Below are 137,677 nucleotides of genomic sequence, written 5' to 3'. Positions count from 1 at the left end.
TTCCACCCTCCAATCCAATGACAAGGACACATCCACTCTGCTGTCCCTGAGAGCAGTCTACCTGCTGGTGAGTAAACAAGATGCTTTTGAGTCATCCCATCTCCCTTATGTTTGGACAGCTCATCTTGTCACCTGCTTCCCCGGCCCCCGTTTTTAAACACCAGAACTGTTTTGAATGAACGGCAATATCTGGTGCCTTCTAAAGAGGTCAGAATTATTTTAATTAACTAAAATCTGGCTTCCCTTGTATATACTTTGGGAAGATGAGTGATCTAATCAAGCCCAAGCTGGAGCATTTTGTCCCATCATGAGAAGCAAATTTCTGCAGTCATTTCCGCTTTAAGAGTCCGTAGAATCCCAAATGGTGCAAGCTGAGGTTGAGCAAAGTCGCTCCGTAAATCACATGGAGGAAGTGGTAACTGTGATAATTTTGGGGTAGTCAGCAGGGAGAGTGTTGCTATTAGACTCCACTTCGTTTATTTTCATTCTGTTGAAAAACAAATGCTAACATGAGGATTCATCTCTTAGGTCCATGCCTCCCATCGGCAAATGTTGGATTTCAAAGGACATACTGGGTTACAAAGGACCTAAATAGAGAACACAAAGCAGTAATACTTGACTTTCATGGAAGACAGAGAGGGAGACAGAGACAGAGAAAGAAACACCAGTCGTGCAAGTATATTCAAAGTGCCATTCCCAAAAAGGAAAGCGTTATTTACAGAAACAAAACTAGTTGGTGCTATTTTGCAACACTCAACCAGACAAGGATCACCAGTCAATTTTAGGGAGAGAACAAGGCTGATGCAATCAATTCAGACAGCACAAAGGACAAATATTTTTGGTAGTACAGTCTATAACAGAATTGGTGCAGGACTTTGGACTTCCATGTTATCAAGCAACTCCATGGCCATGTTGGATCTGGATCTAGGTCTATCATTAGCCAGAAACTCACAGCCTGAGTAAACATTCAGAATCAGATGCAAAAATCTAAGTTATTTAGAAACCACTTACTTAGTCTCATGACCTGATACATTTAGAAACTACAGGACTTTGTTTTCTAACACTGGAAATTGTAACAGTTTAGTAGGATCGGAGGTTCAACAAGGAACTCCTTACCAAAGTCTGACAGCTCAGCACTTGAGGCAACAAGTGCTTTTTGGTTTTGATTATTTATCTAGCTCTGTAGCAAAGGAGTTGCAAGAGGAAAATAAGACTGTGTCTTATCCCTCCCATATACATTTTGTTATCAAATATCAAAGGACTATGAGGCTGGAAGAGTTGGTAGAATTTGGTTATGTGGATATGTGGACAGAAGGAAATGGACTATTCTGGAATGGTGTGTGTGTGTGTGTGTGTTCACATATTGTGCCCTGGGGGTTTTAGAGGGACAGAGATGGCACCAATTTGACTAGAAGAATCAATAGTGCTCAGGTTCTTACAGAGATGTAGGTTCAGATGACAGAGTCCCTGCAAGACAAGGCAGAGGGGTGAGGACTTGAGGGGTCAGGCAACTCAAATAAAATTATAATTGTAAGTCATTATAATTCACTGGGGAGGACAAAGGTGTGGTATATTACTTTCCTACGTCAGCTGTATCAAATGACCACAAACTTGGTGACTTAAAAACACAAATATTTATTATCTTAACAGCTCTAGAAATTAGTAATCCAAAATGAGTCATACTGAGCTAAAATCAAAGTTTAGGCAGGGCCATGTGCTTTCTGAAGGTTGTAGGAAGGAGTCTATTTCTTTGCCTTTTCCAGCTTCTTGGGGCTACCTACATTCCTTGGCCTGTTGCCCTTTCTTCTGTCTTTAAAACCAGCAATCACAGCACTCCAACCTCTACTTCCATCCTTCCATCTCCTCTGACCCTCCTGTCTCTCTGTTCTCTCATTTAAAGACTTTTGTGATTACACTGGGCTCACTGGGATACTCTCCCTATGTTAAGATCCTTTCTTAACTTTATCACATCTGGGAGTCCCTTTCACCATGGAAGGTAACATATTTATAGGTTCTGGGGATAAGATGTGGGCACTTTCAGAGGAAGATTATTTTGCCTACCCCCTGTGGTACTATGACTTAATCCTAGCCCCTGAATCAGTAAATCACTGTCGGCTTTTTAAAATTGATGGAGTGTATAACAGGCCTCATTCCTGATAAGGACTGCTCTTGGTACATTGCTTGTGTTACTTTTTTTTTTTTTAAGATTTTATTTATTTGAGAGAGAGACCATGAGGAGGGGGAGGAGCAGAGGGAGAGGGAGAAGCAGACTTCCCACTGAGCGTGGAGCTCCATGTGGGATTCAAACCCAGGACCCAGAGATCAGGACCTGAGCTGAAGTCAGACGCTTAACGGACCTAGCCACCCAGGCGCCCCACATCTCTTGTGTTTCTGATGCACAAATCAATTGGAAGCGCTAGCAGAGAAAAGAATACTGTGACTCAAGGACATATATACCTTTTCCTCCACGCCTCACCACAGGCAATTCAGATTGGTCTAGTGGTTGGGAATTCTGCAGGCTTAGGAAGGACAGGATCCCCAGTGAATGGAAAATTGAAATGCACTGAGACTTTAGGAAGTGGTATAGACATATCTAAAGTGAATGACCACAGGAAGGAACTGGATCATGCTACCAAATCCACTGAGTGCTTAATTTCACTTCTCCTTTCACATTCCTTTTTTTTCCCTTTAATTTCCTCCTGAAGGTATCAATGTAAGCTGTTACTTGGGTCACATGGATGGAGAAAATGTCCACTGATTTTATTCCATGGCAATGAGAAGTAGTGACATATCTAAATGCTTTCATAGTGGTAACTGGAGCTGACTCAATCCTTCTTTTAACAAATATAAAATGTAAGCCAGCTTAGTGCCAGGCACGAAGGACAGCAAAATAACATTTAGTCCATAATGTCAAGGATTCCTTGGGTTAGCAAGATGCGCATGGCATTTTCAGAGGCAGTGAGACCATGAGTTTGGAAGGAGATGGTGTTATGCAAATCCGGAATGTGCCCTAAAGGAGCCTAACCCAAGATAGGGTTAATCCCTTCCTCCTCTATGTTCTCACAACATTTTTCCCCATATCTCTGTTGTGGCATTTACCATTCTGCATCATAATTATTAGTTTGTGATATCTCATTGACTATTAAATCTGTGGCATAGGGCTCACAGTAGGAGAGCAAGGAATTACTGATGGAAGGAAGGAAGAAAGAAAGGAAGGAAGGAATGGGTACCTCTTCCATCCATTGTGAACTCTATGGACAAGGCTTGTGTCTCACTCATCTCTGTAGCTCCAGCTCTAAGCTAACACCTGCAGGTTCTCATAAACGTTTATAAAAATGACGTATTCAGTCAAACTCCTGCTCATTCTTCAAGGATCCCCATCCTACGATTCCACCTTCTTCCTTTGGAAGTCTTTCCTCATCACCGGCATTTAAATGTGGACACACCCACGACCTTAGGCACCTCTCCCCTCTGCAGAAGGGTGTGCCCGAGCTCTCTCATAGCGGATCCCTAGGGCACATTATAAAATGTTCAGGAATTTTGTAGAGTCAGCTGGGTAAAGCAAGTTATATAAACTTAAAATTAAATACATTATATTGAAAATAAAGATAATAAATACTTAAAACTCATCACTTCCTAAATATTTTGCCATATTTTACTATTATCCATGCCCTTGAGATTCTTTATGTTAATTTCAACAGTCTAGTATCAAGATTATGTAATTGTGTGCTACTGTGTATCTCTTTCCAACTTCACCATTCAGCCATGTCATGTTGTTAGCTTGAAATGAGCCACGGAGTATTTACAATGTGGAAATTGGCAAATGCTACATAACGGAGTATAATTCATTGTGTCGTTGCTTGTCTAGACCAGAGGTCAGTAAACTTTTTCTGTAAAGGGCAGATTATAAATATCAAACCATCCTTATGACAATAACTCAGCTCTCGCTGTTGCTGAAAAGCAGCCATACACAACATAGAAGTAAGTCTACTGGTATGCTGTACTCCAATAAGCCATTTTATTTTTGTATAAAACCAAAGGGTATTGGAGCAGTGGGATAGATTTGTTTGTAATCTGGCAACCCTTGGTCTAGACTTACGGAAATTAATGGGGAAATGTTAGCACAAAGATTAAACTTAAAATTGCGTCACAACTGCTATAATACCAAAACTCAAAAATTATCCTTTCTAGTATTCTAAAACCATTAGCCAACTCAGTCATTCATGTGACTGATAACTGAGTGAGGTTCCAATAATCTTTGTTGTTTCACTTTCAACTTACTCATTAATGTATATGAAAATGTCAGCAAGCATCCCTACAGGAACTACATTCCTTTGTCATTGTAACTGCAGATGGAATAAAGACACAAGAGGCTGGTCCAAATCAAGCAAGGCATTCTTTGAGAATCAAAGTTGGTTATATGGAATTTGCAGTAAAGAGTACTGCATATTTTGGTGGGTGCTTTTCCCCTTTTTTTGTCAATAGTGTGCTGCACATCCTTTATATAAATAAGATTCATAATAAAGGTGTTATTTTGCCTTTTCTTGTCCTTGGTCCTCAGCTATAATTCAATCTCTGTTACTTGGTAAGATTTAGTTATAGTTGAAGCCTCTGGCCAAATGACAACCCCTGGACCCTGATCTCAAATCAGTATCGAAAAGATGAGTTTTCTGATTTGATACCCAAATCAGTATCGAAAAGATGAGTTTTCTGAAAACAACTTCATGCCTAATACAGTTACTCTGAGGAGAATTAAGCTACATTCTGTGGATAATTAAAAATTGTCTCTCGGGCGCCTGAGGGGCTCAGTTGGGTAAGCGTCCAGCTCTTGATCTCAGCTCAGGTCTCAATTACAGGGTGGTGAGTTCAAGCCCTGGGTTGGGCTCCATGATGGGCATGGAGCCTACTTAAAAAAAAAAAAAAAAAATTTGTCTCTGCCACAGCTCAAGTCTTTAAATAAAAGTCCTGTCTAGACAAGTTTTATTACTATTTGGTCTGTCCATACTTAATCTGGTCAACTTTCATTATGTGGAAGCACAGCTGGTTTGATTAAACCCTACTCCTAGAGTGGGCAAAAAACCAAAAGGCAACATCTGGAATAAAACGGCCTCACAAGAAGTGGTGTTTGATCACTCACCCTATTCCTCTACTTTATTTCATCATCCCTGCCAGGAAAGGCATTTCTGGTTTGTTTAGAGCATCTAAGATGAAAAGGATGAGACTGTGGTTTGGAACTGCAGTGTGGTTCTGATGAAAACAGAGTGGCTGGGAAAAAATCCCAGATATAGGGAGTAAGAAAGAAGAAGATCATCTAGGCTGCAGCTCGGCGCTGATACTCAGACTTCAACTCAGCGCATGTGGTCAGATCAGTGTCCACCACCTCCCAGCAGGCTTCCCTAGGAAACGTCACTGATGCTCACAAGGGAACTCGGGCCACTTTCCCTTAGCTCTGAGGCATCAGAAAAGACTCTCGTCTGGAAGATACCATCTTGTATTGCCACTGTTCTCCTATCTACTGTTTCATCGGGGAGCAACATGGCAGTAAGGGGGTGTCCCATTTACCTTGGCATCCCAGTTCCTAAAATAGTGGCTGAAGCAAAGCCAAAGTTCCATAAAGATGCACCATCTGGAAGTGTGAAATTATACTAGAAAGTTCCTGAGAGGGTCGGCTGTCCTGGTACCTGTTTTATGTCCTGTTATAATTTAAAAGTCTTATCCAACAATCCCAGAAAGCAACGAGGCAGAAATGATTAAAATGGTTTTTCTTATGAAAAACTGACACACAAGGAGGTTAAGCGTTTGCCCAAAAGTCACAAAGAATGAACTCGCAAGCTGGACACAAATTTGAGGATCCTAATCATGACATAGACTCGGGATATTTAGGAAAGCAAATAGGACATCATTTCAGTATTCAACGGGTCACAGGAGTTGCACCTACAAAAGAGGATTTGGCTTTAAAAAAAATAATTAACTCTCTGGGACGCCTGGGTGGTGCAGTCAGTTAAGCCTCCAACTCTTGATTTCAGCTCAGGTCTTGATATCAAGGTTGTGGGATTGAGCCCCACGTCGGGCTGTGTGCTCAGCTGGGAGTCTGCTTGAGATTCTCTCTCCTTCCCCCCGCCACTCCTGCTCTCATGCTCTCTCTCTGTCAAATAAATAAATAAAATCTTTTTTAAAAAAAAGATTTTATTTATTTATTTGACAGAGAGAGAGACAGCGAGAGAGGGAACACAAGCAGGGGGCGTAGGAGAGGGAGAAACAGGCCTCCCGCTGAGCCGGGAGCCCAATGCGGGGCTCGATCCCAGGACCCTGGGATCATGACCCGAGCCGAAGGCAGACGCTTAACGACTGAGCCACCCAGGCACCCTAAATAAATAAATCTTTAAAAAAATAATTAATTCTTCAATTTTGAAGAAAATAATAGGAGTAGTTTTGCTTTGTTTGCTTTTAGATGCCTAAAATTCTGATAATTAGTATTATTCCATACAGACCATATTTTTTTTTAATTTTTATTTATTCATTTGAGAGAGAGAGAGAGAGAGAGCATGAGCAGGGGGAGGGGCAGAGGGAGAAGCAGGCTCCCCACTGAGCCAGGAGCCTGACGTGGGGCTCGATCCCAGGACCCTGGGATCATGACCTGAGTCGAAGGCAGACACTTAACCATCTGAGCCACCCAGGTGCCCCCCATACAGACCATATTAAGAAACAGGTTCCCTTTGCTCTACTTAAGCAACATGATTATTTCATCCTATTAACAAGGTTTGATTATTTGAAGACCACAGCCCACTCTGGTTAGCCACGGAATGCAGGCCATGTGTCCACAGCAAAGGGCTAGAAAGTCAGGGCTCTGCCTGGGGAGGTAGCTCTCAACCTTGGCCATATGTCCAATCACCTGAGGGATTTTTAATAACACAGATGCCCGGGCCACGAGTCAGCCCATTTATATCAGAGTCTTTGGGAGTGCCACTCAGGCATCAGTATTTCTGAAATCTCTTTGAGTGAGTATAATGTGCAAAGTTGAAAACCACTTTATTAGGGGGTCTTAACATTAATTTAGTGAATCACAACCGGCGTATTATAAAAGGAATGGAATGAAAAAGAAAATACAAGAGGGTATTCTGCATAATAAAGGTAGGATCCGTTTTAGTAAAATCTTTGTTTCAGTTTTGTGTGTGTGTGTATGTGCTTGCACTGTGTTATGACGTAAAATCCACTTACTATGTGTTGTGGTCCAAAACATTTCATAAATCCTGATGTGGGTGATGAGACTGTGGGCAAGAGTCCCAGCAGGCAAAGCCAGCAGGGGAAACATGTAACTGGGGCAGTGTTCTCTTTCTCTTCTCCATTTTACTTACACTGGGTTTGTGAATCAGTCATACTTCAGAAACTTAGAATCTTAGAGCTGGAGGAAGCTAACCTTTTTAGTAAATTACACTCATTTCCTGGTTTGACAAACTACTAAGATAAAGGCTCTGTCTCAGACTTGGTGGGGCAGGGAAAATTCATGCTTCGGTGGACAACTATGCATTGCCTATAGCCCACCCTTCCAGGACATCTTACTAGAATTCAATGGAAGCTCTTTTCTTTTCTTTTTAAATTTATGTTTATTTATTTTATTTGTTTTTAAATTTTTTTTATGTTATGTTTTCCAACTCTGAAAATTATAGGTAACTGAGAGAAATGAATGCTACGTCTGTGGGCATGCAAATTCTGTCCTATCTGGGAGAGTTTCATTTGACTTCCTTTCCTGACCTGGAAGAGGCTCGCGGTGTCTCCCCATGCACATTCATTTCTACATTCCTTTATTTCACATACATTGGTACTTTTATGATCTCTCCTTTGAACCAGTTATAACGTCAGTGTGGTTCCCCCGCTATGAGCTAAATAAAATATTTAACACGTGCTCACTTTTCCATCTTTACAAGAGTCATGGCTCTATGGTATTTTTTAAAAGTAACTTTTAACAGTGAGAAATCTCTCCTTGGAACAGCACAGGAGGTCTTTTATTGTGCAGCCCCTTCTTCTGTGGGCTCAATGGCCACCACTTCCTGACCCCGTACCACCCTTGCAACCTCCCTCAGATCTGCCACAAACAGGATCTGAACTCACCGCGGAGGTTGGCCTTGGATCTGACCCAGGAAAATCATGCCCATGGCTAAGGTTGAGTAATACCACAACATGTTTGTGGTTTCATGTAGAACAAAATATATGCTGATGAGATCTTGAAATCAAATTATACAGAAAACCAGTGAACTGCTGAACTTACTAATTCATCTCACTTGTTTTCCCAACAGACTCAACTTTCAGTATACTTCCTCAGCCATGTGATTTATTTATTTCAACAAAAATTTGTAGGTGACTTCTGTTTCTGACATCATGGTGGAAAAGATAATTGAAAACGCTCTATAAAATATCTAGAAATTACAGAATAAATTAAACAGACTTTTAAATATACAGTTCAATTTAAAATAGGACAGATTGTGCTAGAACAACTGGATATTCGCGTACACTGCCAGACTCTGCAAAACTGGTGCTCTCTTATGGGTGTTAAGAATGTAATCAGTGTAAGGGTGTAAGAATGTAAGGGTGTAAGCAATTGTTTCATCAAATCGTCAGCTTTACTTCACCAATATACTATGTTGGCAGTGTCAGATTTTGACATTTCAGGAAGACAGCATTAAAAAAAAAAGTCACAGGCCGATGTCCCTCATGAGGATGGATGCAAAAATCCTAAGCAAGCTCTCATCTAGCTGCATATAGTAATGTAGAACAAGTAATATGTAATCACCAAGTTTGGTTTCCCCAAGAATATAAATCAAATTCATATTAAACTATCAAGTAGTGTAATTTAACACTCGAATGGATTAAAGGAGAAAAATTACCTGATCGACTCAGTGCATGAGAAACACCTTTTGATAAAAATTAACATCCAGGGTGCCTGGGTGGCTCAGTTGGTTAAGCAACTGCGTTTGGCTCAGGTCATGGTCCTGGAGTCCTGGGATCGAGTCCTGCATCGGGCTCCCGGCTCAGCGGGAAGTCTGCTTCTCCCTCTGACCCTACCCCCTCTTGTGCTCTCTCTCTCTTACTCTCTCTCTCAAATAAATAAAATAAAATCTTTAAAAAAATTTTTTTTAATTTAACATCCATTCAAAGAAAGACAAGTCTCAGACCAAATTTCACCATGATTATGACATTTATTAAACAAATATTTATAAGCAGATTCAAAACAGCTTATGTAACCTGTTCTAAGCCTTGTACATAACCACATAGGCTTAGATCAGTACATCACTAAGGATATGTAAGCATACTGACAGTAAAATGGTGGTCACACAAGACGAGGGTGCCTTCTGTCACTGTCTTTTTGACACTGTATTAGAAGGGCTAGCCAATGCAGTAAGAAAATAGAAGGGTATAGGCTAGAAAGGTTGAAATAAAATCCCTTTAACTAGATGATAAAATTACAATCTTGGAAAACCCAAAAGAATTTTTAAAAATTATTTTACCGTTAAGAGTGTAGCTGGGTATAAAATCAAAATAAGTCATTTGCATTTCTGTACAACACAGTGATTTTTAAGAAAAAAAATCCAGGGGCACCTGAGTGGCTCAGTCGGTTAAGCATCTGCCTTTGGGTCAGGTCATGATGCCAGGGTCCTGGGATAGAGCCCTGCGTCAAGCTCCCTGCTCAGCAGGGAGTCTGCTTCTCCCTCTCCTTCTGCTCGTTCTCTCTCTCTCTCTCTTTCTCTCTCAAATAAATAAATAAAATCTTTTTAAAAAAAGAAGCAATCCATTTGCAATAACTCCCAAAATTGTACCATTTAGAATAATAAATCTAACAAATGTGTGTAAGATATTTATTGAGAAAAGTTAATTTTTTTATTCTAAGCATTGAACAAGAATTAAACAAATGTAGAAATAAAACGGGCTCAATCAATTAAAAGATTTAATATCATAAAGGTGTTCGTTCTCCCCAAGTTCATCGAAGGCGATTCCAGTCAGAATACAACAGATTTGTTTTTTGTAGGAATTGGCAAGGTAATGTGGAAAATAAAAATGCTAAGGGTGGTCACTCTTAAAATCAAAGAACAAGGAAGGGTGATGGCTCTTACCAGATAACCCTCAAATTATTATAAAGTTGTAATGATTAACACAGTATTTTGATTTATTAGCACAAGAAAAAAAATAAAAGTATCAATGAAACAGAACAGATACAGCCTAGAAATAAATGCAAATGTCCATCTGCATTCCATACATGAGACACATGGTAGTGCAAATCAGTAGGGATGAATTTTTTTAATGGTGCTGGAAAAATCATCTATATTTTTTAAAAACAAAATTGGATCTCTACCTTAACCAAAAAATCAGTAAAAATGCTAGCAGCTTTTCGGTAAAAATTGACAAGCTAATTCTAAAATGATACGGCAATTCAAGAGACCTGGAAGAGCCAAACCAGTCTAGAACAAGGGACGAGGTGGGAAGACTCATGCTCCCTGATTAAAAACTTTCCTACAAAGCTACAGTCATAAAGACAGTATGGTCTTGGTGTCAGCATAGACAAATAGATCACTGGAACCGAATAGAAAGTCCAGAAATAGACCCACACATATATACAGTCGATTGGCTATAGGCAAATGGGAAGATGGAGAAATGCAGAAAAGATAGTCTTTTCCACAAGGGTGCTGAAAATATTAAATATCTGTGTGGAAAACAATGAACTTCAACCCTTGCCTCACACCACACACGATAGTTAACTCCAGCGTCTATAAACATAAAGCTCCTAGAATAAAAATAGTAGAACATCTTTGCAAATTTGGGTTAGGTTTTTCTAGATAGGTTTTCCAATCACAGTGAACCGTAAAAGAGAACACTGATCAAATGGACTTCATCAAAATGCAAACCTTCTGCTTCATGAAAGACCGTTAACAAAATAAAAAGGCAAGTTACAGTTAAGCAGAAAATATTTATTATAAAAAGTATACAAATATACTAAGACATTGTAAACTCAATGATAAGAAGACCAAAAAATATTTAAATACACCCCCAAAAAAGTCAAAAAGACCCTTCACAAAAGAATATCTAGGAGAAGTCATAAGACACAAAAAGATTCTCAACATAATTATTCTTGAAAATATTTTATTCTGAAAGCACAATGAGATAATACCATGTGCTCATAGAATAGCTAGGATTAAAAAGACTGGTAATTACAAGTTTTAGTGAGGATGTGTAGCAACAGGAACTCTCATACATTGCAGATATGCAAAATGGTACAAGTATTTTGGAAAAGAGTCATGACATCTTATAAAAAAACATATGCATACTTCGATCAGCTCCATAATCTTGATATAATCTGTATATTGTCTAAAAAGTATATGTGATATTAACATGCTTCCTGATTGGAATTATGGTGATGAAGTTTATTTTAAAAATACACTTACCATATAACTCATCAATTCTCCTAGGTAATTACCCAAGAGAAATAAAAACATATGTTCACATAAAGAACTGTATATGAATGTTCACAGTAGCTTTATTCATAATTGCCCCAGACTGGAAATAAACCAAATGTTTGTCAATTGATTAAAGAATAAAAATAGTTCTGATATTTCCATACCATGGAATTCTTCTCGGCAATAGAAAAGAACTAACTATTGACATAAACAACATAGATGGATCTCAATAACATTATATTCTGTGAAAGCAGGTAGACACAAAACAATATATAATGGGAGTTCTGGTCCAAGATAGTGACACTTCTTCAAAAAATTAAAAATGGAAATACTATATGATCTAATAATTCCACTACTGGGTATTTACCCAAATAAATGAAAACACTAATTTGAAAAGATACATGTACCCCTGTGTTTATTGCAGCAGTATTTACAATAGCCAAGATATGGACACAACCTAAGTGTCCATCAATAGATGAATGGATAAAGAAGGTGCGCACACACACACACACACACACACACACACAGGAATATTACCTAGCCATAAAAATGGACGAGATTGTGCCATTTGAGACAACATGGATGGACCTAGAAGGTATTAAACTAAGAGAAATGAGTCAGACTGAGCAAGAAAAACACCATATGATTTCACACATATTTGGGATCTGAGAATAAAACAAATGAATAAACAAACAAAAAGCAGAATCAGACCCACAAAGACAGAGAAAAAACTGACGGTTGCCAGGAGGGAGGGGCGCCAAGTCGGCAAATGTGAGTGGCAGACGCAGGCTTCTAGTTATGGGAGGAATAAGTCAAGAGAATCAAAGGCACAGCATAAGGAATGTAGTTGATGTATTTTTTTTCTGTGATTCCTTTTATTCTTCAGTTATGCCTCTGTCTGAATGAAGATATTGCTAAGCCCTGGTACATACAGTGCTTCTCTCTCTCTCTCTCCCCCCCTTCTCTCTCTCTCTCTCTCTGTCTCCCTTTCAAATTTTCCACTAACAAACTTCATCAATGAACTCCAGAGTTGCCGGCTTACTTTGTCAGTCAGGGGGCAAGGAAAACAAAGATGTCTGGAGAGCTCCCTCCATGTAAGCTGTTGTACTGTGCACTTTCTTTTTTTTAAGATTTATTTATTTATTTGAGAGAGAGAGAGAGAGCGAGTGAGTCAGGGAGAAGCAGAGGGAGAGGGAGAGAGAAACTTCAGCAGACTCTGCACTCAGCGTGGAGCCCAACATGGGGCTCGATCTCACGACCCCGAGATCATGACCTGAGCCGAAACCAGAGTTGGATGCTTCACCAACCGCGCCCCTGTACTGTGCACTTCACAGCTGTATCTCAATCAATCCTCACAAAAGCCCTGTAACGGTGCCATTCCTATGAGTAATAAGAACCAACATTTATTGATCGCTAAGTGGACTATCTCATTTGATTTTCCTACCAACCATATGAAGTAGGCATACAATTCTCATTTTCCAGATGAGAAACCCTGAGGCCCAGAGGAGTTCGGAACACAACCAGGAAATCATGGCACTGAGATGTGAACTCACTAATCTTTCTAATGGCCACACTTTTAACTGGGATGCAGTACTGCAAATTGGAGAGCATTATCCCCATTTCAGAGATAAGGTCATGAGTCCAAAATGTGCTCAGATCACACATTTAATAAATAGCAGAGCCAGCGGTGAAACCCAACTGCATGTAACCCCCAAATCTGGATGCTTCATCTTGCACCCCACATCACTGATGCCAAAGGCAAACGTTCAGGTTGAGCCGCGATGTCAGTGATTTTTTCAATTGGGGTCTACAGGTGGGACTACCTGGGATCTGTTGTACCACAGATGCAGGGACCGCCGGGAGGCCGGCTGAGAAGGAATTGCACCTGCCTCCTTAGCGGAAGACAGCGCGTCAGCCTCATAATCTCAAGAACGCACTGAGCTGAGCGGACACTTCATCGTGACTAGAACAGCACATCTGGCCCAGACACTTTGAGGCGCCTCAGTGGGAGAATCTTGACGTTTCAGACGGTTGTAGGGCGAGCATCACCTGGGGGCATGTCAGAAGTGCAGACTCTCAAGACCCAGCCCAGACCTACTGAATCAAAGTCTGCATTTTCACAAGATCCCCAGGTGACTTGCAGGCGCCCCGAGCTGTGAGATTCCTTGCTCCACAGCATGACAAGGACCATGTCACACCCTGGTTTCCTCGTTTGCAAACAGAAAGGACAAGGAAGGTATTTTAGGGGGGTGATGACTGACGCAAAGAGCCTAAGACAGAACCTGACCCCACAGGAGGTATTTAATAGAAAAAAATCCATTACAATTTTATTGCTGTTGTTCTTACTATCATCCCTGTTCTCATCCTTTGGAAACCTCATCTGCTTTTTGCAGTCTAAGGATCTCTTCCACTAGCATACGTTGGCGTTTAGCGTACAAATATGTTTGGGATTTTTTTTCCCTTCATCGGAATAACAAATAAATAAACCCCCTCTTGTCGTCACCAAACGCGTATGTTTTTTCTTCCCCACACAGCAAAACATCTTGAAAGAGTTATCTGGACGCAATCTCCTTCTTCCTTCCTTTCCTTTTTCTCTTATACCCACTCCAAGTAGGTTTTTGTCTCCCAATAACAGACGTTCTGCAGGACACCGGTGACGGTTACGCCCCTAAATCCAGGATTTGTTTCCCAGACCTTATCTTCCTGGCTCCTGTATCAGAGACATCCCTTCTGCCTTGAGACACCGGGACACCCCACTCCCCTGGTTACTCTCCTACATTTCTTGCTATTTCTTCTCAGGCTCTGCTGCTGGAACTTTCTCTTTCGTATTTGCACACACTGGCGTGAGTTAGGGTTCAGGATGTGGAAATTTGTGGTGAGCTCATTCCATCTGATGGCTTTAATCTTAATATCATCTATTAAGCGATGACTTCTAAGTTAGACATCTAGCCTGGAACTTTCCTCCTAAGCAATGAACCCATGCATGCACCACGTCCCCACCACCCGCAGCAATCTGCACAGCTTGCTCCTGGCTTCCTTCGTCCCTTACTCAGAAAACACGTTCTCAGTGAGACCTGCCCTAGGCATCCTAAAATTCCAACTCCTCCACCAAATGACTCATATCTTTTCTTCTTGTTTTACCTCCTCTTCTTTGCCCTAATACATTACCTATTTTTATTTGGGTATCTTATTATTTCTACCCCCTGCCTTGAATATAGGCTCCATGAGGCAAAGGCTTCTGTTTTCCTTGTGCTCCACTCTACCCTGTGTGCCGAGAAGAGAGCATGGCATAGAGTTGTTGCTCGGTCATCACCCAGTGAACATCTGATCCCATGTTGTAGTGGAAGGAACACACGATCGGGATGGGCACTCCCAGGTTCGCAGAGCTAAGAAATTGCAAAGCTGTGAATTAAATGCTCTTCTACCTGATATCAAATATCTTTCTTTTTTTTTTTTTAAAGATTTTATTTATTTATCTGAGAGAGAGAGAGAGAGAGCACAAGCAGGGGGAGGGTCAGAGAGAGAGAGAGAAGCAGGCCTCCCGCTGAGCAGGACCAGGGATCATGACCTGAGCCGAAGGCAGAAGCTTCACCAACTGAGCCTCCCAGGCGCCCTCACCAAATTTCTTACTATTAATCATTATCAGGGATGAGCATCTGCCTTCAGCTCAGGTCATGAGCTCAGGGTCCTGGGATCGAGTCCCGCATCAGGCTCCCTGCTCAGCGGTTCCCAAATAGTTCTGTTTCAGGGACCTTGAATCAGAGCAAAAAGGGAAATATGTAAAGCTCCCTCTTCATTCCCTCCTGTCACGTCGTCCTCCTTCTGCTTCCACAGCAGTTCTAGGACATTCTTCCCACCAAACGAGACGGGAAGCAGCGGCTTGTCACTTTCTATGGTTCCCATAAAAATAAGGCCTGGTTCACAATATTGGGAAATGTACTTGCTTCTTTTCTCGGACCGGACATGAGGAGGACGTGTCCCTGCCTCCTCCTGCGGCTGTGGCCAGAGGACAGGGACAGGTGGACAGGGAGTACAGCTCCGCAGCGGACTGCCCCAGCTCTGCTGCTTCCCATGGGGCACCCCAGGACCTTGGGAGTGCCACTTTGCTAATCTCTGAAAGGGAAAGGATAGCATGATTTGGAGGGTCAGTGCAGGCACTGAAGATCACGTCCACAAGCGCTTAGGGCACAGCTTACACGCAGTCAGGACACACCCTTGCTTCTGACTGCAGTAAAACCGGGTCTCAGTTGCAGGGTTTGTAGCTGCTTATTCACACCAGCAGGAAAGCAGGTGGATCGGCTTCCTTCGGGAGAAAGAAAAGAGCTTCCCAGAGTCTTGCTCTGTGCCATGTCGCTGTGTAAACCCTCTGCACACACCATCTCTAGTTCTCACGCTCCATGCTAAGTGGAACTAAGCTCTAACTCGGAGAGGAGGACGCTCAAGCTCAGAGATGGTGAAGAACTGGTCAGAAAGTGGCAGGATGAGGACCCCAACTCAACCTAACTCCCAGGAGCCGTGATCGGTACCAGAAGAGCACCTCCATCCTACCACCGACCCCCAAGCTCCTCCCCACCCACACGCAGTGGATTTTTATGGCATGCTAACCAAGAACTTAACCTGAGCATGCCTAGGTATTCTTTGAATTCTGTTCTTACCATGTTTCCATGTAAGGACCAAGGATGAAAAGAGAAGAATTGACAAGAGAACGGTCACAATACTTGAGTTTGCTTCTTCTAAATTTTCACCGTGATCTCTGCTCTGGTCCCTCCTGCTCTCCCTGCCCCTCAGGTGACACAGTGTACCGGCTAAGGACGTGGATTTGGCATCACACTTGGATGTGATCCAGCCTCCCTGACTAGCTGCTGGGGCCTTAGGAAATTTATTTAACTGAATCTCAGTGTGCTCATCTAGAGAAAGGGAATAGTAATACCTACCTGGCGCGACACGATGTATACAAAAATCTTACCACGGTTCCTCTTGTCTGGGACGCTTACACCAAATGTTTATCTGGCAGAATAATTTATCGAAATTTGCGCTATGCTTTAATGGTGATGCCACAGGCGATTTAGAAGGAAGAGCTCTCCCTCCCCACTGCAGTCCCAAAGCTTATGTTCTTTCGACAATTTCTCAGCAATTCTTCTTCCCACTCACTCCTAGGCTCTTCTTTCTTCTGAGAAGAGAATTAAGCAATCATCTATTTATACTATTCCAATCCAGATGTTTAGACTCAGAAGCTTGCCTCGCGGAGGATTTGCTCACATTTCCTGACGCCTTTCACAAAGCTTGCGGCTGATTCTGCATCGAGTTGAAAGTAGTTGAAGCAAGAGTCTCATTAGTTACTATCAACTGCTAATCATTTTTACTGAATGAAGGGTGGTTGAGTCCTTCCTGTGGAGCAATAATTATCAACCTTTGTTCACTGTCACGTCCCCGTCACCTAAGAAATACTGACATATAGCAGGAATTCCATGAGGATACATGAATGAACAGATAACAGATGTGCTTTTGGACAACGTGCCTGTGTGGGTAAAAAGATTTGAGCAAACACCCCTAACATATGTACATTTACGTATTTAGTTACTATATCTGTATACTATTTTATTAGTGTATATTACGTACACTAGAAAACATACACCCAAACTGAAACTAAAAAGCATGAGATTAAGAAGTAAGGAAGAACAAAAAAAAGTTCTAATATTGTTTTCTGATGTTCCAACAGTTCTTTCCTGGGACTCTGAAGGGAGCAGAGCAAGGTAAGAGAAGTAGCAGCAGGGACCCCAAATGACTGTTCAGCTCTTCATCAATCTGTGCCCAGAAGTTCAGGCTTTCAGTCCCTGGTCCTTTCCCTCTCTTACCACCTGCTCCCAGTAAGGACCCCAAAGGCCTTTGCAGAAGGAGGCAGATCCTGCACTCCTAGGAAACACACAGTATTTCTTCTTTGGGAAATCAAGAAGGAGGACAATTATATACAGTCCAGAGAATACACATAGAATTCTATCTTACTGTCAGTTTCCTCCAAAGAGCCAAGAAAATGGTCAAAAAAATATATTACACACACATTTTCAGGGACTAAAAGCTAAGAAATGATGACAGCCTCACACACCTCAGGTCCTTCTCCTGGTAACACAGTGACTTCCCAGAGAGATGAAGGAGCGATCTTTCTCTCTGCTCCCTACAGGTAGGGACAAGCCAGTCTTCCTCTTTTCCTGAGAATCTCCTAAATCAGGGTTTCTTACCTTAGAAGTCTGAGATAACCATGTAACAGGAGAGTGCAAACAAATTTTAGGGGAAAAAAATACATGAAAGAGAGAGAGATGGAGGACAAGGAAGTCAAGAACCGGGCAGCACTGGGTTAGGAGGAAGTTTTTATGGAGGTGAAACTGAGAGGTGAAGAGAGAATCTTCACGGTAGTGGTGAGTTGAGAGAGATCTTGAGAGCAAGAGAAATGGGAAACAAGAAATTTGTGAAGAAATGAGAAATGAGAGCTTGACCATGGGATACAGATTGGGTCCTCACAGATGTTTTACAGGAGATTCTAATAAACATTTGAAATGCTTCAAGTCCCTTTCATTTGACAGACCATTTCTTGGGATAAGTCTCTGTGTGAGACTATGTGAAGCCCCAGCTTTTATTCACTCTACAAGAGTAGTAGAGAGGCCCAAAGCTTTTTTCAGTCCCTCAAAGAGCCTGATGAAATAACACAGCAGCCTTCAGAAAGGGGCTGAGATGAACTCAAATATTACATTTCCTCACTTTGAACTAGAATCGTAGTAACTCAGTGCAACCCCACTTGTACACTCTTCATCAGAATGATTGACATATTTCTCCATCTGTGATAAATACCTGTAAAATCAAATGTACCAATCAATAAATGCTATTTGGTAGCCAAAAAGAAATCCTTCAAATTCTGAGATGTTTACGGTAAAGACCAATACAAAGGTTGGTGGAGGGATTTGGGTGACAGAAACGTTTGGACTCATCCAGTTCAGTCATTTCAACTCCGTGGCATGAAATACTTCACCAGTATTACCTCCAGCGTACATCTCACATCCAGATGGAAAAATCCTTTTTGAGGAGTGGACTCAAAATTAACCACACTATCAGCCCATGTTATGGACTAATTATATGAGTAAGAAGAACTAGCTTATTTCTATTTTTTTTAAAGATTTTATTTATCCATTTGAGAGACAGACACAGAGAGAGCACAAACAAGGGGAGAGGCAGAGGGGGAGGGAGAAGCAGACTCCCCGCTGAGCAGGGAACCCCATGTGGGGCTCCATCCCAGGATCCCAAGATCATGACCTGAGCCAAAGGCAGACACTTAACCGACTGAGCCACCCAGGCTCCCCAAACCAACTTATTTCTATCGTGTTTCTTTACATAAACCTTTGTTTTAGAAAGTAAATGTTGAATATTCTCACACAAGCAAAGAGTCATGTACAAATATTGTAGAATTTATAACAACAAGAGAGATAGAAAAGGGAATGAAAAAAGTTAAATAAATGATCCATACTAAAGAATGTTACCAGCAGTCAAAAAGAGTTGGGTAGGGTTGCAGTGATGGACCTAGAAGATTTCCAGGATGTATTACTTTGTGTAAAAATTATAATAAAATATGTATAATATGATCCTATTTGTGTTTTTAAAATCCATAAAATGGCACTCTTCACTTCTATGTATGTGTGTGTATACATACATATATATATATATATGTCTATATATACTGGTGTGTATAGAGAGAGTAGATTAAGTCATATGAAATTGCTGCTATTTGATCATTTGTGACCTATAAAACCAACAATTTTATATGGTCCAATCAAATAATTGTAGAGGAAAACACACAGAAAGATATATATCAATTAGTAACAGTGGTTGTCTCTGGGAAAGCAAATGGGACAGAAGTTGGTTTTCCAGGGGACATATTGATTATCTGAATCATTTGAATTTTTATATGTGAATTATGTATGCATTACGGACATAATAAAAAGGAAGGTGAAACTCACATTTTATAGTGAAGGAAGGAAAGAAGACGGGTCGGCAGACAGGCAGGAAGGAAACAGTGCATCATGCCTACTGGAGGTCTGGAGGGATTGGGGAGCGATGGGAAACAGGAAATGGGGAGTTGTGAAGACAGACATCCAGGGCGAGAGGGGTGGCTCAAGACAACTTGAAAAAAACATCGCTGTGATCACATGTGTGTTCCAAACACACCTCAGATTTTCTTGCAAGTCTAAGCAAGGATTTCAATTGATTGCGTTCAACTGATTGGAAAAAAACCAATAAAGAAACAAAGGAAACAAAGACATCCAATGGCATTAGGCAAGAGCGGGTGGGGCTAGAAATGAAAGAAGCTTCCTGAGGTCAGTGCCTTTGGGTGAGTTTCAAACACTCTGCTTACCTGAGTCACATATAAAATGCTAATTATCCCCCCTGGGGAGGGTTAATTCTCCTGGCAAGACTGAGATAAGAACCAATCACACACTTTATAAAAGTGATTCGAAAACATCGGGTGAAACTCTATGAGGCAAGACTGTTAATCCCAAACATCCTAGTCAGCAGCTGGTCTCCAGTTGGACGCCAACATCTATCCTCCCCCGGCCCTGCCCTGGAGCCCAGTACGTGTGGGATACATGGAGGGTGTTCCATCAGTAATGGGTAATTCCATTTTGTTTAAGAGCCCTTAGCTTTTGAGTTTAGTGGCTTCTTTTGGGATAAAATGTCTTTGAAGTTCTGAAAGGTGACAGCTAATAATCGTATCCCTTTTATTAAGTGCACCCTGTGGGCCCCCAAAACACTGGGATTGGCACATTACATGTATGATCTCACCCAATTAGCCCAATGATGCCACCAGAAAGAGCTTTGTGTGGTTCTAGATGATGCGCATGAGACTTAGGGATATCAAGGAATCTGTCCAAAGTCACACAGCAAATAAGCCGCGTGGGTGGGCACTGAACACATATCTGTCCAATACAAAGCCTGGGTTCTACTTCAGAAGGAAATTAAGTTCACAACTGCTGTTTTCACTCCTCCAGTCCATGGACCGCCAAGGGAAAGTCTGACTGCGTCCCGCCCAGGACTCCACCCCCCGCCCAAGCCGTCGACCCTCTGTATCTGTGGTGGAGAATTTAGGGAGCCTTCCAACCCATGTAGGATTTAGAGAGGGAAATACTAAAGATATATACTTACAGTGTTATAAATCCATCCATTCATAAACACGTACTTATGTGTTCAGATATCCATAAAAGCATTACATGTGATGCCTTTATTGGTTTATGATATAAACTAAAGATAATTACGTACACACACAGGTTCAGCCCCTTGAACTGTCCACCCTACACATACTAACCTTTCAGACTCTGACTCCGTAACCTGGTGTGCTGTCCTAAAGCTTCATTTGGGGATGGTCCAAGCTCAGACCAATGACACTGCTTTGCACACCTGTGCATTTCAGGAAATCCTGAAATAAAGGAAGTTGTGGGCTGGTGGTGCATGAATCTGTTAGCACTTTAAATCTGATCCTGTTGGGTTATCATATGGGGTTAGCTGAGTGATACTTCTCTGTACAGCCCAAGGGAGGGAAAGAATTAATAAACAATTCTTCCCAGGAAAGTCGGTGTTAGGCTTATCATCTAGGGCTCCCTGATTTAACTTAGATTTGTTGTTGTAGCAGAGAGGGTCCTGGGCTGAGTGCTCATTCCTCCTGCCTCATCCCTGTTTAGCCATGTGAATTAACCAACTCACTTTCTTCTTTGGAATTCATGTCCTCAAATATAAAATGAAGGATCTCAGCTGGATCTATGGCTTTCAGTTCAGGCTAATGTGTATCTGCTCAAGTAAAATTACTAGTGGAGTACAATTGTATGTGATCTCTCCCAGCACTTAAATACTTGCCAAATGGGTCTGGCTCATCTGTTTGTCTCCTGGTATCACATATCGTTGTGCAATAAAAGAAAGTGAGCTCCAAAGACGTTAACCCATAATAATATATTCTTGACGGTGCTTATCACACATTTTAGTTGCTCACCTGACCTTTATAATAAAAGATGCAATCACTTCTGAGTGGTTGCTGATTCATTTGATTGGCTCCCAAAGATTTCCTGTCCCTCCCTACTCCAAGTGGCATTTTAGGCACTTTAGGAGGCATTTATGGCATTTTAGGAGGAAGGTGCCATTTCACAGGTGAGGAAACTGAGACACAAGGAGCTTAAATTATGGCCAAGACTCCACACCTGAAATGGGGCCAGTGAAACCCCCAGCATTATGTCTTCCCTGTTCTAGGGGAAAGGACCATTCAGTCCCTGGGCACCCAAAGAGGGCCAAGAGTTACCAAAGAAGAAGGAATGAGGGACTGAAGAAACTGTTTCCCACCTCCTTTTCCATTTTATGTAAAATCACACGAGGGAAAGAAGTGGGAGAAAGACTGGAGGTAGAAGAGGAAGATGGAGATGGGGTGAGGTGTGGACCTGGCTGGACCTGGCAAACAGACTAGAATGAGAGTGACATGGGACAGCCCAGGACAGCTTGACATGACCTGGGAATTTGGGGGTGGACAATGCTTTAAAGGATAAGGAAAGAAGAAGAAGGAAAAAGGCACAAACCTATTCCCCTTTGCCTGATTGTTTTTCCTGGGGGAGTTAAAACTGTGCAAAACATCTCTTAATACTGAACTCATTATCATCCATCAGTGGATGCCAGAAGCTTTGTAAGAGAGGGCTAGGGCTGTAAACAACAGGAACAATAAATTTAGAAGTTATATTTAACAAGCATGTATTAACACAAAGCTCTAAGAAGACACGAAGAAACATTTTTCCAAAGAAAACATGCAGGTGGCCAACAGACACAAGAAAAAATACTCAACATCACTGATCATCAGGGAAATATAAATCAAAACTACAGAGAGCTATCACCTCACGGATCTCAGAATGGCTAAAATCAACAACACAAGAAACAAAAGGTATTGGCAAAGATGTGGAGAAAATGGTACCTTCTTACCCTGTTGGTGGGAATGTAATCTGGGGCAGCTACTCTGGAAAACAATATGGAGTTTCCTCAAAAAATTTCTAATAGGGACGCCTGGGTGGCTCAGTCAGTTAAGCGTCTGCCTTTGGCTCAGGTCATGATCCCAGGGTCCTGGGATTGAGCCCCACATCGAGCTCCCTGCTCGGCAGGGAGTCTACTTCTCCCTCTCCCTCTGCTGCTCCCCCTGCTTGTGCTCATTCCTCTCTCTCTCACACAAATAAATAGAATCTTAAATTTTTTTTTTTTTAAAGTTAGAATTGCCCTACATCCAGCAATTGCACTACTAGGTATTTACCCAAAGGATATGAAAATACTAATTTGAAGGGATACATGCACTCTGTTTAAAGCAGCATTATCTACAATAGCCAAATTATGGAAAGAGCCCAAATGTCCATCACCTGATGAATGGATAAAGATGTGGTATATATATATATATAATGGAATATAACTCCATTATGAATGAAAAAAAAAAGAATGAAATCTTGCCCATTTGCAACAACATGGGTGGAGTTAGAGAGTATTATGATAAGCGAAATAAATCAGTCAGAGAAAGACAAATACCATATGATTTCACTTATATGTGGAATTTGTTTTAAAGATTTATTTGTTTTAGGAGAAAGAGAGCACAAGCGGGAGGGGCAGAGGGAGAGAGAATCTCAGGCAGACTCCATGCTCAGCCCAGAGCCTGACGTCAGGCTTGATCTCACAACCCTGAGATCACGACCTGAGCCAAAACCAAGAGTTGGATGCTTAATCCACTGTGCCACCCAGGCACCCCTCATGTGGAATTTAAGAAACAAAAGAGATGAACATAAGAGAAGGGGGGGGGAAGAGAGAGAGAAGCAAACCATAAGAGACTCTTAAGGCTAGAGAACAAACCAAAGGTTGCAAGAGGGGAGGTGGGTAGGGGGATGGGCTAGATGGGTGATGGGCATTAAGGAGTGCACTTGTTATGATGAGCACTGGGAGATGTATGGAAGTGTTGAATCATTAAATTGTACACCTGAATCTAATATTATACTGTATGTTAACTAACTGGAATTTAAATAAAAACTTTAAAGAAACACACAAGGCTCTAGACAAGGCTTCAGGAATAAATACACAGTCCATACCTTCTAGATTCTTTGCCAGTGTTCTTTAATAAAATTGATTCTTATCAATAAAAGCAACTGGTTCCATGTAAACTATTTTTAAGTTGTTGCATGTTATTTCATAAAATAAATTCCCATTTTGAGACAACATCTTTGTTGTACTTGAGATACAATTGTTAGAATTCTGACTGTGACATTTATCAGTTCTGAGACTCTAGGTAAATATCTTAGCTTTCTGAGCCACAATTTTCTCACTGTTTAAACAAGGATAATAAAATATTTCCTGCCTCTCACATGGAGTTCCTTTAAGTATCAAAGTAAAAATAAGGGGCGCCTGGGTGGCTCAGTTGTTAAGCATCTGCCTTCGGCTCAGGTCATGATCCCAGGGTCCTGGGATCGAGCCCCGCATCGGGCTCCCTGCTCAGCGGGAAGTCTGCTTCTCCCTCTCCCACTCCGCCTACTTGTGTTCCCTCTCTCACTGTGTCTCTCTCTGTCAAATAAATAAATAAAATCTAAAAAAAAAAAAGTAAATATAAGGTAATGTGTGTGAAAACGTGTTCTAATGGATGGATGATACAAAGAAATCAATGTAAAGCTCGGGCTTTACAGTCTGACAGATGCCATCCACGACCCTAGGCAACTTTCCTCATCTTCCTAAATTTCAATTTCCTCACCTATAATATGGGAATAAGGACAGCAGTTTGTTGAAAAGATTAAATGAGATAATGTATAGTATAGTATCGGTCATATAGCAAACACTCAAGAATTGGTAACTATCATTCATTTATTCACTACTCAGTATTTATTGAGCATCTATTACGGGATGAAGAATATAGCATTTAACAAAATATAATCTCTGAATCCAAGGAATTTATACTACAATGGGAGGAGACAGGCAATAAACAGAGAAACAAATATATAATATGTCAAGACATGGTAAGTATAATGAAGAATATCAAAGAAGGAAAGGGGATGATAGGGAGTAGAGGTGCCAGTATGTATCAGCTAATCAGGGAAGGTCTTTCTGATGAGGTACCATCTGAACAAAGACATGAAGGAAATGAGAGAAAGAGCCATGGGAACATCCAGAGGAAAAGAGTTCCACTGGTGAAAGGCTTTGAGGCAGGAGTGTGTCCTTTGGCCTTTTCTAGGAAAGGCAAAAATACCAGCATGACTAGAGGACAGTTTACAAGGGGAGTTGTAGAAAATGGTTTAGAGAGAAACAAGAACAGGGTGGTATAGAGCTTATATGGTGTGGAAAGGACTAGAATCTTACTATGAATGAAATGAAAAGGTATTGAGGTATTTTCATTTCAGATGTAGTGGGAAAGAAGGGGAAGACTTAGTTAACCCTTGCTAAGAGCCCATGTGGACAATAAAATTAAGCTAGACTTAGGTGGTGGCAGGGGAGGAGTCAGATTCTGAATATCTGTGGAAGGAAGAGCTGATAGAATTTACCAATGGATTAGATACAGTAGGAATGAAAAAGAAGAGTCAACGACTCATTTTCTAAAATAGAGTGAGTGAAAAAAATAGAGCTGCCATTTGCAGAGATAGGAATGACCATGGAGAGGAGTGGACTTGAGTGGGAAAAAGGTAGGGGAGAGTCCAGTTTGGGATGTGCCATGGTGGGAAAGGCCTATTGGACATCACTGTAAAGATGCTTGATTAGGTAGGTGGGTACAAAAGTGCAAGTCAGATGGGAGGTCCAGGTTGGAGATACGAATTTAGGAGTTATCTGCCATGGGATTAGATGCATTTCCCTAAAGAGTCAGTGTTGAGGGAGAAGTGAAGAGATTTAAGGATGGGACTCTGAGGTGCTTCAGTGTTTAAAGCCCAGGGAGATGAGGAACACAGAGGAGATGGAGAAAGAGAGCATGTTATGGAAACCAAGGAATGGATGTGTTTCCAGAAAAAGGAAATCATCTGCTACTTCCAGTATGTAAGATAAGGTGGAGCCTGAGAATGCTGGTTGAATGTGGTCATGTAGAGATTTTTAGTTGACCTTGAAAAGCACCATTTTGGCAAAGGGGTAGAGATAAAAGCTTTGTGGAGTGGACTGAGGGCAGAAGGAAGGAAAAGAATTGAAGACAGCAAGTTTAGACAACATAGTCAAGGAATTCTGCTGTCAGATAAAGGAGAGCAATATGGGAACTGATGGAGAAATGGGAAGACCCGGGGAAGGGAATCAGGAACTGCTCTGTTTTTATAAAGATGGAGGCTATTAGGGCATGTTTGGAGGCCGATTGTAATGATCCAGTAAGGAATTAAAAAAAAAAAAAAAAAAAAGGATACTGAAGAAACAGGAGACAATTGCAAGAGGCATGTCTTTAAGTGGGAGACAGAAGATGGGATCCAGGAGGGGTGGGCCTCAGATGGAATTGTGGACTCTGCATCCTCAGAAGGAGGGAAAGCAAACCAGAAGGTGGGTGGGTGGAGAGGTGTGGTGGTGGAAGTAAGTGAAACTCGGCTCATCTTGCTTCTTTTCTCTCCGTGAAACAAGAGAAAATGTCACCAGATGAGAGTGAGAAGTAGAGAAGGTGCTAGAGATTGAAGACAGAGGAGTCATGGCAGACACGGGCATAATGACTGGACAGGAGGGAGTAAAGGTTACTGCTCAGCCCCGACTGTCCTTTTGGAGTGAGACGCTAATCGATTATATGGAGGAAAAATGTTGACCAGTGACATATGATCATTTTGTCACTAAGCATGTGACATTTCATGGAATTTTTCAAATTAATTAATTTAAAATTCACCCTTAAGAAGTTTTTCTCAAATGGTATCTAGTTCTACATTTGTTACTGGATGTTTAAATTGAGAATTCTCAAGATATGCCAAAAAATATGTCTTTATTTCATGGATCTTTGGTGCATTTTAGGACTTGATAATGTAGATGCAAACATTATGTGCTCACTATGTTATGTGTTCATTTTTCTATTCTGCCTTTTTCTTTTCCACAGTGTAAGCTCTGATCCCCTCAGATTATCTCTGTCTGTCTCTGTCTGTCTCTGTCTCTCTCTGTGATAACTAGTCCTATAAGATAAAAAGACTCAGGAGACTATCTCTATGTCCTGTGAAAGTAACCTTAACTTCCAAAGAGTCTTTTTGATTGGTCATCTTATTAGTGTTATTATGCCCCGGTAATAATATTTAAATTAGTATATCTGCTCCTGGAAAAGAATAAATACTTTGAGTTTCCTTTGTTAAGTGAGATCCTTATTTGGAAATTCCTTTTCCTGTCACACTGCCAGAAGTTAAAAATAAAATAAAATCTATGACTGTTTATTTCTTCTTTAAACAAAGCGTTTAAAACTGTAATTTTATTTAAATTAACAATGATCACTTCAATAATAATAAAGGAATACTTTGATAGTAAAAGACCTCTGTTTAAAAACTTTTTTTTTCCTCACACAGATTGGGATCAAGCAATGCCAGAATCCAAACCATCTTTTGTTCTTGTTTTCCTAAGACAGTTCCAAGAATTAGTCTAACATAGTAGGGCTCCATATGTTTTTAATCTTAGAAAAAGTCCTGTTGATACTAGCTTAATGAAGACATTTAATAAGGAAAGTACACTTGAAGATACATTTACTCACTCTAGGAAGAAGGATTTTTTACTTTTATATATTTTAATATTTTATTCATTTTTGTTTTACAATTAGCATATATACTAACATGACTAAATTCATTCATCCTTTAATATTTCCCATATTTTACTGGCTGCATCAACATTTAACCTTTTTGCCACACTCTTAAGGAAATGGGTCTATTTAGTGGAAATTAGTTGATTTTATTTGGGTGGGGGAAGAACAGAAGAAAGTGGAAAGACTGATTTTTGAGCCTGCAAAACAGCGAAACAGAGCATGTGGGTTTCATTGCCTTCCCCCAAACCACACATGTTTCATGGGTAAATGAACCAGACAGAAAGTGACCCAACTCTAGCATCTCAGCAAGGCTGACTTTTCTAATTCCAGCAGGAATGAGACCAATTACATACAGATTTTGGAGTCACATGGCTTTGAAGAAAAAAAAATCATTAGGACCGTGGGCACCACTGGGATAAGAAAGACACAGCTCTATTGATCAGTCAGAAAACATTGACCCTGATAAGAACGTTTTTATTCATTTATTTTTTATTTTTATTTTTTTAAAGTTTTTATTTATTTATTTGACAGAGACACAGCAAGAAAAAGGGAACAAAAGCAGGGGGAGTGGGAGAGGGAGAAGCAGGCTTCCCGCCGAGCAGGAAGCCTGATGCAGGGCTCGATCCCAGGACCCTGGGATCATGACCTGAGCCGAAGGCAGATGCCCAACAACTGAGCCACCCAGGCGCCCCGATAAGAACGTTTTTATAAGATTTGGACAAGTAGATTTCAGATAAGTGTAGAAGAGGATGTCAAAACAATATGGCTCCACCTTCATAGACCTGAATATGTCATAATATTGTTAAGGCCATTTTCCATATATGCACTAAGAAATGTGGATGTACTTGCAAATTGTGACGTGTTCAACAAAAGGGAGGGATGGAGGGAAGAAAGAAGGAAAGAAAGGAAAAAAAGGAAGGACAGCCAGAAATGAGACAGAAGAAAGATGATTTAGGAATAGGTAGGAATAAAGTCTATGGTGATCTCAATCTTTCGTGGCCTATAACCCACCAATCATGCCATCAAAGTAATTAGATCCCAAGGTAGCCAGCATATATTAATAAAAACTGAAAATTGCCATGTACCGGGTACTCTCTATATATTGTTATTTAGTCACCACTATTTCGTGAGGAGCTTTTAGAATTAAATTCATCTTAAAGTTGAAGATAAAGCCGAAGAGAAGGTAAATAACTTCTAAAGTCACACAGCCAATGAGTCACAAAATTGAGATTTGAGCTAAGCTGCATGATGCCAATGTCTTCCTTTCCTACTTCTTACAGGAATGGGGCAATTAGCTACTTCTAGTCTACCTCCTTCAGCTTGTGGGCGTCCCCAGCATGCTGTAAGCACTTTAAAACTTACTAAAGGATTCTGCATTCTTCCTGGATGACCTGTTTTCACTAAAACATACCTACAGTAGTTTAGACCCAAGGTCCCAAAGGCTACTATGGTTTTGCTAACTTCGTTTCTGAGAACAGAAACAATCTGCAAATATCATTAATATGTTTTTCCTTCTAATAAAGGCAATCGAATGGTTATTTAAAATTACAGAGCTCTTAAAAATTCCCAGGCCCTGGCTTCACCCAGACCAATTGACTCAGACTTGGGTGAAAGCTTCTAAGTGGTTTAAAAGTGTGTCTTAAGTTGAAAACACACACGTCAAATAGCTATACTTGTGTTAATACAGCCCAAGACAGCATCAGCTATCTTGATAGCCACATCATACTCCTGAAGCATTTTGATCGTAATGCTTTATCACGGATACAGTTTTTATTTTTTCTTAAAGATTTTATTTACTTATTTGAGAGAGAGAGAGTGAGAGAGAACATGGGGGGGAGGGCCAGAGGGAGAAGCAGACTCCCTGCTGTGCAGGGAGCCTGATGCAGGGCTCGATCCCAGGACTCCAGGATCATGACCTGAGCCGAAGGCAGATGCATAACCGACTGGAGCCACCTGGATGCCCCCAGATACTGTTTTTAAACCACACATTCCTGCACTCTGAATTCGAGCATATGCCTTTTGGATTACAGAGCAGATCTCATTTGGAGCAAATGTCAGGCATTTAAGAGATTTTTCAGGACTGTTTCCACCAATGAGCTTGACATTCTTCCCCATTTCGTGTCCTACATAAATTTGATCATCATAATTCATACGGGCTTTTCTAAGTTATTGACTAATATAGAAGAGAGTTGAACCCCTAGAACCTGGTGGCGTAGCGTGTATTAGAGACCTCTCTCCAATTCGGCATTGATCTACTTATTAACCCTCTCCCTTTGCCATTCAACCCATCCAAATGCACCAACTTCTGTTTCTACTTTTAACCCCTTGACCATAATGATGAGATCTTTTTAAGTGACTTCCATTTAGGAATTTTCTGGGTGCTCCTGTGGCTAGTATCAGAATCTCATGTCCCAGCTGACAAACATCCAGCCCAAAGCTGGTCACATTCTGTTGTCTTTGAAGGAGCAACATGATCTACTTCAAAAGGCACAACTCTCCTGTCCCAGGCTTGGCAATCAAAGCTTGAGAGCTGCTAACAAGAACGGGAATTTTCTGTGGGAGTTAATGAAGAAGAATTAGAGACGCGGTCATCTGTGCAAACAGTGGCCTCAGCGGATGGCCAGCTCTACTTGCAGTGTGAGCAAAGCTCCTAGTTCCAGACTCACCTCTCCAGGCCAATAGATGGGTGCGTATCACCAGTTAGATAGAGGAGTAGTCTTTTTTTTGGCGGGGGGAAAGTCCAGACAGAACTTTCTGTTCTGTCTGGAATATGACAACATATTTCAGAAAGAATAAGAAAGCAGGGGCGCCTGGGTGGTTCAGTCATTAAGCGTCTGCCTTCGGCTCAGGTCATGATCCCGGGGTCCTGGGATCGAGTCCCGTATCGGGCTCCCTGCTCAGCGGGAAGCCTGCTTCTCCCTCTCCCACTCCCCCTGCTTGTGTTCCCTCTCTCGCTGCCTCTCTCTGTCAAATAAATAAATAAAATCTCTTTAAAAAAAATAAGAAAGCAGTCTTGAGAGATTTCCCAGAGTAGCTACGGCAGAATGAAAATGGCTATCCAACCATCCATACCATAAAAGCATATTTTGGTCAATTGGATTTTATATAAATAACCTTTTTTACAACGAAATGTTTTATTTTTGACTTGTCTCTAAAATTTATTGAGAAATACATCTGTGTGTGTGTGTGTATGTGGTTGTGTGTTGAAATTTTAAACAATACAAAAGTAGATACTAAGGCCGCCCTACTCTTTCCATTCCCTAGAGGTAACTATTACTAGTATTTAAATACTTATGTTTCAAGGCTTTTTTCCTGTGTATATAGAAATACGGTTTTATAATACAAATAAAATAGTACATACAGTTCAACCATGTGCTTTTCTATTTTATAATAAATCATATCCTTCTTATCAGAACATAGAGGTCAACTCCCTTTTTTTAATAACTGCAAAGTCCATCATATGATAATACCTGCATTCTTCCTGGAGAACCTGTTTCCACTAAATTATATGTACAGTCATGAGTTTTTTCTGTTTTTCTCTATTTTGTAAAATATAATATTGAATCTGTATATGTGAATTTTTGCACAGGTGTGGAAAAACTTGTTAGGAGACATTCTGGGACTAGACGAAACCAACAAATGAGACATTTAAAATTATAACAGCTATTTTAATATTTGACAATTTGTTAGTGTTTATGTGGGTTTGATATTTGACATTAATGTTTTCTACATTTGACAACATATTTCAGAAATAATAATTATAATTTTGATTTGTTATTTGTCAGTAAAGTTAATCTTACCATGACAGTTATACTCATATTATTAACTTATTTTTCCATTTGTTTATTTGTTTTCCTTATTGGTTTATTGGTTTCTTTACATATTGTAGATCTTAGCTCTTTGTTACCTAGATTTCAATTTTTTTCTCACTTTTCATTTCCCTTTTATTTCATTTATGGTTTCCTATGCCCCAAAAACATTTTAAATTATTCCTGTCGGTCATCACATTCTTTTATAATTTATGGGCTGCATGCCACACTTAGGAAGGGCTTCTCTGCCCCTAATTATATAAAAATATTTCTCTTGCATTCTATCTTTCCATGTAGTTTTGCATTTTACATTTAGATATTTTACCCACCTGGAATTTATTCATGGATGGTCTGAGAATTTAATTCTTTCGAAAATTGGTTCACAAACAATCTTATTTTTAAAGAAATGCTTTATTGTGTGGTGGTTGATAGCACAGAGGCTGTCAGTCACAGAGATCTTTACTGGAACCCCAACTCTGTCCTTTTTGTACCATGCGACCCTTGGCAAGTTCTCACATCTGTAGAATGTGGATATAGTGCTGCGTATCTGGAAGAGTAGTGAAGAATCACTGGGAACATCCGGGAAAGCACTTAGCACAGGACTGGGGCATGAAAAGAACTTAATAAATACCAGCTGATCTCCATTATTGGATTTTGAAATAAGTGTTACTGTAATCATGTTCCCTTACTGTTTAACTCTTTTGTGTTTGTATGTTGGTTGATTTGTGGTTAATTAGCTGGCTTGCTTTGCTTGGTTTGGATTGGACTGATTTCCATTCTCTTTTTGAAAAGATTAAGGCAAAACAACTCTTTCAACCTTTCTATATATATCACAAAACCCATTCTGTAATGGCTCCAATTTTCTGCCAAGAAATGAATGCCAAGATGTTTTGTTACTTGCCTCACATTAAAGACTTCTGGTTTCCAATATACCATGCCCAGCATTAAATGGTGGCAGGAACTAACACAGTGCCGTTTACTTTCTTAATTTTTATTCTAATTATGACATTATCTATAAGATTATCTGTAAAGCTTTTGTACCCTCCACTAGATAAACTATCAGCATTTAGGAGCAGAGACTCTATCCTTAGCACAGTGTCCAGCTCACTCTAGATGCTCAATAAATATTCCATGAGTAATGAGTGGAATGGCTGTCGTACACTTCACGTATGCCTTGTAATGATTTAATTTGCAGAACACTCTTGCAAAATAGATAGCATCATGCCCATTTCACAGATGAAGAAATTGAGCCCAAATTCCATGAACTGAAGACTGAAGATGCATGACCTAAATCAGAGCCTCGGTGTCCTTATTGCTGGCGGCAGAGGCATGACTGGCCCTGGGTGGGGTGTAGCAGGTGTGAGTCTCAGCCTGGTAGTTCTCAAGGACAGCTGCCCGCATGCTTTCTAGCAAGTCCAATCTACGTGGTTCCCTCTATGGAAGGTAGAACAGGGTCCTGTACCAAAGTACTTAGCAAGACAACAAGCTTTATGCACGTCCCTGAGAAGCTAAAATAGACACTCATCATCCCTAGTGCAAATGACCAAGACTTACCCTTTGTAAATTAGGTAAAGTCCCAATCTGGCTGGTGGTCAACTCGCCCATGACACATAGGTTATAACCCAGTTTCAGAAAAGAAAAAGCAAGTGGGTGTCTCAAGGAACATCACCTACAAGATGAATGAGTTTTTCCTGTATTTGCAGGCTTCCTGCTTGTCCTTGGCTCCCTGTTACACATTTGTAGCAAACGAGCTACCAAACAAGACCTGTCAGGAAACTGAAAGTTGCCACCAAACAGAAGAGGTTACTTGCCAGGGAACATGTCTCAGCATTGCTCTGTCGGCACCACGACTCACATAATTGCCCATTCATGAGACAAACTCCGATTTGAATTGGTAGCAATGTTAAACTTTGACCTTACACCATCTAGTAGCGTGTTCTTGATTGGAATTTCTACTTGTGGTTCTCCTAGTAACTGGGGTCTGAGAAGCCTTTTCATTTATCTAGGAATAATACAGCCTGCAAAGCCTACCTTATAGAGTTTTAGGGAAATCATAAATTTTGTCTATGCTGGAAAGGAGGTGGCATGGCTACCCATGGAGACTAGAAGGGGACACGCGGCTGCCATGGCTCTTGGGGAGGCATCTCAGAAGGTCCAGGAGGCCAAGGGCAGGGCATGTGCCCTGGCCAAGCAGAACGTGGTGGAGAAAGAGGGAGAACCAACTGTAAGAGCAACTGTAGCAAGCTCCAACTGCGTGGGAGCTGGGGTTGGGTTGAGTACACTGTATATATAGTCCAGGATGAGGGTGGCAGTGTGAGGAATTTTAAGGATCACTCATGGAAAGGAAGGTTATCAGTGGAAAAAAGCTCTGTGAAGTCACCACAGAAAAACAATCACTGGGCAGCATGTATTGAAGGGGAAGAAATGGAGTCAGCGAGCCTCCTTCCCGTGGCAGGTGGCTCCCCGCGGCAGATGGCTCCCCACTAAGGCACAGAACAAGGAATACATGGAGGGCGTTTGAGCTCTTCACATAAAGAGGTAAGCCTCATGCCATAAATATCAGTAATTAATGCTGTTTTATTAAATGGAATCCACACCCCAAATGTGATAATAAATAGAGAAAGAATACTCTTTTTCCAAAGTGTAGTTCTGATGAGGATTGCATATGGTGGCGGGGGGGTAAGAAGAATGCTGGGCCTGGGTCTCTGAAACGACTTTACAGGAACAGTCTCAGGAGATGCCTGGAGGACCAAGAGAAGACCCTCACCACATGGCCAATGCACATGTGCAACTTAGGAATGTGTTGGGCCACAAATGGAAAAATTGAACAACTAGAGGACTGCGGATTTTGTCTGCCAGAGGCTTCTTCTTCTTCCATTGCACTGTATTTGACAAAGTAACCACTGCAGCTGAAGCCTTCATGTCCCCACATTTCAGATAGGAAGAAACAGACTGGTGATGGGAAGAAAGCAAAGTTTGCTGCTTGTTTCATTCAAAAAGGGCCTCCCTGCCCCCGGGGACATCTGCTACCTCCACTGACCAGAGCACTGTCAGAGACCACCCCCTTACGGCCAGAGAAATCTAATTGTTGGGGCGCCTGGGTGGCTCAGTTGGTTAAGCCACTGCCTTCGGCTCAGGTCATGATCCTGGAGTCCCCGGATCGAGTCCCCTGCTCGGCGAGGAGCCTGCTTCTCCCTCTGACCCTCCCCCCTCTCATGCTCTCTCTCTCTATCTCATTCTCTCTCTCAAATAAATAAATAAAATCTTAAAAAAAAAAAAAGAAATCTAATTGTTCAGCTGTTCTCATTGCTGCTCTGAAAAACAATTATTTTGTTCATAAAGGAGAAAAAGGGTACTGGGCAGACAAACTGAGTACCACACCAGGAATCAATATTTTAAGTAAATTCTATAATGACTTACCAAAAATTCAATTTAAGTACTAGGTCATTTTCTGCATATGAAAAACCATATTTCAAAAAATATAATCCGTTAAAGTATACCACAATTTTTAGCACTGTATTTGGGATTTTTGCCATTTTTAAACAATCCATTAACTTCAAAATTTTTGAAATAGCTTGGGCCTCTCTCAATCTCTGAAAGACATTGACACTGATAGAAAGATAGATTATAAATCTTTGTATACCTAAAGAGAAGGCATAAATCTAAGGGTGGGGAATTAGAGAAAATGAAAAAAGTATAGGAATAGTGATAAGAGAATAAATTCTAGAATTCTCCCCCTGACAAAGACTGCTAGACCAGCAGAGAGTGAAGTACAGTGGCAATAGAAGATCTCTCCAATCTGTACATCTGGTTAAAGAGAATGGAATATATCTGTGACCTTAGCTTTGAGAATGTTAGTTTTAAAGAAAGTGAAAGTAAAGAAAATGAAACCTATTCCCAGGTTAAATTATAATCCACAAAGAGCAAATAGACCTACATAAATATAGTTAACAAATCTTTGACAAAGGAGCAAGGGTGATACAATGAAGAAAAGATCATCTTTTCAACCACTGATGCTGGAACAGCTGGACATCCACATAGCACAAAGTAACGAATCTGTACATAGACTTCATACCCTTCACAAAAATTAATTCAAAATTGAACAATTAAGATAGATTTATAATCTATCTTAAGACCTGCATGTAAAATGCAAAACTACAAAACCCCCAGATTTCCGAGGAGAAACTCTATCTAACCTTGAGTATAGGATGACCTTTTAGTACAACACCAAAGGCACAATCCACGGAGAAAATCACTGATTAGCTGAACTTCAGTAAAATTTAAAAACTTTTGCTCTGCCAAAGATACTATCAAGAAAATAAAAAGACTAGCCCTAGGCTGGAAGAAAATATTTGCAAAAGACATATCTGATAGAAAACTGTCATCCAAAATGGACAAAAACTCTTAAAACAATGAAAAAACAAACTGGATTAAAGAATGAGCAAAAGACCTTAATGGACACCTTGCCGAAGAACTGATACAGATGGCAAGGAAGCATATGAAAAGATATTCATCATATGCCGTTAGGGAATTGCAAATAAAACAACATTGCGGTACCACTATGCTGTTATTAACATGGTCAAAATCCAAAGCCTTGACACCACCAATTGCTGAAAAGGATATGAAGCAACAGATGCTAATTGCTGGTGGGAATGCAAAAGGGTACGACAACTTTGGAAGACAGTTTTGCTGTTTCTTACGAAACTGAACATACTTTCACCATAAAATTCAGCAATCATGCTCCTTTGTACTTATCCAAATAAGTTGAAAATTGTGTCCACTCAAAAATCTACACATGGATGTTCACAGCAGCTTTATCCGTAATCCAGCTTTATGCATAATCACCAAAAGTTGGAAGCACTAAGATATTCTTCAATAAGTGAACGGATAAATAAACTGTGGTCTATCCAGGCAATAGAATATTATTCAGCACAAAAAGAAATGAGCTATTAAGCCATGAAAAAAACATGGAGGAAGCTTGATTTCATATTGCAAAGCAGAAGACGCCAACCAGAAAGGCTACATACTGTATGATTCCAACTCTATTACGTTGTGGGAAAGCAAAAACTATGGAGACTATAAAAGGATCAGTGATTACCAGGGGTTATGGGGGAGGGATATATAAATAGGCAAATCACAGAGGATTTTTAGAGCAGTGAAACTATTCCATATGATGTTATAATGGTGGCTACATGTCATTGTGCATTTGTCAAAACTCATAGAATGTACAGCACCAAGAGTGAACCATAAATTATGGAATTTGGGTGACATTCATGTGTCAATGTAGATTCATTGATTATAACAAACATACCACTCCAGTAAGGGATGTTGGTAGAGGGGGAAACTGGGAGAGGGAGCAGGAGATATATGCACTGTCTGTATTTTTCTCTCAACTTCACTATGAACTAAATAAATCTGTTCTAAAAAAATAAAGACTGTAAAAAAAGAAAAGGAAAAAAAGTGGTAAGAAAAGACAGGGAGATTCTGTGACATGAGAATCTAAAATGTAAAATGGTCTAGCAAGATGAAACATTCTAAAGGAATTCAAACAACAAAATCATGTGAGAAATAAAGAAAAGGCAGCTAAAGAAACTTCTAGAACTAGATAGGGAGCTCTCTACTATGTTGTGATTTTTTAGAGGGCAGGTAGAAAATATGAAAACAAAATGCATGTCAAAGGTACATAATAGACTTGTTTTTTAAAAAATTTATTTATTTTAGAGAGCAAGAGGGGGAGGGAGAGTGAATCTCAAGCAGTCTCCACACTCAGCACAGAGCCCGATGTGGGGTTCGAGGTCACAACCTTGAGATCATGACCTGAGCCGAAACCAAGAGTCAGATGCTTAACCAACTAAGCCACCCAGGTGTCCCCATAATAGACTTCTTAAGAAGAGTCTCAAAAGCTGGGCGCCTGGGTGGCTCAGTTGGTTAAGCCACCGCCTTCGGCTCAGGTCATGATCCTGGACTCCCGGGATCGAGTCCCGCATCGGACTCCCGGGATCGAGTCCCGCATCGGACTCCCTGCTCGGCGGGGAGTCTGCTTCTCCCTCTGACCCTCCCCCTTCTCATGCTCTCTCTCTATCTCATTCTCTCTCTCAAATAAATAAATAAAATCTTTAAAAAAAAAAAAAAAAAAAAGAAGAGTCTCAAAAGCTAAAACTCAGGCAAAACCTAGGGTCTAAAAAAAAAAGGAAAAAAAGGAATTTAAAAGCAATTTTATTAATTGTAAAGTAATACAAGTTCATGGTAGAAAATTTTGAATATGCACAAAAATGAAATGGAACACCAAATCTGTCCCTAATCCCAGCCCCCATCAATACTCACAGTTAACATCTTGATATGTGCATTACAAGTCTTCTGTGTGTTTTACAAATAATGTAATTTTACTCTACATAGCTTTTCAAGTGCTTTTTCATCCAGTAGCACATTGAAATCTTACTTTTTGTTACTATTGGTTAGGAAAAATTTTCCTCTACCCTTCCAGATTCTTTTGGCTAGTCTAAGAATTAAATGGACATCAGACAGATTAAGAGGAGAAAATCAAATTTAATTGTGTACAGATGGGAAATCCCCATAAATGTGAGATTCTAAAGACAGCAAAAATGAAGCATATATGTCATCCTGAATGAAGGAAAAGGGGGTAGGGGTCTGGGACTTAAAAAGGAAGGAAAGCAATTTACAGGAATATGAAAAAGAGTAAATTTTTGGTAGACAAATGTTTGCTGGGCCACTCAGAAACAATGGGACACAGAGAGGAATTTTAACCAATAGACTTGCCTAACTCCTCCCTGTCTACCCCCCTGCTTCCTATTATACTGTAGTTATCTATGGCAATAATCCCTTCCCGGGTATCTCCTCCATTAAATTCTTTTAGGCAGTTAGGGGGAAGGTCAAAGTTTCTTCCTGAGTCTTTTGGGCTTGTTTTCAGCCCAAAAAAATCTTTATGCCAAAATGGCACATCTTGGGGTGACTAGTTTTGACCCCTACATCATCAAGTGTCAATATGAATTTTAATAACTGATTATTATTTAATGGCTTTACCATATTTTATTTAATAAACCTCCTCCTCTTGAACTTTTCAGTTGTTCCATTTTTTTTTATTCTAAGTAATGCCACCGTGAGCATCCTTAAAATTAAAACTTGTCATATGTGTGGTTATCTAATTAAGATCAGTATTTGAAGTGATATTGCTTGATCAAAGGGTATACTACACCTGAAGTGCCAAAATACATTCCAGAAAGTTTGCATCCTCAAGTGAACCTTTAAAGTCATATTTACAACAAGAAGATACCCCAAGAAGGGGTCACCCTCTCATCTAGAGACATACAGCATGACGGGCAAAGATTATAAAGAGATAAACTGTTAACACCGATTTGGCTTATCTCTTTCAAGGAGAAGGATTTTTAAGCAAAAGAAATAGGAGGAAAATGACAAAAGGGAAAGTAAAAGACCACTGGAAAGCACATAAATATGTGAAATGAACCTGGTCTTCTCCTGGAGTTCAAGTAGGTCCCAAGATGCTGAGACAAAGGACATATGCAATTGTTGGACTGGTGTCTGCAAGTCACGGAGAAACAATGGGGGCCAGAAGAAGCACTCCGAGAGTGGAGAATGGGCAAGACGAAGTCTGAAAACTCTTGTGTTGACTTTGAAATGGAGCCAGTCAGAAGCTTAGCCCATAGCAGGTGTTTAGTGAACACTTCCCTCTGTTTCCCTTTAAGGAGAAAGTGGCAATCCCCAGGGGCCATAGACATGCACCCAGAATGAGTCCTGTCATCTAAGACATCATCAGACAGTGATCAGGGTCGTGGAGCTCCTCAACTGACACCAGGTGGAATGTGTCAGAGGACGCTGTCGTCTGGGTAAAGGAACTGACGGACCAGATAGGTATCTTAACATATCTCAAATGCTGTCAAATAAAAGGATTAGATTAGCTTCACACTCCCTAACTGCTGTCTCCCCTTTCCCTGCTTGATTTTTTTTTTTTTAAGATTTTGTTTATTTATTTGACAGAGAGAGAGAGAGCATGAGCCAGGGAGAGAGGCAGAGGGAGAAGGAGAAGCAGACTCCCCAATGAGCAAGGAGACTGATGCAGGACTCGACCCCAGGACCCTGAGATCATGACCTGAGGCAAAGGCAGACGCTTAACTGCCTGAGCCACCCAGGCGTCCCCGATTTTCTTTTGTCTTAGCACTTAATACTATTTAACATATTATGCATTTTACACCTTCTCCTTATATACTATCTTATCTCCCCCACTAGAAAATAAACCTGAGGGCAGGGATTTTTTTTTCTTTTTAATTTACTGCTTTAATCCCAGGACCTAAAACACTGTCTGGGCACATAGTAGATGCTCAGGAAATATTTGCCAAAAGTCTTGACAGACTGAACAAGTGAATTAATGTTTCCATGTAGTTTCAGAAGCGAAAATAGGTACCACACTGAGAAACAAATTTTGGGTCCATACGAGGAAGAGCCTTCTAAATGGAGATGTTCAACCCTAGCAGAGGTGCTTTATGAAAGGTCAAGTCCTTGTCATCAGAAGAGGCTAGATGACTAGAACACTGGATAAAGGTTGGATTCAAAGTCTTCTGAAAGATTTTTCAGCTCAGTGATTTTATGCTTTTTGATAATGACTTTCACGGCAAGTGGAGGATAAGAGTTCATGTGTTTTGAGCAATATTAGATGTGGGTAGATTTCCACTGAAGGATGGATGCATTATCGTATTCAACCCTTCCTGTTCAATACTTTCAGCCATTTTCTCGGGTGTCAACACAGAGAGCTTCCGACCCATGTCTGAGGTTGGCATGGGCTAAGAAAGATGGCAAAAATATAAAAGAGAGAATAACTCTAAGATTTTGGCTGGCTGATACTAAATAGGTGGTGGGCAGCTATGGGAGCACCAGTCAGGACTAGCTGTTGGCAATCTTGCAGGCTGGGTGTTATGTTTGAGGAAACGGTAAAGTGGACAGAGGAATGCTTCCCTAAACTTTGACTCATTGGAGAGGATGAAGTTCTAGCTGCAGTAGAGGAAACCCAATAAGATGTCAAGATAAGGTGGAAGGCATCAGTGCTGGGACAAGAGCGTGAGAGCCCGAGAGAGAGAGGCAGACGAAAGTCGCATCCTCAGAAGTGACAGTACGAGCTTCTCCACACACAGAGGACACGTCTGCCCCAATTTCGGGTCTCAGTGTGAGTGCCAACTCCTCTGGGAAGCCTTTCCTCACTTCCTCCACCTGGACACGGCCTGGGAGAGCCACTGTGTGCACTTGCATGGTGCTCTCTTACTCCCGTTCCCCTTACCGCGTGATACCGAAGCATCAGCCATCTGTCTCTCTCCCCACAACCATGAAACATTGATCAGGGCAGGGTTGAGCCCTACTCGCTGCCATACTCCTGGCACCAAGCTCAAGGCCTGGTATATAATGAGCACCTCAGAAATATGTGTTGAATAAATGAAGAAGCAGTGACTACACCAATGGAAAGCATCAAAGCCAAGGATAGGAGGGAAAGTAAAAGAATGTGAAGAAGAACAAGAAAGAAGGATAGGGAGAGTTGGGAGGGGGAGGGGGACGAGGAGGAGAAGGGTAGGAAGAGAAGGAAGAGGAGGAACTGTTGCAAAGAAGAGAAGCAGGAGGAGACTCTGCCTCACAGAACCCCATGACAGATGTGAGGCTCATCCCTCCATAGAAGAGAAAGTACGGGGGGCAGGGGGGAGCCCGGGCACTTCCAACTGAAGCCTAATGTGGCCACTTGGGAAGTCTTCCTGGAGCGTGTCCGTCTAGGCACCCCAAGAAGAGTTTGAGAACAAGCGTTTGAGAATTCAAAGGGAGGAAAGAAACTAAAGGAGCTAGAGGGATATAAAGAGGACCAGCATGGCACCTGGTGACCTGGGTTTGAATCCTAGGTCCTTCCCTTACCCAAGTGCCTTTGGCAAATTACTTGCATTTCCCATAGCCTCAGTTTCCCTATGTGTAAAGTAGCCATAATAACACCTTTCTCTCTGGGTTGTGATGAAGACTAAACAAGATAACATGTAACTAACATAAAGCATCCAGCCCAGTCGGCTTATACTATGTAGCAGACACTCAACAAACATTTTGTTCCTTCTCTCCCTCCTGGTTTCCCAGAGAGTTTATTTTCCTGATTTCTCCCTATAGACATTTGGGATTCAAGAAGGACCAGCTGGGAGGGGAGCAGCTGCTCTATAGATGGGATGAGCTCTGGGGAGATCAGTCCTCGGTGCTCTCCTGTTTTATATTTTTTCTCCAATGACTTAAATGCAGTGAGAGAGAAACTGCATATCAAGAAACTGCAGGAGACAAAAAGCCAAGCTGAATCGGATCCAAAGAGATCCTAGTCAGCTGGAGGAAAAGGTAACATTTAAGGGATGCCATATAAGTGTAAGACCCCACACCCAGTCCCGACAACTCAAGTGCATAGAGATAAACATCTACGTCCAGATTGACACTCTATTCTGCACTTATGGAGAACAGGCTTCTCAGGTTCCTTCCTGGTGTTCCATTTACATGCCTACTTTGGAACACTTGGCAGAAGCTTTGCATTTATATTTGCTGAACGTTAAGCTGAAAATTATTTTTGATATGGTTTATACTAATTTGCATGTAACACGAACACTTAGCCAAGCATAACTCGACGATATTGAGTAACTTAGCTTGAATTCAAATTAATGGGATAAGTAAAATGAAATCTGTGCCTGAACATCTCAAATAGATCAAATGGCCTCTTTCATTTTCCCCAAATATCTTCAGGCTGTTTCAACACAACGTGGCCAAGATGACTCAGTAAACAAAACAACATGTCCTTTCCTCATTTGTGAGTTTTGTATTCCTGAGGAATGCTTTCTCAAAAGCATGAAGGACAATAAGAAGCTAGACCTGAAATCCTGATAAAAAAAATTCTGAGAGGGGCGCCTGGGTGGCTCAGTCGTTAAGCATCTGCCTTTGGCTCAGGTCATGAGCCCAGGGTCCTGGGATCGAGCCCCACATCGGGCTCCCTGCTCCGCAGGAAGCCTGCTTCTCCCTCTCCCACTCCCCCTGCTTGTGTTCCCTCTCTCGCTGTGTCTCTCTCTGTCAAATAAATAAATAAAATCTTTCAAAAAAATTCTGAGAACAATTATAATAATGAGTAGCCAAATGTCACTGCTATTATGAACCCAAGAAACAAACCATATCAGCAAAGACTTCTACTTAATGCTGAAAGTGAAGAATTATCAGTAGTTTCTTTGGGGTGATTTTGGAGACACGTGAATGCAACTGTCCAGTTTTCTTTACGGACTAGAAAAGAAGGGCAATTAAGTGGCCCTCTTAGAATGAACTTCATTTTTAGGATGGAGAGGAAGAAGATATGCTAAGCCCATAAAAGAATGGCCTCGGCAGGAATGGCCATCAAGGTGAATGAGGGCTGACATTTCAGGGAGAGAAAGAATGTAGCCCCTGAGGGGTGGGAACGCAGAGGTGCAGTTGGGAGAAGCACAGGTGAGGCCAGGAGGGCTCATTAGGAGCTAGTGGCTTCCGAAAGCAGTCACCTGGTACCTAGTTCGAAATACTCGACACAACGCATCCTGGACAATGGATGTCCCTCCTTGGTAGATAGAAAGTGGGCTCTTTAATGAGGGTGAGTTGGCGGTAAAGCCAACAATCTGGGCTCACAGGTTAAGTCCAGAGCCCGGGCAGCAGACTGGATGCCGTGCAATGGCAAATTCACTTTGATTTGGCAAATAGGGAGCTCCAGATGTCTAGCATCATACCACAGTCTGAGAGCAGCTTGAGGAGCTAAAGATCTTGTTCTCTGAGAGCTTGCAACTCAATTCTGTGCTGTGGGATTTCTTCATGGGCAGCCCGTGGCCTCCCCAGCAACCTCACAATACCAAGCACCTTCTTCCAGACCCTAAAAGATCCTCCATGTGGCTCCAATTTCCAGGGCACTGATGACCCACTGGAAGCCAGTCATGAGAAGCCAGACTGCTCTCTCCTACCTCAGAGAGCTCTTTCACACGGCAGTTAATAGACATATGACATTTTGTAACCCTAAACTCTGGCACAAGAGAAAAAGTAAGTTGGTTCAAGAAGAGATTGGAGGAAATAAATATATCAGACAAGGCTCTGGGTGATGGGGCTACAAGGACTCCGGTGGTGGGTGGGAAGGGGGAGAAACAGTACCTTCCTTTGGTGGTTCATTTAAAAAAAAAAACACCTCAGTGTGCCCTCTCTTCAAGCATCTCTTTTTAAAAAATATTTTATGTACTTATTTGAGAGAGAGAACACAAGCAGGGGAGAGGGGGAGGGAGAAGACGACTCCCCGCTGAGCAGGGAGCCCAGCGTTTGGCTCGATCCCAGGACCCTGGGATCGTGACCTGAGCTGAAGTCAGATACTTAACCGACATGAGCTGAAGTCAGACGCTTAACCGACTGAGCCACCCAGCAGCCCCTCTTCAAATATCTCTTAACGCAGGTGTTAGGGAGAGGATATTGCCCTGGGTTCACCAGGGATTACCGGGGGGGAGCTTACTCTCCCCGGGACAAGCACGAAAGCCTGGAAAACCTGGCTTGGATCTTGACTTTGTATAATGAAAATACCAAAACGAAAATAAAAAGTCACTGCTGAGGATGTGTTGGACACATGAAAAACGTGGAGGCGTACAGAAGAGTTTGCAAAGTAGGGACAGACCGGGAGTATGACCGGTAAGGGAAGCCTCCAGTTTTAGGAAAATAGCAGAGTATAGCATCAGGGAAGATAAACTTTGGAGTCGAAAGTCCTGGCTTACGGCCCAGCTCCACCATTACTCACTAGAGCATTATAGCTTTTGTGGAGGATTTCTTCCTCTGCAAGTACCTCGTACCTAACTTGAGGTAGCCATCTGACTCACGCAAGAATAAGAACGGCAATAGGGTTTCCCCACCACTAGGACAACTTCCCACCTCGGCACTCAAATTAAGCACAGGACTCTAAATGTGTATACAGCAATTTACATGGTCTTGGAAAGAAAGACCTGGCAGGTTGCCGTCGCTGAAGGAAAGGACATCATGGCTTTATCATTGCCTTAGTGGGCGGAGCCTCTAGTGACTTCTGCCTGGACCAGAACCAGAGCCTCAGAACCCAGCTAGGGAAACTGAGGCCAGGGCCCGCACACGGGGAAAAAGCAGAAAGTCTCTTCAGTGCCTGACATCACATGACTTCCCTCCAGCATTCCGACGGAACTGTAGCTAGAACAAGGGCAGGGAGGTCCGGCAGCAGAAATAAATCACAAAATACTGGTGCTGGAATATTATTTGCCAAGAGATGTTAATGGATACCCCATGCAAGAAGGGTTCTCTGGTCCAACAGACTTGGGAAACACTGCAAACACAATCATCCCCTTGAAGAGTCGCATTTCACAAGAGTGCATTAATCAAGGGCTGTGCTTGACCCAGAACAAAATGCTTTCAGTTCTTCAGCCACATGTCAGGTTTTTTGAATGAGCCATTCCCTTTGCCTAGAATCTTCTTCCTCCTGATCATCACAGGACTGCCTCCTTCTTGTTCTTAGGCTCTCCGATTAAATGCACCTTTCCAGAGAAACGTTCCCGACCACCGAACTGAAATCAGCCATCAGCCCCCTCTCATTTTCTCGTGACACCTATTTTAATTTTCTGCACATTAAGTGAGCCCCACGCAAGCACGAATTTTTCTTCCTGTTCATCACTGAATTCCGAATGCATAAAAGTGAGTGTTTGTAAGTAAATTGTCTAACAGGCATCTGTTGCTCCCTATGATACAGTTTGGAATATAGCATCCAGCTTCAACTTTTTTTTGTATAGGTGGGAAAATGTCCCAAGAGGCACGCTGGCTTGCCCAAATTACGGCGTTCAGTGTGAGCACAAGGCAAAGCAAGGCAGAACTAAATCCCAGAATGAGGAAGAAGGAGTCAGCATGTATGGAGGGGCCCCCGTGTACTTTTCAGTGTCAAAGCTGACATCACTGTGTTCATATATCCAACACAGGTACATTTCTTCAGATGAGGAAACCATGCTAATAAAAGGCATGATTTAAATATGAACACCGGTCTAAGAGAGGCCATAGCTTGTGACCATTATATTGCACAGACGGCCTTGCTGGAGTGGGAGAAGCCACCACTGACTAGCCACCACTGACTTCATCATCGGTGGCAAAAAAAAAAGTGAAAACACACCCTAGCCAATGAATGCAAAGCGCCCATCCCAGACCCAGAAGCTCAAGGGCAGAGCATGCGTGGAACAAGCTGCTGAGCTAAAGCTTCTAGAGCAGCGCTGCTCTCAAACGTGGGGTCGGGATTAGTCTGCGGATAGGACCCGAGTGCCTTCCACCTGCAGGAGGTCTAATGTGGGAGCAAGGAACAAGGCAAGTCATCATAAATACCTACAACAGAAGTTAAGTTGGAGCAAACTACCAAGATGAAAACGCTCTGCAGATCTTCTAGTTTACTTTTTTATTCAATTGACACATAAATCGGCAATTTAAGACATCTATCCTTCATTCCACAAATACTCGGGCACTGTGTTGGGGCACCTGGGTGGCTCAGTCTGGTAAGCGTCTGACTTTGGCTCGGGTCATGGTCTCAGGGTCCTGAGATCTAGTCCCGCGTTGGGCTCTGGGCTCAGCGGGGGGTCTGCTTCTCCCTCTGCCTCTGCACACCCCCAACTCCGACTCATGCTCGCTCTCTCAAATAAATAGATAAAATCCTTAAAAAGAAATACTCAGGTGCAGTGTTATATGCTGGTGATGCAGGACAGAGAGAGTCGTTGTCCTCTTCAGTAAATGTTGCATGAATGAGTGAGTAAGTGTAGGAACCAGTGAATACAGCTAAAGCCATGCAGGGCCTCAGGAGCAGAGGTGTGCACGTATCTTTGGCAAAAAAGACACATACAATTCTGGGAACAGGCATTTAATTACCTCATTATTTCTCATCAAAGTGTCAATTTACTTTGGGAAAACTTGGTTTTGACTTGTCCAAAAGAAGCTCTTCTATTGTGCCTCTGGGTTATGAAGCAGGTCTGATCACGCACAAGCTACACCTGCTTCTTCTCAGTCCTGGTAAACTGACCCTGAGAATCTCATCTGAACAACTTTGATTTAAAAGCCCTTTCACTTTCAAGAAAAGATGTGGTACAAAATAACTTCTATATCAGTCAGGGTTCTCCGAAGAAACAGAACCAATAGGATATGTATGTACTTAGATTTATTTTAAGAAACTGGCCCATGTGATTGTGGATGTGTTATGTCTTAAATCTATATGGTAGGCTGGCTGGCTGGAAACTCAGACAGGATTTCTATTTACAGTCTTGAAGCAGAATTCCTTCCCTGAAAAATCCATTTTTGCTCTTGAAGCCTTCAACTGATTGGATGAGGCCCACCCACATTATCAAGAGTCATCTCCTTTACTTAAAGTCAACTAATTATAATAATCACACTTACCAAACACCTTGACAGCAACATCTATACCAGTTGTGTTTGACCAAAAGATCAGGCACCATACCCTAACCAAGTTGACATATAAAATTCACTATCATCACCGGGCGCCTGGGTGGCTCAGTTGGTTAAGCGACTGCCTTCAGCTCAGGTCATGATCCTAGGGTCCTGGGATCGAGTCCCGCATTGGGCTCCCTGCTCAGCGGGGAGCCTGTTTCTCCCTCTCCCACTCCCCCTGCTTGTGTTCCCTCTCTCGCTGTGTCTCTCTCTGTCAAATAAATAAATAAAAATCTTTAATAAAAAAAAAATTAACTATCATCACCTCTTAAGAAGCCCAAGTGTTTTGTATGACTTAACTAAAACATTTGGTTAAGTTATTGTTTTGTATTTCTCAGCAATAGTTCCAAACGAAGTCAACTGCACCTCAGAAACTTATTCAGAAAAAAGAAACAGGGGCGCCTGGGTGGCTCAGTCGTTTCAGCGTCCAACTCTTGATCTCAGCTCAGGTCTTGATCTCAGGGTTGTTGAGTTCAAGCCCCACACTGGGCTCCATACTGGGCACGGAGCCTGCTTTAAAAAAAAAAAAAATTAAACAAGTGAAGTTAGCCAGAAAAACAGGACAAAATTTGTGTTTTCACCGTTTATGGAGACTCTGCTCAAACTCCTAATCTTCGAGAAACCGTGTAACATTCGATTAAAATATCGAATAAAATAAAATAAAATCACCAGCCCAATTATTGCTGTCACCACAATAACCAGGATGCCAACCAAGATGATGGATTAGCACAGGATGCTGGCCCCCTCAGTGAAATCAGACCCAAGGAAACTATAGAAGAATATATAGACTCCAGGAATGATGGAGGATAAAGAGGATAAGGAGAAGAAGGAGAGGAAGAGAGAGGAGCGTGGAGGAGAAGGAAAAGGAACCAGCAGAAGAGGAGGAGGAGGAGGAGGAGGAAGAAAAAGAAGAAGGAGGAGGAGGAGGAGGAGGAGGAAAGGAGGAGGAGGAGAATGAGAAGAAGAGGAGCAGAGAGGAAAAGAAGAAACCCCTTGGGGGATCAAAGACTTTTGAACTTGTGTGTGTGTGTGTGTGTGTGTGTGTGTGTGTGTGTGTGTGTACGTGCGCGCAGTGAGGCATGCTGCAGCCCAGGGTGGAGGGTGGCTGGCACTGGGCACTGGGGGCTGAAAAGTGAGAGAAAAGCCGAGTGATTCTGCTCTTGCCCCTCCCCCTGCCCCTCTTGGTGTAGTCATCACCTGCCCGCCCCGCCCTCCAGCAGAGTGCACGCCCCGCTGGGATGAGGAGGTGAAGAAAACAGCTCGGACTGAATAGCATCAGGAACCCACCATACCCCTGCAAGCACCCAGAGCTGATGTTTTAAAATCCCTCCGCTCCCCCGTTCTCTCGTCCTCTCTGGGGGCTTGAAAAGGAAGCCCACGGGATGGCTGAAGGGCGGCTGCAGGGTTACTAGGTGGGTGATTCCAGAGGAGATGGATTAACTGTGATTTTTAAAGTCCTAGGGCTCATATCCTTTTCTTCCCTTGAATTTACCAGGGAGACACATAGTAGGGCAGCGTTCCTCAACCTCGGCAGTGTTGACGTTTTGGGCCAGATAATTCTTACTGGCTGAGGCTAGCCTGTGTATCCAGCTGAGCCAGCGACCACCTCAAAAGGAAAGCACCAACCAGCCAACTTATGTTAGTGAAAACAAAAGTAACTCTAACTTGGCGGGGGGGGGGGGGGGGGGGGGGGGAGGGGGGGGACAGTAATTTAAAATAAGAATTAGAAATACCTCAGGCGGGCAGATATACCGGAAAATAGGACTAGGGTTTGTGGCTGGGGAGGCACACAGGGGTGAGGGGAGAGAAATGTATCCGTTTTACAAATATTTTAATTGTCCCACGCAGCATGTAGACAGAAAAGAATGTAAAAAACACAGAAACAGCTATTTTAAAGCTAAAAGTGAACCCACATAGAACCACCGATCAGGCCAAGAAATTGAACCTGACGTTCAAAAAACCTGGTGCCTTACTTCAGACCGAAAGAGCTTCCCTTTCCCTACAAGGAGCCATTATCCAGATTTTTATTCTCCTTTCTTCGTTTTTAAGGTCTTTGCCACTAGGCATGCATCCCCACACAGTACAGTTCGGTTTCGCCTGTTTGGGAAATGCACATAAATGGAGTGTTATTATATTTATACTCCTGTTCAGCATAGTCTGAGATCCATACGTGTTGTCACATGTGATGGTTGCTTGTTTGTTACTGCTGTACAATGACACATTGCATGAATATACCACAACTTATGCACTCGTTTTATTGTCCATGGGCATTTGGGTTATCTCGGTTTTAATAAGGCTATCCTGACGAATACTGCTAACAAGCATCCTTATACCCTCTCCTACTGCAGAGATGTACACTTTCTCTAGGGCACGAACCTGCAAGTGCAAATGCTGAGTCTTGAGATGGTCGTAATTTCAACTCTGCAAAATCATCCAAAATTTTTCCCAAGTGATTTTATCAGGACATACTCCTGGAAACAGGAGATGAACATTATCCTTGCTCCAAATCCTCCTCAATACTTGCTTTGTCAGAGTTCTTTGCTAATCCAATGCAGATGTGGTGGTAGATCATTGTTGTTTCAATGTAAATGTCCATGATGATTAACTAGGCTGAGTACTTTGCATGTTGATTGGCTATTTGGATGGCCTCATTCCATTCATGAACTTCGTGTTAGATTTTTAGAGGGCTTCCTTTGTTTTGCCTTCATTCTTTTTTTAAAGATTTTATCTATTCCTTTGAAAGAGAGCGAGGGAGAGAGAGAGAGCAGGAAGGGGGGGGAGGCAGACTCCCCACTGAGCAGAAAGCCCAAGGCGGGCTCCATCCCTGGATCATGACCCCAGGATCATGACCCATGACCATAGCCAAAGGCAGACGCTTCACCGACTGAGCCCTCCAGGCACCCCTAGTTTGCCTTCATTCTTAAATGATATTCTAACTGGACTATCCAAGCAAACAAGAGAGAGAGAGCACACACAAACAGGGGGTGGGGACAGGCAGAGGGAGAGGGAGAAGCAGACTCCCCACTGAACAGGGAGCCCGATGTGGGGCTCCATCCTAGGACCCCGGGATCATGACCTGAGCTGAAGGCAGATGTTTAAACCACTGAGCCACCCAAGCGCCCCTGTTTCAGTGTAGTTTGAATGTATTCTCTTGTCATGAGTAAGATGATGCTTTCTTTCATTTGTATGGCTTTTCCCATAATCTGTTGGTGTTCTTTATCCATTTTTCTCACATGTTCTCTTTCTTAATTCCTGGGAATTCTATATACGTTAGAGGGATTAGTCATTTGCTGTGATGAATTGTTAATAGTTTTCCCAGCTCGTTCATTTGGCTTTTGATTTGTTCATGGTGAATTTTACCCAAGCAAAGTTATTTTAAAAATATTTTCATGGAGGGGCGCCTGGGTGGCTCAGTTGGTTAAGCGACTGCCTTCGGCTCAGGTCATGATCCTGGAGTCCCTGGATCGAGTCCTGCATCGGGCTCCCTGCTCGGCAGGGAGTCTGCTTCTCCCTCTGACCCTCCCCCCTCTCATGTACTCGCTCTCTCTCATTCTCTCTCTCTCAAATAAATAAATAAATAAAATCTTTAAAAAAAAAAATATTTTCATGGAATTGAACGTCTTAGGTTGTTTGTTCATCAGCACACTAAAGACATTCCACTGGTTTCTGCCTCGCTCTGATGTTTTTATTAGGTCGGCAGACATTCCAACTGTCATTCTTTTGGAAGTAAAATGTACTTTCTCTGGATGTTTTTATGATTTTTCTCCGTGCTTTTGGAGTTCCTGGTATCATTATGCTATCTAAATGCAGACTTTTAAAAAAAATTTTACCTTGTTAGCATAGACCTTTGTACCTACGAATGACCATACATCACCCGCTCTGGAAAATTCTCAACCGTAATCTCACGAAAAATTTGCCTTTGCTTTCTTTCCTCTCTAGTCAAATATGCATTGGCCCTTCTCAAATTATTCTTCGTATCTCTTACCTTTTTCTTATATTTTTCAACATCGTGTCTCTTTGTGCCATATTCCAGATAATCTCTTCTTTTCTATCTTCTAATTCTCTAATTCTATATCATTCTATGTCCAATCTATCCCTTACCCTGAATTTTAATTTTAGTTATTATATTTGCCATATCTGTAAGTTCAAAATTTTTTTCCAAATTTGCTCTGTGGTTTTTATAGTAGCCTTCAGCTATTTTTAAGATCAATAAGTTATTTAAACCTGGTAAGCAGAATCATTTTATCTGTCTGTCTCTGGTCTAATATTCCAGTGTCTGAAGGTAAGAAGACCCCTCTTGCATTGTCTATATCTGTTGCTCGTCAGCCTTGTAGCCTTGTTTGCTTGGATATGTGTTCAATTTACCTGCATGGAAGTCATGGCTCTTGAAAAAATTATTTGTGGGGGTTTCTGGAGGCCTAAAGGGGAGGATACCCTCCTTCTGAGAGTCTTTACAAATGTACCTAGAATGCTACCAGCTGATAACAACCTCGGATCAAGTCGGTCCCTCAAGGTTCCCTGGTACACGTTAAGTTATGTGAAACCAAGATGCACAACGGAAGAGAGAAGCATTCTGCAACCACAAATTCCCAAGAATTTCTTTCTTGTTCTTTTTCTGCTGATTTTCTGCCCTTCCCACAACAGCTTTCTCTAAAGTCTCCCAGGACTGAGGAGGTGAGGGATGCTTTCAGTTCTGACTCGCCTTTTTGCTGTGGGTCAATTTACAATATAATTTAGGAAATTGATAGTTAGGCATAAAGTGAGCAGAGAAAAATTGCCCACACCTTCGGTCATAAAATATGCCAGGGTCTTATAGTAGTGGGGGGAGCCTTTATTGCTCGGCTCAAAATCAAGAGACCATTAAAAAAAAATTGAGACGTTCAATTCCATGAAAATATTTTTAAAATAACTTTGCTTGGGTAAAATTCACCATGAACAAATCAAAAGCCAAATGAACGAGCTGGGAAAACTATTAACAATTCATCACAGCAAATGACTAATCCCTCTAACGTATATAGAATTCCCAGGAATTAAGAAAGAGAACATGTGAGAAAAATGGATAAAGAACACCAACAGATTATGGGAAAAGCCATACAAATGAAAGAAAGCATCATCTTACTCATGACAAGAGAATACATTCAAACTACACTGAAACAGGGGCGCTTGGGTGGCTCAGTGGTTTAAACATCTGCCTTCAGCTCAGGTCATGATCCCGGGGTCCTAGGATGGAGCCCCACATCGGGCTCCCTGTTCAGTGGGGAGTCTGCTTCTCCCTCTCCCTCTGCCTGTCCCCACCCCCTGTTTGTGTGTGCTCTCTCTCTCTGTCTCAAATAAATAAATAAAATCTTTTTTTTAATTACACTGAAATACCATTTTTTACCCTTCAGGCTAGAAAAATATAATAGGTTTATAAAGGCTATGGGGGGGGGCACCTGGGTGGCTCAGTCAGTTAAGCATCTGCCTCCCCCTCAGGTCATGATCTCACGGTCCTGGGATTGAGCCCCGGGCTCCCTGTTCAGTGGGGAACCTGCTTCTCCCTCTCTCTCTCTGTGCACTCTCTCTCTCTCTCAAATAAATAAATAAAACCTTTTTTAAAAAATAAAGGCTATCTGGGAAACAGATATTTCCATATATCGCTTGTGGAAGTGCAAGTTGGTCTGGCTGCTGTGGAAAGCAGTTTGGCATGATTTATCAAAAGCACAAATGCAGAGGTACACCCTTTGCCGTGGGCAAACTCTGGACCTTGACTCTTGATCGTAGAACAAACATTCTGCTAATAACTCTGAGAAAGTGGTTGTTTAGGTTATCTAAGAAAAAATAATTTGTATCTTTATCTAACTTGTGCCGATATGCATTTAAGAGGCTACATGAAATGCTAAGTGGAAAGTGCTAGAGTCTTAGGGAAGAATTAGGAAGAAAACAGAGTATTGGGTGGCATACCCCAAAGGTGCCTTCCAGTCCTGAGAATCTGTAAGAACAAAAACATTCATAGGTCCAAATGTTGACATAGGAAAGATCTCTCCTGGCTTACTTACTACCCTCCATTCACAGTTTATTTCAAGGGAATTTGTGTTAGAAATCCCACTCCTAGTGAGACACAGAGAGAGAGACAACGCAAATACACTGAAGAGTTAACATTGGTTATTATTAGAATGGCGAGTTTAGGAAATGTTTTTTCTTTTTTTCCATATCCTAGATTACCATCAGCTTGTCTATATTAAATATATTGCTTTTAGTTTTCTATTTAATTTTTGAATCAGTATTACATTTGTATTGTTCAAAAATATTTAATAAGGAATACAGGACAATCCCCCTCCCGCTTCTTCCCCCGCCTGGCCCTTTCCCATATACATTTATCTATAAATGAAAGAGAATGAAGATGTACTTGTGTTTCAAACAAGGAAAGCCAGTCCAGGTGAGAGTACCATCCAGGAAGCAAGGAAGGAGCTAATGTTCATTGGGCAGCCGCTGAGTTTCTGCCCAGAGGTACCTGCAGGTGAGCAGATGTGCTGATCCCTCCGCCCATCACCACGAGGGACACAAATCCTTGCGAGACCGGATCCAGGCTGGCTGACCACTTGGGGCAGTCGATGCAGGATGAAGCTTCGCGCCTGCCTTACAGATGTACGGGGACAGATGGGCACAGAAGACATAACCGAACGAATCTGTCATGAGCCACATCTCCCAAAGATCGCCAAAGCCAGGGTTGACCCAAACCGATGCGAGCCAAAAACTTGGTGATGCTCCATGAAGTTCCAGCATTGGAACACATGCTTCCCCTGTCAGAACACAGGAGCTGCTTAGACGGAAGGGAAAGACGAGGATGCGATTTGGCCCTGTCCACGTGCCAGGAGACACAGCGGAGAACGGGCAAATCTGAAAGGCCAGAGGCCGACACTGAGGGCAAACAGCCAAGTATGCAGAACTTGGCAGGCAGCTCCCAATCAGGCGGGGGGCGCGGGGGTAGTTGTGTGATGAGGTATTCACGCCTGCGAGCGGGGGTGCGGAGGTCCCGTGTCCCATCGTGCACCATCATCCAGCCCCAGGCACCACCCAGCTCACCACCCTCCCCAGTAAGGAACAGCTATCACCGGACACACAGCCAAACGAGCTGGCTGGGCAGAGGTCACGTCATGGGCACTCCAGCAGGACAAGTGACATCAGACTTCTCTCTGATTAGACACACAGGCTAAAAATGGTTTGGGTTTTTTTTTTTTTTTAAGATTTTATTTATTTATTTGACAGAGAGAGACACAGCGAGAGAGGGAACACAAGCAGGGGGAGTGGGAGAGGGAGAAGCAGGCTTCCCGCTGAGCAGGGAGCCCGATGCGGGGCTCGATCCCAGGACCCTGGGATCATGACCTGAGCTGAAGGCAGATGCTTAACGATTGAGCCACCCAGACGCCCCTAAAGATGGTTTTTGACCCCAGAACATTCCATGAGCTAAGATTTCCCTGGAAACTAGGTGACTCTTCACTTTCTCTGAAAAGCTGGTGAATTTTCGTCCCATGTGAAAGTGTCCTTAAATTCTTTTATGATGACTGTTTCCGTGGAGATATCTCCCCTTTCCGGTGACTGAGGGCACCTGTCCTATTAAAAATGGAAGTCCAATCTGCAGGCTGAGAAGATGAAGCCGCAGATCATTCAGTGGGATGAGTGTGCCAAGTCACGTGAGTGTGCCCAGATGCCCCAACACACACCTGCACACCCACACAACATTCACACACTACACACAGGCACGAAACACACACACCGAGGAACACACACACACACTCACACACAACCTCATGACATAACACCACACACAAACCCCACACCACACGTACTACTCTCTCTCACACACACACATACACACACTAGGAATACACCACCCACATGCACACACACCAAACCACACACATACACAAGGCAAACCATCACCTTTTGCAGTTTACATGTCTTCTTCTCACACACGATCATAAACACAAAGGAGACGAACACTCTGTCTCTTTTATCTCTGATCTCTAGGGTCTCCTGGCTCCTGATTCTGTCTATGTGACTGGCGGCACGGTGTTTCCTCAGTAAAGGCTGAAATCTGGCACCTGTCACCTTGAAAGTTAAAGGTGAGATTTCTTTTTCTACACATGACCTAACATGGAGTCATATTTTCTCTGGCTTCTAGTTGTCTCACCTTCCATATCCACTCATCTCAGGCAGATGAAAATGAGAAACCACATAACAGTAGGAGGGAACAGAGGTGAGGGGGCTGGAGTGTGGCATCCGTGGATTTGAACCACGTATAGCCACGTGGCCTTGAGTGAGCTGAGGAATATCCGCATGCTTCGGTTTTCCCACTTGCAAACTGAGGATGACATTAGCAGTAACTTCCCCTAACAGTTGTCAGGATTAAATACTATAACGTGCTCTACCAAGCACTTGACACCCTCCCTTGGGTTCAGTGAGTGCTGAATAAATGTTAGCTATATTTTTATTAGTTCCCAAAAGATATCAGGAACTCTAGAAGCCAGACGATCCAACCCCTGACTTTCATGTGGACATGAGCTAGAACAATTTCTGGAAGAAGAAAGGTCACAGTCATTTCGGCTAACAAAAAGTAATGCGGACTGTGTGTTCATGCGTTCTCCTGAAGAATGCCAAGTGTGGTGGAATCCTACATCTGTGGTCTGTGCCTTATTCGCCATAACTACATTCTAGGGTCGTACTGGGCAGAACAGCAATACAACCCAGCAAAGCAGATTAAGGAAAGGGGCATAGGAATGAAAACTTCACAGGGAATCCATGAAAACACCCAAAGTTTTCAACAATCTTCAAAGAAGACTTTGAGGCAAAAAATTCTGTCTTACATTTCTACATATTTGGAACGATTTTCTGCACATGCTTTTCCTTTAAAATGGGGCTAAAAGAGAGCAAATCGATTCTGCTGATTCTGCTAAATTCATCCTAATCCTTCCTATATTCAGCAAGAGAAGCGGGGCTTATGATTTTATTCATGGAGAAGTACTACGAAGAGAAGAATCTTGCACTCCAACTCAGGATGGTCTATCTTTAGTAACCCTACCATGGCCTTCACTATTTCTTCCATTAACAGCTAGAATTGACTGGGTAAATTTCCTGCCTTGATGAACAGTCACCCCTGAGAAGCCACACAAAATGAGGGAATTATGATCCTCATCATGATACTCGAAGTTCATTTTTTCATATCCCTATGAACACTTGATCCCTTGGGGCGAGGGATGTGGGGCAAGACGAGCCTCTGGATAGCAACCTCAGATCTACTCCAAGGACAAACAATATCCTTCCAGAGAACTTCAGGACAAATGTTGCCTGGTGTGGTCTGAATGTTTGCATACTCCGCAGAATTCATAAGTTGAAATCCTAACTCCCTATAGATGATGGTATTAGGAGGTGGTCTTTAAGAAGTTCTTGGGTCATAAGCCCTCGTGAATGGGATTAGCATTCTCTTAGAAGAGACCTCACAGAGATCCCTACCCCGTCCACCAAGTCCAGATGCAGTGAAAAGGCACAGACTACAAATTGGTCTCTCATCCAGCCACGCTGGTGCCCTGACCTTGGACTTGCCAGCCTCCAGAACTATGAGAATACATTTCTGTTGTTTACAAGCCACCCAGTCTGTGGTCTTTAGGTATAGCAGCTTGAATGGACTAAGACTCTTGCCAGTTCAAAGTGAGGTATTGGAGGATCCTGGTTTGGGCTTATTTATGGATTTGTTCCATTTGTTTCCCCATTGGGGAAGAATATGAAGAGGCCGTGGGGTAAGTTTCAGCACTTGACCACCAACCTTTGGGCTAGGTACAGTGCTGCACATGCAGATATGCACATGCGTGCGCACGCGCACACACACACACACACACACTCCGAGATCAGTAGCCATGGAAACGAGAGTGAATCTGAATAGTCAGAAAAAGTAACCTCAAATCTCAGAGAAGAAACTTCAGATCAGAGCACATGGAAGTGTGCCGAGGGCAGTAAGAATTGGATCTCATGCAAGGGTTTCATGACGCCTTCCCCAACTGGCCTCCGCCTTGGACATATCAAAATTCCTCAATAGAGGGCCATGTCGATGGGGGTGGAAAGCCTGGCTTGGGTAACCTAAGTCCAACTACATTGTTCCGGGAACAATATTCACCAAAGGAGATCCCCACACAGAGAGAACGTGAGTGGGAAGAGGGAAGGAGAGGGCGCAAACAGGGAGCTAGGAAGACCCAAACACTACTAGACCCTTGACTACATAGGGAGAAAAGAAGGAGACAGTGCAAGACTTTCAGCAGTCCTTAGGAGCTTCTGCAATCCATTCTCACAATCTAGCCTACATTCTTGGGGAAAACAAATAGCAGAAGATTTGGAGGCAGGCCAATCTTATCTGGCATTTCTATAACTCTAACACAACTTTGTTAGAAAACCAGTTTTCTTTAGGTTGCTCTGTAATCCATGATTCATCTTCTGGAGGCGCAACATTTTCCAGAAATTTCAGCGTCTGATGGTTATCTTATACATAATTTTTACAGAAAAAATTGTGACAAGTGAGGTTTGCATTTGGCACCCATATGCAACCTCTACAAATTCCTTTCTTCTCCCACTTATGATAGAACCCCTGGATCTCGAATCCCTCATGCTGTTTCTGATGGCTACGTTATTAATGTGGAGAATGCCATTTTAGTTTTTGTGTACTAAATAGGGAGCAGGAAACTTTGAATAAAACAGGACCAAATGGTTTGTTGTAAGAAGGAGAACTTAAGGGATGATCCAAAAAGAGACAAGAAACTCATCTTCAAGATGCTGTGCTCTAATCCCACCACCTATTCTCACCCCCTCTCCTACCCCTCCCCATTCCCTGTAAACTGAAATAAAATCAGCTCTTGGACTTACCATTCATGGCCCGAAATATCACCTTTATCTTTATCCGTTCTTTGTGAGGATTCCATTCACCTCCATGTCTTAACTGAAACCTGTCTTTCCCCTGAGAATGCTGCTTCCCCCACAGCCCTCTTAAATGCTGCCCTCCCAACCCCATAGCCTGGATCTGAAGATGGGTGACTAGATGTCATTCTTGCCCCTTAATACAACTTGCAACCATTCTCCCTCACTCCCCCCGAAATCACCTAGCTTTGATTCCCACATCACCAGATTACAGCCATACCATCCTCTACCCATCAGTCACAGTCATCTGAGGATCCCTGGGACAGTCCTCCTCATTCCATGAAGATTTAACTCCTGGCTCACTGTCATTCTTTCCAAATCTCTATAAAAAAACCTCATCTTTCCAATTCCCTGATTTCTGAATTTCATGACCTTCTGTCCTAGAATGATCTTGTCCACAAACACTACCTTAGTCGCTCACTTCCATAGTCATGACCTAGACATTGTCATGACCAATAGCTGCTTTCCCACCAGAATCTAATATCAGTCATCTCGTTTTTTCAACCACCCCACCGCCTCTCTCTGCACCTGACTCTCCCTAAAAGCCCACCTCCATGAGTCCTTTGAACCCCACCAAGACCCATAATGCCTAGGTTCTTCTCACGTTTCAGGAGCCCTGCTCAGTCATGTCTTTACTCTCCTCCTTCCCCAGGCTAAATGCCATGGTCAATCATTTTAACCATTCCCCTGCTTTCTCCTCATCTTCTTTACCTTCTGTTTGACAGAGTTGTTTAGCAAAACCCCAAGCTTTATTCAATCAGAATCTCCACCTACTTTATACGTGCTCCCACACAGCTACTTGGACTGGAGGAAAAAGACACAGTCATGTTGATGGTCATGTTAAATTCATAACCACTAACTCCAAATGGAAACTTAATGTTGCTTGGCAATCACATTATTTTCCCCTAGTCTGTTCACTTTTCCACTCTCTGAGATGGTTGTTTTATTCCCTGCCCTCTTTCCTCAAACTTCCAGCCCCTCTTCCCTCATCTTCTCTCTCAGCTGATAATCTTGACTTGTACTTCACTGAGAAAATAGAAGCAAGCATAAGGAAACTTCCACAAGCTGCCCCCACTGTGTCTACCTACCTGCCGGCATGAACGCTCACATGGTTGCCTTCCTCTCCCCCTGTTGGTGTGGAAAAGAACTTCCCATGCTTCCAGCGAAGGCCAGCACCTCCCTGAGGAGGACTCTGGCTCCCACCCCTCTTCTTTCCTCAGGGATACTGCTCCCACGGTTCTCCACTTCCCTCCATCATGAATCCCGATGGCCATAGACTCTTCTGTTCTGTCACTTATCTTTAAAGAATTCTCGACTCCACCTTCCTCATTCTCTCTTTTTTTGATAGTAAAGTTCTATGAGATTTTCCCAAACTCACTGCCCCTGATTTCTCTCTTCCCATTATCTCTTGGCCACACTCCAATCAGACTTTCACTCTGACCACTCAACCAAAACGTCTCTTGTTGAGATCCCCAAATTTTTCTACGTTGCAAAATCCAGTGGGCAGTGCTCACCTGTCTCCTCGCTCAAAGCATCAGGGACATCTGACACAGGAGCTGCCCTCCTCCTTCAAGCTAGTTCCCCTTCACTTAGCTTCGAAGACACTACATTTGCCTGGCCTTCTTCCCATGTCTCCATCCGCTCCTCTTCACTCTCCCTTGTTCTTGCCTCATGCTAAATATTGGAGGTATGTCTTCTCTTTTCTATCTATGCCTTTTTCTTTGTGCATCTCATTGAGTTTCAAGGATTTTAATGCTTTCTATATGCTGATCACTCTCAAATTCATATTTCTGGCCCATAGTTCTCCTTTGAGCCCTAGATTCATGTATAATCTGCTGAAATAGCATCATCTCCATCTGTATTTCTGGGACATTTTATTTAGCTTTATTAAATTTTTAATTTTAATTCCAGGAGAGTTAACATACAGTGTTCTATTAGTTTCAGGTATATAATATACTGATTCAACAGTTCTATACATGACTCAGTGCACATCACGATAAGTGTGCTCTTCATCCCCTTCACCTATTTCCCCCTTCCCCCCTGCCCACCTCCCCTCTGGGAACCATCAGTTTGTTCTCTATGGTTAAGAGGCTGTTTCTTGGTTTGCCTTTCTCTTTTTCTTCCTTTGTTTATTTGTTTTGTTTCTTAAATTCCACATATGAGTGAAATCATATGGTATTTGTCTTTCTCTGACTGATTTGTTTCATTTTTTATTATACTCTCTAGATCCATCCATGTTGTCACAAATGGCAAAATTTCTTTCTTTTGATGGCTGAGTAATATTCCATTGTATATCTACACCACATCTTCTTTATCCATTCATCAGTCTACAGACACTTGAGCTGCCTTCATAATTTAGCTACTGTAAATAATGCTGCTGTAAAGATGGGGTGCATGTATCCCCTCGAATTACTGTTCTTCTATTCTTTGGGTAAATACCTCATAGTGTGATTGCTAGATCATAGGGTAGTTTTATTTTCAACTTTTTGAGGAACCTCAATATTGTTTTCCACAGTGGCTGCACCAGTTTACATTCCCACCAACGGCACACGAGGGCTCCTTTTTCTCCACATCCTTGCCAACACTTGCTGTTCTACGGACATTTTAAACTTAGTATATCAAACACTGAGTGTCTACCTCTCCACCATCCCAAATGCTACTGCTTCCATAAATGTACTCACCTTAGTAAATCCCAAATCCCGTTCTTCCAGTTTCTCAAGCCAAACTCCCCTATTTCTCTCACACTTCACATTCAATCTGTCACTAAATCTGTCTGTTCCCCCCTCAGAATTCCTCCAAAATTCAGCGCTCTTCACCGTCTCGCTGCTACACCCTGGGCAAAGCCACCACCTTCTCCCAACTCTCTACTCAATTTCAGACTTGCTTCCGTTGCCTGTTCTCCACGTAGCAGCCAGAGTGAGCATGTTAATATGAGTCAGAACACGTCACTCCTCTGCGCAACCCTCTCCCATGGTTTCCCATGGAGGGAAGACCTCCTGGTCTCTCTGATTCCCTCCTATATCCTCCTGGCTGCTCACTCCACTTGAGCCTTTTTGTTCCTCACAAACTCTAAGCATGAGTCCACCTCAAGCCATTACCACTGGGGGTCCCTCTAACTGGAATTCCCTTCAGCTAGGTCCACAGTCCCCTCCCTTCCTTTGGCTATTATTCAAATGGTAACTTCTTAGTGAAACCTTCCCTCACTACCCCTAAATAAAACTGTGACAACTCCACACCATCCTAGCCAACATGTCCTCTACTCTTTTCTGGCTTTAATTTTCCCCTCAGCACTGAGATATCTCAAACATACTGTGCATTTTTCTTATACATCCTGGTTATTGTATGTCTCCCCACTGTGACGTAGGTTCCGTGCAGATTTGTTTACTCACAACCATACCCCCAGTGCTTACAACAGTCTCTGGCAAAAGGTAGATGCTCATTTGGCGAATGAATTAATAAATTAATGAAAACACGCTTACATATTTGCTAGGTATTGAAGATTAGGGTGGGAGCAAAAGTCCACTGAAATACAATTCCTGCCTTTCAGGTGTTAATAGTTCTGAAGAGGAGATGATAAAGGCATGCCAGTCACTGTAACACAGGGCAATGTGTGATGAGTGCCAAGACACGTGGCAAAGAAGAGATGGAGAAATTCCAAGGCAGGTTGAGAAGGCTAAGAATGTGTGGTGAATAGCCACTTTGTGCCGAGGAAGGCAGGCTTGGATTTGATTAATCAAGGTTGAACTGATCTGAGATAGAAGCACTCCCATGTTCATTACAGCATTATTCACAATAGCCAAGATGTGAAAACAATCCAAATGCCCACCAGTGGATGAATGGATTAAAAATGTGGTACATTTACACAATGGAATATTATTTGGCCATGAGAAAGAGGATATCCTCCCATTTGTGACAACACGGATGGACCTTGAGCACATTATGCTAAGTGAGATAAGCCAGACAGAGAAAAAAAAAGTACTGTATGATATCACTCTATGTGGAATCTAATAAAGTCAAACTTGTAAAACACAGTGAGTAAAATGGCAGTTACCAGATGATGTTGGGGGGGGCGGGGGTGATGGTGTTTAAGGGTACAAACTTATAATGAGTATTAAATAAGCCACAGAGATCTATACACAGTATAATGAATGTAGGCAATAATATTGTGCTCTAATTATATCATGTGATAAATATTGCTACATTAGCAGTCATATTATACTATATAAACATATCAAAGTTACGTGCTATACACCTTAAACTTACGCAATGTTACCTGTTAGATTTATTCAATAAAAAAAGAGAACAAGAAAGTAAATAAATAAAAATGTAGCAACTTCAAACAACTTCAAAATTCAGATCTTGAAGTCAGTATATGGTCTGTAGTGAAACTGAATGGAGGATCTGTTAAGAATATGACTTCAGGGTCAACATTTTAAGCTAGGCCAAGTAAATGAAATTTTCATCTATGTGTATAACTTTTAATCCAGTGGTCCCTAAGAGCTTTTGCATTCCATGACTGGATGAAAATCAACTTTATTAAACTCTGTGAAAGCGAGTTTAATACGGGGAGGGGAAGGAGAGACACAAAGGGGACAGACCACAGTCCCAAAGGGGCCACTCTGTTGAGTAATGCTTATGTGGTTATAGAAGAAAGAGCCCCAGTGTTAAGAAGCAAGATCCCATCAACAAGTGGGATTTCTTTGTTGGGGGGAAGGGAAGATAGAGGCTAATATTGCCTAAGCTTATCAAGGTGACCTTCTGGAAGAGGTTGAATATTTGACAGGCTTACAGGATGGGAAACCCCCGAGGAAGAGGATAAAATGGGGCAAAGGAAGTAGGAATTTGCCAGAACTAAAGAACTAGCCAGAGCAGAGACACAGATGGTGGAAGTCTGAAGGAGGTCAGCCAAGGTCAGAGCAAGGTTACATTGCCCAAGGCCATGGAATGACACACCACTGCTGATGCTCAGCCCCATGCCCGAGTATGGTCTCGCCAGACATGAACATCTTGAAATACAATTGGTCCTCATTATTACAGATTCTGTATTTGCAAATTTGCCTACTTGCCAAAATTTACTTTCAACCCCCACATCAATTCTCCCAGCCTTTTCACAGTCATCCGTGGACATGTGCAGAGCAGGAAAAAAAAAAAAAATGAGTTACCTGACATGCGTGCTCCCAGCTGAGGTTGAACAAGGTGACATGCAGTCTTCCTGTTTCAGGGCTCACACTGCAAACAGATGACCTTTTCAAGGTCTGTATAGTGCTACACTGTTTGCATTTTTGGGTGTTTTGTGGGTGACTGCACTGTTTTAAATGGCCCCCAGACAGAGGGCTGAAGTGCTAGTTTTCCTAAGCACAGAAAGACTATAATGTGCCTTATGGAGAAAATAAGCTTAGTTCAGGGCTGAGTTGAGTACAGTGTGAATGAATCAATAATACATAATAAATAAGGTGTCTTTAAACACACATAAAAAACATGGTTGTCAGTTGATAAAAATGTTGTGGCTAGAGGCTCTCAGGACCTCACCCTGTATTTCCCCGAGGAGCCACGGTCAGTGTTGGCTGATTCAGAGTTCAAAGCCACCTTACAGCACACCACGACCTCAACGGATGAGAATCAACTGTGCTTCCATGTTCTCTAGTAAACAGCTCGTCATCCTGCACGCTGAGCTCCCCCGGATGCCTTGGCTGCTTTGTCCTCTCCTCACTCACACCCATCCTTCTAGACTTATTTATTAATGGAGCCTCTATAACTGGTTGATGTCCATGCTTCCCTCCAGGAAATAAAAAGTCCTCCATTAGCCACAACTCACCAAAGTAACTTTTATTCAATCAAAGTTGTGTGAGTGCTTTCCTTTAAAAGAGCATGCACAAGAGAGAGGAGAGACAACTCCATAAGAAAAATTAATGATTTTGTTAAAATAACTAATACCCTGCCACCCATGAATTTTCAGCCAATATCCTGACAAACGAGACTGAGTTTCAGAATTACTAAGTTCCCAGGGTTCCAAGTTAAAAGAGAGAGAGAGAAAAGGTAAAGTGGTAAGAGATGAAGAAAAAATCTGATTATTGAGATAAAACTCCAGAATTTGCCAAGTTAGGATTATTTTAGTGGTAGATGCCACTGAGAGAATTAGGGTTTGGGAGCAATGGAACATTGAAGAACTGTCCTGATTTTGTTAATGAGATTATTCCTCAGGCCCCAGAATCTCGAAACACCTGTGTTCAAATCCTGGCTTTGCCATATACTTACCATAATGACCTTGGGTCAGTCACCAAACCTTGATAAGCCTGCTCCTAAATTGGTTAAATGTGAGTAATGCAAGTTCCACTCTCAAAGAGGATCTGAGAGAATGAAAACAGATGAGGCAGACAGAATATAGAGCCCAGAACCAGGCACAGAGAAAGGCCTCCAAGATTGTTAACAAGTATCATTCCATTACATTTCCCATAACATATAAATAATACATGCTTATGTTTTGAAAAATTGGAAATCAAAGAGCATATTGGAGCTACCACCTGGCTCTTTCCGGTCTTCAGCTTACTGAAGTCATAGTCACATGAGTTAATTCCTTAAAATAAATCTCTTTCTCTAGGTATAAAAAGCACAGGAAAGAAAGCAATTGTAATCTTAAATTGTAATCTTAATATCCAGATGACCTCTTTAAAAAATTAGGTGTATACTTTTTAGACCTGATACATTATAAACAATACCTACAAATGTCGTAGGCGCGTATATGTAATTTTAGGGGTAAAAAGCATATATTGCAATTCTTTGATGAGGAAAATAATTGGTTTCCCAGTGATTTCCTCACGTAAAGATTTGAAGTGTTTATCTGAGGAGTATTTAAGAATTGGAAGGCAGGGCAAATTTCATACAAATGCCAACAATGATCTCTAGAAGGAACTTCTAGCCCTATGACTCTTCCTGCCATTTTTCTGTCTCCACAGAGCCCTCAGTTTATACTCTCATTGCTTGATTCTAATTTATCAGACAGCGGCAGGATGGCCATCTAGCTGGCATTCCCGAAAGGGAAAGAACCCCTCGATCCTTGTCAGAACACAGCTTCGCTTTCGGCTCAGAGGATCACTGCAAACTGTCTCAACATATGTGCCAAGGAAAGAAAATACTTCCAGGCCCTTCCCATGAGAGTAGATCTTCCGTCGTGGGTGAACTTTTTCACAGCAGTACTTTGAGCAGAGCTGAGCCTTCTGGACAGGGGAAGAGCAGTTTCCTCTTGGACTAATATGGCTCTATATTTATCTAGCTATTCTGGCATCCATGTTCCTGTACCCAGTCTTTTCCAGATAACAGACTAGCACTGATTGGACCCTTGATATTGTTTCCGCTCCTTCCCATACAGTGACTTGCTCTCCAGAGTCTCCTCTGAGAAAATTATCTGCCTGGGAAACAAGCCAGCTACTTTACATTTCCCATCTGTCGTCCTGACAATTTATAGCTGTTGTATTTCTGGTGGCGTAATAGAACATATCAGAGCTGGAAGGAAGTTAGAGATTGAGGTTCATAAATGAAAAATGTCAGAACACACACCAAGGACTAAAGAGGGAGGTGAGTTGTACAAGGCTATATTTAATGGAGTAAGGGTCATGCGGATGAATAAAACCCATCATTTTTTTTTTAACTTCTACTCTAGAGATCTTGATCACCCAGCTATATTCTATTCTGTACTTGCAGAAGATTATTTTTAAGAATCCCTGCTCACAGACGGTTCCATCCATGAAAAATTTAGTGATTCTCAAAGGAAGAAGGGGGAATTATTGAATTGGGGCAAGATGAAATTTTGAGAATTTTAATGTTAATTAAAAGGGAGACATATGGGAACGTGTGGGTGGTTCAGCTGGTTAAGCTTCAGCCTTTGGCTCAGGTCATGATCCCGGGGTCCTGGGATCGAGTCCCACATTGGGCTCCTTGCTCAGCGGGGAAGCCTACTTCTCCCTCTCTCTCTGCCACTCCCCCTGCTTGTGCTCTCTCTCTCTCTCTGACAAATAAATAAAATCTTCAAAAAAAAGGGGACACATATGTTCCCAAAAGATTGAAAAACATTGTTTCTGTAAGAGAACTCTAAGTATCAAAAGTCTTCTTGGCAGGAATCTTCGGTTGAATGTTTTTAAGTTCTATGAATTTTGGTGTGGTGTTCCCCACTTAGCTATTTCTGAGTAAGAGCTGACAAGATTGAGGGATGATTGAGGGATGACAGACCTCATCAATAATCTGGGGATGTTTTGGCTGTAAAAGACTGATTATTCAGTATTTTGTTGAAACAAAAGATACCATCACTGATCCATTCCAATGAGACATGATGTGACTAATTCACACCTCTTATAAAGACGCCACTGTTGTTCAGAACATTCTGGAGGTGGGGGGGCGGGAAGGGAGTTCCCTTTCTAACCTGCCTTCAGAGGCTTTTGTCTGCTACATAGTATTTCAACCATCCTCTAAGGTATTAAAAAAAATTTTTTTTACCTTGAAACTGATTATGAAACCAGCATCATTTCAGATGCTATTTTTGTTTCAAAAATTACTTAATATTCTAGATTTCAGTCATATGTGAAATGTAAGAAACGAAACAAGTGAACAAAGAAAGAAACAAACCAAAACATACTCTTAGCTACAGAGAATAAACTGGTGGTGACCTGGGGGTGGGGTGGCCGGGTGTGTGTGTGTGGGGGGGGGGGGGAGATGGGTGAAACAGGTGATGGGGATGAAGGAGGGCACTTGTCTTGATGAGCGCTGAGTAATGTGTAAAATTGTTGGATCACTATATTGCACACCTGAGACCAATATAACACTGTATGTTAACTATACTGGAATTAAAATAAAATAAAATAAACTTGATACTCTAAATACACTTATGATACAAATATCAGTTGTTATTACCATCTAAAGGTCATGCCTTTACAGTCATAATATTTAGCTACTAGGAAAATATCATAATGACAAAGGAATATGGCTTTTCCATCCTGTCCTGCTGGTAGGTTTCAATAGTCTCCTAATAAAATGGCTTTCTTGAAAGAATGTGGTTACAGAGATTCCCACTGCATTGCTGTGTCACTCTTCCCACATTCTTTTGAACACATTCCAACTACAACTTTGGGGCCATTCCAGGGTTTGATAGAAATGTGTCAAGAGAGCAAATCCAGGCAACTGCTATAGTTGGGGTCACCTTTCCAAGGCCTCCACCTGGCAAGCCCCATGCCGGGCATGGGCTGGAAAGCCTGCAGAGGTGGAATTTCGCATTGTGGGAGGCTCTGGAGGAATAGAATGCATTGGGGCTGCCTTCGATGTTGGTGCAGGGATTCTTACTTTGCCCAGAATTCACAAAATCTAGAAGGATAGCTGTCACCTCCGAGAACACACAGTTACCTCTTATCTCCTGCATCTTTTGCCCACGGCAATCAGGGTTTCTCAAATTATAGCCTGTGAGCCATTTGTAAAAGGGCTCCTTGTTCCTACCCGAGACCTGCTGAATCAGAACCTCTAGTGTACAACCCAAAATTTAGGTTGTTTACCACTTCCTGGAGTGATTCTCAGGTACTCTGAAATTTGAAAACCACCGTTTACAGGTTCTTACGGCCAACTTCAAGGGAAGGTATGAACTCAACCTGACAATATATCAGGGTACAGCTTCATTAAGCTGGAAAATTCATTCCTGTTAACCAATTTTGTTCCTCGGTAGGCCTCATTTTCTCCAGGGAGGCAACTGATGAGGACATCAAGTCACAGAAGGCCCGCATGCTTTCTCCTTAAGATACTTACTTTCCTGTGCTCCCTTGGTTTTAGGTACTTTTGTTACTCAAATGCAGATTTTGGAAAATACAGTGACTTATTTAACAGACTGCTGAATTAATTAGCACCTACCATGAGCCCGGTCTTATGCTTGTCACCAACCATATAGAAAGAAGTAACTTAGAATCCTTCCCATCAAGAGTTCACACCCTAATCCCCTCTTCCTTGACCTCCTCTGGCAATTGCTCAAGAACAAACACCTCATTCCCCACAATGAAATTCTAGAAATTCCCTAGTCCCCTGGGTTTTCACTGTGTTCCTTCAAGCTCTTGAAGTGCCTCAGATGCTATATGGGTGACAGATCAAGTAGGCTCTGTGTGACCATCTCCCCATTCAACCATAACAGCTCCAATTGTCTCTCCTTATGTTTTATATCGTAGCCACATGAAATTTCAGTTAAGACAAGAAAGAAAAGTGGTAAACCGTCACCCTCGAACATTTTCAAGTATTTCAAGTATTTGTCTCCAACAAAGAGTTTCCAATGCCATATTCCACTCTCCCCTTCTTGTCTTGTTGGATGTTTCTGGTTAATCAGAGGGAGCACCTCCCATGGTGCTTACACGGTGTAAACTCTTTTCCCACTAGCTAAGATTTGATTAAAGGTGTATACCCTAAGGGAGCTGGAGGGAGTCAGAAACACTAAAATTCAATGGAATTACTGCCACTGTATTTCACTTGGAAGACATTTTTGGAACCATGTCAAGACACACAAGGAACTTGGAAACCTCAAAACTTAACTCTCCGTCTCCTGAATTCTCTCTCTCATTCCAACCTGTCCCAGTCCGATCTCTGTGCTCAACTCCTCCTTGAGCTGTGGGTCAGCACCAGCTTCCACTGAATTAAAAGACGTATCTATTTTCTTGTTTTTTTTTAAGATTTTATTTATTTGACAGAGAGAGACACAGTGAGAGAGGGAACACAAGCAGGGAGAGTGGAAGAGTGAGAAGCAGGCTTCCCGCAAAACAAGGAGCCCAATGCGGGGCTCGATCCCAGGACCCTGAGATCATGACCTGAGCTAAAGTCCGATGCTTAACTGACTGAGCCACCCAGGCGCCCCAAGACGTATCTATTTTCAACGTTAATATTTACCTTTCACATCAAGAGCAGCCTACTCCAAGCTCATTCAATTATTCACAAGAACTTAGATGTTGAAAGAGAACAGGATGTCCCTCTTTGTCATCAGTTCATGATGGGCCTTAATGCATATGGGTCTATCACCATACACATTTAGATGCAAAAGACTTGAGGCCCCGCCGAAGACCACATTTGAAGACAGAAGTAGGAAAAGGAACCATGTGGAGGTGTAAGCACAGTTTTCTGAGAGGATAAAGTTATTTCCAAGTCCCTGAGGGTGAATATAGCATCATAATCTGGCAGAACGGGGCGCCTGGGTGACTCAGTCGGTTGGGCATCTGCCTTCAGCTCAGGTCAAGATCCCGGGGTCCTGGGATGGAGCCCCAAGTTGGGCTCCCTGCTCAGCGGGGAGCCTGCTTCTCCCTCTCCCTTCGCCTGCCGCTCCCCCTGCTTGTGCTCTCTCTCTGTCAAATAAATAAATAAAATCTTTAAAAAAAATAATAATCTGGCTAAGTGACAATCAATAGTCAGCACTGTTTGTGCTCTACCTCCACTCAGTAGGTCATAGGGGGTTGTGAATACCTGCTTGGTCTTGGGGTAGTTGTTGCTGAAGCAATTCTTGACAGAGGACAGTTGGGAGTTCTGCCCCTTGCTGTTTATGTTGCCTCTTGTAGATGAGGTAGAATGGGGGAGAATTACAGAAAGGGCTATTTCAGGATGAGGCAGCTTACAATGACATAGATTGATCCTGCCAGAATACTCTCTGGACTTAGCTTAAAATCACTGTGATAATTTAGAGAGGTTTTAAGTGTTCTCTACATTGCCATAGTGGATCTTTTCACTAAGGAATTGAAAAAAACGCGAAGGATTTAAGTCTCCATGACCTCCAAATGGATGCAGTGGTTGCTGTGGGAATCCTGGGAAGGAAAGCTCAAACACGGTCCAGACTCTTATTTGCTTTGTGAACTTGGACATCGTGTTGTACATCTCTAGCCTTGTATTCCAGATATGTCTTTTGCAAGACATGAAATTATCTGTCCATCCAACTTCACAAGGTTGTGATACAGACCAAAGCTCCCGACTGTGAAAGCATTCTATAAAACCCAAATACATGTAAGGGAAGTAGAATAATCTTTTTACTATTCCTGAGGTCATTAAATAAAACCACTAAGTGTGCCTAGCCCAGAGCACAGACCTTGCTCAGATCTACTGAAAGTTAGTATTTCTACTGCCTCCTTTGCGTGCAAACAGCATTATCAAAGCTTGGCTGCTAGGGAAAGACCTCGGTAAACCAGAGCATCTGGGAAGTGGGGCTAGAGAAAAAGGAAACACGCCCCAGTGAAAACTATTCATGTCCTCTATCTCATCCCTAAACTCACATTTCCTCTCATGTCTGAATAAAAGCACTTCTCACAGCCTAAGGCACAGAGCAGTGTTGAGCTGCGTTTTCTGGAAATGAGACATGAGGGAGTTTATTTCACAGAAGACGGCCTCTAAGACTTGGAGTGCCTGACGTACACACAAGGACATGAAGGAAATCTTCGAGGATGAACTCAAAGATAAGTCGTTTTTGCCCATGTTCTGGCATCATACCATCAAATGCAGCGAGGTGATTCAGTCGCTGTTTGGAGGGTACCAAGCACGTAGGCACATGCAGAAGGTAAATACCCAAAGAACAGTACAAACTCAGGCACATCCATCACCATCACGTCGAGAAAATCACACCACATGCTACAATGTAGTGTGGTCAGGCCCCCTTCAGGTCATTTACTCAGAATTTTAAAAGTATGGAAAGTACCTCCAAGAACAATTACAAGAAGGAATGCAGGGTTGAAGATGTGGTTGCAGCAAAATCTTCTCTGCTTTCTGAACAAAACCCATCAACTGCTCCGGAACCTCATCATATGTGTCTGCAGGTTGTGCACTGCGCATCTCCAGGGGGCACCGTTCAAATTGATACCGATGAAAATGTCACCCCCTGGAGTTGTTCAGTGTACAACCTGCATGGCTGTGCATGGCAGGCTCAGGAGAGCATCTCCATCATTTCAGGGATGCAGTAGAGGGGAGGTGTGTGGGAGAAAGAGGCATTGCTTAAAACTGACTTTGTATCCTGGTTCCCGTATACACTCTGGGCATTATTTTTTTTAAAGATTTTATTTATTTATTTGACAGAGAGAGACACAGGGAGAGAGGGAACACAAGCAGAGGGAGTGGGAGAGGGAGAAGCAGGCTTCCCATGGAGCAGGGAGCCCGATGAGGGGCTCGATCTCAGGACCCTGCGATCATGACGTGAGCCGAAGACAGACGCTTAACCGACGGAGCCACCCAGGCGCCCCTCACTCTGGGCATGATTATGAGCAAGTCACGTAACCACTCTGAGTCTTGATTTCCTCTGTAAAAAAGTGACAGTGAAAAAGATCCTATAAGTTTGATAGGTTAAATGAGGGCTAAATGAGACCAGGTAGATAATAGTGCCTCCCCCATGGAAGGGACTCAGAAATGACAGTTATCAGTATTGACTTGGACTGCCAAGCATACACTGAAGGAAACAGGCTTCCTCTATTTATAAAGACAGATAATTATAATAATAGTACCCAGTATTTAAGTAGCATTTTACATATTACTATCAAAATAGCTTTTTTTTTTTTTTTTTTGTAAGCACTATGAGTAGATCCATTTTACAGATCACTTAAATCACTTTCCCAAAGTCACCAAGTCAGGAAATGAAAAGCCAAAACTCAAATCCCTGCTTTTGACTAAAAGGTCGATGTCCCTGGCTCTGAATGATTCAGCAGGAAACAAACGGGCTCAGGGGAAGCATTTGAAGGAGGCTCGATGAGCAAAGTAGGGTTAGCCATTGAGCTTCTTTGGCAGTGGGTCTTATGAACTCACTGATAGATAGCTATTTAAGATGCTTCCTTTTTCCCATCAGCCACCTTGGGACTGCTTTTGTGCAACCCAGGGAAAAGAAGCAGAGCTCAGCTCTCTCAGGCCATGCAGACATTACTAGAAGAGACGAACAGAAAGGTGCAATTCAAAGGTTGGCTCCAACCTTAATTCCTTCTATTTTGCCAGCAAATGTGTGTTGTTTTCTCATCTCGATAAGAGGTGTGTGTGATGTGCCAAAATTGGAACCAGTTCAATTGCAACAAAAGGCCAAGTTTCCAAGGGAGGTTACGATCCCTTCCCCTAACCACCTGAGCCACCCAGATGCCCGCTGAATACACTTTTAACAAGGGAAGGAGGTTACATAGAGAAAGCAAGTAGGAGAACGCTTGCCACAGAGTAGGTGCTCAATAAATTAGGAGTGCGTAATAATCCTAGACGTTTCTATACCTCATGTAACAGAGTTCAAAATACACGAAGCAAAAACTGATAGAACCAAGAGAAGAAATAGAGACGCCTGCAACTATAAGCAGAGATTTCAAAACCCATTTTCAGTCATTAATAGAACAAGTAGAAGGAAAATAAAGATATAGGGGATAACCGAGAGTTTATGTCATTCTAACTTACCTTAATCCCAACTCCCACTCCCGAGCTCAGCGGTGGCCTTGAAGAAACAGCCCACATTCCCAGTACAGGAATCCAGGTCCAGGCAGAAGAATGGACTCCATTCACAAAGAATCACGGTTATTGGTTTTGACCAGCCTTGTGTTTTCCTTGAGGATCCGCCCCACTTACTTGCCTTTATCTAGTCTTAACTCAGAGCTCACACAGTGCTGAGCCAAATGCCCTGGGGGGTGGAATTTGTCAATAACGTTTACAGGTAAATGTATCTGTCACTGCTGCTCAGGGAGTTCAACAAGCCATCAACTAACCAAAAGCTTGGAAATCAACTCACCCAAATTAAGAAAATTAGGAAAAGAAAGATGCATTGGGGAAAAAAACTCTGAAAAGTTCCAAAATATTCCCGGGAATCTAAAGGTCATACATAAACCCAGGGCTGTGTGTATGCTCAAGAAAGATGGGAAAAGGCCCTAAGCTTTCACCTCTGACTGACCTTCAGGCTCCGGGCAAGCAGGAAACGAAGATGAAGGCAGAGTTGTAAGCTGCCAGGCTGACGGTTCAAAGTGTGTCCTAACAGAGTCTGCTTGCAGTGATTGGGGTATTTGTTGCTTCCAGGCATTTCAGGCTTCGGAAAAACCACTAAACAAACTCAACAACAACAATCAGCAGGAACAACACAACCTGCAGAGGAGAAAGAGTCTCATTTATGGAGCTGCCATCCCATAATATTCGAAATGTCTGCTTTTCACAAAAATTACGAGCCATGCAAAGAAACAATCAAGTATGGCTCATTCACAGGAGGGGAAAGCAACTAAAAGACGCTGTCCCTAAGGAAACACTGTGGACTTAGTAGACAAAGACTTTATTTTTTTAAAGATTTATTTATTTATTTGAGATAGAGAAAGAGTGAGCAGGGGCTGGGGCGCAGAGGGAGAGGGAGAGAGAGAATCCCAAGCAGAACCTGAGCTGAGCGCAGAGCCTGACGCAGGGCTCCCTCTCACAACCCTGAGATCATGACCTGAGCCGAAACCCAAGAGTCAGATGCTTAACTGACTGCGCCACCCAGATGCCCCAACAAGAACTTTAAATCAACTGTCTTAAATATGCTTAAATATTTGTATATCACATATCTGATAAGGGTCTGGTGTCCAGAATATATAAAGAACTCTTACAACTCTATAACAAAAACCAAAAATAAAAGGGCAAAGGACTTTAATAGGCATTTCTTCAAAGAAGATATGCCAATGACCAGTAATCACATGAGCAAATGCTTGACATCTTTAGTCATTAAGGAAATACAAATCAAACCACAGCAAAAGACCACTTTACACCCACGAGAATGGCTATAATTTTTAAAAACGAAAACAACAGATATTGGGAGAATGTGAAGAAATTGGAACACCCATGCATTCCTGGTGGGAATGAGAAATAATGCATTTAATTTTAGAACAGTGTGGCAATTTCTCAATAAAGTGTTACCGTATGGCCCAGTAATCCCACTCCTGGTTATACCCAAGAAAAATGAAAACGTATGTCCCCACAAAAAAATCTGCATGAATGTTCATAGCAGCGTTATTCACAATAGCAGCCAAAGGGGGAAACGGCCCAAATGTCAAACAACTGGTGAATGGATAGACAAAATGTAGTATATCCATACAATGAAATACTCGACAATAAAAAAGAACAGGTACTGATTGGTTGCTACCACATGGATAAACCTTGAACATGTTATTTTACTTGAAAGAAGTCAGTCGAAAAAGGCCACACGTTATGTAATTCCACTCACACAGCCTCCGGCCATCACTTAGGATATACCTATTTGGTGTCCACTGGGGAAAACCACTCACAACTCCTAGACTGGTTGGCATCTAAGGGATTTCCTCCTTCCATCTGAAGTCAGAAAGATGTCACAGAACCTTTGTGAGTTTTTTTTTTTTAAGAGTTTATTTATTTATTTGAGAGAGAGAGATAGCAAGAGAGAACACGAGCAGGGAGGAGAGGGAGAAGCAGGCTTCCCACTGAGCAGAGAGCCCGATGCGGGGCTCGATCCCAGGACCCCGGGATCATGACCTGAGCCGAAGGCAGACGCTTAATGACTGAGCCACCCAGGTGCCCCAAAGACACAAATTTATTTAAAGTAAATGATGGAAAAAGATGTCTTATACAAACCATAGCCATAAGAAAGTTATAGTTGTTATAATGATATCACACAAAATAGACTTTAAAACAAAAAAAATATTGCTGGAGTGAAAGAGGAGTATTTCACAATGACTAAAGGGTCAGTAGACCAAGAAGATATAAAATTATAAATATATATACACACCTAACAATAAAGTACCAAAATACACAAAGCAAAAACTGACAGGATTGAAAGGAGGAATGGAACAGGTCATGGAAATGAATTGATTAATTTCTTTTTTTTTTTAAAGATTTTATTTATTTATTTGACAGAGAGAGACATAGCGACAGCAGGAACACAAGCAGGGGGAGTGGGAGAGGGAGAAGCAGGCTTCCCGCTGAGGAGGGAGTCCGATGCGGGGCTTGATCCCAGGACCCCGGGATCATGACCTGAGCCAAAGGCAGACGCTTAACGACTGAGCCACCCAGGCGCCCCAGAACCCTTGTGTTTTAACCATGTTATCTTTGCGTACAAGAACCACAGTGACATCTCAACAAGTAAGGAGAGACATTTCATGGAAAGTCACGAAATGCAAAGGCAGGACCTATAGCGGGATTAACACCCAAAACGTGGCGTATGGACCCCTCAGGAACCCAAGCAGCTGGCTGCTCTCTCTACTCTCCTTCCCCTCACTCTCTTTCCAGGGATGTGTGCATCTCATCTCTCCTCCCTGAAAATCTGCTCATCCTTCCTTTGTTCTGTAGACGAGCTTCTGATGCATCGCCATTCACAGGGCACAAGATGGTAGCCCAAAATGGTCATCTCGACCCCCTTGTTTACATATTGTAAATTCCTGGGAGAGTCTATTTATTCCTCTGTGAAAAAGATTTCCGACCCAGGTCCAGAAAGCTGTGGCCACAATAGACAGATCGTATAGTACAACATGGCTACAGGACTCTAACCTGGCTGTGTACATGATGGGGGGGGAGGGGAGGTCCTCAGAGAAAGGGGTCCCAATTTTGTAGGCTCTCAAGTAGGTCTTCTTCCTTGTGAGGGTGTCTGTTTCCGATAGGTCAGGAGTACAGATGGGCAAAAGATAGATCTTAGACTCTGTGTAGGTGTGTGTGTGCTTATGATGTTATCGTGATGTCCCCTGCCATTTTTTTCTCATGGTGAATTGGCTCCAAAGCTAAAATTCATAAATGATTAATCATCATTGATGTGATCATCATTATTTTTCAGTATAATTGAGGTATAATAAACTACATATATTTAAAGTATACAATTTGATAAATTTCAACAGTATATACACCCATGAAACCAGCACTACAATCAAGATAGTGAACATAACCGTCTTCCCTAAAAGTTTCCTCGTGCCCCATGGTGATGCATCTTTGAGGCCCACTCCCTCCTCTAAACAACTACTGACCCACTTTCTGTCACAATGGATTCACTTGCTTTTCCTGAAGTTTTATGTAAATAGAACCATAAAGGACATACTCTTTTTGTCTGGCTTCCCTTACTTATCGTAATTGTTGTAAGATTCATCCTTGTTGTTGAGGAATAGTCTCATTCCTCGTTGCTGAGTTCATTGTACTCCATGATATGGATGCTTTCTTAAACATTCTCTAAACAGAGATTGTCAGGGTTCACAGGGACATAATAAAAGTTCACACCAATTACCCGCAAAAGTATATGGCGGGATAGATCTTAGCCAAGTGCAGAATAAACATCTCACTCAAGTTGCTAAAAGTCAGCAGAGCTGATTATGTTGTGTTTATGTGAGTGATTAACAAAGACTATGGATTGCAACAATTTCTAGGCAGTGTAAGCACGTTTCTGCTACTCGGCAGGAGGCTCTGAGGACCCGAGGGTGGGAGGGAATCAGCAGGGAGGCACCAAGGGGAGCACAGATCTTAGTTCTAGCCCAGCTGTGTGACCCAGGAGAAGTCACTTCCCATGCCTGAGCCTCAGTTTCCTTATTCACCAAATAGGGAAACTGGACAGTGTTGTCTCAGCCTTAGCACTTGTACAATCTCCTTGGCTTGACAGCGTCAGCTCGTGAGCTATCTGCCCTCGGCTCCGCTGGATCTCATCAAACCCACTGCCAAGGATGAGCCCTCTTGTCCGCTTCCCTGGGAACTCAAAGTGCCTGGTAGGGGGTAAGTTTTTTTCCACTTAGTGTCCAAATACATGAGGCTTCTTTCAAAAGCCCTGAGCTCCCAAATTCTAGTTCTGTAGCCAGCTGCAGCTCTTGGCTTGGCATTCATCCTTGGCACGGAGAGAAAGAAGAGCCCTCTTCTGGAGCGTCTCAGCCCGGGGTTCCTTCTGCAAACTCGCTGCCCGGGGGCCAGCTTCCTCTGTCTCTGGTCACTCTGAAGTGCCCTCCCCTCCTGTATTCTCCCGAGATTTAGCAGGGAGGCAAGAACCAGGGCTTAGAGAGGAGAGGATTTCAAGGAAGGGAGGTCGGCATGAGCCCTTGAGGCAGGGCTGATGGAGAAAGCGGTGATGCAGGATCGCTGTGGCAGAGATGGATGGAGACAGGAGCCACATCACCTCAGCACCTTCCAGACATGCCCAAGGTCCACGTCATCACACGGTGCACGCGGAGCATCCACTCCTCCCTTAGCAACCTACTGCTCTGTCTCCTTAGGTCTCCACAGCAGCCTGAGGACCAAGGCAACCCACTTCCCGTTTACCCCCAACCTCCACCCATTTCATAGAGAGGGAAACTGATGTCCCAAGGGACTCAATGGTTTCCCGAAAAATGGAAAAACAGGGAGCTCAGCCACAGCCTGTTCGGGCTTCAAACCCCAAAGCCTGCATGCCAGAGACACTGACTGAGCACCTGCCAAGGAATCAAAGATCTGTAAGATGTGGCCTCTTCTTTCAGACACCTCTCTCTCCAGTAGCAAATGCAGAGAGTGGAGTTTCCAAAAGAGGGGCCAAGGAAGGGCTGTAGGCACGAGGAGAGGGGGCAATGAGGCTCCCAGCTGCAGGGAGCGAGGAGAACCTTGCTTTTCCTCCGTCCTGCCCTTTCTGCCAGCCCGCCGAGCAAGCTGCCCATAGAAGCTGGGGAAGACAGACAACTTAAGTTTCTCTTCTTGTTTTGAGTCGTGATCAAAAAGTACAGAAAAAGGAAATAAGCAAAAGATATTTAGAGGGAGGAAATGCCCTTGGGCTTTTGTCTAAAAATTTCTGTTCACACTAACTTGCCCTTTTTTTTTTTTTTTTTTTTTTTTACTTTCGTAAACCCTTTAATGCATCCTAGCTGAAAAAGAGACTGTGAGACTGTGAATTACTGGCTTTCTGGTCTGGTAACCCAAAAAAGGGTTAACTTTGATTATACCTGCAGTGGAAATGAGTTCACGGAGTGGGGATGGAAGTTACTCTACTTCACACTGTTCTCAAGTGTTTGAAATTTTTCCACGAGCTTGTGTTGTTTTTCTGACAAAAGAGAGATCCATTTCTTCCTCTCTACTTTACCTGCACTTGTTTGGGAACAAGCTTATTATATCCTGTCTGCAATCATAATGCTTTTTGAACAGCTTGTAACAAAAGAGCTACGACTCGGGCGCCTGGGTGGCTCAGTTGGTTAAGCGACTGCCTTCGGCTCAGGTCATGATCCTGGAGTCCCGGGATCGCGTCCCACATCGGGCTCCCTGCTCAGCAGGGGGTCTGCTTCTCCCTCTGCCCTCTTCCCTCTCGTGCTCTCTGTCTCTCATTCTCTCTCTCTCAAATAAATAGGTAAAATCTTAAAAAAAAAAAAAAAGAGCTACGACTCACAGAGTTCTTGCTCGATGGGAAGCAGGGTGCTAACTTCTCTAAACATCTTCCTTATTGCTCACAATTCTACCACCTTCGTTTTCCAGATGAGAAAACTGAGTCGTAGGTTAAGTAACTGGTTTACACTCACAGAGTGCCTAAGCCAGGGAGCCAGGATTGGAGTCGAGCAGAACTTGGAACGGTCCCCTTGCTGGAACCGGTACAGCACCACTGTCCTCTGCTGCCAATTACCTTTTTCCACCATTTCTAATCGCATGACTCCTTGGCTTAAAATCTGTGGCGCCCCCCGCCCTCCGCCACCCTAAGGAATAGGCTGCCTGGAGAATACAACCCGAGCTTCTCCGAATATCATTTCCAGTTTTCGATTCATTCATCTATGTACTCCTTATAAATTAGCAAATAAGAGCAAGCCCTAACATTGGCTTCGAAGCAATTATACATACCGTCTTCCAAACCCCCTGTGCAGAGGCAGGTGAGCAAACAGTGCTGAGCGGGTACGGTGGTTTGTCAAGTGGCAAGACATTCCTTCCTCGTTCTCAGAGAACGCTGTGCTTCCTTCCTTGTTTTTCAGCAGCCAAGTTCCTTCATTCCTCTCTGCCCTGCAGCGTTGTTGCTTCTGCCAGGGACGCCCTTCACCCTGCCTGGTGAACACATACAAATCCTTCTTGGTTTCTTCTTTTAAAAAAAAATATATATTTTATTTCTTTATTTGAGAGAGAGAGAGAGAAAGCACGAACAGGGGGTGGGGGAAGAGGAAGAAGCAGACTCCCCACTGAGCAGGGAGCCTGATGCAGGACTTGATCCCAGGACCCTGGGATCATGACCTGAGCCGAAGGCAGACACTTAACCGAGTCACCCAGGCGCCCAAATCATTCTTGATTTCTGTTGCTCAAATGACCCACCTTTCCTGGGGCTCTCTTAACTACCTGTGAATACCCACCATTGGAGCACTGACTACATTAAGTTAGATGCATTTGCTTGCCTGATGGTCTTTCTTGGCAGACTGGGACCTCCTCTAGAGCAGAGATTATGTGTTGTGAGCATGACCTTAGTTAGGAAGCCAGGATGGACTAGTGGTGGATATGGAACCAATGAAGAAAGACAGGATTGATGGCAAAGCTGTGTTTCTACTGCTTCCAGGATTCATGCAACACTGAACCAGCATTTATCAAGAACGAGTGCAGTACTAAGGGCAAAGATAAATGGTAAGCAGGACAGAAATGGTAGTGTGAGGGGGTGCCTGGGTGGCTCAGTAGGTTAAATGTCGGACTCTTGGTTCCGGTTCCAGTTGTGATCTCATGGGTCATGAGATCAAGCCATGAAATGGTAGTGTGTGTGTGTAGAGAGACAGAGAGGAGGGAATATATATCTATACTGTGTGTATATATATAATGTGCTTATATAACGTATAGATATGTGTATGTGCATATACATATATATGTATGGGTATGCGTCTGTGTGTGTGTGTATAGTGTGTGTGCAAATGCGCACCTGTGGGCATATAGCAGCGTGCAGACCTACAGTTTGTGCGTAGCACATACACATACACATCATACATTGTGTGCGCGGTGGAATGCAATGCAAGCAGCCATCTCCAGATTTGCATTAGAAGCTGCTACAAAGGACATTCATCACACATCGTATAGATACTTTTTAACAAGAAGAGAAACACCCTGAGGCTGGCCTCCCTGCTGAGCAAAGTGTGGAGCCACCAAGGAAGCTGGAGACTTAGGAAGGAAAGCAGTTTGGAGAAACCTCACTAAAACCAAGCAAGAGTGAAGAGACTGGTTAGCAAAAACAATTACCTTTAAAAAGAAAAAAGCCAGGAAGATGGAAAACCTAGGAGAAGAAATCACTGGACTCAATCATTGGGAAGATAGCAGTGAACCAGGAGTGGATGCTTCAGGAAGAGGCAGGGGTGGGATGTCTCAGAGGTGAGGAAGTAGAATCAGACAAACACCGACTTCTCTCTTTCCAACACTTTAGCCTTGAAAGGACAAGGGAAGCAGCGTCCACAGTAAGGCAGGATCAAAAATCAAAACCCGGGCTTTATTTGGTCCCCGGGGAGGTGAAGAGCTCAAGGGTGTGGATGGGAGACCCCGGTCCCACAGGGCAGTCCCGGTGCTCACATCCTGGAGCCCCCACCTCCACAAACAAATGCACCCACCTCCACAAACAAACGCAGCCGAGACCCCGGCCCAGCTGGCCCTGCACGCGTGGTAACTCAGAGTCTCCCACAGGGACTCCGTGACCTAGGTTCTGGGATGATCCACGTGTCACAGATGAGGAAGCCAAGGCAGAGAGGCTAAGTCACTTGTCCAGAGTCACACAGCTAGTTAAGGCCCAGAGTCAGGCTTCCCCCAGGGCAGTCTGGCTGTATGTTCCTGCTGATGTGAGGGAGACAGAAAACAGAGACCTTGCCTTGCATCATGCTTTCCCCAGGCCTGCTTATACTGGCTTTGAATCCAGGGACATCCACATCCAAGTAATGGGCCAGTGGGGGGGGGGGGGGAGGCGGTGTCTGAGGGCAGTGGCTGGGGAGGAATAGCAGACAGAGGCCATTGGTTGGTGTTGCAGGGCAATTGTGGAGAGTTTCACAAGCATCCAAAGACCTGAGTTCGAGAACTGGCTCCAACGTCTAGTGTTCTAATAATCGGGAGCAAGTCAGCAAGTCACTTAACCTGTGCAGGTACCAATTCTCCATCCGTAACACGGGACGGTCATCATAATGGTAATAATAGCAACCATCCTACCTCCCTTCGAATGTAAGGAGCAAGTGAAACAATGTGAGAGTGTGAACGTGCACGCAAAAGTGAAGTATTTCACTCTTATTATTACGAGGCTTTTCAACTATCTGAAAAACTACTCATCCTCTCCTGTCCCCTACCTCGCCTGCCAAGGTATTAAAAACTGATAAAACATCCATTGAGAGAAAGTGTTTCCAGACCCAAATAATTTCCACGGGTACAATTTGCCCGAAATGCAAAATTTCCTTATACAGTGAGGCTACATGAGACATTTTACAAAGTCTTTGAGCGAGCTGTGATAAATTGTCATTATCTCAGATTTGTAGGCAGTTTGGAGGGGGGAGTGCCCGGAGCTGCTCAAAACAACTGATAGTTGTACCATGTACTTCACGCCTGTCCGTCCCTTCCTCTCTTTTTTCTCTGCGCAGTATGATGCTCATCCCACTCCCTCCAAGGCAGCACGTTCCTCTTACCTCTGACAGCCTGTTTGCATGGACCTCACTTTTATGCATCAGTATAATCCTTAAGACCCGGCGTGGAGCCTCTGCAGACAGAGGAGGAAGTAGCTTTGGTGAAGAAGCCCAAAGAGCACATGTTTTGGGAGGGAACGTGAGAAAATCAGCAGAGCAGCAGGGCATTCTGACTGCAACTTTGCCAAAGATTGGGAAAGCATGCACACACTTCCCAGCAATCTCATTTGGCAGGTTGTGGAAACCAGGTCTTTAGATGGATGCTTCACCTTTAAACAGGACAGTTTGGTTCATATATAATGAGCCTAGAATTACATGCAAAGTTGCCATTCTTTATACTTTTCTGTCTGAATTGTCTTGATGTTTTACTTTCCCCTATATAACCCTGTTCCAAAGAGAAAATGAAAACAATTAGGTAGCAGCACTTGGGATGAGGTACATGATGGGTAACAGGTGTGTGGTCGGTCATAGGGACATTTACTGTGGCAAGTAATCTGGGAGAACATCTGGAACACAATCCCCTTTTACAGATGAGGAACCAGGGACCTGGGGCCAAATTTCACTTTTTCTCTCTTTGACAAAGGAGTATGTAATTTGCATGTATGTCTTTACTTAAGAAAAGCGAATACCCCGGGGCACCTGGGTGGCTCAGTCGTTAAGCATCTGCCTTTGGCTCAGGTCGTGATCCCAGGGTCCTGGGATCGAGCCCCGCATCGGGCTCCCTGCTCGGCAGGAAGGCTGCTTCTCCCTCTCCCACTCCCCCTGCTTGTGTTCCCTCTCTCGCTGTGTCTCTCTCTGTCAAATAAATAAATAAAATCTTAAAAAAAAAAAAAGAAAAGCGAATACCCCAAAATCCCCAGTTGCAGAGCTGTGTGTATGATGGTCACTTACTCTAGATGGATTCATAAAAAAAGGAGGGCTGACTCAGAATCTCCTTCTATATCTATCAGCCCTTCTCATGCACAGACTTGACTCGCCAGTTTTGCAAAGCAAGGCACTCCACTAATTCTATTCATCCCCCAACACCACTGTCCTCCAAATAATCAAATGGTTGGGCAGGGTTGATCTCTCTAAAACTTGAAAGGGTATTTCTTTGAGTTGCTTGCTATGCAGAAATCAGCTGAAAACTACTCAGAACAATAGTGGTTTCCCTCTGTGCAATGACTAGACCCAAACAGACAAATTGACCCCTTCTCCTGCCTCCGCCTGCCTACAAATCCCCCCACAAAAGACCCCACCACCAGATCCCTCTCCTTCTAGGGCTGATGGAGGCTCTGAAAGACACCTGCCGGCCCAGCTCCCTCTTCCGGTTTTAGTATCAGTCAGTCTAAAGGCCAGTGAAACAGTAGCCGGTACTGGTTTGATTTATGTTCTGTTCTTTCTTTTTTTTTTTTTTAAATACAAATAACATTTCTTTCAATATAAATATACAGTTACATGAAAAAATAGAAAGAAGCACAACAATCGTGATCGCTATCCAGCAGGAACATGTTTTTTTGCTAATAGAGTCAGAGATCACATTCTCCATAAGAACACGTTATTTTAGCCTATTTCTAGGACACTTTCAAACCTAAGACCTTCCTTGTCCGACAGTCAAATCCTCTTTGAGATGATTTAAATATGCCAGTGATGAGTGTCTAACATATCCAGGAATCAAGGCTACTGAAGTGAGCTAGAATCTGACTCCAAGAATACAACTGTCAATACACAGAAACGATATAAATCACTTCACCAGACTGTGAAAATACATCCGATTTTAAATCTCCAACAGGTAATCAATTACTTACAAAAACAAAACAAGACACAACAGCTCAGGTGTGTTTCTCCTGATTGAAGTTGAAGAGCCCTGCGGCAGTCCTGGATTCCGGGGTGGCGGGGGCGTGGGGAAGGGGGCGCCCCCCTGCGCCACCCCAGCCCGGCTGGGAGGCTGCCAGTCACTTGGAGCGAAGAGTGCCCAGGATTCTGTCCCAGTGCGTGAAGTAAGGGGCAAAGTTGCAGTGGAACTGCGAGTGGTGCAGGTCGTGGTGCGTGACGCCGCCGTACCACCCGAAGGGTACCAGTCTGTGCGTGGACCAGGGGAAGTCGTAGCCGGAGTGGTCCTCCACCGACAGCCAGATGTTGAGCACGTGGAACACCAGGACGGTGAGCGGATGGCACTGCAGCAGCGTGACGTTCACCGCGTCGAAGAAGCCCAGGGAGAACAGCTCCCAGGCGCTCATGTACTGCGTGGCCAGCGCGAACGAGGCCGAGTTGCGGTGGTGCATCTTGTGGAAGGTGCGGTAAAGCCACGGCACCTTGTGATGGAGCACGTGCCACGCGAAGAACTCCGCGTCGAAGAGGAGCAGGCAGCCCAGGACGTGGCGCGCCAGCTGCAGCAGCTCGGGGGCTTCGCGGGGCCAGGGGGCCGGGCCGCGGGCCCAGGACAGCAGCGTCAAGGGGAGCACGAACACGGCGTGCTGGTAGAGGGTCTGCCCCAAGCAGGGCAGCATCTGCCGCGCCGTCGGCGAGAAGTCCGGGTGGATCTTGTAGCGCCGCAGCGCGGGCACCCAGCGGCTCAGCACGTCCAGCACCACGAAGGGCAGGCAGAAGCCCACGTACGTGCTGATGGAAAAGAGGACCGCGAACAGGGGCGACTGCGTGAGCGCGTCCCAGGCGCGCAGCTGGTCCCAGAGCGGCTGCAGGACCAGCTGGTCCGAGCTGCCGAGGATGTGGCGCTCGGACGTGTTGCCGCAGCTCATGGTGAGGCTGTGCGGGGGCCGCTCGGGTCCCACCGACTTTTCTTAGCGCCGCGGCCCCGCCCCGAGTGATGTCAGCCGCTTCCTCTCTCTCTCCCATTCCCGGCCGGGCCGAGCTTGCAGGAATAAACAGCCCCACAGAGAGCCGCGCTCCGTTGCCAAAATGTACATCTACGGCGGCGCTGAATCGGCTTTTCTATGCGCAGTATGCAATGTTACTAACTTTTTACGTGCACGCAGATTTATGTTCCGATTTTTTTTTCAACTGCTGTACCGTGTACGCGCGATACAATGCGCAGATCTTCAGTGCAGTGTCTACAAATTTTGACAGCTTAATTCCTCTGCCACCATCGCACCCAAACAAGATAGAGAATGTTTCCGCCACCACGGTAAAGAGCTCCTTCTCAGTCGGTGCGCAATCGCTTGTATTTTTTAAATGCATACATATAATTGCGTCTGTGTGCTTTCCTAAAGAGGCAACCATCACTGCATTTTTTAAAACTTTTTAAAGCGACGTACCTTCTGTATTTCCGATCTTTTCTGTCGGCACACCTCCTATCGATCTAACTAGCTGCGAGCTGCACACCGACCTTCCCGCAGGGGGAGCCGCTGGGCGCCCGGGCGCGCGCTGCGGCGAGCGGACGGCCGGCGGGACCCGAACCTCTCCGGTTCCAGCGTCTCGGAGCGCAGCTCTGGCCGCCGGCTCGCCGCAGGCTCCCGGTCCCACTGCGCGCGCACTCCCCCCGCGGGATCCGCACACCCGGGCGGCCGCTCGTTTCTTTCGCCGCGGCGCGCGCGGAGCCCAGACCAGCGACCCCGACCAGGAGGCACGGCGACAGGGCGGGGACCGCGGCTGGGAGGCTTCAATTAAAAAAAAAAAAAAAAAAACGTGCTGGGTTTTAACATCCAGAGCCTGCCCAGATCTGGCTACAAAGCCGCTCCGTCTCAATTTGGGATGGAAGCAATGAAAGCAGTAAACCACCCCCCTTGTTCCTCAACGGAGCATCCGTGCATCCGTGCATCCGTGCATCCGTGCGCTGGACGCAGTGCACTGAGCGGAGGACGCGCCTACCCTGCGCCCCTCTCGGCGGGCTTCGCGGCGCCAGCCTGCCGCTGGTCCTCAACCCGCGTTCCCCCGACCACCCCTGGCGCCCAGAGCCCGACTGCGCGGCACCACCCCCACCCCCCGACCTCCGCGGCTCTCGGGGGACCGAGCGGGAGGAGGTGGGTACTGGGCGAGCTCGGGGGCCACCGGCGACCCGCGTAGAAACCACCTCCGCCTTTGACCCGGGTGGCTGCCACGCACACAAGAGTCCCCCAGAGGATAGAAGTTGAGGACGAACACTTTGAAGGCGGGACCACTCGGAACTAATTGTAGCTTTGCCTCCTGTGTCTGTGAGGTTGGGGTACGGCGCTTCGCTCCCCGGAGGCTTTGCATTTTCTTGTCCACCTCCCACCCCCGCCAAAGGAAAATAAGAGTAGCCATCACATGAGGTTATTTCAAGCATTAAAATGGGAAAACAACAAAAACAAAAATAATACTATAACGTGTGCCAGGCATTAGCTAAGTGTTTCATTTGAAGGGATTTCGTTCGGGGCTGGGAACCCCAAGCTGCCGAGAAGAGGCCTCGCTGTTAGTGCTGTGGCCCTTACGGAAGCAAAAGCAGAGGGCTTGGCACACAGCAAACTTGCAAAGTAAGACGCATATTATTTTAAATTTGTGCTCCACATTTCACCTAAAGAACCGAGGAAGTTTACAATTAAAATCAAATAAAATCGTGTAAGGAGAAATAAAAGATGTAAAGCCACATATTAGGAGGACCAGTATATGGACCTAGAAATATAACAATATATAGGGTATATACGTATGTTATGTCATAAGCCAGTTCCTAATATTTAATGATATATTAATATCTAATAATGTGTCGGATGTTATACACACGCCCTATAACAAACCAGTTCATAATTCAGAACCTCTAGGTGGCGTTTGTCCCTGAACCACCGCTGATGGAATACACATACTCCCTAGATGCCCATTCTCTGGGGCCTCCAGCCTCTGGCCATACTGCAGCTTTGTTTTCTTTAAAACTTCAGTGTGCTAAGAATATTATGATATTCTGCTTGTGTATTGATGAGACAAAGGTTCAGAAACAGCTCCGAGTTTCTTGACAGGCAATGCAAACATGGAAAGAGGGTGGATTTTCTAATTGCTTGGATATCTGGATGGTAGAAGAGCTGGGTACGATGCAGGCCCCTGGCCTCCCTTGCTGGTGAATTTCTAACACATAGACAACTTGACGCTTCTAGGCTCCTCTTCAATCTTCCCCTCCTCCAAGGCTCTTTCCAATTCACCTTTAGGGCAACCCAGGAACTTCTTCCTTTCCCATTCCTGGTAGACAAGACTTGCCCTTGAACTTTGCATGGCTCCAGCAGCAGCTCAGAGAGAAGAGGAAGGGCTTGGTCTCCTTCACTCTTGGACCCCTCAGTGCTCCAAAGGGACTGTCAGAGCTCACTTTCTCAGACTTACAAATGAATTCTGCTCAGAGGTAAATTATCACTCAGATTTGCCCTCCAAAGAAATTAACTCAATCTTCAAATTTGCATTCAGCACACGCTGTCCTCTTCTTGTGGTCTCAGCTATCATGCTTGGGTGCTTTGGATACTCCTGTGGATTTTTTAAGTGGGTGGCATTGGCAGACTTGCTTAATTTGGACCTACCTACTAGGTTGCTGTCAGGACTGCCTTTTTGAGCCCCCAGCCCCACCCAACCCATTCTTTGTCTACTTCGGTTCTTCCATCTTCTATCACTAAGCCTGTTAGAATACTCTCCATGGGCCGGTTGCTTAGAGCCCTGTGCAGCAAGATCCAGAAGCCCCAGCCGCCCCCTGCTTGGCCCAGGCTCTCCCCTCTTGCTCACAGCACTTTAAACAGGCATCCACCGGCGTCCCTGCCTTTCCAGCCCATCAGCTGCCCGGGACAGAAGTCTGTGTCCCATATACAAATGCAACCATCTCGGGGAAACTAGTCAGTTAAAATCTCATCATTGTCCACTCGATGTCATAGGGAGGATGCTGGGAAAGGTAAGCACAACATCACGGGCAACCAAGACAGCACCACTTAAATGGGCCCAAATGAAATCGAACCCTGTTTAGTCTTGACTAAAGTGCTGCCATTTCCTCAGCTGGCAAATGTGCACCTTTAAGCACTTCATGAACACAAAACATATTTAACAGCTTGCTATGTGAACAGTTCTTTTTAGGGCACAGGTACTATCTTTTAGGGTTTCTTTCTTCCCACAGTGCCAAGCATTATACCGTGCACTAGTGAGTGTTCAAAAGATATCTGTGGACTCAATGCTTGTTTTTAAAGATACTAGCTCTAAATCGAAGCTAAAAAGTAGTTTTTTTTTTTTTTTTTTTTTGGCTAGAACACACTGCTTGGTGTGGTTTAGCTACTTATCTACTGGGATGGCTTTCCATAGAAGGGGTTATTTACTGAGCTCTGGTGGTATTAGGACTTCAGCCATACTATTGCTTGTGCTTCTCCAGTTGACTTTGACTTCTTGTGTATCATTTTTAACTTGGCACGGTCTTTCTGACAAGGTTGGAGGACAAGATTCTTTTCTTCTCCGGCTACCCCAGCGATCAAGTCATTTTTATGAGCACAGCAATCGAGTCTGTGCATATTTAACACAATCTCGAAGTTATTGGGTACTACTCAGCAGACGACGTTGGATACCGCCCCCACCCCCACAAATAGAACATGTACTTGGATTACCAATGACATTCTCTCTTTTTCTGTGACCTTTATGGTTTTTTTCTTTCCAAAATTAGAGAAGATGTTCTTTGATCTATCTAACTGAAACAGATACTGCCAGATATCAGAGATGAGAAGTGGGTTATAATGTCTTATAGCTGTAACACGTAAGACTCATAGGGGATGGAGTAATCTCAAAAATTAATCTCAAAGATTAAAATGTAATCCCTTGAGGCGCCTGGGTGGTTCTGTCGGTTGGGCGTCTGCCTTTGGCTCAGGTCATGATCCCTGGGATCTAGTCCTGCTTCCTGCTCCCTGCTCAGCGGGGAGACTGCTTCTCCCTCTCCCTCTGCTTGCTGCTCCCCCTGCTTGTGCTCTCTCTTTCTCTGTCAGATAAATAAATAAAATGTTTTAAAAAATGTAATCCCTTGTTATAAAAATGAAGGCTTCTTGTCAGAAAAGTCAGGACTAGCTAGGGTTGAATAGAAAGTTACAGCCAACTTGAAAGCAGAACCTTTTGTCAGTTTCAAGGTAGATACTTCTACAAAAGGACTTTGGTGTTGCAATGAGGCATTGAAGTTTCACTTACAGGGAAGTTTCCAAAAGACTCAGGAAACACTACTTACCCACACCAAAACAGAAGATGCTGATGAAGAATGTGGGAGATGTTAGCTCCCCCAAGAGACTCCTTGACACCCTATTACACACAGATGCTGATTCATATTTGGTTTCAAACACTTTCTCTTTATGTTTTTTATCCATCCACCTAAGTGTGTGCTTCTACTGAAATTGTCAGAATGCTCATCAACCCCTTTAAAATATTTAAAGCATGTAAAAACCATCTCCATTAAAAGGCATCCCATTGCCTGTAAAGCAGAGAAAATACCTCACCTACCAAGGGAGTTGCTGCAAAATGTAGGCCTTGTGAGAAGGTTTTAAAAATCAGAAGGCACAATGTAAAATGCAAAGTATTTTTTAGTACCACTAAAACAAGTTGGCAGAAAGAGTTTTACTTGCTTAGTTTGGAATTGAACTTGAAATCTGCACCTGGCACGGTGTGATACTCAATAAATACTCTTGAATTACTGATGAGCTTTTTAAAAATCAGAGGGGCGCCTGGGTGGCTCAGTCGGTTTAGTGTCTGCCTTTGGCTCAGGTCATGCTCTCAAGGTCCTGGGATGGAGCCTGTTTCTTCCTCTCCCTCTGCCCCTCCCCCAGCTCGTGCTCTCTCCTGCCCTTGCTGTCTCTCTCAAATAAACAAATAAAATCTTTAAAAAATAATAAAATAATAAAATAAATAAAAATCAGAATAATTATTGTCACCTAATGTTGCCTTTCGGGGGGGGGGTCACATTTTGAAAATATCTCCCTATATTAAAAACTAAATGACAAGAGTTAAAAATGCATATATTTTAAATGTTTACATTGAACACATTAACACCTCTAATAAAATAATCTTCATTATTTGGAGATCGTATCAATAGTCTCAATTCTGGTCCTTCCTAAGTGTGAGGCCTAGGTTAAAGCCTCCCCCACTGCCCCTTCCCTGTCTGAGGTTCTGACCATTCTTTTACCACATCAGGCAAATTTTCATCTTCGTGTCACATTTGGGACACAGCTATTCTTTGAGGACATTTTTCAGATATTATGAATTAGGCCTGAATTGGTCGTAATCCTGGCTAGAAATGACCAGAGACTTGGTTGACCTCACCAGTCCTCAAATTACCAACTGGCTCTCGAATCCGCAAAATTCTCCACCTCGCCCAGAGAAGACGCTAGAGAAAGCCGCCTTACAGAAAGAAAAGGTTTGGCAGCAAAGCCAAGAGCGCCCTCTGATGGCGAATGGGAGAAATCACTGATGACAGCCCACGTCGGGCTCCCTGCTCAGCGGGGAGTCGGCTTCTCCCTCTCTCTCCCTCCGCCCTTCTCCCTACCCCCACTCGTGCTCTCTCTCAAATAAATAAGAATCTTTTAAAAAAACAATAAAATAAAACAACGATGAAACATTAATGCAGCCAGGGTTGTAAGGATATAAAGGACCTACGCAGCAGTGTCAGGAACGAGAGGCCACCAGCAAAGGCAAATGTGCAAGGTAACAGGACTGGCCCGAGAGCAGCTGTGCAACATCTCCACCTCTAGACGGGCCCCACCCTGAAGAAAGCTCCCCAGAGAAAAGTCTGGAAAGGAGGAGAAGAGAAACTCTCACCAGTAAGAGGTGGCCTCTATAGAATGGACCCCCTCCCCCTGCTCATCCATATCACCTGGTGTGTGAAAGCTTTACTCGCTCATTCTCAAGGGAGTTGGGGGACCCCCCCCCCCCCCGTGGCAGCAACCTCAGGTGGAGAAGCAAGTCATCTACGGCGCTGAAGCCATTCTCGGTGGGGCGAGCACTCTCCCACTAGTGCTGGAAAACAGCAAACGAAAACACCTATTCACCGTCCCTTTCTTTCCAGCCCTACCCAAGAATCTTGGACCTGGTTGGCCAAACTGGTTTGCTTTGATCAAAGGAGAAAGAAGGTTTGGGGGGGCCGACATAAAGCCCCTGGGGAAGGTGGCACCCTCCTGGGCATGTATATCCTTTGCATCCAGTACACTCGGACTCTTCTCTGTGGGTGCCATGAGGAAACACAGATTCTGCTTCAGTCCTTAGACCCTCCCGGATGTTACTTGTGCATCTAATTTCATTTAGCTAACTGGGAAAGTCTCTCACTTTTCACACATCTTGTTGAGTCCACATGTATTTTTTGACTCACTATATTCCAGGCTTTGTGTTCGATTCTGGGTATATAGAGATGAGTAAGATCTTCTGCCCTCAAGCTCAGAGAGTAGTGGAAGAGATCGCACTGGATGCCCTCCCCCCCAACATCTATGCTTTGGGGATCCTACGGCACAAATGACTTGTCTCTGCCTCCTTCAAGGAGGGAGTTAATGGACAGTCCCTTGAACCCATGGTCCCGCCTGAGGATGGGTCAGTCTCTGCTCGCTCTCCACGCAACCTCACGAGCTCAATGGACCCTGCGGGATAAGGTTGAGAGCCAGAGTTTCCAACCTATCTCCCAACCCCCCTTAGTTTGAGAACGCTCTCTCCTCACTGTGGGAGGGGATCAAAGGTTCACGGGCAATAAAGGAGAACACACACATACCCACAGTCCTTCCGGCTAGGAGGCTACTGAGTTTTATTGAAAAGTTCAAATAAGCCTTTTTAAGTATTACAAAGTAGTTATCACACTGTCTGCATACATTAGCCAGTTCCAAGTATTGTTTATTATCGCAGCTAAAAGAGCTGTATCAGAAAAACATCTCAAATGTCATTCCGTCCAGCTGTCAGTATTGCAAGGACACCGTGCAGCAAGAAAAGCAGGTGAATAAGGGCTCCCCGAGCTAGGAACGCAAATCAGGAGTACTGAAAATATGGTCATGTGCAAAACTGAAAAACAGAAAGAATCCCTGAGCATTTGTCTTAAAACATTCACGCTCACATTTCTTTCGTGTGAAAATGAGTAGGACACTCTTAGCTGCCGTAGCTCGGTGCTCCTGCGTGGGAAGCAGAAGCCCAGGGGCTGCCCAAGAGAATGCATTGATTTCGCAGAAAAGAGTGGTACTGTCTCCCCACAGGACTTGTCTTCTCACACACATGGATTTACGGCCCACCACACAATTACGAGTTCACGAATATAGATGGTCGCCTGCATTAGTCTTCGAGCTATTTAAAATAGAGGGCTGGGGTTTTTTGTTTGTTTTTTGTGTTTTTTTTTTAATGAATATCATTTATTTTCTGAAGATTCCAGCAAATTATTTGCCTTGATCTGAGCAATTTAAACATTTGCTAAATGATGACTATCACAGTTAGGTTTGGTGAAATTCATTAGAGAATCTTTGCAACTGGCCCAGCTGGGGTGTCACAGGATTAGACTGTGCGCCTACTGCATGAGGGCGGGAGTACTTGTCATTTAGCTCCCTAGTGACCACAAGGCCACTGGACTGAAGAGCCCTTTAAGGCAAAGAGGTAAAAACTGAGTGCACGCGGAGCTTTTTCAAATCGGTGTCAGGTTATTTACCAACGGACCACGCAGTCTAAAAACTCCAACACCTACTTGGCGTGTCCTGTGTGACCATAAGAAGGCAACATTGTGTATTTTAAACTGTAAGGATATCCAGAATGGTTAGGATCTTTTACAAGTCAGTGGTATTTTTAAAAAAGTCTTCAAGAGGTCGCACTATCTTCTGAGACGCTAGCCTCAACTAGGCCATGATTAAACAAAAAAAGTGCAATTTCTAATCCTGGAGGCACTTGAACAACATCAATCATAATTTGATCAGAGACAAAAATGCAAACAGCCTGGGAAAGACAGACAGCTATTTTAGAGTAAGAAAGCACACACACTTGAACATGGCCGATCACCCAACGTGACGGTCCATTTCTGCAGCATGCCTCACGCCTCTCACAGGTATTTCTTCATTAGATCCACCACCTCGTTATAGAGCCGCCAAGGGGCATCCAAGCCCCAGATAAAGTCCAGGTGCTCCCACTCCGGGATGAGCTTGCTGTACACCAAGTTGGTGATCTGCGGCAGCAAGATGCTGATGTCGCTGACGTCCGCCAGGGAGTCCTGGCCCCCACTCCACACGGCCGTGGGCACCAGCATGTCCTTCACGTTGTAAGGGGGAGGGTAAGTCTATAATAAAACCGACAGAAGGCTTCGTTGGCGTTTTAATTTATAGAAACACAGCCAAATAATCCCCCGTGAGATATTGATTAGCAAATGTGACAGTGGACCCAAGTTTTGAAAACCGTTCTCAGTTTTCTTTTCAAGTTACTGTTACCAGAACCAAAAGACACCTAGCCCCCAAGGGCGGAATCCTAGCTAGAAGAGCTTCCAGCTGTCGAGTGCCCTGGAGGAAGGGGCTCCTCTCCCTGCTGGTGGTCATGAAACCCTGGAAGCCAAGGGGTTGGGTGGTGGCTCTGGAGTCCTGCCTCCTACTGTCGCTTCGTCTCCATCTGGGGTACGACACGTCACAGGAATTCTGTAGCCTCAGTTCCCTCACCTTCCATGACAGTAACCACCACACCTGTCACACGGGCATTGTGAGAATTAAACAAGAAAAGTAGGGGCAGAGTGCCTCCCACCTCAGAGCACCCGGCCCTCAGAATATGGTCCGTTTCTTTGTATGTGGAAGGCAAGGCGTAGGCGATGGAGTCTGGCCAACGCCCACCAGCTGCCAGGGAGCAGACCGAGGCTAGTCTGACTCTGAAGTCTGTGTTCCTGGTCACGATGAAGCACGTGTGACCGTGACCGCTGTTACAGACTCAGGGAAGAGGACCGAGAGGGGAGGCCCAGGCCACAACACCAACCACAAAGCTCGGGTTGTTCCAGAGACGGACGGAAACCAACAGCATCTACTCAACCCTCCCCAGCATGTCCCGCAGCACCCGCCCCCCCAGCCCAGCCCCGTGACTCCAGTTGGCTTCCCTGGTAGGTTTAATTCTAAAGACTTTCGAAGCCTTTACCTGGTTGTAATGGAAATAATTCCTGGCATGGCTTCCCCAGTCAAAGGCTTGAAACTTCTGGAATTTAATAAGCTAAAAAGAAGATAATTTGGGGGAACATATTATCTGACACAGAAGTTTGAGAAAGCCTCACAGGTGGCTAGTTAGCTGTATCCTCAGAAGTCCCATTTTACACTGTACCCAGATTTACTCCTTATTTCCAAAGTGTAATTTAAAATAAAATGGCATGGTGGGGGGGGGGTGCCTGGGTGGCTCAGTCTGTCAAGAGTCCAATGCTTGACTTCAGCTCAGGTCATGATCTCAGGGTTGTGAGACTGAGCCCCATTTCAAGTTCCCTGCTCAGTGGGGAACCTGCCTGTCCCTCTCCCGTGCTGCTCCCTGCTGGTGCTTTCTCTCTCTCGCTCTCTCTCTCAAATGATAAATAAAAAATTTAAAAAAAAAGAAAAAGTTAGGGGACGCCTGGGTGGCTCAGTCGGTTAAGTGTCTGCCTTTGGCTCAGGTCCTGGGATCGAGCCCCACATCGAGCTCCCTGCTCAGTGAGGAGTCTTCTTCTCCCTCTGCCTCTCCCCCTGCTCTCTCTCTCTCTCTCTCGAATAAATAAAATATTAAAAAAAAAAAAGTTAGGAAGGAAATTCCTATAAAAATATGTCCTGAGGTGGAAATAAGTCCCTGATATACTGTTAGATGGGGAAAAAGCAAGTTATAAAAGAATAAGTAGAAGAAAATAATTTAATTAATCTATTTCTACAACTATTATTTCTATCTTCGTCTTTAGCCAGTTCTTTCTGAAATGATCTGCAGCAAGAGGTAGAGGGTAGAATGCAGAGACACTTCATATCTCTGGGTACACATTTTCTGTCTCTGCGTCTGACTGCCAAGTCTTGTTTCTTAATCGTGAAGAGAATTTTCATTCTCTTTTTCCTATACGTAATTTCTAAATTTCCTAGAATGAACATGCATTGCTTTTGTGGTATGTGATAAAACAATCAAAACTGCATTTTAAAAGTGAGTGGCTCCCATTTACGCCCATGACTGGTTTCGCTCTGGCGTATCCACCAATGGTTTCAGTCCACCGTGTTCATGGGTTCGTGACAACATCGCAGCCTCCCTCTCAAAGCTGCTCCCAAATCTTGCTTTGTGAAGCAACTCCGAAATAAAATAAATCTAGGACTCAGTGAAAAACTGACAGAGGGGAGGGGTGAGGCGGGGTGGGACGGGGAGGGGCAGGGAAGTCAAGCCCAACAGGGGTTGGATGAACTCGCCCGGGGTACAAGGGCACAATGACAGGAACCCAGGACTCTGGGGCAGGAAACCAGCTCCCATGTGCAAGCAGCCTGGCTCTGTGCGGGACCGGAAGGGTTTGGGAAGGGCTCGCAGAGAAGTGATTCATGGGGGGCACAGAACTCTCTCTAAGGCTGACTTTACACAAGCCCCGGCCGCACCCCGGGGATGCCTACCTGGCCCCAGTGCAGAATGTTTTGCACAGAAGTTCCGGCAGGAGAATGTGCCACATAGACGGGCACTCTGGACTGCAAAAGAAACATGGTGAAATAGAGTGGACACAGCATGATAAACATCGTTTGTGCTTCAGAGCCACAATCTCAAATACAGGAGATTAAGAGGAAGGAAAAAAGTTCTAGTTCTGTGATGACAAATACGTCCTGTAATAATACGTACAACCACACACGCACAGAATACATATGAAGGAAGCAGAGCAACGTGGTAGCTAACTGTAGGGCTGTGTGGGTTGAGCTTACTGGTCGTTTTGATTTTCTTCTTCAAGTTTTTCTCAATTTCCAACATTTCATATAATAATCAGACCTTGTTTTTATCATCGGAAACAAGAAAAATTAATACTACTGTAAAAAAAAATTCCCTAGAGCCTTCATTCTAGAATTTTAAGGCCTGTTTTCAAAACGCAACATTACAAACAAAAAATATATTTAGAAATACCAGCCAGGGGCACCTGGGTGGCTCAGGCGGTTAAGCGTCTGCCTTCGGCTCAGGTCATGATCCCGGGGTCCTGGGATCGAGCCCCGCATCGGGCTCCCTGCTCAGCGGGGACTCTGCTTCTCTCTCTCCCTCTGCCCCTCCCCCTCGCTTGTGCTCCGTCTCTCGCTCTCTCTCAAAATAAATAAAATTTTCTTTAAAAAAAAGCATTAGAAACACCGGCATATTGCTGGTCGAGGGTCTACATTTTGTAAAATAAGTAAATACACACGTACACACACACACACACACACACACACACAAATTTAAATACACTTACAGTAATCTCTTAAAAGAAAGAGATCACTGGAATGAATGTAAATACCAGGACTTAAATTATGACAAGTGTCCTCATTCAGTAGGAAGTTGCTAACAGCAGGCCTGAGGAGCACTGCACACAGCATCCCAGGCACCTGCCAAAGCTACTTCCGTGCCTCTTCAACGAGAGACCCGTGAGCACTCTGAGGGTGTCATCCCCACTTCTCTCACACCCTCCAGCACAAACACGCATCTTCACAGATAAAACAAACTCATGGACAGTAAACACTGGCCGTAAACACACATACCATGTTTAAGTTCCTCTCGTTAAATCCGCAGAGAATAAAAAAGGCATTTCCACAGAGCTTCTTCAGAATGACATGACTGCAAACATGTACACTCAGCCACTTCAAAACTGTACTCTGGGGAAAAAATTCTTTGACCCCAAACATGTCCTATAAAATAAAAGGGAACCCAAGAATATCTCAGCATTTCATTCTGGCAGACAAACCCCCCTGACCCACCTCAGAAGCAGAGACACACGCCGAGTGTTTCCACGTGTGACCCCAGAAAAGAAATGGCAACCAGCGGACGGTCGCACCAGGACACGCATACGATATGTCTACTAAGGCCAAAGCAGATGTTAGGGAGGTGTATTTAAAGTCTCCCGTGAAGAGAAGAGGCAGAAAATCAAATCAGTTCACAGCAGACTCTTCACCACGGGAAGGAGCATTAGTGATCACTCATCCCAGGGCCATCCCCAAAGAGTGTCGTGGGTGGGTGGGCTCGTAGTGACTCCCAAGAGAGAGTCAAAGCCAAGACCGGTCAACAGTGTGTCTGCGTAGGACCCATACACCCAATCCAATTCTACTGGCCAGGGAGCCGATTCCGGCCCCCTGCCTGTTGTCTTTTCCTTTTAACACTTTTTTCTTGCGCTAAAGCGTGCGTAACACAAAATTTACCGTTTCGGCCATTTTTAAGTGTTCAGGGGCGTTAGGACACTCACATTATTGTGCAACTAGCACCACTACCCATCTCCAGAGCTCTTCTAACACCTCAAGCTGAAACCCTGTTCCCATTAAACAAGAACTCCTCATCCCTCCCCCGACCAGCACTGCCTAGTCTTATAAATAAAGTTTTATTGACACATACACAGGCACACTCCTTTGTCTCCGCTTTGTCTCCGGCTGTCTTCACACTACAGTGGCAGAGTGCACAAGTTCCAACAGAGACTGGAGGAGCCACAAAGCCAACAGTATTTACTATATGGACCTTTAGAGAAAAAGTCTGCTGACTCCTGGTGAACGTAAGCCCTGACCAACGGCCCCTGAACTCGTGTGCCAGTACTTCCGGGGCAATCGCTATGCCTGCAAAGGTCTTCGCGTACTGGTGCAACGGGAAACAGGAGAAAGATCTTCCATATATTGAACCCAAATGCATCCCCCTATAAGTTACACTTCTGCTGATGCCTACCCCGTGGAGGGACGAGCAGGAGTGAAAAATTCAAATGCCTCCCAAGGCAGTATCCCCCCACCCCAGGGAAAAAAAGAAAAGGGGGGGGGGTATGTTGAGGTCCTAATTCCCAGTAGCTCAGCATGTGACCTCATCTGGAGACAGGGTCTTTACAGAGGTCATCAAGGGAAGATGCGGTGATCAGGGTGGGCCCCAATGCAGTTGGGCTGGGGTCCTTATAGAAAGGAGAAATCTGGGCAGAGACAGACACACACCCGGGGCACACACATATGTGGACATGAAGGCAGAAACAGGAGTGATGCTCTTACAAGCCAAGGAATGCCAAGCAGGGCACCAGAAGCCAGAGGGAGGTTTCGAGAGTGTTAAAAGCCCCAGTGAACTGTAAATCGTATGCCCAGCCTAAGGGTGCAGCTGCTTTGTGATACACAGTGCCCTTTTCTCCCCCACCAACCCCTGGCCAAAAAATAATCAATTATCAAGATTTCAGCATTAGATATGCTTTTCTAAGGGTGTGGCTAATTTGAAGTTTTAACACCGTATGGGCCATATTCAGCACATCTTTGGGCAAATTCCGTCCACGTACACAGAGCCTGTGACCTCTGTCAAGTCTGTCGACTACAAGACAGCCAACCAATATCTAATGACAGATACTGGGTCTCCCTGAATGTGCCCCTTTGCCTGAGTAATCACATGACAAGTAGCTGGGGAGAATCGAGAAACATCGCGTGCAGAGAAGGTCATACTGCAGGAAAAGGCATCAGTATTTAAAACTCCTGGCTTTGAGTCTATGTAACAGTCACATGTGATAAATGCAGAGATTTTGGAGATTCTCTCCTAAAAACAAGAGGCTAGTGCATCACCGACCTAGAGGGCAATAAGCCACGCTTTCCTTTGGACTGACCCGGCGTGTGAAGTTGACCTTGAGCTTCGGAGCTGCTACCCGAACGCCACCGTGGCACACTCCCCTGTGAATTCTGTCCAAGCAGGACCGCACGTACAGAAAAAGAAAGATCCGCCTTACACACTTACAGGCCCGCTCAGATCAATCTTGAGGTTTTTCTAATTCATATCTTTGTATTCTGAGAGTTAGGGCGCTAAGCTTCCGTGGGGACAACACGGATTTCCCAGAGCAGCTAATTCAAAGGTTTTATGAACATTTATTTTTTCGCTCTGTCACTATCCCAGGATATCAGAAAACACCACTGTTGGGAACAGTGACTCCCAAAGACCAGTCTGTTTCGTCTACACTAGGATCCGGTGGGGTGCTCTGTGAAAACGCAGATCCTGGGCCCCTCTCCAGATTTCACGAGCCACCGTCTCCAAGGTGGGGAGTGGGGGGGTCTGTATCTTTACAAAGCTACCAGATCACACTCTCCAAGAATTAAATAAATCAGAAACCCTCCTATGACACAGCCATTGCCGTTCTTCGGAAAGAAGGGCACAGGGACACGGCAATGGCAAATGAGCAACCACTTAGGAGTCTGGTTAAGGAAGCTGGAGTTCCTGATAATGGAGTACTTCCTACACGGCCGTTTAGAACGTGATGTTGTTTTGTGCAGTAACATGATAGCTCTCCAAGCGTGAAACACGGAATCTGCAGAACATACATAGTTGGCTACCGTCTTCATTAAAACAAAACACTACATTTCTCTCGGGATCTGGGTACATATTTAAATTCACATGCAAGGTCTATAGGAAAAGACCCACCCTGAGCACTGTGTTCAACTCTGAGGAGTGAGAGTGGCCTTGGTAATGGAAGGGGACTTTATGTGCAATTTCTGAATGGTTTATAATGAAAACTGAAGCATCTATGACCCGGGGCATTAAAGATAAATTTGGTTAGAGGGGGCCACATCTTATCTGTGTGTCTGGTCACTGGTGCAGAGAATCCATCTCAGGCGAGGGTCGGATTCGGAGATCAGAGTACTGTCTGTGTTCCCCGTGAACATCCCTTAAATGGCCGATATGTTATACCTGATTTTAAGTATATGCTCCTGTGTGGGATTTCATGTATGTGTATAAAAGTATACACATGAAACCCACAGAGTGTGTGTGCATGATGGACCTCTGGCCTCAGCTGGCTCTCAACTCGTCCTCCTGAAAACTGCTTCCTCCTCGAACAGGGCTTGGGGGTCACACCGTTCTAGGGTTGTGTTAGGGGCCACGTTATGAAATGTAATAGGAACAGTGTCTTTCGATGGCCCTCAGCGTGGCCAGGGTGGGGCTGTGGGAACAGCGCGCTTCCCCTCTCCCATCTCCTGCCTGATCCCACATAGCCACGGGCTCACCGCGCACGATAAAGGGCAACTCCAGGAGTTTACCTTCTCCCGGACTCCCTTGAGCTCCCTTTGTGTGGTGGGTGGAGAGCGCTGATAAGTTAACCAGGAGAACATGGTGCTCTCCTGTAGAGTTAGTGACACATCTTACTCCCCAGAACCTGGAAGTAGGGGTGAAGGGGGAAAGAAACACGATGGGGAGAAGCTGCCCCACTGTTCCATCGACAGCGAAATACAGAGGAGGAAGGCACCGATTCTCGCTCTAAAGGCCAATTCTTCAGGTCTGAAAAGGAAGTCTGTGGGGCAAGAGGGGGTGGGGGGAGCCCAAGTACCTTCAAGAGAAATTCTGGAAATCCTCCTAATTTACAGAGAGGGCTAGTAGAGAACGAAACTGAAGCCACAGGAGCCAGGGCAAAAAACATTTTAACCTTTTTGGCCAGCTCAGGAATCCGTGAAAATGCTATAAAACCTGTGGGAACAAAAGGAAGACAGGAATTCCATCTTGTAGGACTTTTCTCTGGAAAGGCAAAGGTGGGCGTGCATGACGCCCTCTAGTGGCAGCCTGAGAACCATGCAAGCAACGTCACCGCCGCCAAGAGGCCGAACACTCACATGGGGGCCTCTGAACTCGGTGCGCACTGAGTTTGATTAAACTAGTAAATCAAGTACTTGTTAAGTGCTTGACTCAATCTTCAACCTACATATGCACTGGAAGAGAGCCAGAATATGTCCCTGCTCCCTTAGTCATGTAAGCCGAGCCAAAGAAAGACTCCCTAGCAGGGCACCCCACCACCGAGCCCCAGGAACAATTTACAGAGGCGTTCCGATCAGTCGCCAATGAGTCAGAAGGAACCTACACATTTAGAATGTTCTAGCTCTAAAATATCTTTCAGCTTCCTCTTGGGTCACTCCTTGCCTTGAACTTGGCCCCAGAGTGTCACTTTAGAAGGCAACTGAGGCAAGGGTCACAAGTAGAGAAGTCATGGGAGAAGGATTATAAAACGAAGAAAAATGCTTAACTCGACTCTTAAGGAAGGTACACGCATCCGTCTTGCCTTCTGTCTGTAGCCTCTCAAACCGGCTACGAGTGTGTTCGGAGCAGTGAGGGTGCGGACATTTAACCAAACACGTCAAGGCTCTTAAGAGCAGCCCTGCCTTTCACTGACTGATTCTGCTCCTTAGGAATGCATTCTAAGGAGACTGTGTGATAGAAACACAGAATCTAATCTTAGTGCACACTAAGAGAAGGAATTAAATAAATTATGGGACAGGGCCCTAGGCCCTAATCAGAGGAACTCTTATTTGCTAGAATTATAGGCAATTTTTATTTTCTTTAAACTTTGCCAAAAAAAATTTCTTAAGTAGGCCCCACATCCAGCATGGAGCCCAACACGGGGCTTGAACTCACGACCCTGAGATCCAGACCTGAGCTGAGCTGGACGCCTAACCGACTGAGCCACCCAGGCGCCCCGAAATTTTTTTTGTTTTTGTATACAATGAACACACCTTCCTTCTATAATCAGCATAAATAAAAAAATGCATATGACTTTCTGAAACTATTTTAGAGATGAAGCATAACATGGCATGTTTGTAGTTAGTTTTATTCCACGTAAGAGTCGGTGTACTTTCTTATTTTCTGTTTAAAAGTCTCTGCACTTAGAACGCCCTTGTTTTCTATCCTCTCATATCCCCATACTGCTAAACCAGGAAACCACGTGCTAAGCTGTGGCTTCCATCAATTCCTTCCATGTCAAGAGAACCATACACCATGTCTAGCCATTGATACGAAAGTCTGAATTTCCGGAGAACGTTGTGAACTATTACTCTGGATTCCCTGCCCTTCCCCTCTTCATTATTTCTGCTTGGCATTAAAACAAAAAACAAACACACACCTTTATTCAAACTAACGTTACTTTTTTATATTTCACTTCTCAGAACAAATACAAACTCTGTACCAAGACACTCTACCAAGCTCCAGTCTTCATCACATACGTACCTATCGTGGTGCCTTGAGAGTGACCCACATAATACACTTGTTCTTGGCCAGTTTTATTCAGAATGAAGTTAATCGAAGCTGGCAGGTCATAATTTGCCATTTCATCAAAACTGGAATCCAAAAAAGGAACGCTTTCGTTAAGACATCACATGCAAACACAACCCCACGCCAACACAACCCCACACCAACACAACCACCTGCAAACAGTAAGGACACAGTGGGATGAGCGCCCATCAGCTGAGCCCAGCGGGGTAAAGCAGCACTGAGCGCAGAAGACATCAACGGGACTGTGCGGGCCCCTCACCACTGTCCTCCTCTTTCATACAATAAACTAGTTTTACCCATTCTTGAACTTTTCCATACGTGGTGATCAAGCAGTCTGTATGTTTGCGTCTCTGGCTACATCCATGCTGCTGTGCAGCCGCTAGCCATTCGTTGTGTAAATACACAGCACTCCATCTGTCCATTCATTGCTGATGGGCATTTGGCAGTTTCAGACTTTTCACTATTACAAATGGCGTGACAACATATATATCCTCACACGTGCCTTTGGGAAAAGCTCCCATTCTTGCATTTCCTGTCCTTAGGTAAGCTGTGGTTTTACAAATGAGAAACAAGCCCGAAGGAGTCTACGGCTCTGACCTTCTCTAATACCAGGTACCAAGACACCGCCCTGGACCCGTGCACGGGTGCTGTTTGTCATCAGGAGGTGCGTGAGCAGACCGTTACCTGGCGTGCAACACACCAGGCCCTCTCCCTGCATCCTCTCCTCTGATTCTCCCGACGACCTCATGAGACAGGTATTTGTTAGCCCCATTTTACAAAAAAAGAATACTGACACACAGAGGACTTATGCGACAAGCACGATGTCCTGCAGTGAGTCAGGCAGAACCAGAAGTAACAGAGGGGAGAAGACAATTTCTGGAAACAGAGAACAGTGCATGTTGATGGAGGAAGGAAGAAGGTTCTAAGACACGATTAACCCAGCAGCTCCCACATGGCTGGGAATGCCAAAATAACTAAAAACCCATAAATGAATCTAATTCTTAATATGCAATTATTTGCTTGTAATTTACCCGACTGTGATTTACTAGATTCCTCACCAGGTTTAAAGCCTTCCACGAGCCATCAGTTCCCCCTCTCCTACAATCCCAAGTTGCCCATCGGATCTGCCTCCCCGGATGTGTCTGCGTTAAGGGTGCGAAGGAAACAGCCCCGGTCACGATCAATTCCAACGTACCTGAAGGTCCAGAATTCATTCTGGGAAACTGAAAGAGTCTTGTGTTTCCGAGACCAGGTGTTCCCCCTGCTGTTGCCCAGCCACACGTCGAAACCGGCGTCTGCCAGGATGAAGCCCAGGCTGCTGTTGGGCAGGTTTGTGACCCAGTTACTAGAGTCTGCCAGCAGGCCATGCTGCAGGAACACCACTGGCTTAGGACCTGAAAAACATTCGGGTTTAGGAGGCAGAAGCACCTTGCTGTAAAGCCAACGTGCGATCTTGCTGAGCAGATCATTCATAAAAGATTCCAAAGCAAATAATGAGCTAAGAACAAATCCAAATGTTGAGGTAGCAATGTATTCCTATATGACGCAGGTAAAGAATATTTTTTTAAACAGTGCTGGCAAAGGAGTAGCAAAAATAGACTATTTTGCATAGCTGATAACCAGACACAGTGACTTAACCGTAAAAATATATATATATATTTTTTTAAGACCTGATGAAATGTTTCTATAATTTATTTGCTCCAGTAATTGCATTTCTTACAATGTATCCTAAGGAAATAAACCAAAAGGCAGAAAAAGACTATATACAAGGGCGCCTGGGTGGCTCAGTCGGGTGGGCGTCTGCCTTCAGCTCAGGTCATAATCCCAGGGTCCTGGGATCAAGCCCCCATCGGGCTCTCTGCTCAGCGGGAAGCCTGCTTCTCCCTCTGCCCCTCCCCCTGCTTGTGCTCTCTCTCGTTCTCTCTCTCAAACAAATAAAATCTTTAAAAAAAGATTATATATATACAAATTCATAAATATATCTATACATATTCTTTTATTTACATATATATTCTTTTATTTATTTTTATTTTCTACTCACCTATACACTGATGTAGTGGAAAAACAAAGACTCAGGAGCCAGAGAAACATGACCTCTGGCTGTTTACATCATGTTAAGCCCATTTAGTAATTCATTAACCAAGCACTCATTGAGCACCAACTATGTGCCAGGCGTTCCCAGCACTGGGCACATGGCAGAGAACAAACACAGAAGGAAAACAATTCACCGTCACGGAGCTGATGTTATACTGACCACGAGTGTTAGACAGACACACCCAGGTTTGAACCTGTCCTCTCCAACTTCGGACTCGTGCCCTGTGCAAAGCACTGCAACATCCCCTGAAACTTACATCATCCCCTGTAGCAGGGAAATGTCATACGCACTTTATGAGGAGTAATGAGCCAGGAGATATGACATGAAAAGTTCTTAGCAAAGTGCCTGATACACAGTAAGAGTTCAATAAACATTAGCTCATTATTGTCACCTAGCCAGTCTGAGTCTCCGTTCCATAAATAACTGTCAGCAGAAATAAATGAGGTAATTAAGTGACAGACACAGAGATTACAAAGTAAGAGCTCCCTTTGCCTTCGGCCTGTTTATTAGGATAGTGAAACGCTGGGGGCCGGAGAAGCTGATTGTTGAGTGGTCAAATAACTCACTGCAGTAATCCAGCCATCTACAATGACAAGGACCGTGGCTAGCCCAGAAAAGTTGATAACCCAGCCTGGAAAGGGGGGAAAAAAAGCAAAGCACAAAACAATAGACTACTCTGGACAATAGCTAGACAGCAATGATGTGTGCAAACAATAAGAGGTGTAAAAATATCAAGGAGAAATAGGAAGAAAGATTCGTCCAGGGCGCCTGGGTGGCTCAGTCATTAGGCATCTGCCTTCGGCTCGGGTCGTGATCCCAGGGTCCTGGGATCGAGTCCCACGTCAGGCTCCCTGCTCAGCGGGAAGCCTGCTTCTCCCTCTCCCACTCCCCCTGCTTGTGTTCCCTCTCTTGCTGTGTCTCTCTCTATCAAATAAATAAATAAATAAATAAATAAATAAAATCTTAAAAAAAAAAAGAAAGAAAGATTCGTCTGGACAGATGGGAAGTGAACTGACAAATGTTTACTCCTGTTTATGTCCTACGATGGATTTGGTAACTAATGAACTGCTTTTCAAGTGGCTGTCCCTCTGAAGCAGGTGGGCTCTCCAGACAACTCCAGGAGGCCCAGTCCAAATACTTCGCAGCACGAACACCACCCCACAGTCATGCCGTGTGGACGCTGCTCCCCGCATCTGTAGAGACCGTGCGATGGCCTGCCAAGCAAAGGTCCAAACAACTCCTGTGATTCTGTAATGATGCACGGCAACCAACTGCATGGCAGGGGCCATACCTGTGACTTTCTCCCGGGGGGGAAGGACTAGAGAGCAAAATAGATCCAGATTGGGGCAGCGTGACAAGCACTTCGTTGTCTTCAGCGTTCATTCTGGTGTGGCGTTACCAGGACTACCTGACTGACAAAGCTCTACGGACAAGGCGCTGTGGGATCCATGGCATCTGAGAGGCTGGCTCAGTGAAGAAGATCCTAATCTAATGGGGGAAATAAGAATCATCACAGAAAGTTCAAATGAACTTCAGTGATGCAATCACAATTACTGAAATTAATTTGTCGTTAAATCGCAGCTCATGAGATGTGTTTTAAGTAACAGCTGCTCTTCAGCAGGGCTGCCCTGTGGGGACGGTGACAAGAGGCAAGGTCGCTCAGGGTAACTGGGCATCGCCCCGTGAAGCCACACGATGCTGTTCAGCACCCATCCCTTCGGCACCGTAAGACCCGCGTCTCTCCTCAAAGGGGCTCTGGGGCCGCACCAGGAGGAATAAGACTTAACCTTAAAAGATCAGCAAGTCAGGCCGATCGAGGCAACCCTTTGGCAACATTCGGGCACGACCAGGGCTGGACTGCCTGGTTCCAAGAGGCGCTCCTGCCCATCATCCATGACCTAAAACCATGGTCTGCCCGTGGAGCCGTCTCCCCCGGGGAACGGGGACCAAGGATGGGCCAGGGGCATGGCAGACTGAAAACCTGCCTCTGCTCAGCCGACTCCTCAGGGCCCAGCTCTGAGAACGGCAGGAATGGTCTCAATGGGGAGGGAGTGCTGAGGAGGGGGCGGGGGGTGACGAGGGGCAGCCCCGCCAGGGCTGAGGCTGGAAGGGGAGGCGGGGGTCAGCCTGTGGGAGGCCAGATGTCAGTTCCCTCCCTTGGAGAACGTTTACAACTCCCCTGACATCTCTCTGTGTTGTACGTCCCTCCCTAACCTGGGAGCTTCAAAGGAGAAATGTGGAAATTGGCAAGGTGAAGATACACCGGAAAACTCTTTGAACACCACCAGTCAATAATTCCTGGATTCCCACAGGCAACGAGAAGTCACGGGTGCTCTCTCAGAAGGTAAGCATGAAGCCGAGAAAGGGCGGATGGCCAGGTGAAGCGCGTGCCCAGGCCCCACGGCCGACCTCGTGCTAGACGTGGGGGACACAAAGGTGGGTAAGCCACACTCCCGCCCCCAGGGAGCTCCATGCCAGCCCCGGAGACAGACGTACAATTACCTTCTAGGCAGCGTGAAGAAGCCAGACCCCCACCCAGGAACGCCCCCAGGAAAGAAAGTCAGGCAGCCAGAGTCAGGGACATGGGAGCCAGATTTTGAGAGAGAGACAGAATGCCCCATGGAGGGTTCTGGGGAAGAAAAGGGACCCTGGATTTGTGGAACAGACAGGGCGCCCCAGGCCACAACCAGACGGGACCCCAGAGCGCACACCAACAGCCCCCTGCAGGAGCCGGATGCCAGGCGAGGCCAGGGACCACTGGTAAGGGTCAGTGCCTTGTCTGACCTGGAGACATGAGGGACCCTGTGGGGAGCACATCCTTCCAGCTGGGCCAGCTTCCTTTCCTTCTAGAACCAAAGTGCCCCTCTGGGCTTCCAGCACCCATGCTTTCATCAGACAGACAAAACATTAACAAAGCCTGGCCTGGGGTGGCAAAGGGGTGCAAGAAAGTTTGTCCCTTCCCTCTGGCGATCAGTGACTGCAGGAGGACACCCAGAAAAGACAGGGCCCTGCAAACGCCCTGCCCACGCACCTGCTGGCTTCCCTCACCCGCTCCCACCAAGGGAATGAAAGGAAGGCACTGCGTCCTTCTTTATCATCCCGCTACCAGTCAAGGACTTAAGCATTTGCTGGAAAAGAAGTATCTCTCTGGGAGGCTCAATCCTACGGCCATTCACGTCTTTCAGTGAGTTACTTTAATTGGATTTCTTTTCACCTTGCTGAGAAAAGCTGACTGAAGTAATAACTCGCTATTATTACACACTCGTTCGCTCTAAGGGACTGCGCCGAAAACAGAACAGGACATGGTGGCTGAGAGAAGTCAAGTACTTTACCCAAGGTTGAACGAGAGCTGCTAAAAGGGGGAGTCGGGACTCGAACTGGGGATGTCTGATGCCAGGGTCCATGCTCTTCCCCGCTTGGCCATAAAAAGAAGGTTACCAAGAGAGACGTCATTCGGTAGCATACAGAGGCCCTTGGAGAACGACAGGCTGAAGAGGGAAAGCTATCTTGGAGGGAGCCGGAGCAGGCGCTCAGAAGGAAGGAAGCTCGCGTGGATGGAAACTCAGAGGAGGAGGCAGGGACGCGGTAGGCAGCCTTGCCGGCTCAGCAGGGTGCCCAAGCCCCAGCCCAGGCCACGCACTGCAGCGCCTGAGGCCTGGCTCGTCTGAGCGACAAACCAACACAACGGCACAAGGGCTGGCTCCCGGCTGTGCCCAGAGCTGGCTTGTTGGTCCCAGACTAGCTGGGGGCTGAGGGGAGGGCCTGGAAGCCCCTCAGCCCAGAGAGGGCCAAAGGTCACCTCAATAGCACAGAGCCAGGGAGGGGCAGCGGCCCAGGGCCCGGCCCGCCACAGTGCTGCCTGACTCAGCCCAAATACGGGTGGAAGCGAGAAGGGGATTTCAGGCTCCAAAAACGAATGTGCTGAGCCCACAGTCCAACAGGAGGAAGCGGACTGGGCGGGTGGGGAAGGCCCTCCTGCCCCCCAAGGCACTGGCCTTCTCCACCGCTGTGCTCCAACGCTGTGAAATCAGCTGAGTCCAAGAAGCACGGGGACAACAAAATGAGGTCACCGAGGTCAGGGTGTTAGCGTGAAACAGACCTTGGTTCTCGCCAGATGGGAAACCTTGTAAGATTTACTCAATGTCTCTGAAGTCTAAGTGCTACTTTCTAAAGTGGGAATCACACGGCGGCTGATACGCAGTAAAGCTCAACAAGTAACAGCCGCTCGTAATCGTAATAAATATATAAAGGTCATACAGTATTATCAGAACACAAGCACTGTGAAGAAAGATAAAATGAAGTGGCATCCCTTAGCCAGGATACTTAATCACGGTTACAGCAGGAGCATACTAAGTGCTGACTATGTTAGGCGCCGTGCCAAGCACCTTGCACACATTATCACCGAACAGCCGAGTGGGCCCCCAGATGTGTCTGCGTCCTAATTCCCAGAACCTGTGAATATATCACCTTACATCGTAAAAGGGGCTTTGCAGATGTGATTAAAGGTTTTGAGAGGGAGATATCACCCTGGATTAACTGGCAGGCCTGTGTAACCACAAGGGTCCTTCCGAGCAGGAGGCAGGAGGGCCAGAGAGAGAAAGAGAGAGAGATTGGTGGAAGACGCTTCGCTGCTGGCTTTGAAGGCAGGAGATGGGGCTAGAAGCCAAGGAATGTGGGCAGCTTCAGGATGCTGGAAAAAGCAAGAAAACAGACTTTCCCTTAGAATCTCCAGAAGGAACAGCCCCGCCAACGCCTTCATCTTAGGACCTCTGACCTCCAGAACTGTAAGACAATAGATCTGTGGTGTTTTGAGCCACAGTATGGCTAAGGAATCTCCACACAGGTGCATAGCCAACAACCCTGAACCAGAGCAGACGGGTGGGAGTACGTCTCCGAGGCCTCAAGGAGAGAGAGGCTGGGCTCCTTGCTGCTTTGGAAGGAGGCTGCATAACCTAAAACCTTCCAGAACAGCTTCGAAGGTAGGCTATGAGTCACATACGGGCTCCCCCCACCCCTGCTCCCGTGCTAAGGCAGATTCTAGACAGAAGGGCCATGAGGACTTGCTTATGGAGTACATACGCTGCCGCCGTGCCGCACGGAGGAAGGGACGCTCAGAATCGCCCCCCGTTTCAGACACCCCTGCCATCATCCACGGGACTGGACGATGCAAGCGAGCTTGAGACCCAGTGAAGTCGGCCCTCAGCCATGCATGAGCCCAAGGTCCAGGGCAGGTGCCAACCATCCCTGAGACAGGATTCAGGTCACCAGAAACTGCTGAACCTTCCCCAACTACTCACGCTAGACCGCAGCAAGCATCCTGGCATCTGGTTAATTTGTAGGCATTACTAGTATTTGTCACAACAGCTCCTGATTATGGATCCGGCCCTGTGTTCCACTTGGATTAAGCTGTCACAAGAGAGATGCGAAGATCCACCCCCCTGCTACAGATAAGGTAACCAATGCCTGCAGAGAGAGGGAGGTTAAGTGACCTGCACACTCACCCCAAGTTCTTCTCATTCCAAAGTCCCCGCTTTAACCACTACTCCAGAAAAATGTGTCATTAGAGAATAAAGTGGTAGGGGAGAAGAGGTGTGCTTACAAGTATTCTATTTGAACCCGGCCACTTCAAAGCAAGCCAAGCACTCTTTCCCCAAACTGGCTGCCTATCAAAATCACCTGGAGCACTTCAAAACCATACACGTTTTTGGCCCAGCTCCTGATTTAGGGCACTGGGAACTCCAGGGGCAGAGCCTGGAAGGATTTATTTTCGACAGGTTCCATCAGCTCTTCTGAAGCAGCCTGTCCACAGCTGGGTTCAAGGTGGCTTCATCCAAAGGGGAGCACGGACGTCCTCTGCTCATCAGCCCGGCCCAGAGAACACGCTGCCTAAATGCCCAGAGAGAGGCCAGACGTGGAGATCCCTGGCTGACATCCGAGAGGCTCCTGGAGGGAGTTTCAGAGCCTCCTTCTCAAGGATTATTAAGAGTAGACCTCCAGGGGCGCCTGGGTGGCTCAGTCGTTAAGCGTCTGCCTTCCGCTCAGGTTGTGATTCCAGGGTCCTGGGATCGAGCCCTGCATCCAGCTCCCTGCTCAGCGGGAAGCCTGCTTCTCCCTCTCCCACTCCCCCTGCTTTTGTTCTCTCTAGCGCTGTGTCTCTCTCTGTCAAAAAAATAAATAAAATCTTTAAAAAAAAAAGAGTAGACCTCCATTCATCCCAAGCAAGGGACGACGGAGTGAATTTCTGCAGTTAATGCTGGTTTGAAGCGTCGGCCTCAAAACACAGCCAAAAGCGCAATCAGCAAATAATAGTGGGAAGCCTTGGTCATAACACTGAGAGTCACTGGAGAAAATAAGAAGGAGGAGCTCATCAGGGCGCCTGGGTGGCTCAGTCGTTGAGCGTCTGCCTTCGGCTCAGGTCATGATCCTAGGGTCCTGGGATCGAGCCCCGCATCGGGCTCCCTGCTCAGCGGGAAGCCTGCTTCTCCCTCTTCCCTGGCTTGTGTTCCCTCTCTCGCTGTCTCTCTCTGTCAAATAAATAAATAAAATCTTAAAAAAAAAAGAAAAAGAAGAAGGAAGAGCTCATTGCCAAAGCATTTATTGCCAGGAACTGTTGTGACAGAAGCTGGTGCACAGGTTACCTAAACAGAGCACCTCCCACACCGTGGCTTTATCAGGGGCATTGCTGTCGTCCCCAGGGCTGCATGGGTAGGAGGTCGGTCCTAAACCAGCCGCCTTAGCACAGGCAAACTAATCAAGCCCTATAAATGCTGGTTTCCTCATCTGTAACAGGGACAGAGTGCATGAGAATCCACTTCACGACCCACAGGGAGCACTTGGCCCCTCCCCAGGAAGCCCTCAGAAAGGTGTGCACTTTGCCACAGGCCAGATCACCGTGCTCACATTCCAAAGTCGCCCTGCTGAAGAGGGGTGACCCTCTGCAGGAGGGGACACGATAGTGCTCGGATCACAGAGCAGGCCAGAGAACCACCCCGATCTCCCCAGCACCAGCCACAGCCACCGTGGTTGCTGAACAACCCCGGCAGCGTCCCCAGCACCCCACGCGGAGTCTGGCACGTGCTGCTCACTCATGACAACCCTGAGGAATGAAGGCAATCGCCAAGGAATCAACAAAGCAAAGAAAGAAAACCCACGACATGTTCCCACGCACCCCACGTACACTATACGCACCTTCCGGGTGCCTTAGTTTACTGGACACCAGGCCTCTGACTCACTCCCCCCACCTGGCAGATGGAGACTCCGAGGCCCAGAGAGAAGCAATCACCCCAGAGCGCACACAGTGTGCACGCGGCCGAGCCAGGACCCAAAGCCAGGTCCATGCAAAGTGGCCTTTGTGTTCTCCCTGCCCCTCGCTGCGGCCACGGCCTGCCTTCGAGAGGCTTCGCGCCGTGACACCTTGATTGAGTTCGTGGAGCCTCACTGTTGGCCAAATGCTGGGGAATTACCTAGCTCCAATTCCAACTACTCAGTCAACAGAAGGAACAGAGAGAGGCCCCAGAGGCAAGCGTGTCACGGAGGGGACTCTGGCCCCCAGACACGGTTACTCCTTGCTCGCTGGCCCTCCCTTCCATACTGTCTGTGCACAGCTCACAAATCCTGATAATCGACATCTTTCTCCTTCCCTTGTAGTGTAGGATACATTCTGCGTCCGTGCATTCGGGCTGCTACAACAGAAAACCACAGACTGCAAGGCTTGTGAACAAGAGAAATTCTATCTCACGCTTCTGGAGCCTGGGAAGTCCAAGATGGAGGCTCTGGCTGATCTGCTGTCTCGTGGGGACCCCCTCCTGGTTCACAGACGGCTGACTTTTCACTGTGTCCTCACAGAAGGGGTAGGGGAGCTCCCTGGGGTCTCTTTTCTAGAAGGACATGAATCCCGTTCACCCAGACCCGAATCACCTCCCAAAGGCCCCACCTCCAAACACCACCACATTGGGCGTTAGGGTTCAACAGAGGAATTTATGGGGGGACATAAACATTCCACGATAGCACCTTCCCTGTCATTCAAAACAGAAACTAGAGCTTCGTGTGTTCCGCACAAGACGTTCTATGGGCCTTATTTCATCTAATTTTCACAAGACCCTATGAAACAACAAGTGTTATTCTTCCTGGTTAGTAGATGGAGAGGTTAAATAAACTGCCAAGGTCACACACCTAGTTATGGTAGTACAGCAGGAACTTAAACTCCAGGCCGGGGTTGCTAACACGCTCACTCAGTGTCTGCACACATACGAGGCGTCCGGCCTCTGATTCCATGCCCAGCGCGGGACGTCCCCCACTTGCATCCGTGGCTGTCTCTGAGCTCAGCAGGACCAAGTCCTTCACCAGCGTGGCCTTGGCCTTCGATGCCCTGCTCCACCGAGTCCCAGGAAGGCCCAGCCCTGGAGGAACTCTCGGAGACACTGAAGACAATCAAACAATCAGAAGCAGCTTCGGCCTCAAAGAGCTTACGATCTAGTGAAGGTGCAAATCACACACACACCGTCACCTACATAACCCATCATGACCTACAGTTTTCCCGCCCTCCATGCTAGGAAGGAAACTCCCAGAGGGCCATGAGAATGAGTGGATGGGCAGTCCTCCCTGAAGAAGTGACGTGGAGGATGAGGAGGGTGAGGAGGGTGAGGACAGAGAATGGGTAAACAGGTAAGACGGGTTAACAGGGAGGAAGAGAGGGAGGGTGCAGGAGACTGGGGTGCTGGCAGGGCGCTCTCTTCTGTTCCAGCCTGACTCTCTGCTCCAGCCCCAACTTGCGTATGGGAGGCGACAGGTGGAGCTCCCACTGGTTTGTGCCGCTCCGGTAGGCAAAGGTCCAAACACGGTCCGCTACCCCGAGAGCCATCAGAACCAAGCACAGCTGGATGTGAGTTCAGTTGGCCAGAGTCCAGAAGCCCGGGCATCCATTAATGACCCTACATCTGCCCAGTGTTGCCAGGAGGCAAGGAATTACATCTCAGCTCGCCCAGGGCTCTGGGAAGCTTGTTGGAACACACCATTTACTCAAAGAGACGGTTCCTTCAGGAATTGCGTAGAAGAGAAGAACAGAAAATCCAGAAATAATCAGAATCCTAAAACAGTCAAAGGAGAATATAAGTCAATGGTCTTTCTGTCCAAAGATCTAATTCACGAGCCAGACTGTGAATTTTCAGTTATGACTTAAAAAGCTCAAGGAGCAAGCGTCTTTGCCAAGCGTCTTTGCCAAGGCCAAGTTCAAAATGCCTGAAGACAATTATTCATGTCCCAGAACACCACTTCACTCATTAGGCCATCAAATACCTATCATAGATCATATCAGATATCATATGTGCATGTATGCATTTATGTATATATACATATATCAGATACAAATAATCCACTATTGGTGCTTCGACAATTGCTTTATGAACAATGTATTTCCCAATGAGGCAAGAAGTCTTGCCTTGTTGTAGTCACTGTTCTATTTTAGGCAAGACAATATGCATTTCCTTGTTTTAGTCAAATAAAATAAATATCTAATTATCATGGGATCAACTCGCTCAATACTTACTACATAAGGTTGCATTCTCTAATTCAAAGAACACTGTCTCAGCAGTCAGACTGGCTGGGCCACTATTCTTTGCCTTAAAGCCATTTTCGTTCTCTCTTTGTCTCACCCAGTAAAATGAGGGTGTTCATCTAGCACACAGGCTCCAGAACCCAAGGATTCTACCTTGGAATCCACTAGGAAGTTATGTTAAAAATGCAAACTCTGAATCCTGGCCTCGCACAGGACCCTGAGACCTCCCTAGTGCTGCTAACATCCCATGACATTATGAAATACAGCTGAGGACACGAACGAGAACCACTTCCCTATTAAGGATGAGTTTCCAAATTTCAGTTCCCTTTTGAGTTAGTGCAGAGCAGGGGTAACTCAATGCTTGACAGGGAAGTTGGCGTAACACCGAGAAGCACACACACAGACTCCCCAGGCTGCTAAGAACTTTCTAAATAGGTGCTCCAAGCTGACCGGTCGATGGGAGCTTGAGCAGACAGGCAAATGATTGTGTAAATCAGCATATTCTTTACTGGGTCCGTACACTCTCTACAAATGTATGTCACATATGTGTGGGCACAGCGTTCTGTGCCATTTCGCTGCAGGGAAGGTGCATCGCCTTCATGCAGTTAAGAGCCCCGATTCTGAAGACTGCGCTGATGTGACTCTCAGTCAGGCTGGTCAACCGTGCTGAGGGACACGAGGACGACAAAGACACAGCCCCTGCTGCAGAGAGGGGTGGTGGGCAGGAAGCAGCACAGAAATAAGTCCATCCCAAGGCAGAAGAAGGAAAGCACCTCCAGAGTGTTAGCGAGCGGTTTGGGGGTTCAGGGGAAGAACGTCTCCTTCCCGCTCAAGCAATGTGGGAGAGCCACCAGTTAAGCTGGGCCTGGAGGGAGGGGAAGAATGGTTTTTATAAACATAGAAATGAAGATGGTGGGCAGAGCGAGCAGCATCTGAGAGGGCTCAGCAGAAAGGGAATGCCTCGCTTGGACTTCAGAGTGCCCAAAAGTCGTTCTTTGATACTAATTACTATAGCGGACATGCCTTTAGTTACTCAGAGTTGGGCTAAGGTCCCAGCTTAAACCCGGACAGCTGATAAATGACAAAGGTTTCTTCACTAACGCGGAAACCCAGCTGGGAACCGATGGGCCTGAGGTCTCCTACCCCACCGTGAGCAGACACGGACGCCTCACGCATCATGGTCCGTAGCTGTCATATGACACCGAGGTGCTGAATCCCGAAGGTCTCTGCACATACCCTCGGGAGCTTCAAAGTTCTTCTGCAGTGTGAAAGGTCCAGACAACGGAGAAACAAAATATTAAGGAAAGGTAGGTCACTTCGTGTGCCAGGGCCCTGAAGAATGCCGAATGGCCCTATCCTCTAACGACCCCTGGGCTCGAAGAACTTCATCCTGCAAAACTACACAAGATGGATGAGACAGGGGGCAGGAGAAGGAACCATGTGGCCAAACCCTGGGACCATAGAGGCCTCCAGTAACCTCTAGGTGAGGCGCTCCGCACAATCCGAGGACCAGTGCCTGGAAGTCGCTCCCCACACTGCCTCAGCTAAGGTCATGCAGCACGGCCAGAGAGCACAGAAATGGAGAAAACCCACTTAAAAAGGGTAAGAGGGACGGTTTCACCATCCCCCCCAATAAATGAAGAAATGGTTTAAGGCACCCTGCAATGCCTTGTAATCAGTACAGATGCGGGGCATGATATCTGGGTGTAGTAAATGCATTAATTTCCTAAAGGACAAACAATTTTCATCTACCTGTTTTGAAATTCTTCCTTTTTCTGATACATGGCAAGCCTCAAAAAAGAAAGCGGCCCAAGCCCCCCCCAGGTCGTGAGCTTATTCCAGGCGTCCGGTTAAATGGGCACGAAAGCGTTGAGTAGGGTGGCGGCCCGGAGTCAAGAATGATTCTGCAGTTTCCGGGGCAGGATCACTGGGAGGACAATGGTGTTATTAATGGAGGAGGAAGTCAGGGGACGAAGTGACATGAACGAGAGGATGAGTTCCGCATTGGGTGTGAAGGACTCTGAGGAATTCTTTGTGTCTGTGCGGCTTAAGTGAGCCAAAGTAGCACCACTGACAACGGACAACGCTGACCCTGAGTAGGAGGAGAGGACAGTGAGGGGTCTCTGCCAGGGACCGTGGACGTGCAAACCATGAAGAACCTGCGCAGTGCTCAGGGAGGCCAGGAACTGCCTCAGATAACGGAGCCGCCTGCCGCAGAGCTCCTTGAATGCGCCCCTCCCAGCCCCGGAGCCGGGCCTAGGGCACAGCCGGTGTGAGACATGCGTCACTGACGCCCTACACGGAGACCTCTGCAGAGCACAGGCAGCAGGTGGGGGCCCCACGCTGTGCCCAGATTCAGACAGCTTTCAGTCTGTGCCCATTCTGTGCCCCGCAGCACGCACGCCTGCCAATAACAACAACGACAGAGTAGGGACTAGACCCCATAGAACCAGAGTGACCAAGCCTAAAAGGGAACTTTGGGATCATCCCAGCCAGTCTGCTGTTTCTGCAGGTGAAGAATCCAAGGCGCACAGAGGCGGAAGCACGCATGCGTCCCTAGCAGCCGACGCAGATCTGGCATCGAGCTCTCCTGACTCCTTCCTGCCACCCAGCAGCATATGGAGACTCGGGCTCCCTTTCCTCACCTTGGGGTGCACAGCGCTTCCCCTGCAGGAGTACGAACGTGCATGCATACGTCCTTAGGGCAGGCGGCACTCTGCGCTAACCGCTGCGTGACACGGAAGCCTGGGGGTGGGGACAGAGAACGCAGGGGGTGTGTTCTCTGAGCGTTTTTACATGAGTTCCTTTTAACAGTGATTCATGTTACTAATTCTATTAGTCAACTTACCACTTTTAAGAGAAATGATATCTGTACATATTCTTCTTTATATGGGATCTGAAATCAAAGGGTTTACTAAAAAAAAAAAGGCATGGAAAGTAAGATCAGATGTTCACGCTGGAATAAAGTATACATTTTGTGTGTTTTGAGCAGGAAAAAAAAAAAATAGAAGCCCTCACAGCTCACTACTCATTTTTGCAACACACTTACAAGAAGAAAGCTTAACAACATATATGTGTAAACCATAAAAATCTCAAGAATGAGAAATGAAATTTCAAAAAGAGCACTGTCTGGCTCAGCCACTTCAGCATTACAAAATGCCTCCTTATAGTCAGAATTTATGGGAGAAAAAAATAGACAAACCAGATTATATTTAGAAAAAAAAAAGAATAATGCTACAAAGCTCATGTTAACATAGGTTTTTAGTTTGCTTCGAATAATAATTTGGGAAGGAATTGAGGCAAAAAGGCCCTTCTGCTCACATAAAATGTTAGTTAAAGAACAGTTAGTCATCAAATTTCCTTAATCTTAATTTTCCAGGGAAAATCTCTACAAAGAGCAAATGTTAAAGAATAAGGTAAGTCTGGAGAGATGATTGAATGGGGATCAGATCCTTATTCTGATACATGTTTAACAATTTCAAGTAGTCTGTCTAGAAGTTCATTAATCTGAACTGGAAACCACAGTTTTGCTATGGGAAGATATGTACATATCTCCAAAGCTATAAGAACTTTCATATATTGCTAGCAAGAGTAATTACTAGAACAAGACCACATGAAAAGCAATTTAACAGTATCTATCAAAATCACAAATGTATACAAGATCCTCTGACTCAAAAATTCTATTTCTGGAAATGGATCTTATAAACAAACTTGCACACATACAAGGTTATTTTCAGCAGCAAGATCTGTCTTCTATCAGAAGACTAGAAACCGTCCAAATGCCCATCACTAGGACATCTGTTAAATAAGTCATGGTACAGCTATGCAGTGGAATGCCAAGTGTCTGCAGAATTGAACGGTGAAGTCTTCCATGTTTTGTATGGAAAGATCTCCAAAATATTAAGTAAAAAATTCAAGGAACAAAAGAATATGCATTACATTCCACCTTTCGTATTAAAATGGAAGCAGGGAAAAATAGTAATCTATGTTTATATTTGTTTCTAAAGAGATTTTTTTTAGAGCTAAAGAAATTCAAGAGATTTTGGAAGGATGCACACAGACCGGGGAGGTGAACAGTGAGACAAGAGGGAGGGGTTTGACCGTATGGCTTTTTATTTCCTTTAAGTTTTGAACCATGTGAATACATTGCCTATTCAATCAATTAATTTTCAAACAGCAAAAGCTATCTCCTTAATGCTCAAAACATTTCATGAATGTTTCCTTATAACAAAGAAAGCAGAGATTTCAGCATATCCTCAAACAATATTGATCTTTTGAATCCTTAAGCAAAATATGAAATTAGATGACTCATCCTTACTTCTTTCAAAATAGTATTTTTATATGCCTTGCATAAGTGTAACGCTTTTAGTACTTTGGCCTAAAAAATAACCCCATTTCAATGTTTTCAAGTTAAATCTCAACTTTCACCGACATGAAAACCAGCCAAATTCCAGCCATGCAGGTACTTCTCAGAGCTTTCCTATCTCACCACCAGAAACACCCATACCTTTGGCAGAATGGTTCTTTCTCCCGTGAGGGATTCGGTGAAGGCAAAGAATATATCCGTCTTCTGTCTCGATGAAGCGTTCCTCACTAGGGTATCCCCAGTGAGCGATAATTTCACTCTACAGAGAAAAAGAATATTGGAAACTCTATGGATAGAATCGGACAAGATCTGCCACATTAGCAGGCAAAGGAGAAGACAAAATGTCAGCAGACATTCTCCAGGCTTTGAGAAAACAGTTGTTATTGAAATTTTAGTGTGCTCAATCAAGCTCAATCTACTTGTTTTATCCATCTGTTCCGCTGACTGGTGTCTGATTAACCTTGGTTTCAACATTCTAGCATGTTCTACACCAAATGTGTCTAATTTCACCACTGCTTTGGGCCTCTCTGTTTCCATCCTGGCTCCACAAATAAACACACTTCTTTCTTTCTTTCTTTCTTTTCTAAATATGCCAGCTAATATCATGATCTACCCTATCCTCATTTTAAGAGGTCCTGTCCTAGGGAACAGAGTATAGCATTAATCTGTTTTCATCAATGAACTGATAAACTTACGCTAACACAGGACACTAAGAGACGAAAAGTTGGAAATTATGATCAAAATCACACTTCTCCAATCCATGGAGCAGGTGTTAATCAGGCATCCAGCTCTTCACTGGGCATGGAACCTGCTGAAGATTCTCTCTCTCCCTCTCCCTGTGCTCCTCCCCACCATGCTCACTCTCTCACTCTCTCTCTAAAAAAAAAAAATGATAATAATAATAAAGTAGTTATTTTCTTTAGTCATTTGGATTTTCCCAATATTTGATGCCTAAATGAGGTATTTCCAGGTTTTACTGTTTACTTATGATTAATAACTTTGAAATGTGTCAATTACTCAACAAATTGTATTTGCTTATTTGTTCCAACAAAATTTTTTTTCAGATATTTTGGTTTTTGTATTGAACTGTGTTCCCTGGACATTGCTAATCACACTCCTTGTTCAACGTATTATAAAAGCAGCAGTTGGGGGCGGGCGCCTGGGTGGCTCAGTCGTTGGGGTCTACCTTCGGCTCAGGTCATGATCCCGGGTCCTGGGATCGAGCCCCGCATCGGGCTCCCTGCCCCACGGGAATCCTGCTTCTCCCTCCCTCACTCCCCCTGCTTGTGTTCCCTCTCTCGCTGTCTCTCTCTCTCTCAAATAAATAAATAAAACCTTAAAAAAAAAAAAAGGCAGCAGTTGGTAGTAACATCCTTGCAAAGTTTTGATACATTTTTATCATTCTTTCAACAAATTCAGTGGGACTTAAAAATGAAATGAATTTATAAAAATTTCATTTATCCCATTAAGAAGTAGGTAGTTTTAACAGTTAAATGCAGTTCATAAAATACACATTACCTGATGGGAAAGTCAGCAAACCGAATTTAAGATTCAGAGAGCATGAAAAGCACAATGATCTATAAAGAGATTGGTTTGTGGCTTCATGTAGCCCACATAACGGAATTGCAGAAAATACTTGACATTTGTCACAGATGCATTTTAAAAGCATCCTTGAGACTTTGAGAAACTTACCACATTCATATTTGTTTCAGGATCCACACCTGCCAGCTTGCTTTCGAACGCCTCGGAAGGCAGGGTCCCAAGGACCAAACAGACCACCAATCCCAGGAGCTGCATTTTCATTCTGTATAAAATAGTCTATTGTTATTTGTCTGAATTTCACTACACAGATTATGTTGGTAGATTAATGCTCCCATACAAAGTTCTGAACCAGGTTTAGGGCAAGTAAACACCAGGTCAAGGGCAAATAGGAAACAAAGGACTCCAGCCATATCTGGAAACAAAAAAAAAGGGATTATTTTTTTACTAGGAAACTCCCCCTCCCCTCCTTTGCCACCACCAGTTAACATGTGACCTTTGGAGCCCAGCACACCCACTCACCCTCCCACCATGAGGTTAAACAAAGTGTTCTGGAGAAAAAACAGAGGACAGGACTTAGAAGACAATAGGCTGAAAAAAAGGAGGGTCCACAAAGTTCCAGAGCCTGTGAGCCTCCCACCTTTTCCCTTCTAATTGCGATATAAACATTTTTAAGTTCTCATGTTTAAGTTCAGTATTAGTTCTTGCCTCCCACTGTCTATTTTTGTTCTTGTCCAAAATTACATGTCAGGATTCAAATTTGTCACCCAAATATTATGCTAAGTGAAATAAGCCAGACTGAGAAAGACAAATACCATATGATTCCACATGTTTGTGCAATCTAAAAAATGAATAACAAACAAAAAGTAGAAACAAAGCCATAAATACAGAGAACTGATGCTTGCCAGAGGGAAGTGGGTGGGGGGACGGGCAAAATGCGTGAAGGGGAGTGGGAGGTTCAGGCTTCCAGTTATGGAATGAGTAGGTCATGGGGATGAAAGGCACAGCGTAGGGACTATAGTCAACAGTATAGAACAGAGTTACATGCTGATAGGCGGTAGCAGCATAACATACAAAGATGTTGAACCACTATGTTGTACACTTGAAACTAATGTAACATTGTGCCAACTAAACTTCAGTGAAAAAAGAATAGTAATAAATTTTTAAAAATAAATAAAATAAATATGTCATCCAAGGAAAAGAGTAAAATGAAAGAGAGGCTGAAAGAGAAACAGGACAGAACACCACCCGCTTCCCCTTCTGAGACCCTCCAACCACCAACAAAGATGATCTAGTTTCTACCAGTGATGGTGCAAAATCACAGCACAGCGAAGACCTTGGGGCTGAGTGTAAAAGGCAAAGTGAAGTGAGTCTCCCAAGGAACCTGGATGGTTAGAGGCAAAACTGGAACTACAGCCCAGCATCCTGCATTTTTTAAAAATATCATCATTTAAAAAAAGATGCATGCATGTATATCCATACAAAGACTTGTATGAAGGGGCGCCTGGGTGGTTCAGTTGTTATGCGTCTGCCTTCGGCTCAGGTCATGATGCCAGGGTCCTGGGATCGAGCCCCACATTGGGCTCCCTGCTTGGCAGAAGCCTGCTTCTCCCTCTCCCACTCCCCCTGCTTGTGTTCCCTCTCTCGCTGTGTCTCTCTGTCAAATAAATAAACAAAATCTTTAAAATTAAAAAAAAAAATCTTAAAAAAAAGACTTGTATAAAAATGTTTATAACAGCTTTGTGTGTAATAAACAAAAACTAGAAAAACTTGAATACCCCAAATGGGTGAATGGATGGAGATATATATATATATATATATATATATATATATATACACATATACATATATATAATATGTACATGATATATACATACTATTCAGAAATAAAAAGGAATGAACACACAATAACATGGATGAATCTCAAAATAATTATGGTGTATGAAAGCCAGACCAAAAAAAAAAAAAAAAAAAAAGAATAAATACATAGGATTCCATTTATATAGTACTATGGAAAATGCAACCTAATCTCTATTGACAAAAAGCAGATCTTGAGCTGTCTAAGGAAAAGGGCAAGAGGAAAGGATTGCAAGGGGGTATGCACACGGAATCTTTTGAGGGTGATGGACAGGTTCACTATATTGAATTTAGGGTTTCATGGGAGTATACATAGGTCAAAACTTATAAAATTGTTCATTTAAAATACATCTTGTTATTGTATGTCAATACAATACAGCTTTTTTTAAGACCTGGGCTTAACTGAGTATTCCACAAATCTTAAAAGATTGGTTCTCAGGAGATTACCATAGTGAATTCTGCCAATGCAAGTCCTACTGATGCTGCAGTTACTTCTCCAGCAGTGATGAACCCTGGACATCTAGACAGAAAGGAGTGTAACCTGGAGCCTGCGCTGGCAAAGCAAGCTCACTTGGCGTTTATTTCTTTATGGTGGTTGGGAAGGGATGTATACTCCCAGGCCACCTTTTATCATAATCCCTACCTCCCCGAAGTCCACTTTTACTAGGGAACAGGGAAGAGATTGAAAAGGAAAAAGAAAGGTCATGCCCACAATTTAAAACAAAGAATCTTCTGGCAGCAGATGCTTTCCACTCGGTAAGGATCCCACAGAACCTGGACCAGCTGTCAACGGAGACGCTCCAAGAGGTTAGCAGCTGAAGATCCTCAACTGCATATGTCACCCCGTTCATGTTTCCTTCCAACACAACATTAAGCAAGTTTTTCAACCAACTAGTCAAGTGATTCTTGGAAGGATGATGATTAAGAAGTTTAAACGGAGAAAAAGCCCCCTTCCAGGCTGGACTGTGTGTGTTTTTCTGGGCTCTCTTAGCAACTTCTATCTCTGTTCTCTCTACATTGTAACAATGCAAGTAAGTGCTCTTCTGCCCTCATTTCGCCCCCGCCGGAAAGCAGGGCAGGCGTCTGACTCAACTTTGAACGCTTAGGATCTATAGAGTTGCCCTGCACCTATGAGATGCACAGTACAGATTTTGAAAAATGAGATACGGGTCGGTCCAAAAGTTTCGTGGCTGAAGAAAAGCCCCAAAGCAGCCTCCCATTTTGCTTCCCACTAATGACAAGGTCAACACCACCACCAATAATCTCGCTCCCATTAAACTCCCGCTACGCTCCAGACACGCCAGTAGTGCTTCCGACCTATGTTAACTACTCCTCCAGCACATCAGTACGGTCCCGTTAAATCCTTGTTTCGGGAAGCTGAGCTTCACCTAGGTCAAGTACGGGAAGCAAAGTGCCAACCGGTTAAGGGGGAGCTTAACCAGGGGAAGGGGGTAGCTGGGAATCAGGAATCCCGGTTGCCACCGCAATCCGAGGGCTCTGGGCGGCTTTGCTGATCGGCGACCGCTCCCGTACAGGAAATCGGAGGGCTCCCACGGAAGGGAGGCAACTTCGGAGACCCCGCGAAACCTGGACCACGCCGCCCGCAGAGGAGGAGCCCGCAGGTGCTCCAGGCGGGATGCGCCACGAGCCAAGCGCAGGGGGTCCCGCCGGCCTGCAGAGGCTCGGGCGTGGGGGGGTGGGGGGGTGGCGCGCGGAGGCCCGAGCTGCAGCACCCGTACCCGGCGGCGCAGCCCGGCGGCACTCACCCGCACCGGTCTTCCCAGGCCGCTGTCCAGAGCCGCAGTGCCCGCTCGTGGAACTGGGCACCTGGCGGGGCGGGGACCGCGGGACGCGAGGACAGGTCTCCCTCCAGGCTCAGGCTACGCGCGCAGCCAATCGGAGCGGCGGGCCGCCGGGAAGTGCTGCCGAGACCCCGCCCCGCCCAGCGCCGCCACGGAGCATGCGCCTTGGGCGGGCCCCAGCAGGGCGGAGGCTCCGCCTCCCAGCCCGGGCTGATCCCCAGCTGCACCGGCAGGCCGAGGCTGCACCGGCCGGGTGCGCACCCTCTGCACCTGGCATAGAGCTGTGGGCTCTGTAAGTGCAAAGAAATTGTATGTTCCGTATAAAGCGCTTAGCATTGTGCCTGATGCAAAGCAATCTTGCTGTACATTTTATTTTTATTTCTAAAATGCCCAGTATTAAGAGACTAGGGGTATAGCAGCTAACCAAACAAGGTCCCTGTTCTGCTTACATTCCAACGGGAACAGACACACCGTGAATAAATATATAACATAAAGTAGTAGAAAGTGCTGTGAAGAACAATAAAACAGTAACGGGACAATGAAGGAGGATGTTGTGTTACGTGTAAGGTAATCAGAAAAGGACTCTGATGAAGTGAGAACTGAACACAAACAGGAAGCTGATTGAGAACCATGTGGATACTGGAGAAAGACCATTCTGGGGTGAGAGAATAGCACGTGCAAAGGCCCTGAGGCAGGAATATTCTGGTGGGTTCTAGGAAAAGTAATGAGGTCCGTGTCACTGGAACAGAATGTGATGGTGGAGAGTGGTAGAACATGAAGTCCTAGAGGTACTTGGGTGCCTTGGAGGGGCAATTGTAAAGACTTTGCTTTTTCTTCTAACCAAGATAAGAAGCCGGCGGAAGGTTTCAATAGAAAGGCAACATACTCTGGTTTACAGTTTAGAAAGATCACTCTGACTGCTGGGTCAACTAGGGAAGCAGGGAGACAAGTTGGAAGTCTACTGCAATAGTCCAGGCGAGAGTTAATGATGCTTGGACTGGGGTGGTGAGAGCAGTGGAGGTGGAGACAAATACTCGAATTCAAATGAAGAAAGCACCAAGAGGAGCAGCTTGGGAGGGAAATCAAGAGTTGGTTTTAGATGTGTTGATTTTGAGACACTCTTTAGAGAACTCTCTCAGCCAAGACCCTGTCAGCACACCGAACCCACTCTAGGTATTCCAAACAGAGCAAATGGTTACACTGGTGGCGGAATTGTCTGGAAGCCAAACAGGGTTTAGGCTGAGACCAGCAATGGCAGGAAGGGCTGAGGTGGTGTTGGGAAAGACAGTGTCACCAGAGACCAGAGGTGGTTGTGTTGAACAGCAACCTCTGCCAGAGACACTTCCAAGGTCAAGAGAGGAGGGTTCGACATGCTGTGGCCTTTCCTGCCTCCTGCCCGCCAGTTTCCCACCAGTCCCTCCTCTGGGTCAAATGCAACCTGACACTGGCTGACAGAGGACCCTAAGAAACGCAGGCTACAGGGCTCAGACCCCTCCACCCTCCATGACACAGAGCAGAGGGTGGGCAGGGAATGGATCTAGAGACAAAATGGCAAAGATCAGCACTGGCACGTACACATCTAGTGTTCAAAGTCAAATCCCAGGCTGGCGATAGAGACAGAGTTTAAAGCCCCAAGACTGGATGAGGTCTCCCAGAGAGAAAGCGTAAGCAACAAAGAACACACACAGAGGAAACTAAATGAAGTGAGCCCTGCAGCTGCCCCAGATAACAGCCTGGGAGACTTTCCAGGCTGCAGTTCAGGGAGAGGGGAACTTAGGTAAAAATCCGGCAGTTATGGGGCACCTGGGTGGCTCAGTTGGTTGGGCGTCTGCCCTCAGCTCAGGTCATGATCCCCCCCACGTCCCCTCATGGGATCGAGCCCCATGTCAGGCTTCCTGCTTAGCTGGGAGTTTGCGTCTCCCTCTCTCTCTGTCCCTTCCCCCTGCTCATGCTCTCTCTCTCAAATGAATAAATAAAATCTTTTTTTTTTTTTTAAATCCAGCAGTTTCTCTGAGTGGACTCAGATGAGAATTCAAGAAGGCTAAGGCAATCGAGTTTGCAGGGCAGAGTAACGAGGTGGAGAGAGTTGCAGAGAGAGAGAGAGAGAGAGAGAGAGCAAGAGCTCTGGGGGTCTACCAAGCATTCCCCTCAAGTCTTGCACTGAGAATTAACTGGAATTTGCAGATGAAGAAACTACACTAGACCAGGGGGGAGAAAACACCTGAAAGGAACAAATGGGTAACTCCCCCAAGTTTACACAGGATTGGGAATAGTTCAGGTGACACTGGGCCAGAGTGGAAAAACCTCGTTACATAAAAGGTACTAGGTAGAAGACTCGCAAGGATATTATTGCCTCGGCATGAAGCAAAATTATCCCTAAGTAAGACTACTCAAAAGGAAGAGTCCTGAAATACAGCCCCAGTTGATTTTCACAAGACAATATCCTGGGGAAAGAATAATCTTTTTAACAAATGGTGCTGGGACAATTGGATAGCTGTATGCAAAGCAGTAAACTTCGACCTTATGCAAGAATTAACTCAAAACGGACCAAAGACATGCATCTGAAAGCTAAACTATAGGACTTTCTTGGGGGAGGGGGAGAGTGGAAATAAGAGAAAATACTGGATTTGCCAAAAGGATTTCTTAAACAGAACATAAAAAGCACAACCCATGAAAGAAAAAATAATTAACAAACTGGACTTCTTCAAAATAAAAAAAATTTTGTCCTTTAAAAAGCACTTTATAACCATAGTGAGATTCCACTTCATATCCACGAGGGTGACTATAATAAAACAAGACAGATATTAGCACACATGGGTGAGAATGTTGGACATGCAGGGAACCCAGAAGCCGGGGTGATGTGAGATGGTGCAGCTACTTTGGATGATAGTCTGCAGTTCTTCCAAAAGCCAGCACCTCCCCTGCTGTGTATACACCCGAGAGAAATGAAAACTCATGTTCACATAAAACAACTCATATGCAAATGTTCATAGGATTATTATTCATAAGAGCGGAAAAGCGGAGCCAGCTCAATGTTGAGGAGTTGATGAATGGGTACATAAAATGCAATATATCTATACAATGGAATATTATTGCATCATTAAAGAAAAATGAAGTACTGATGCATGCTACAACACGTCTGAGCATTGAACACATGCTAAGTGATAAAAGCCAGCCACAAAAAATTAAAGGAGATAATTCCACATACATGAAATGTCCAGAAGAGGCAAGTCTATACAGGAAGTAGATTAGTGGTTGCCTGTGGATGGGGGCGGGGATGGGAGGAGGTGGGGGGGGGGGTTGGGACAATGTGAGTTGCCAGCTAAAGGTTGTGGGTTACTTTTTGCCCTGACGAAAGGGTTCTAAAATTAATTGTGGTGTTCATTGCCAACCCTGTGGATAAACCGAAACACATTTAATTGTACACTTCAAATGACTGAATTATAAGGTATATGAATTATACCTCAATGAGCTGGTTCTTTTAGACCTCATAAAAGTGATAAGGTAGGGCACCTGAGTGGCTCAGTTGGTTAAGCAACTGCCTTCGGCTCAGGTCATGGTCCCGGAGTCCCAGGATCGAGTCCCGCATCGGGCTCCTGCTCAGCAGGGAGTCTGCTTCTCCCTCTGACCCTCCCCCCTCTCGTGCTCTCTCTCTCTCTCAAATAAATAAACAAATAAAATCTTAAAAAAAAAAAAAACTGTTAAGGTATACTCCTTGCAATTTAATAACAAGACTAAAATCCCAGTCAAAAAATGGGCAAAAGGTAGCAGATATGCTGATGGCAAATGAAAATAGGCTCACCATCATTAGTCATCAGGGAAATGCTAACTAAAGCCACAATGAGATACCACTCTTCTACCCACCAGAGTGGCTAAAATTAAAAATTGTTGATGAGGGTGAGAGGTAGTTAGAAATCTTCTGCATGGCTGGTGGGAGTGTAAAATGGTACAACTACTTTAGAAAGACATTTGAAACCTTCTTAGAAGGCTCTACTTGGCCTACCATCGACCCAGCTCTTCTACTCCTAAGTATTTACCCAAGAGAAATGAAAAGTATTTATACACAAGTGACCATAGCAGCTTATTTGTAATAAGCAGAAACTGGAAACGACCCATATGCCCACCAACAGGTAAATGGATAAACAAATTTGTATCCATATGGTGGAATATTACTCAGCTGTAATAAAAAAATAATAATGAACTATTGATGCAAACAGCAACATGCATGGCTCTTAAAATAATCATGTTGAGAGAAAGAAGACAAAAACAGTACACACTGTATGATTTCCTTTGTAGAAAATTCTAGAAAATGTAAATTAATCCAGATGGACAAAAAGGATATCACTGGTTTCTTGGGAAGGGAATTTTTTTTTTTTGAGACGAGAGGAAGTTGGATTCCCAAGGGGCAGAGCAAACTTTTGAGGGAGTGGATATCTTTATTTTGATCATGGCAATGCTTTTACAACTATAGATGTATATAAAAGCTCATCAAAATTTGTACTTTAAATATGCGAAACTTAATCTTCGTCAGTTATACCTCAATAAACCTTTTATTTTTTTTCAAGATTTTATTTATTTATTTGTCAGAGAGAGAGAGCACAAGCAGGGGGAGTGGCAGGCAGAGGAAGAGGGAGAAGCAGGCTTCCTCCTGAACAAGGAGCCTGATGCGGGATTCGATCCCAGGACCCTGGGATCATGACCTGAGCTGAAGGCAGATGTTTAACCAACTGAGCCACCCAGGCGTCCCTCTCAATAAACCTTTTAAAAATACTAATAGCTTCCATTCACTGAGCTCATGCCATATGCCAGATCCTAAGTAGTTTACAGACACTATCGTATTGAATCATGAACCTCTCAACAGGGTTATTTTTCCTCTCCCGCAGATGAGGATATAAAGGCGGAAGTCATGAAAATAGCCATCAAACTCAAATAGCCTGATGCCAAAAGCCCAGTTCTTATTCACTATGTGAGAACTGTAACCCTTCCTCATTTCTCTCCTGAGCGCCAGGCACTCTCCTGGTTGATCTAGAACTAATCAACACTGGCCAGTGCCCTCATATGGTGGTGCAGAAGGCAAGGAGCTGGGGATCTGCAGCCTTAAAGCAGGAAGGCCCAGCTCTCCTGGCCTGTGGGCAGGGGGCTCGGTAGGTGTAGAAAAAGAGAGGCTGAGTCTCCAGCCATTAGAACAGAATGTTGTCTCACCCTTCATGTTCAATAGGTAGCAGAAGTTCCCCTAAGAAAACTGGTTCTACATGTTTGGATCCTCCTGCAGGGAGGTCCTGTCCCCTCTGGGGCTTGGGGCCTCAGGGTCTCACCGGCCTTGGGCCCTGTTTTCCCATCTTTGACCCCTACACACATTTCCGTGCTTAAGGTTCCAAGGACTCCATCTCTATGTGCTCTGTAAATTCTAGTGATCGCCCCACCTCCCAAAAGGAGGCAATTTAAATGTGTCTTGTTTTGTTCTGTTTCCATTAGAAGCTCTGGTGAAATGCTTATTGGCATGCAGTTGATGCTACCAGGTGAAATGGGTTTGGGGGCGAGGGGAAGGAACTGTCACAGAGAATCGATGGAGTTTAGGAATCCAGGACACTCCAGGCGTTGACCTGAGAAGGTCAGCAAGCACTGCCTCTTCCTTTTCCAACTGGGGCTTTCCAGTTAGTTCCATCACAACAAAGCAGATTGTGGCTGGCAGGGGCACATTTCAGCACCAGAATAATTTCTAGAGATCATTGTGTAATGGCCCATTACTTCCCAGCAAACAATTGCCTTTGATTCCTGTTAGCAACATTTATAGGCTCCTGCGAAAGACAAAGCCCTGGGTGGGGACACTGAAATGTATGAGTCCAAGGCTTCAGTGCCCTCCCACATGCCTGAGCAACTGGGCACGATGCCTAATCCAGAGGTCAGATCCAAACGCCTGCAGGTATGCTTCATTTGCCAACATAGCTGGGCCCTCAGAATGTTCTAGAAATTTGAATTAGTGGCTGCCAATTAAAAATCAAAGGAGCTCCCCACACTTCTGCCTTCAGCAGAGAAGAACTCCACCAAATAAACATAAACAGGGTCCGTCCGTGTGGACCAGAGCCAGCCTGAGGTCATTTGCTGTCTGGTTTCCAATTTCACGGTGTGTTCGGGGTGAGTGATGATTGCAAAACTTGCCCCTCCGAGGAACCTGGCCAGACTCCATTTTGGAGAAGGGCAAGATTGGGAGGGAAGCAGTTTAGCCCAGGATCTCTTCTGGGGCTTCCCGTCAGCCCTTCCTGTTGGAGGCTATCTTCGGGAGGTCTTAGGACTCTGTGCCTAGTCAGCCCTAACTCAAGCCATGCCCCGAATCTGTCCCGCCTGCCAGCTTGTCTTCAAGATGCCTCTTCGGGGACACAGTACGTCTCTCTGACTGGGCTTCTAAATCGAAAGCCTGGTGTTTGTGTCCCTCTTGTAGGGGGAGCTTGGGACACAGGACCAGTCTGGAAATGGTCAAGGGAAGAGTTTTCACTCTGCACATTGTAGAGGGGACACTCTGTAGGCCCGTGGGTCCTTGACTCCCGAGAGGTTGAGTAAATTTGCCTTCAGTTAACCCAGGACCTTCTGTTTCGTTCCCTCCTGCCTCCCAAAGATTTTGATCCGTTTGTAAGTGTATAGACTCACCTCTGTTAACTGTGGCCCAGAAGCATCTTTGTGCTAAAAGCATGGGAAGTCTATAAAGGTAGTCACTCCCTGGGAGACGGATCCCATTCAGGTCTGCTGCCCCTGCCCTGTTCCTGAGGCCTCATTCGGGAGGGTACCCCCTGCGTAAGGCTGGCCTGAATCCCATGTCCCAGCTTGGCCAAGTGTCTGTGGAAGGTAAGCCTCTTGTCCCCTTCAGGTCTTCAACTGATTACCATTGTTGTTCCTCAGTCCCACAGTGACCAACTGTCCCATGCCCTGCTGTAGGTCTTACCCCCGGAGAAGACCCTCCTCTTTGGGCCCCATGAGCTTTGCTTATAGTTATCCCAAGTTTGACACATTCTATATCCTGACACTGCCCCCCTCAGGATGTCAGACTTTGGAGGGCAGAGTACCTGCTTCCCACGGTGACCGGGCTACGTGGCTCTGACTACCTTGCTTACAGACTCATGGTTTGATAAATTTGTTGTATTCAAAAACTTGAAATGTAGGACGCCATTAAGGGTCTGTTTATATGTTTGGAATATTTGTATTACTTAAAATTAATTAATAAAAGTGGGTTTAAAAACCCATCAGAAATGGGAAGATAAATAAAAATAAAGATAAAAACAAAAGGAGCTCATATAAAAATCTATTACTCTTAAAAAATGTAAAGAAATCTTACATCCACTATGCCCCATCTATGGGATGTTTTCACCCATCCCATACCCTCTCCCCACGCCCCAACTGCCCAGCTCAGGGAGCATCTAGCCACCTTCTAAGATCTGGTTCAAGCAATACCTTGTCAATGAAACCTCCTTCTCCATCCCCCATGCCCCTCATGTCACTCCAGATACACTAATTCCAGAGAAGTTGGTCAAAAGCAAATTGTTAACACACTGGTCAAAATCAATACTTTGAATAACTGATTTTTTTCTAATGCGTTAGTGATTTGGCGGACACCATGCAGGTTGTTCTACAATGTACTGTGCATCTTTTAGTAATTTTTGTTCACTTCTCAGATATTTCAGGGGCCTTTCCTTGTCTCAATTTCTTCATCTGTAAAATGGGAATTATCAGAGGACTCATCTACGAAATGAGTTACACATTCCCATGTCTTATATTTTAAAACACACAGGAAGTACTTAAACATTGTCTGGAAAAATACTAAGTACGCTCAACTGTTATTATTTGTTTTTTAATTACGTAAGTACCATTCCTGTGATTCCACAAGTAATCCTAGTCAAATGAAGAAAAAAAAAAAAAAAACAGAAAATGAGAGTAAGTAAAACAAACAAAAATCTATAATAATCTCACTAAGAGGAAAAACTTGGGTAACATTTACTATATATCTCTCCAGACCTATTTCCTGCACACATAATTATTTATTTTTTCCATGATGAAATATTTTATGTACAACATTTTATACCCTGACTTTTTAAAGATTGTGTGTGTGTGAGTGTGTGTGTGTGTGTGTATTTGTGTGTTAGTTCTGATTTATTTTGACTAATTAGGTCATCTGATTTTTTGGACATATCTCTGAAATTTAAGAAGGATTTATTTCTGGGGTCGCCTGGGTGGTTCAGGTGGTTAAGCGTCTGCCTTCGGCTCAGGTCATGATCCCAGGGTCCTGGGATCGAGTCCCACATCAGGCTCCCTGCTCAGCGGGAGCCTGCTTCTCCCTCCCACATACCAGAGACAGATATTTGGTAAAAAGGAAGGCAAGGCAGCACTAACAACCTGCTCCAATGTGGTCAGACCTTGAAAACATGCTGAGTGGAAGGAGCCCTAGAATAATTATACACATTGTCTAAGTCCATCTGTAGAAAGAGAAAGTAGATTCGTAGCTGGCAGGCACCAAAGCAAGAGGGAAATGGGCAGTGACTGCTAAAGGGTACGGGAATTCTTTGGGGGATGACAAAAATGCTCTGGAATTCAACAAATCAGATAATAGGATTGTCGGACCCCATCTCATTTAGCGAATATACCAAAAACCACCAAACTGTGCACTTGAAAAGGGTGAATTTTAGGTTCGTGAATTACATCCCAATAAAGCTGTTAAAAAAGGTGTGTGACTCTGGAAAACAGTACGGATGTTCCTCAAAAAGTTGAAAATAGAGCTACCGTATGACCCAGCAATTGCACTACTGGGTATTTACCCCAAAGATACAAATATAGGGATCCAAAGGGGTATGTGCACCCCAATGTTTATAGCAGCAATGTTCACAATAGCCAAACTGTGGAAAGAGCCAAGATGTCCATCGACAGATGAATGGATAAAGAAGATGTGGTATATATATATATATATATAATGGAATATTATGCAGCCATCAAAAGGAATGAAATCTTGCCATTTGCAACGATGTGGATGGAACTAGAGGGTATTATGCTGAGCGAAATAAGTCAATCAGAGAAAGACATGTATCATATGACCTCACTGATACGAGGAATTCTTAATCTCAGGAGACAAACTGAGGGTTGCTGGAGTGGTGGGGGTGGGAGGGATGGGGTGGCTGGGTGATAGACACTGGGGAGGGTATGTGCTATGGTGAGCGCTGTGAAGTGTGCAAGACTGTTGAATCACAGACCTGTACCTCTGAAGCAAATAGTACATTATATGTTAAAAAAAAAAAAAGAAGAAGAAGATAGCAGGAGGGGAAAAATGAAGGGGGGGAAATCAGAGCGGGAGACGAACCATGAGAGACTATGGACTCAGAGAAACAAACTGAGGGTTCTGGAGGGCAGGGGGGTGGGGGATGGGTTAGCCTGGTGATGGGTCTTAAAGAGGGCACGTTCTGCATGGAGCATTGGGTGTTACACGCAAACAATGAATCATGGAACACTACATCAAAAACTAATGATGTAATGTATGGTGATTAACATAACATAATAAAAAAATTTTTTAAATTTAAAAAAAATAAAATGAAGTACAATAAAAAAAAAGGTGTGTGAGTGAAAGCAAACTGGTGTGGAAAGACTTTGAGCTGTGGGGGCGCCTGGGTGGCGCCGGTCAAGCGTCTGACTCTTGATTTGGGCTCAGGTCATGATCTCAGGGTCCTGGGATCGAGGCGAGTGTTGGGCTCCATGTTCAGTGGGGAGTCTGCTGGAGATTCTCTCTCTCTCTCTCTGCCTCTGCGCCCCCCCCACGTGTGTGCACTCTCTCTAAAATAAATAAATAAATCTCTAAAAAAAAAAAAAGCAGAACTTGAGCAGTGACACACATCAGGGTGTAATCTGACAGTTATCACTTTTATGAGTCTGGGTACTCTTAAGGTTGTGGTTTCTGTTTCGATTTTCTATTCCTTGTTATTCGTTCAGCTGCCAGTAGGCCTTTTTTTTTTTTTCCACTTTATCCTAGAGAAGGGGACAATAGAGTTGAGCCCTACAGAAAATGGGGGAGTAGCCATGTAGATACTGGGGCAGGGGTGGGGGCAGTCCAGGTGGACCCCCAGCAGGTGCAGAGAGGCCTGACTACCCCTGGTGTCTGCTCTGAGGGGGCTGATGAGATGGAGGAGGAGGGTGAGGACGTGGGGCCATCATGCACGGCCTCATAAACCCTTATGAGGACTTAGGCTTTTGCTGATTTGCAAGCGTTTCATTCTTTTATTCTAATATTGGTTATTACTGAGGAGTTGGTGGTCATTCTATTATACACTTAAACGGTAGTTTATTTTTTATTTTTTTCAAAGGTTTTATTTATTTATTTGACAGAGAGAGACACAGCGAGAGAGGGAACACAAGCAGGGGGAGAGGGAGAAGCAGGTTTCTGCCGAGCAGGAAGCCTGATGCGGGGCTCGATCCCAGGACCCTGGGACCATGACCTGAGCCAAAGGCAGATGCTTAACGACTGAGCCACCCAGGTGCCCCTACATGGTAGTTTAAAGCAATGAAATTGTGCTTATATCTTTAACCCATTTGTCTAAGGGGTCTTCTATCCCCCCCTCACATTATCCACAAATTTCTTTCAGAGCTCTATAATATATTATCACTAAAAGGTGATTCATGATTACAAAACAAAACAAAACAAACACATTAAAAAAAAAAACAAACCTCGGGGGGAGACATTAGAGAAAGAGTGAGCATTACACGTTTAGCCTGTACCATTCATTTCAGTATAGAGAAGGAATCTTCTAGAGAAGGGAAGGACGAGCCCAAATCCCCGGGACCTTCAGGAGGCAAGTGAAAGGGGCTGGCTGAGACCAGGAAAGGTCCCAGTGGGTCAGTGACCAGCTGTGCTGGGTTCTCCCACAGGATCCTTGTTACGCGGCGAACCCTGGGAGCATGGAAGGCAGTGCCGACTCTAAGCTCCAGCCAGTTCTAGGCTCCGGGGCCAATCTCACAACTATACTCAATAAGATCGGTCTTTGCGAGTATTGCAGAATTCACTTACATATTTCTAGACAGCACAGATCTGCACGAGGTTCAGGCTACAGATGCAATTAGCAGAAGCAGCATTCGTTTTAAAAGGCGTTCTGTGCTTTTATATCTGCTGGCTTCCTCCTAATTTTGTAGGCAATGCTCTAGAATCTCTCCTTCCCCTCCACCCATTCCTGCAACACTTCCCCTTCCTGCGTGAGTCAGAGCTTAACGCCTTCAGAAAATCAAAGCCCTCGGGTCTTTCAGCCTTCAGTGAGAGCAGGGAGAAAGCTGGCTCTCAATTACAAGAGAATAGATCAGTTGGAGTTGCAGGAGAACCCTGGGGTTGAGTTCAAGTTCAGCCACCCTGCAGTGCGGAGGAGAGAAGGCCTTACTTTTCCTGCCCTTCACCTTCTCCAATCTATTCTTATTCTTCCTTGTTCAAACCTGTGCATTGATGGTTTATGTTTGGTGGGCTGAGCTTTTCGGGGTACGCGGAGAAAGAATATTACTGTGCTCCAAGGAGCTGTTTTTGAAATCACCTCTCTGTCCCTCAAAAGTCCCTTGGGCTGATCCCTGCCGTGACCAGCCCAATTCCAACCTGAACTCCCCCTTCCTTCACCTCAGACCTGCCTTGAGATGGAGCTCAGCCTCAGGTCTTGGGAGTCCCCTTCCCTTGCTTTTCACCTACCCCCAATCCCTGCTGTTGGCTTCTCCAAGCTAGAATCAAATGAGATGGTAGAAAAAGGAGTTTTGTTTTTTTTTTTTCACACAACTGGGCTGACGACTTGCATGCCCTTGGTATCCTCTACGGGCAGGCATACATTTGTTAGCTCTCGTTTAGCACACACCATTGGACTGAGCTTTCCAAAACAAAAATCCAGGCACACCTTCATGCAGACAATGAGGCGTTAATTAAATGGGACTGGGTCTCTCAGGGGCGCCTGAGTGGCTCAGTCAGTTGAGCATCCGACTCTTGATTTCGGCTCTAGTCATGATCTCAGGGTCGTGAGATCGAGCCCTGTGTTGGGCTCCAGGCTGGGAGTGGAGCCAGCTTAAAATTCTCTCTCTCCCTCTCCCTTTGCCCCTCCTTCCCACCACCCTCTTTCTCTCTAAAAAAAATGGTGGGGGACTGGATCTCTGGTGACCTTTTCCTCAGTGGCCTCAGTCCAGGCCTGGACTCTATTACCAAGCTATTCTCATGGTCCCTTCATTCTCTATTCAGCATTTCCTGCAGTCTCTCTCCTGGTGTCTGTCTGCCAGGAGCCTAAAGTCCCCATCTGGTGCCATGGGGGTGGAGGGTGGTAGAATCTCACTATCTTTTTTTCTGAGTCCCAGCTTTTCCAAGCACACTTTGCTGTTTTCATATCTCCATTTTGCTGGCGTTGTCAGCCTGTCCCAACCTTCCCAGCTTTGCTATGTAAAGTGCAGTCCATAGGTCAGAACACTGACATCAGTATATAAAAAAATGCAGCATCTGGGACCCCACCCCAGACCTACTGAGTCATAATCTATATACCCACAAGATCCTCAGGTGACTCATATGAGGGGTGTTTGAGAAGCATACTTTACAAGATTCCAACTCAGGAAATCATTTATATATTGAAAATATTTTCTGTATTTTTCTGCTAAGTTTCATTAAAACAATTCCAAATTCTTTGCTCACACTTCATCAGAAATCCTAGCGGGTACTTGCCAAGTGTCTCTTCTCTTCTCAATGACCATCACAGTCATTGACAAATGACAGTCTAGGGGACAGTTGAAAGTGACAAGCCCCAAAACGTCTGAACTTACTGAAGTAGACTGACATGTCACCATTGGCAGCTGAAGTATGGCAAAGGGAAGAGCCAGCAAGAGATTCCATCAACTCTTCATGAAGTCTTATCCGGTTTCTTGCTGGAACTTTTCTTTCCATACAAGATAAACATCAGGGTATGGGGACCCATTTAGCTGTTATTTTCCCTTCTCTTCCTCCTAATTACCCTCCACCACCCCTAAGAATCCCTCAGCTCCAGTGTCCTGAGTGTAGAGCAAGCCTATTAGGTCCAGCAGGAATTTATGAATTTATGATGGTGTAGCCTGGTCCCTAGTGCTGAATGGCAACAGGCTTAGTCTCACCACGAGGATGGTGATCTTGTTCCAACTTTCTGCCTTGACCCAGCAGTGAACACACAGTTTGAAAATCCACTGTTTCAGGAGTCCTTCCTCATACAATTTAAGGAAGTGACAACTAAGATGCCTTATTCTGGCCCATAATGTTATTGTTTGGGCAAGCCCCAAAGAAGTTTTCCCTCTTAGGTCGTCAGGGAATCAATTCATACCATAAGAGGGAGGTTCAATTCAGCTTGTTTTCTATCAGAACCAAAGGTTGGAAAAGTCGCTGATGGGTCAGTGGAAGCTGGTCTAAAGCTTGAAGCTCCGAATCTGAGTCCTGTCTGCTAGCAATAGTGTGGGGACGGAAACTGAGCCCAACTGTGGCATTTCTTCTTTAAATTCATGGGCACGGTCACCTTCCTCCTACAAGTTCATTCGGCGGCATTGAGTCAGGAGTAATTCTTCTGTCTGAGCCCCCAATTTCCCAATCTGCTTTCCTCAATTTCTCCCACCCCTCCATACTTTTCATGGGTGTGGCCACTTTTTTTCCTGAACTCTCAAACTGCAAAAAAACCTGTTGGGTTTTGTACATGCAGGAATCATTGTTTCAATTTGAGATGTGTCAAAATACTCTTTCAACTTTATAAAGAAAGACCATAAAAGGAACAGGACGTTGTGTTCTTGGTGTTGGACTTTACCTATGCAATGTTCCATTTTGTGAGAAACTGTGTCAGAGATCTTTTAATGGATTGCTACCAAATAACGAGAGATATTAAGTTTAATATTCTTGGATCTTTGGTTGGTTTTATGTTGGGGAAAACAACCTAATCTCTGAGATTCCTTCTGTTCACCATGGTAGAAGTTATTTCTGTCTTCCAACCCTGCCAAACATGTCACACAAAGGAAATAAACAAACACGCACAGAGAGTTATGATTTACCACAAGTCACTTGATGAGCATAGATTTAAAGTGCTAACAGCTTATAAAATCAGTAAACACATCCTTTTGTGGAAAAGCATTTTTAATAAGGTATAAGTAACCTTCATCTTTATGAACCAAGAGCTCCAGAAAGAAAATTTTGGTTCTTGAGGATTGGAACTAGAATTATTTTAACTTCTCTTGCACTTTAAAAAGTGTTCACTGAGTCAATGAGCATGAATTGAGCACTCATTAAATGCAAGGGCTAGTGTTAAATATTATGAAACTTTGGCAACTCCAAACATGTTTCCAATGGGTCTAGGTAAATCTAAAAAGCTGTTAAAATTAAAAAAAAAAATGTTCACTATGGATTAGAAGGACAAATACTGGTAAAATGTCTATACTACCCAAAGCAATCTACACATTCAGTGCAATCCCTATCAAAATACAAACAGCATTTTTCACAGAGCTAGAACAAACAATCCAAAAATGTGTGTGGAACCACAAACGACCCCAAATAGCAAAAGCAATCTTTAAAAAAAAAAAAAAGCAAAACTGGAGGTATCACAATTCTGGACTTCAAGTTCTATTACAAAGCTGTAGTCATCAAGGCAGTATGGTACTGGCACAAAAATGGACACACAGATCAGTGGAACAGAGTAGAAAACCCAGAAATGAAACGGTCAAATAATCTTCAACAAAGCAGGCAAGAATATCTAATGGGAAAAAGAATGCCTCTTCAACAAACATGCTGCTGTGCAGTATTGGGAAAACTGCACAGCCATATGCAGAAGAATGAAACTGGACCACTTTCTTACACCATACACAAAAGTAAACTCAAAATGGATGAAAGACCTAAGTGTGAGACCTGAAGCCATAAAAATCCTAGAAAAGAATACAGGCAGCAACCTCTTTGACATTGGCTGTAGTAAGTTTTTTCTCAATATGTCTCCTGAGGCAAGGCAAGCAAAAATAAACTACTAGGACTTAATCAAAATAAAAATTTCTACACAGCGAAGGAAACAGTCAACAAAACTAAATGGCAACCTACAGAATAGGAGAAGATATTTGCAAATGGCATATCCAGTAAAGGTTTAGTATCCAAAATATATAAAGAACTTAACAAACTCAACACCCAAAAAACAAATAATCCAATTAAAAAAATGGGCAGAAGACATGAAGAGACATTTCTCCAATGAAAACATGCAGATGGCCACCAGACATATGAAAAGATGCTCACATCACTCATCATCAGGGAAATGCAAATCAAAACTGCAATGAGATACCACCTCACACCGGTCAGAATGACTAAAATTAACAGCACAAGAAACAGCAGGTGTTGGTGAGGATGTGGAGAAAGGGGAACCATCTTGCTTTGTTGGTGGGAATGCAAACTGGTGCAACCACTCTGGAAAACAGTATGGAGGGTCCTCAAAAAGTTAAAAATAGAGCTACC

General features: G+C 44.4%; 2 protein-coding genes across 7 annotated transcripts; both read right to left on the bottom strand.

Moving 5' to 3' along the window:
- Positions 1-70,468: 70,468 nt before the first annotated feature.
- Positions 70,469-84,165, bottom strand: CH25H (cholesterol 25-hydroxylase). 4 transcript variants are annotated; one of them, XM_078077780.1, is made up of 6 exons: positions 82,750-84,165; positions 79,913-80,132; positions 79,551-79,732; positions 78,189-78,386; positions 71,847-72,521; positions 70,469-70,725 (listed from the first exon to the last, which is right to left on the bottom strand). In XM_078077780.1, exon 1 carries the CDS (start codon positions 83,698-83,700, stop codon positions 82,897-82,899), a length of 804 nt encoding a protein of 267 aa, XP_077933906.1. In that variant the 5' UTR covers positions 83,701-84,165; the 3' UTR covers positions 70,469-70,725; positions 71,847-72,521; positions 78,189-78,386; positions 79,551-79,732; positions 79,913-80,132; positions 82,750-82,896. The 4 variants fall into 4 exon arrangements, with proteins under 4 accessions (XP_077933906.1, XP_035935247.1, XP_035935249.1 ...); XM_036079354.2 differs by lacking the exons at positions 79,551-79,732; positions 79,913-80,132 and having other exon boundaries at positions 71,847-72,066; positions 72,334-72,521; XM_036079356.2 differs by lacking the exons at positions 79,551-79,732; positions 79,913-80,132 and having other exon boundaries at positions 71,847-71,941; positions 72,334-72,521.
- Positions 84,166-90,597: 6,432 nt separating this feature from the next.
- LIPA (lipase A, lysosomal acid type) lies at positions 90,598-133,336 on the bottom strand. 3 transcript variants are annotated; one of them, XM_036079359.2, is made up of 10 exons: positions 133,244-133,336; positions 118,706-118,817; positions 117,155-117,272; positions 102,195-102,393; positions 100,955-101,064; positions 99,291-99,427; positions 95,518-95,664; positions 94,420-94,491; positions 92,963-93,034; positions 90,598-92,129 (listed from the first exon to the last, which is right to left on the bottom strand). In XM_036079359.2, the coding sequence occupies exons 2-10, from the start codon at positions 118,814-118,816 to the stop codon at positions 91,896-91,898; spliced, it is 1,200 nt and encodes a 399-aa protein (XP_035935252.2). In that variant the 5' UTR covers position 118,817; positions 133,244-133,336; the 3' UTR covers positions 90,598-91,895. The 3 variants fall into 3 exon arrangements, with proteins under 3 accessions (XP_035935252.2, XP_035935251.2, XP_035935254.2); XM_036079358.2 differs by lacking the exon at positions 133,244-133,336 and adding an exon at positions 122,176-122,333; XM_036079361.2 differs by lacking the exons at positions 117,155-117,272; positions 118,706-118,817; positions 133,244-133,336 and adding an exon at positions 108,596-109,280.
- Between the last annotated feature and the right edge of the window lie 4,341 nt (positions 133,337-137,677).

This window comes from Halichoerus grypus, chromosome 7 (genome assembly GCF_964656455.1).
Source record: "Halichoerus grypus chromosome 7, mHalGry1.hap1.1, whole genome shotgun sequence".
Classification (NCBI taxonomy): domain Eukaryota; kingdom Metazoa; phylum Chordata; class Mammalia; order Carnivora; family Phocidae; genus Halichoerus; species Halichoerus grypus.
Note: the sequence above shows the minus strand (reverse complement) of the source record. Positions and strands in the feature narration are given on the sequence as shown.

Bases quoted from the DNA above. Each gene is read 5' to 3' on its own strand.
- LIPA (XM_036079359.2), bottom strand. From the start codon at position 118,816: ATGAAAATGCAGCTCCTGGGATTGGTGGTCTGTTTGGTCCTTGGGACC. The intron at 117,273-118,705 runs GTAAGTTTCTCA...TTTTCTCTGTAG, and splicing joins CTGAAACAAATATGAATGTG to AGTGAAATTATCGCTCACTG. The intron at 102,394-117,154 runs GTATGGGTGTTT...AATGTTTTTCAG, and splicing joins AAAGAACCATTCTGCCAAAG to GTCCTAAGCCAGTGGTGTTC.
- CH25H (XM_078077780.1), bottom strand. From the start codon at position 83,700: ATGAGCTGCGGCAACACGTCCGAGCGCCACATCCTCGGCAGCTCGGAC.